This window comes from Anastrepha obliqua, chromosome 4 (genome assembly GCF_027943255.1).
Source record: "Anastrepha obliqua isolate idAnaObli1 chromosome 4, idAnaObli1_1.0, whole genome shotgun sequence".
Taxonomy (NCBI): domain Eukaryota; kingdom Metazoa; phylum Arthropoda; class Insecta; order Diptera; family Tephritidae; genus Anastrepha; species Anastrepha obliqua.
Genome location: NC_072895.1, coordinates 20517033 through 20661211, shown reverse-complemented (window position 1 = coordinate 20661211; position 144179 = coordinate 20517033). Strand labels below are relative to the sequence as shown.

Sequence of the window (144179 nt, the reverse complement as noted above, 5' to 3'; positions counted from 1 at the left end):
GATGAAGACTTTTTCCAGATTTCTCGCCGATATGTTGGACCGATTTCGAAGCTCTAATTCTCGAATTTTTGTCGACTGCTCTTAAAATGGCACTTACATCTCTTCTGAACAGCTTCTTTGGGTGGCCGGTTCGCTTTTCATTTGCATACGAATTAATATCTGGTAATTTTTAGTTTTTGTAGTTGTTAAAATTGCTATTTTTGCTTAACTTTAGGGCTCTTGTTTTCATTGAGTGAATCAAATCAGATACATCAACAGTTTTTTTTCAAATGTTGTGTACCTTCAGAGAAATTAGAAAATATGCTGCTGTACGTATTTTTTCCCTCCCTTGTTCACGCCTCTCGGGTGTAGGCTGCGACAAGACTCTTCCATCGTACACGGTTCTGTGCTATTGTCTTTTCTGTGCCTCTCTACTTACGACTCACGCAAATATTATATGTATATCTGGTTACGAGTCGTCCCACTGGGTGAGGTACTTGGATTTACAGATTTCCTTGTGGAGGAAGATTGAGATACTAATGATAAGCTGCTGTAGGTAAAGGTACACTTAAGTTTTTCTTCAGTACCAAAATGACTAGAATGATGGGGTGAGCCGATTTAGTCATGTCTGCCCGTCCGTTTATACGCGCGCATAATAGCTTCTGCAAAAGTTAATACATTTCACTGAAAAATGGCGCACACATACTCCCTTTGTCCAAGATAGACTGGTATTGCAAAACAGATAAAAACCGGATATTTCTGTTATAATTTACGCAAAATTACTACATTTGGTACAAAAAATTGACCTAAAAAAGAAATCCGACGCACGAATAATTAGGAAGAATTCAGAATTTAGGTGAAATACCCACTTTTGGATAAATGCGTGTATCTCGATAACAACTTAATAAGACTCGGACAAACTGAGTACTCGCTCCCCATCTCAGTTAGATCTGACCTAAAACAAGGTATGGCCACTTTTTCTTCATGTTAAAACTAAATTTTTGTCCATTCATCTGATGTTACACGCTTTAATTCTTATTGTCTATGAGTTTATTTGATTTCAAAAATGAACAGCCATTCCAAACTAAAATTTACTAAAATGTGCGTGGGTGTATAAATATTTTAAAGCAGCAACTAAAAATAATTAGCCAGTAAAAAAAGATTGTTTATTTTATGGAGATTTGTTTTTACAAATTATCATATAAAAATAAAAAAATAAATAATTGGCGCGCACACTTCTGTTAGGTGTTTGTCCGAGTTCCTCCTCCTGTTTGTGTTGTGCGTCTTGATGTTGTTCCACAAATGGAGGAACCTACAGTTTTAAGCCAACTTCGACTTTTTTTATGAGAAGATTTTTTGTGGCAGAAATACACTCGGGGGTTTGCCATTGCCTGCCGCGGGGCGACCGCTAATAGAAAAACCTTTTTCCATCATTTTCCTGTTTCATGCATGCAGGTTCGAACCTATGTGTTCCCGAATGGTATTCACGCACCAACTCATTCGGCTACGGCGGACGCTTAAATCATCACATAAAATATGGAATTATGCCTTTTTTCGTTATAAGCAAGTTTTTATGTTGGCAACACCGAAATTTTGTAACCTAGGCAGATCAGAATACGCGTTTTCTGGGAATTTATGTATGTAAAACCTGTAATGATTGCAACATGGGGAATTCTCTGTTTTTGCGTAAATATTTTCAACATTCTACAGCTTAGTCATAATTGATAAACAATTTGTGTTAGAGAACAAAAATATTTCATTTAAGTTTTTTAATAATAATATTTCTGGGACCCAGTTTTGTTCAATTAGTGTCCTACATACAAACTCAGGCGCAACTGGACTTTTTTTGTGATGACTTTGTATAAAATTTTATCAATATAACAAAAAAAAAAAAAAATTAATAATAAAACAAGCCAAAAAATTTTTTGATGAAAAAAATTAAATCTCAATAAAATAGAACACAACAGATGCATGAAAAAAACAATGACTTGATTTTGAGTCGTCGTTTTTTCTACAAATGTTTTTAAATTCTCTCCGCCGCAGAAGTATGAATCTTTATAGATGTACGAGATGGGGTCAATAAGTATCCGTGTTAGAAATGAAGACACCATTTAAAAAAAAAAATTTATTTTTTTTCAACATAGTCCCCTTTTAGAATGATACACTTCTCCCAAGGCGCCGGCCATTTTTAACCCCTCCAAAAAGTAGGATTTGTCGAACTCTCCATAATACGCCTCTGTCTCGGCGATGAATTCCTCGTTTGAACTAAGACCAGATGGGGTGAATACGGGTAGCAATTCATAGCTCATTTCACGCAGTTTAGCGGTGACAACTCCGTATGAATGTGGTGGTGCGTTAGCGTGGTGGTACAGCACCTTCTTTTTCGCCAAATGCGGTCGCGTCTCCTTCAATTTTTTGTGAAAGCGCTCCAATAACTCACCGTAGTATTGTTCTGTGATCGTTCCTTTTTTTAAAAAATTCATGAGGATGACGCCGTTCGCATCCCAAAAAATCGTCGTCATGACCTTTCCGGCCAATGGGACTGTCTTCGCCTTCTTTGGAGCAGATTCACCGGAAGAAATCCATTGTTTTGATTGTTGCTTAGTTTCTGGTGTGTAATGATGAATCCAGGTTTCACCAGCTGTTGAACCAGTTTTTAAAGACCTCTTTCTTTTAATCGAAGGTAATGCCCTTCATATGGTTTGACAGGGAGCAAAAAATATTGTAATCGGTTGGTGCAAGGTCCGTGAAATACGGCGGATGTTAAAGGACCTCCCATTCGAGCTCTTGGATTGCGGCTTTGACAACTTGTGCAACACGAGGCCTGGCGTTGTCGTGAAGGAGTATGGTTTGACAATGTCGATCAGGTCTTCTCAGTCAAATAGCCCCATTCACGCGGTGTAGCTGGGTAATGTAGAGCACCTCCCAGTCTCACCAAACACATATCATGCATGATCTTCTTTGGATGAAAATCAAGCTCGACTCTCGGCTTTGGCGTATCTCCTGGAGCCACCCACTCCTTTCTTTGCTTCGTGAGGATTCGGTAAAAACAGGTCTGTTTATGGCCGCGTGTTGCTCGATAGTGTGCGAGATGCTGAGAAGCAATGTGAAGGCGACTTTCTTTGTTTTTTTCGTTGGGCTCGTGAGGCATCTAGGCTCTCAATTTTTCAGTTAATTCTCTTGAATGAAAGTGATTGAGAATCGTTTTATGATCAGAGTTCATTTTTTCCGCCAACTAACCACTGCTTTTTCGACCGTTCTCCTTCAAAGACGTTCTTTTTCAAATTCAGAAGACCTTCCGCTGCAGGACGTGTCATCGACGTCGAAGTTGCCATTTTTGAATTTTGCAAACCATTTCCATGTTGTAGATTGGCCTATGACACCTTCTCGTCGTCGCAAATGTCCCGGGCTGATTTGGCAGCTTCGGCTGCTTTTTGACCTCGATGAAGAGCATAGAAGAGCAGGTGTCTAAAATGTTGATTTTTCCCTTCTGAGCAGCAGAAAGAGTTTTATCGAATGAATACTTACTCTTTGCTCGTTGTAAAATAAACGAAAATATAAAAGCGCTATGAACTTATTCCCCAACCCAATACACACATATGCATGTACATATTTACATTATTATTATGAGGGCATTTTGCGCTGCGATCCAAAAATGTGTTGTGCTGCTTTCCTGGATTCCGAGTTTTTCGCTTAGCCCAACATCCTCAATAAATTTTAGTAGACGCCTGTGACGACTGTGTGCCCATCCTCACTCATTACTAACAGGGAGCGGTGTGGATTTTAGTCTTCTTTTACTACAGACATCGCATACCGCGGGTGTAAATTCTATCCGCCTAACCTGACATTCTTAAATGCCAATATAATTTTAGGTTGCGGTAGTGATCAGAATCCGTCGATTCCGTTCAGGCATTTTTTAAAAAATAAAATTACAGAAATAATCAAAGTTCACCGGCATCTTAGAAGTCGTTGCATCACCCAGGAGCTAAAGAGCGACCATAACACAGATTTAAACCATTTGAGACAGAATTTTACGCAAAATAATGGATTTATTTTTCCCCCCAAATGTATCTATTAAGAAATATGTAGATCTGTCACAAAGAGCTTCAGAATACAGTGGCAAAGTGAAGTGAAAGTCATGCATAAAAAAATATGTCGACAAACAAAACAAACTAACTGTTTATTTGCAACGATCTGAAACTCGTTTTTAAATATTACAAACGTTTAATTCTATTCTGCATATTTTATAACCGTAGGCTGATTTGAATTTAGATTCAATAGCTGCCAATAAACTTTACTTTTTTTTTGTGTTTGCTTTTTCAACATACAATGACGTTACAATAAAAAGGTGAATAAGCGCCAAGTTGTTAGCCCAGCTCATTTGGTATCAAGAAAAGTAAGTCATACTACAGTACCCACTTGATTATGTGCACTAATACAGATGAGAGATGTTCATTAAATATGGTTGCTCATAGGAAAGCGAACTCAATTAGACGCACAAATAGACCCGTCGAAGTTTGACACATTAAATTTCCGTAATCAAGGCAGCTTGACTTTCAAACCTCTTTGAATCATAGAGCAACAATGAATACCAAAATTGATTGCATAAATTCATGTTGTATTAAAATTTAAAATTTTTCCTTTTCTAATTTTCAGCTATTTTCAAGGATGAAGGCAGTTTGAAAAACAAAAAACGACCTTGCCTGAAATTTTTTGTTGTTTTTTTCTACACCTATTTTAGTGTCTCACATTCATATATAAATTTAGTCAATGAAAAAACTAGTTTCTTACAGACTATAGGCAAATAAAAAATTTATTAGCTAAAGCATTAAAAATTACAAATTACAAAACCTTTGGAAAGTAAAAGAATTGGAGCACAACGTTTTAGCAAATTCATATTTTGCTAAAGAAAAGGCAATTGATGTAGAACTCGAGATCTTATTTAATTCGCTAAGTGCATTCGCAATTGCATGCTCAGCATTTTTAGTTCTGATCGTACGCCAATTCAAGTGCTAGTCATTCAATGTTAGGCTTTTTCTTCCATATACAAAAATAGCCTGTGTGAGGACACCTCACAGAAAAAAAATTATTAAAAATCAACGGTATCGTGTAGTCACTTAAAAATTGCTTTTTGTTGTACTAAAATTCAATGGGCTATAAAACTGTGCACCCAAAAAATTTGTATTATAAAAACTCTGGTTAAAAATTTGAAAGTTTTGGAACAAAGTTTGACACGTTATATGGGGTTTCCTGTAGGATGAACCATATTTTCACAAAAAATAGTGATAATTTTTTCTGAAGGTTTGAGCAATGATATCAAAAACAGAGAGCCAAGAAAGCTGTGGCGGCATTTGGTTCTCTCCAAGCAATTTCACGACGCATAAAACTGCACATTTTTAAGTCGAACGTAAAGCCGACTTTACTTAATGGTTGAGAAACGTCAGTTGACACAAGCTCAAAGATACAAGTTTTTGTAAAGAGATGCCTTCGAAAAATTCTCAAAATATTCTTTCCAAATATTATCTCGAATGCTGATTTGTTGGCCAGAATTCAGCAGAAGCCATACTATTAGAGATCCGAAAGAGAAAATGGGTTTGGATTGGCAATGTTTTACGTAAAGGAAATTGTTACTTAACAAGGGGCGCCATTGACTGGAATACCAAAAGAAGATCAGCGAATATCTCGGGACGACTGCTGGAGTGGAAACCCGCACCATGCAGCTTAGCTGAGCTAGAAGATAAGAGATTGGCACAAAACAGACCCGTATGGAGGAAATTCGTTGTGGTCATATGCTCCACCCCGGAACTCTAGGAATTTTTGAGGATGATGATGATGTATATAATTCTGCAATGCGGAGCTCATGGGAAGTAATACGGGTTAATAGTGTTTAGGGAAAGTAAACCATTAAATAAGTTTTACCGATTTCTTGTTGCTCTTGCGCGCTTTTTTTTTCATCGCTCACATTTTTCTAAGCGAACTATTATTTACTCTTTTCAAACAGGTTAAAGCAAATCTAAAAGTTAGATGCCCATTATTTGATCTTCAAATTTATTACAGAACGAAATATATCTTGAAGTTACAAGAAGAAGTCTTGTTGAAAACAACAGGTTTTTTTCTTGTAACTTCAAGATATATTATATTTCGTTCTGCTTTTTGCTGCTTAACAGTCCTACTCAAGGGCTACGATGCCAGTGCTAACTCAGGTTAGTGTCGTTCGAAACTTTCCCATAAACGCAACCAAACAAAAATAAGTGAGAAGTACACGAAGTGTTTCGAGGCAATATTTTTATGCACTAAGAAAATGGCGTCACAGTAATGGACTGGCCTTTCCAGTTCTCAGCCGCCAACTCCATTGAAAATGTGAAAAAGCATCTTGCCAGAAAGCCAGTCCATTATTTAAAGCAACTCGCGCGTGAAGTTCGCAAAATATGGTCCTATTTGTCGACGAGCTATGCAGAAAAGCTGGTTCAAAGCATGCCGGGAAGATACCAGGCTATACTCGACAACGATGGAGACTACATGGCTTATTGAGAAATTACGACTCGAAGATTTGTACATACTTACAAGTAAAAAAAAATTTTCAATATATATCTTTTATAGTTCATTAATAATCGCGGTTCCTTTTTTTGACACAGACTGTAGATCACCTAATTTCCAACCTAGAGTGCCGCGGGTCCTGGAAAATATTTTTCTTCTTAGTTCTTTCTCCAGTTCATTCTCTGTCTCTTTTGGTACATTTTTTCCAATTACGAGCGTTCATCACTTTCAATTCTGCTTCGACGTTATCAAGCCATCTCTTTTTCGGCCAATTGAATTCAACGGAATGCCAAATTTTTGGAAACAGCGCTTGATTTGTTTTCTGTCTGGACTATCAAATGGTTCTTTAAAATTCAATAAACAGGCTGAAGATATCAATGATGTGCTTGAATTATTTTTAAAGAATTTTTTTTACCAGGAAACCTTGGTCAATTGTTGAGCGATTGCTTCTAAAGCCGCACCGGTAGATTAGTTTAGATTTGTCGGGGGTTGGACAAGTCCAAGCACTCAGTCAGGAGACTATTGTACTACACCCGGATAGACTTCAGTAGAAAGAATAGAGATAGGAATGATAAAATGTGGGTGGTAAGAGACGGATAAATCAGTTTGAGGTCACTCATCCACAAATCTCTTGGATTCATTGATGAATCTTAAGAGAGGAAGAGTGTGAACTTTATCCATTCTCAGAATATCGCAACCCAATATCCTAAGTCTGATTCTGCAAAACCCTGGACAGCTACACAGAAAATGCTCTTGAGTGTCGTCATCCTCAAGACAGAATAGGCATATCGGGCTGTCGACGACCCCCATGCCAGCCATATGCTGACCACAGTCGTTGTGCCCTGTGGTTACATCCACCACTACTCTCTGGTCCTTTCTGCTGAGTTTTACTAGAAAGGTCGCTATTTTCTTGGTTGGTTCTTTCACAAAGCATTTGGCTACTGTGAACGACTTCAATCCAGACCAAGGTCCTCTATGGGTAGACCTCATGAAGTTGTCAATCAGAAGTTGAATCGATGCGGAATTGATATCTAGAATGGGTTCAGGGTCTAGTGGCATACTTGCAGAGCCTTCATTAGTCAGTTTATCAGCTAGCCGCACCGGTGCTCATCTATTATTTCATTAGCATCAATATTAATTCGCTCATACACAATATTTGTGAACACTTTGTAGACGGCATTCAGTAGCGATATTTCCCTATAATTTCGTTGCAAGCATTCAATATTTTAAATATTTTTACTATATTCCCCCTTGGGAGTGTGAAAGCTGATTCATTTTCGGCCCATCCTGTAGCGGGTCGCCATGTTTTTTACCCTCTCAAAAGTGACAAGAAGAAGACAATTAATTGATTATTTAATTGTAGGTTTCCGAAAAGGCTTCTGCAACAAAGTTGAGACATTTCGTTAAATTGAAAAGTATCGAAATATTGCAAAAAACCAAAAAGGAAAACAAACAAAACTTATTATGCATTGTGTAGCGCTTCACATTCAATGCAAAATAAATTTCAAATCGCCAATCCTGGGAAAGAGTACACTTTATACTTAGTATTAAGCAACAGCCTTGCTTTCACTTATTCTGAGGGAGAATAATTATAAAACTACAAGGCTCAAGAAAATTCATAAATTAACCGCCTGTTCACAGAAAAGAGATAAATTGTGTTCACTCTTTGAAGCCGCAAATATGTGAGTTTTTCGAGTGCTCATTTAAGCGACTGTTCATATGAGCCCGCGCCTACTGTACCTATTTTAAAAATTTTTACACGTCCTCTACCACACCCTACAGCGTATGGCGTTTACCTACTTGTTCGCATAACTCATATCTGAATGAAACAACACTAAAAAGTACTATCAGTTCCCGTGAAAGACATTAAAGCAGTCAATCTATTATAAAAAATAACAATTTTATGTGAAATAATGTTCATATGGGTGGAGTTGATATTCTAAGCTCATTCATAAGACACAAAGGCGGTCCCCTACAACTCAAGGCATTCGAAGCACCACTCTGGCACTTCCCAAAGTAGCACTAAATCACAATTTTGATACCACTATGAGACCTTTAACAGGCAGATATCCACATACAGCCAAAGCTGTTGCTGTAATGGAGAAGATTGATCGGATATACATACATAGGTTGGCGCACTGCCCGGGCTGTCGAGCGGGTATTCAAATACTGACAATAAAGAAATGTAAACATGTAAATCAGGTGTTCTCTATTTACTAATGAAACAGATGATGTTGTTTTTGCAAGAAATGTTAATCGATGAAAGAAATGCCCGTTAACATTTATCAGCAACATATTTACAGCAACATCCTAAACCATAACAGAGAGTCGATAGAAAATTTTTAACAGAAAGTTGAGGGAACTGCCCCTAATATGAGTAGAGTTCACAGCATACGGAAACAGTTATGGTGAGGTAGAGTTAGTGCAATTTTAAGCTCAAGTTAGCGAGGTCGCCCCTCTTATAATTCGCAGCTTCGAGTTTACATGCAAGTTTAAATGCTGGCGACATCAACAAAAGAAATTCGGATCGGTAATATTTTTCATAGTGTTGGAAAACAAATACCAAAAATGTACTGGATGTTCTTTGAAATATTGCGTAGAACGTAATGTGAATGTGTGTGGAGGAAAGTTTAATAAAAATATCAAACACGTAATTACATAAGTAAATATTATATATACAAAAATATAAAAATTAATAGACGTTCGTTAGTTCCGCTCAAACTCGAAAACGGGTCGACTGATTAAAATAATTTTGTTGGACTTATTTGCCATAATAGCCGGATATAGCAGGTTGCCACTTGTTAAAAAAAATTAGTTTTATTAAATTTACTCGTATAAAGTATCCAAACTATGGCAATATGGGTGTAATTGAAAAGAGGTTTAAGAAACTCAATTTAGAAAATATTTTTGAAAAAGGTTGCCGCCTGTTTGAATAATGTAATAAATAATTTAAGTTGATAAGAAAAATAAAATATTATATGGGTAGCGAGCGAGCGAGATTTAAGAAAGCTTTTTGTTTTAAATATTTTTGAGAATGGTTGCCACCTGTTTGCACAATTTGATTAATTAAATTGAGAGGAGTAATAATATATAACAATATGGATATCAAACTATCCCAAAATTGGTGTAAAAGGAAAGAGGTTTCAGGAGCTTAGATAATTTTGAAAATATTTTTGAAAAGGGTTGCCACCTGTTGGCAAAATATAACAATTTAAATTAATAAGGGAAATAAAATGTTATAATATGAGTAGCGAGCGAGTGAGATTTAAGAAAGCTTTACTCTTAAACTATTTTTGAGAATGGTTGCCACCTGTTTGAGCAACTTCATTAAATCAAATTGAGAGGAGTAATAACATATAACAATATGGATATCAAACTATCACAAAATAGGTATAAAAGGAAAGAGGTTTCAGGAGCTTAAATAATTTTGAAAATATTTTCGAAAGGGGTTGTTGTTGGAAAGATATAATAATTTAAATTGATACGGAAATAAAATGTTACAATATAGGTATTGAGCTAAACAGGTTTATTTTTATAATATTTTTTAGAATGGTTGCCACCTGTTTGAACAATTTGATTAAATCAAATTGAGAGGAATAATAAAATACTACAATTTGGATATCAAACTATCACAAAATGGGTGTAAAATAAAACAGCTTAGATAATGTTGAAAATAGTTTTGAAAAGGTTTGCCACCTGTTGGAAAAATATAGTAATATAAATTGATAAGGAAATAAAATATTACAATGAGCTAAACAGGCTTAAGAATGCTTTATTTTTATAATATTTTTGAGGATGGTTGCCACCTGTTTCAACAATTTAATTTAATTAAATTGCCAGAATTAATGAAATATTACAATGTGTACGTCAAATTAAAGAGGTTTAAGAAAGTTATATTTATATAATATTTATGAGGATGGTTGCCACCTGTTTGAAGAATTTAATTAAATTGACAGAATTAAAGAAATATTACAATACGGATACTAAACTAAAGAGGGTTAAAGAAGCCTGACTTTGGAAATATTTGTAGGAGGGTTGCCACATGTTTGAATTTTTTTATTAAACTAAAGCGACAAGAATCATGAAATATTTTAATATAGTCACCACACGAAAAGTATTTGAGAAATATTTAATGTCAGAAATATTTGTTTAAAAAATTTGCAAATTCAAAAATTATTCTCAATAAGGTTATCAACTAGCTAAAAGGTTAAAATTTAAAATGCTAATATTAAATGAGATATTGCAAAGTGGGTACCAGCGGAAAACGAAAGCTTCATTAGAAAAAATGTATCCTTCATTGAAAGGATGAGCATAAAAAAAATTAAATGATGGGTAAATTTATAGCATATTTTCAAACGAAGTATTCAAAAATATTTAATTCATACATTTTTCAAAAAAGTTGCCACTGAATTAACATTAAGATTAAAATTTATGCAGAGACGTTTTAGTACTGGAGTTGAAATATGAATTATGGAATTTCTACACAGCGAAAAATATCACAAAAATTACTCATTATTATTATTTTTTTTTATTTTATTAATTTTATTTATTATTTATTACTTATTATTTATTGTTTATTATTTCATTAATATTAGCGATAAAAAAAAAAAATTTTTAACTAAAAAATAAAAAGTAAAAAAGTTCACATTTAACGGCGGAAATAATTTAGCCAATTTTTAATACATAAACTTTTTCGAATGCTTAATTTTCTTTACGCTATTTTATATGATTTTTTGCCATTTTACGTCATTTCGCTTTACCGACATAATCGAATGCTAAAATGTCAATCTTATCCTCCAAGGAATTACGAGTGTCAGCTTGAAAACCAGGGTGATTGATCTGCTTTATCGACCGGGTTGTTGTTTGCATTAGTTCACTGACTCTATTGGCATTCACTCAATTGTCCATACTCGTATCTGTTCAGCAAAGTGTAATTGAAAAGTCAATGAATTGCAGCATCAGCTGCAGACAAGAGATGACTGCTTAGTCTGAAAATTTTTCCTTATCAACTCTTATCTTTCTTGGAAGCGAAAAGGTCTATTAGCTGCATACGCTCGTTAGATGGGTTTCGCATCTATGTATGTACTTTTATGTATGCACACACGTTAGGACGAATCGATTTTTATATAACTACAGAGCTCACTAAGTACAGGTCCGCAATGAGCTATGAATTGAAAAAAAAATTTATTATTTTTAGAGCTACAGAGTTCGTTGTAACTGAGTTGAACGATAAGATATTATTGACATGTTTTGAAATTCCAGAAGACTGGCCAGGGGCTGTCACTCCGGATGGAACCGATGGAACACGGAACCGAGCGGCAGATGGACGGCGAAACTCATTCCATCAAAAGGCAAAGGGGTCCAAAGAAACTTTGGAGAAGTGAATTACTTCTTAATTCAGTTCCTCCGGGGTCACGGACACTTCCAGAGATACCTATATCGCATGGGCAAGGTAAGCGATTCCAAGTGCATATATTGCAAAGCGCCGAGCGATGACGCTGAACACACGTTTTTTAGTCGTGTCAGATGGCTCGCGGAAAGAGATGCTCTGAAGAAGCAGACTGCCCACTTCGCGCCGAGCAACATAATTAGCAAAATGCTGGAACGCGAGCACAGCTGGAATGCGGCAAAGAGATACAGCGAGAGCGTACTACGGAAAAAGGTTAAACCTCGAAACATTGCAACAAGCGAAGTCTCTCGGACAGAGACAAAAAAAGACGAGTATGGACGGCATGGAAGCTGACTACAAATACGGTGGACCCAGACTCGAGTGAATATGATGAATATGGATGTGAATATTGGTTCTTTATGAATGCCGTTCTGGGCCCTCCCGAAGTAATGCAAAAAGTAATCCGTGAGACGATTGTTTAAGAATGGAAGAAGAATGTAATTACGTCGCAAGACAGAACAGGCTTGTACTTATATGGGCTTCAAGGCACTTCGGTGTTCGAGGAAACGAAATTGCCGATGAATTGGCCAACCGTTGATCAGCGATTCCTCCACCAGGGCCAGAGCCAATAATCGGAATCAGTTCCGCAGGAATCATGAATTGGATCAGTGATTATGTATGCAATTTACAAGGTCCGGTCTAGAACGCTGCAGAGCCGCAAAGTGTTTTGTGACAAGTTCGAACAGAAAACTGTCAAACTTACTACTAAAACTTGGAAGGAAAGACGTTCGGATGATGGCCGGTATTATTACCGGACACAACCTATGGGGCCAGCATACGACTACCATTGGAATTATTGAGGACCCGATGTGCCTGTATTGCTTGAAGGAGGCGGATAGAATTCAGCATTTTTTCTGTGAGTGGCCTGCCTTTGCTAGAGCAAGGCTACGAATTTTGGGTTCCGATGTTGTGAGAATGAGTAATTTTCGTTCCCTAAAACAGGAGAATATTTACAGATTTATCAAAGAAACTGGAAAATTCTTACAGGACTAACTACCTTTGTCTCTGTCTCTATTCTTTCCTATCTCTTTCTCTGATACTTTTCTCCTTTCCTCCTTGCCCATCTACCCTCTTTGCAGAGGTCTAAATACAATGGGCTTTTTAGCCTGAGTGTTTTAGGAGCCACCAAATCTCTTGGTGCTCCTTGGCTCGACCTATTCAAATTTCAAATTTCAAGCCACTTTACCATTTCACAATATTTGTAACATTTTTATTGATATCGTTAATATTGTATAAAAATATAATTTATTGTAAAGGGTGGTTAAATTTCAAGGGCCGATGTTGAATGTAAACCACACCTAAACGTCAGGTTCTTTTCTGCATTTCATTTGACATTTTTCAATTTCAGACTAATTTAATTTGAACCATGGAAAGATACACAATCGAGCAACGCGTTAAAGTTATTCAGGCTTATTATGAAAACGGGCGTTCAAATCAAAATGCACATCGCACACTTCGTGAAGAAAATCATCTTCAGTGATGAGGCATATTTTCACCTCAGTGGATTCGTCAATAAGCAGAATTGCCGCATTTGGGCGAATGATATTCCAAGAGTGATTGCCGAAAAACCAATGCACCCACAAGGAGTGACTGTTTGGTGCGGTTTATGGGCCGACGGCATCATTGGGCCGTATTTTTTCCAAAATGAGACCGGTCCGGCAGTTATTGTGAATAGTGTTCGCTATCGTGAGATGATAACGCACTTTCTATGGGCGGTGCCACTTGTCACACAACTAACGAAACAATGGCTCTTTTGAGCGAAAAATTTGAAGGCCGAATAATCTCACGTCGCGGCGATTTCTATTGGCCGCCAATATCATGTGATTTGACACCGTTGGACTTCTTTCTTCGGGCTTATTTGAAAGAAAAGGTGTACGTCGATAAGCCAGCAACAATTCAACGGCTAAAGGATGAGATAATTCGGCACATTAAGGGCATAGAACCTTAATTATGCCTCAGCGTCATCGAAGATTTGGGCCATCGGATGGAGGTGTGCCGCCGAGGCCGCAGCAGCCATTTGGCCAATATTTTGTTCTATGCGTAATTGAGCCATACCAATATTATCATAATAAAGATAAATGACAATAACTTCCTAAAAAAATTTTATTTTATTCAAAATCAACACCGGCCCTTGAAACTTAACCACCCGTTATAATAAAAACGAAATAAACAAAAGCTCCATACTTTGCACAAAATGTACAAAAATTTAACTAATTAAAAAAAAAATTCTACCCCAATTTTCAATTTTTTAATGAGAATCTTTAGAAACTTTCTGGCCTTACAGTTTTATAGTCCATTTAATTTTAATATAATAAAAAGTTAGTTTGAAGTCGCTCAAAAATCTCATTGATTTTTGTAAATTTTTTTCTTTTTCATGCGCCGCTGAACGTTTTCTTCCGTATAAAAGGCTTCGTGTGCTTGATATCTAAGAAAAATAAGCTTTGCTGTTTCTATTGCATTACACGTACACATATAAAAAAATTATAATACTATTTACATATCAATATGTGCAAACTACTCATACATATGAAAATTAAGTCTTACAAACTATGCTTGCAAATAATTAGCAACTATTTCTTCACTTGAAGTGCGAACAAGAAACTACAAATGTCAATATGTATGTACATACCTGTATGTATAACATTCTGTGTTACTCGTATAACATCTGTTGGGCGGTCATTGCTCCACTGCTTATGAGCGAAAACAATACGGTTAGTTACGAGTAGCATTCGGTTAGTTACGAGTACCATTCGATTAGTTAGAAGTACCATTCGGTTAGTTACGAGTACCATTCGATTAGTTAGAAGTACCATTCGGTTAGTTACGAGTACGGTGCGAATTGTTAGTATGAAATATCAAATGATCGACCCTCTTGAGCATAGTTTCGCACAAATATCTTAAACCGTTCGAAGGCGGCATAAAATGGTGGTCCCCTTAATAAAGGGATCAAGCACGAATGAAGCTTGGAGTTTGCACTAAAACACACACGAAGTGCGGTAATTAAAAAAAAAAGTAAATTCCTTCTTCTTTTTTATTTGCTTATTCGATTTCGAGTGCGAGCGATCATATCATATAATAATTATTTGCATCTAAAAATGTTTACTCCTAAAAATAATTGAATTTAAATTATATTGTTTACAATTTTATGTTTCTATAAATATCACGATTTTTAGCCGCTTTTCATAGTTCAGCTATGCTGCAAAGGCCTGTCCAGTTTCTGATGTTATGCAACCTCGAAAGCTGCTTTCGTCCAACACATCGTTTTCATTCAATTTAACCTTCTACAGGGTCTGGCACTCGAAGTGTAACCAAGTAAAACGGCCATAAATTTAGTTTGGAAAATTAATTTTATTCAATTCAAAGTAAAAAATGTGTAAAAATAATACAAAATTAAGAACCAATTTTCTTTTGCTTGATATGACCACCTTTTACCTTGACTATGGCCTTGAGACCGTCCAGAAACAAATCGCAAGCTGCTTGAATGTGACTTGCAGGTATTTTGGCGCACTCGCGGTCAATGGCTTTTTCCAGCGCCTCGAGACTGATGAATCTTTTAGTTCAGGCCTTCCACTCCAAAATGGCCCAAAGAGAATAATCCATCGGATTCGCGTCTGGTGAATTAGAGAATTGGTGAGGCGGTGCCGAGTCTTGTTGAAACGTCCATGGTCTGCCACCGAAATGCTTGTCTGCCCACGGCTTCAAAGCAACATCCAGAATATTTTCCCGATAACTTTAACTGGACGGCAGACTCGATGAAAACGATTGGAGAGCGCCCATCTGCGGTTACAGCGGCCCAAACCATTACCTGTGGCGGTTGCTGCCTCCTGGTGGCCAATCGATGACTCAAATTCACGTATGAATGGTCGATCAAATAAACCCTGTCGTTTTTCAAGTTTATGAATTGATCAATTTTTCAAATTTCTCTCGTCAGAAATCATAATGTACGGAAATTGGCCGCTTTCGGCCAAGCGAAGCAACTCCTTTGTTCTCTCAAGTCTGACTTGTTGCTACTTTGATGTGAGATCATTCACCTTTTGGATCTTGTAAGGCTTGACTTTGAGATCATTTTTCACTATGCGGCGGATGCTACGGTCAGATATTTTCAGTTCTTTCGCCATTGGATTGGCACTTCGTCGGGGATTTCGCTCAAGTCGCTTCTTCCCTATTTGAACCATTTCACTTGACGTTGCAGTCTTTTGATGACCACCTCCATGACGTTTTACGATGCTACCAGTATCATTGTAACGAGTAATGGTGCGATAAACAAAAACTTTATTTAGTTTAAGGTGCTCGAGCTCACGAACAATCGCTGGTTGTAAGTTTCCAGCCAAATATAATATAATGCAATCACACTTTGACGTTTGAAATCCATTACTGATTTTCTTTTTTTTTGGCGTTTACTCTCGACAAAATGCTTCCGCGTGTTTGTAAACAATACTCTGGACTGTCATTTAGCCAACTAACAGACAGCTGATGCCCGTGCATTTATATTTTTTTCGTTATTTCAGCTGATTCGCCTCTGTTTTCATAGACCCAACAACCAAGGTATTTGTAGCTTGAAACTTTTGCCATGGGTTCATCATTTATCGTTTGTATATAAGGAGTGACCGTAGGTTTCCTGCTGATATGCATAAATTTAGTTTTCTTGATGTTGATTCTTAGTTCGAATTGCTGACTGCTATTGGTGACTTAATTCAATAATGTTTGCAGGTAAGGAACTAATATTGCTTATGCTAATTCCACTGACTTGACAGCGATGAAGAAATTGGGGATGATTTATTGAATGAGTCGACGGCTGCGCCAGAACCGAAATTGAAGACGATCAGAATTTTGCACGGTAGAGGTGGAACAAAGTGGAGAAAGACATGGCTCGTCTTGCGGTTATTCGTCTTCGTCAACACAATATTATGCGACTTCGCTTCGAGCCAAGGCATCGAAATTCCGTTCCTATTGAGATATTGAAGAAATTTCCTACACTTAATATTTCATTCATTATCATTTCGGAAACAAATCGATATGCAAGTGAAGTCATTCAATATAAAAGGAATCACATACAGATGCAAAACAAAGAGTTTTGATGGATCAGACTAGCACCGAGCTTGCTGCATTTATTGGTATTCTTTTGGCCATGGGTGTAACACACAATAATATGCAGAAAGCGGAAGTTGTGTGCCGTTCACATGCTTTGCCCATTTTTCGAGGAGCAATGTTCCATCCGAAGGAATGAAGGCCTCCTCGGCGTTGGAAAGATCAGGTGGAGATGGACTTGGCTTCACTTGGTATGTCCAACTGGCGCCGGTTAGCACGAGAAAGAAACGACTGGCGCGCTTTGTTAAACTCGGCCAAAACCACGTAAGCGGTTATAGCGCCAATTAAGAAGAAGAAGAATGTTTCATCGTCGGTTCTAGCGAGCGTACTGCGTGAAAGGCTGAAACCCACCGTCAACCAACTGGTTGGATCTCATCAGAGTGGCTTTAGACCTGGACAAACCACCAACGACCAGATATTCACAATACTCCAAGTTTTAGAAATCCCCATGTAAGGAGAATCGACATCCACCATCTTTTTGTCGATTTTAAAGCTGCATTCGACGGTACGAAATGGAGTTACCTAAATGCCTCGATTTGAATGAATTTGGTATCCCCGCAAAGATAGTACGGCTATACCAGTAGCGCCGTCAGAGCTTCTTCGCTTAGCGCCTTCTCCAAACTGGATAAAAAAGCATAGCGAATGGGTCTGGTGGTGAACGAGAACAAAACGAAGTAACTCCTGCCATCGAACAAACAATCGGCGCACTTGCATATCGGCACCCAAGCCACAAGCTGCCATATGAAGCCACAACATATGAAGGGCATTAAATCGGTATACCGGTTATGTGCCCTTAGGGTGCGCTGCGCATTCCGCACAGTATCGGAGGATGCTGTATTACTCCTCGCGGGTATGCTACCAGTTATGCCGACTGCACTCGAATTCGCCGAAATAAAAAAAACATCGAACTTATCCAGCACAGCTGACTAACCGAAAGACTAAACGGGAGCGAAGCATCCATATGTGGCAGGAGGAATGGAAGAACTCAATGAACGGACGATGGACATATCGATTGATTCCGAATATCACCAGATGGATAAATCGAAAGCATGGACAAATAGATTTCTACCTGACCCAAATACTTAGTGGACATGTATGCTTTAAAGCTTATCTGCATAGATTTAAGCATGAAGATGACCCGTACTGCATCTTTTCCGACAGTCTAGTTGAAGTAGCTGAGTATGTTTTCTTTGTCTGCTCTCGTTTTGAGCTGGAAAGAGAAGATTTGAGTGATAGGGTTGGGAAGCCAACAATGGTTAGTAGCCTAGTAGATATCATGCTTGACTCAGAATAACATTGGTGCGCTGCCAGTAATATGGCAAGAATAGTAATTACCAAACTGCGTCACGCTGAACAACAGCGCAGATTTTCAGGTAGAGGTAATAAATCGCTCCCCCTTCCGTGAAGTATTACCCAACGATCGTTCCGCGGGAGGGAAACGGGGCTGGAGTGGGTTTTTAGTGGGTGAGTCGAAAGATAAGTCTCACACTTTTCGGCTTTCAATACGTTTTGCCACCTCCATAAAAAAAGCCACGTAAATGTTGGCAGTTATGATTTTCAAGTTGTAGAAGACTTCATTTATCTAAAAATCAGTATTAAAACCGATAAAAATGTCAGTCTGGAAATCCAACGGGAAATCTCTCTTGAAACAAGTGCTAATTTGGAGTAAGTAGGCAATTGAGTAGTAAAGTGCTCTCTCGACCCTCAAAAACAGCACTTTATACGGCCCTCATCATGAAAATTTGGACAATTTGGCGAAAATTTATGCATATAGTTTTTTTAAAGTAATTTAATAAACTTTTTAATGAAACTATATTTTTATTTTGTTTAAAAGCAAATCGGTTCATGCACTTATTCGTATTTTTTCATAAAAACTTTATATTATATTCCAAAATCTCGACGCTTCGATCGATTTCATTTCTGCACAGAATTTTTTAAGCAACATAAAAAGTTCCATCAAACGTTATTTTTTTTTTTGTTTTGTTTTTGTTTTCTACCGAAACGGTGCGTAATCTTCTTTTTAGTGTTTTGCATTACATTTTATTGTATTAAGGTAATTATAATGCAAAATAACGTTTATTGTTTGTTTTTGTTTGTTAAAACAATAAATAATTTATAAATTAAACGGAAAAAAGAGGTGACAAATATTCTCATTTATGCTCGCCACTGTATATTCTAACCAAAAATAAATTTTAATGCTTTCATAGATTTCCATTTCTGTTGTATTTCTAACTTGAGGCTATTATTTGCCAAAAATTAATTAAATAGAAGCTAATTTCGTATTCAGCAATCGCACGCGCTCGTGGCAAGAGCAGCGACAACGAATTGTCAGAAATATGACAAAAACAATATAAGTGAATTTACAAAAGCAAAATAAGTGTGCAAAAACTAACAAAAAACATAAAATTTTACAAATTGTTTATGCACATACATGCATATGTACGTACGAGTATGTATACTCTCGCATGCTTCTATTACCGAAAACAAAGCCGAAATCAGTAGAAATCATTGTGCCCATGCATATACATACACACGTACATATTATCATATAATAATATACAATCACACATTTTAGTATAAACGCACTCTTTTAATTTTAGCTTTCCTACTTCGCTCTCTTTTCTCACTGCATTGCTCACAACAACTTCTAACTCATATTGTTTGTCAAACTAACGGAAATTAAGGTTGCATGCAAAATTCAAGTTTCGTTATTGTTGTTATACTTAAATCATTGCATTTTAAATATCTCACTAAAAATGAGAGCATATTCGTATAAACGCGTGACTGCATGTGTTCGAGCTGAGTGCGAGTAAAGTTAAATCTGCAGTAATTCGTCGTAGGATTTCCCTTTCATACCTTAATATCATGAATGCACATACATACATATGTTTTTAATTTCTGTTTTAATCCTTTTCAAACACTCGTGCACCCAAACATTTCTGCTATTACTGGAGAACCATACCAAATTCTTTCAAATTGAATTATTATTATTATATTTTTATTTATTAGCTGATATTAACTTATTCGTATTTGAGAGTTGCTATTCAGCTGTTTCTCTTGCATGCGTAGATTTCTCTCATTTCAAGTGTCGAGTGTTTTATTGATAAGTTTAGACAATTTATTTGTTTCATGTTTACGTTAGGTTAAGTTAAATTAAAAGCCCAAAGAGTAGGCACGCTTGGACAAAGAAATTAAATTCATCCTATGTGAAACCATTCCGAAGGAAATAAGGTGGAGGGGTTGAATATACATATGTGGATTAGGAACGATGACTGCGTTGCGATTGTGTTAACCGCTTTATGTTGCTGATGAGTTCATCAGATTTTTAATATTAGCAGCAGGCGTAGCAAAGAAGTGGGAGCGAAGATGCTTAAATCTGTTTTTTGTTTAGTTTCAATAATAATTTTAATTTTAATACATTTTATAGTTTTAGTGCTGTTCATTCCCCTACGAAAACCGTATAAATCCAAGTTACAAACTTTGTGCAAGTTTGAAGAATATTCAATAAATTTTCATAAAAATTTCAAACTTTTTCGTCACAGGAATTCGTATGCTGCCTGAAAGGTGGAGTAAAGTTATAGCTTGCAATAGCACATATTTCACATATAGGGTTTTTTAATAGGTGCGCTTCAACTTTTTTCCGATAGGGAGGGCGAAGAACGCAATATTTTTAATTTTTCGCTTGTCATTTGTAAACTTCATTAGTATTAGTAATCGTTCTGTTGCTGCTACTTTAAGAGCATTACGGCCATTTTACGGTCCATTTAACAAGCCGTCCCGTTTTGGGGTTATGTGAAGTCATTGGTCTACATTAACAAGCCGGCGACGATTTGTGAGCTCAGAGCCAATATTGAACGCGAAATTGCTGGAATTTCGGCCAATTTATGCAAAAGAGTGGTCGAAAATTGGGTTCAACGATTGGACTTCGTAAAACGTGCACGCGGTGGTCGTGCAAAAGAAATCGAATTTCATACTTAAATGTATATGTTCAAACTCGATAATAAAAAAAAAATTAGTTAAAAAAGTCAAACCGTTTGTGTTTTATTCAAAAAAGTTCAAAAGTTGAAGCGCTCTTACTGAAAAACCCTATATTATCCTGTTTTTTTTTACTTGTTTAAATTATTCGTAACTTTGGCTATGAAAGGACGGAAACTTAATCCCATGCCCAATATTAAGAGCTTTTTTATGGCAGAAATACACTCAGAGGCTTGCTATTGCCTACGGATGGGCAACCACTATAGAAAAACCTTTCTTTCATTTTGCTGTTTCATGCAGGGAAATTCGAACCTACGTTCTCTGAATTTCGTAACACTTTCAAAATCTCATAATTTGTCCCTTCAAATTATTCGGTCTTAAATTTAAAACTCTCTAGAATTTTTGGGTTAGGATTTGAATTTGATTCCGGTTTTACTTTTCTACTAGGTTTTAAAACCTACTCAAATATAGCATTCCTAATGCGCTATGCGAAAGATTTAAGGTATCCCACACCAGTAAGTCACTTTATAACCTTGAGTTCGTTCGTAATTCGAAGGTCGTTCAATAATTTGGCATTAATTCTTCCACGCTTATATGCCAATGCGGGAGTCTAACGTAGGGTGGTTCGTTTCGCACTTCAGCCGCTTAATTTTACTGACTTAGTCTCGTCTTATAGTGTCCGTGGCTTGTTTCTAGATCTGAAACCTAGATCTAATCTAACTATTATTCAATTTATAATCTTTTTCTCTTTTTCCTCGGGTAATCTTGAACGTTCCTAATAGGACGCTACGTGTGTATTATCCTCTTGAAACTAATTAATAAATTTAAACTAATTACTTTAAATTTTTCCCTTTTACTTAACGTACTTCAGCTTAATAAAATCTATGGTTCCTATTTTTTCGCACTATTATTTAAATGACTAGAAAAAATCTATCAAATGCCAGGGTTTTCCATTTTTTTTATTTTTTCATCATCAAACTGTACTCGTATGTTCCGCTATTACGGCAGCTTATTCTTATACTTATTTATATTCAAAACATCGGGTAGGTGCGTACGCCATTCCCGCCTGTTGCTACGCGACTGCTATACGAGGGTGGATTGATAAGTCTTTAGAATTGCGACATCTATCGGTCATTAATTTACTTAATTATTGTGATCGTTAAAAGTGAACTGTCAAAAGCGAGCTGTCAAAATTTCATAACATATGGTCAAACGGTACTTTTTTGAGAATTATTTTTGCAAAACACTATTGAATGTTTATTAAAAATGGAAAAAAGTGAACTTCGTGCTGTTATAAAGTACTTTCATTTGAAAGGTTTAAACCAGAAACAAATTATTGAGGAGTTGCAGACAGTATTATGGAAACATGCATCCTCAAATGCAACAGTTTACAATTGGGTAAACGAGTTTAAACGTGGTCGGATAAGCACCAAAGATGAGCCACGCTCTAGGAGGCCAAAAGAGGTAACGACTCCAGAAACGGTGGAAAAAGTGTACAAAATTGTCACACAAGATCGAAGAATTAAATTGAGAGAGATTGCTGACATTGTGAACATTAGTTATGAACGTGTGCATAACATAATACATGATGAATTGGGCATGAAAAAGCTTTCAGCAAGATGGGTGCCGCGTTTGCTAACTCCTCTGCAAAAAATGAACCGAATGTCGACTTCAAAAGTTGGTTTAGACATGTTTAACAGAAATCCTTCGGAATTTTTGCGTCGTTTCATAGCCATGGATGAAACGTGGATCCACCACTATACACCAGAGTCTAAAGAACAGGCCAAACAATGGGTAGAACGTGGCTCAAGTGCTCCAAAGAAGGCAAAGTTTGTCGCATCAGCTGGTAAGGTTATGGCATCTATTTTTTGGGATGGACAAGGTATAATTTTCATAGATTATGTTGAAAAGGGTAAAACCATCACAGCTGAATATTATTCATCTTTATTGGATACATTGGACCAAAATATTAAGCAAAAACGGCCACATTTGAAGAAGAAGAAAATCCTCTTTCATCATGATAACGCTCCTTCACATTCATCTTGGAAAACGCAGGAAAAAATAAATGAGTTAGGCTAAGAATTTCTCCCTCATCCGCCATATTCGCCAGATTTAGCTCCCAGTGACTTTTTCCTTTTTCCAAATATGAAAAAATGGCTCGGCGAAAAAAGATTTGTGTCAAATAGTGAAATTATAGCTGAAACAAATGCTTATTTTGAAGGTTTTGAAAAAACTTATTTTAGAGAAGGAATAAATATGTTAGAAAAGCGTTGGAAAAAATGTATTGACTTAAAAGGAGATTATGTTGAAAAATAAATCAATTTTTTGTTAAAAAACCAATGTCTAGTTTTTCATTCTAAAGACTTATCAATCCACCCTCGTAGATCCTTTGATCCCGGTTTTGCTATGCTATGCTTACTTTCATCTGAATTTCCTATCGTTCCTCTCGGACGGTGTTCCATGGGGCTGGTTTATGAGATGGTTGCCTGCCGACAGAGCTTGGTTGTGTATTTATACCTAGACGAAATTCTCCAAATAGCACTATCACAAATCATTCTTCATAGTTTAGAAAGCAGGCAGATGTATCAAAATGCTGCAAAACATTTATTCGTACACTTTCAGCTCAATGTGGTTTGTGTTTTTACTAATATTGCTGAAAACGAAATAAGATTAATTTTCCGAAATTTGATAGTTTTTATCGTCGATTCAGTTTCAGTTGCGCGTAATATCTCAATTGAAAGTGTCAAAATGGGACGAGGTGCGGATTTACCGGATTTAGAAATGCGTAAAATTGTTATTAAATTGTATTTGGAAAAAAGTCTCTGCACAAAATCGGCAAAACAATTGGTAAATTGCATTTTACGTTGCAAAGTGTTACTGATAATTACGTTAATACTGGTAAATTCGAAGCTGATCACCACCAAGGCTGAAGGCGAAAAATATTAACTCCACGTGAGGAACGCAACAAAGTGGCATCAGTCTCGCAAAGTCCAAAAATAACATCTCCGATACTATGCCGAAATATTCAAGAGTCTTTGCATAAAAAAGTAAGCCCACAAACAGTCCGTAATTGCCTGCAAAACGCTGGTTATCATAGCAGAGTGGCACGCCGCAAGACCTACATTCCAGATATTAACAGAAAGAAGAGATTGGAGTTCGCCAAATGCTATATAGATGAGCCATATCTTTTTTAGGAAAACTTTATATTCAGTGATGAGTCGAAATTGCATGGTTCCAGTTCAGATAGCTCTGTAAAAGATTGGCGAAAAGAAAATACAGAACAGAATGAAAAAATCGTATTCCTACCGGTAAGCTGGAGGAGGAAATGCAACGGTTTGGGGGTGCATAGATGCATCTGGAGTAAGAAAAATGGTTTTTATTGATGATAAAATTGACATACATCTGTATTTAAACAGTATGAAGAATAATTTGCATGATAGTGCCATTAAACTTGGATTGGATGCTAAAGGGTTCTTGTTTCAACAAGACGATGACCAAAAATACTAATTTTATCTCGTGCAAGAATGGCTTATTTACCACTGTAAGCAGCTTAACCCTTTGGAGACGGAGCCGCTCGACGGGTGAGCGTCGCTGAGGACGAGAGGTATTGGAGTGCCCAGTAAAGAAAATAAATACGTTGAACGTTATAAAAACTAAGGCTTTATTTAACTCAAGAAAATTTTTTGCATAAAATCAAAAACGGATTTCACTTCTACTTGACGAAGTAATGCCGTCATCTTCCGTCTTATCAGCTTCAAAGCAATATTTGCCAGAACTGTCACTATCTAACGCATCATCTCTAGTTCGCTTAGCCTTCGTGCGTAGGATAAAATATATAAAAAAGTCTGCTGGTTCCTCTGGCAGTGAACCTGAGAGACCGAATCGAAGAACTGAAATTCGTTGTGACTCTACCGTCATCTCACATCGTAAGTTTACATTATAAGGAAGATAAGACTTCATCGCTAATGGCCCCTAATGTTTTTGAATGAAAACGTGACTCTTTTACTATACCTACGCGTATCTTATCGCTCAGATCAACAGACGTCGCGAGCTTTCCAGCTATGAACTAATATGGGCGGCTATATGCCGACACTCTTCTCCAAAGGGCACCTCAATTCACCTCAATCACCGGATCTGAACCCAATTGAGCATGTCTGAGAGCTTTTAGAAAGCAGAATTAGAAAGCACAAAATAACATCAATGGCGCCATTAAAGACAGCTTTAAGTGTTGAGTGGGAGAACATTGCGAAAACTAAGGTATTGGTAAAAATTGACGCTTGGAAGCAGTTATTAAAGCTCAAGGCGGCCCAACAATGTACTAAATACTCATTTTTTCTATTATTTTTTATAATAAAATATTCTCTATATGGCTATGTACGAATAATATCTTTGTATAAAATTGTGCCTTATTTCGTTATTACCTTAAGTTCTCTAATTGCAGAAATGAATTGGGAAGTTTTTGTTCCTTAAATATTGCACAAAAATGTTATTTTTTACGCATATATCCCAATTTAATTATTTTATAGAAATCGTGCTAAGTATCAGGTGCATCTGTTTATAAACTGTGCGTGTACGAATAAATTGTGTGACCACTGTATGTACGAGTAAGTAGTCGCACAAAGAGCCCTCTATTCCCTCTACGGTGCTTATCAGTTGAGATGCGTAAAAGCAGCTAATCAAATCTGCGCGCAATTATAAATAAATTTTTAATTAATACCCGTCAATCTGCATGCAATTTGCTTCGCTGATAAGCTTTCCTACTTACTACTCATAAAAAAGTAATGAACGAAACTATAATAAAAAATATAAAATGAAGGAAGTTCTGTTAATTTGAATTGCACTTTTCAGCAGCGACGCTTAGAGGTCGTTTGCATTGTCTGACTCTGTATTTCCTTTAAAAATGATTGACAAGATCAAGTATTAGTATAGGCAGCTACTTTCGGTTATGAGAGCTGCTCGTCTTTTCACTTACAAAGTTGCATATCAATGTTAACAATATAATCTACGTACATACCTATATAACAAATAAGAAGGTGAAGGAAGAGATAGTCGGTTGGAAAATATGCGGTACAAAAAGAGGGGGGAAAAAGAGAACAAGAGAACAAGCGCATGAATACGTACGACTACCTCACAATGATTTTTAGCCTACCTCACAATCATTACATGCGATAGGAGAAAAAAAGAGAAAAGAGCATGCATCTCTACGTCTACCTCAAAAAGATTATTAGCCAATGATATTCAGAAATATAAGAATTAAGTGATTTTGTCTGAATGAAAATTGAAATAAAACAAGAAGAGGTAAAGATTTTTTTTTCCCCCATTCCTAACTCAGTTCTCCCAATAAAACCGAAAATAAAGCTGAGTTGGGCTGCGCGCATGTGCCTTTCTTGTGGCCATACCAGGCTCAGATATCTACGCCTTATTCTTGCTATGACAACGCATTCTTGAAGAAGGTGTGTGTGAGTTTCTGAGGTGGGTTGCAGGCAGGAGATTGTATGAATTTCAGTTCGATCACGAATTTCTGGAATATAAATAAGTAGGAATTCGCTGTTATAAAATTTGAATATTATTTGTTGGTGTTTCTATGGTCATTTTTGCAAGGCTTGGCGGTTTATTAGGCTAACTCGTTGGGAAAAAGGCATGTTTCTAAGCTTTTTTTTCGACGATGCAGAAATATTTTATTCAGTCTACTTTCATATAATAATGCAATATTTGAAGAATATCATGGAAAATTATGGGGAATTTAGTGAGTCACAGGAAATCTACGGGGGCGGCTCGTTAAAAGTTGTATACATCATAACTCGCAACATAATCATTAAAACAAAATGCTTTAGTTTAAAAATGTTCTCAGCGATCCGTGGTGAATTCTATGAAGTAGTACTGAGAAAAATTTCAAAAATAATAAGTTTCAGAAAAATGCTTTAAAGTATAGCTGGTATACTTATAGAAACCCGGTCTGGTGCAAAAGATGCTTAACCCGCCGTTGGACACCTTTTTTAAAACCTGAATTGAATTTTCGAAAGTTATCTGGAAGCGCAAATCGTTAGCTATAGGTTAGGTTTAGCAGCCGCATCGCACAGAGACAGCGAGGCCACTTAGACCACGAAATGGATCCGTTGTGGGCTAAAAAAAAAAATATTAAATTCACGTCTGAAGTCGAAAACGTCCGGCCAGATCCGGATGTCCAACGGAGGGTTAAATACTAAAACTTCGCCCATTTTGGCATAATATTCTTGAGGTCGTAAAAAAGATAATTTAAAAAATCTAAAAAGATTTAAATGCCTTTTAAATTCAGTCAAGTTTTAATGTTTAAAAGTTCTATTAAGGGGGAAGTCTACTGTGAATTTTTCAAAAAATCGATTTTTTTATTAGCTTAAAAAATACTTTGAACCCTCTTAAATAAGGTACAATATGTGTTACAGCTGGCTAAATTTTTCTTCGTTGAAATTTCGACCTTTTCCCGAAGCGCTCCAAAGCGCGTACCTGCTAATACTGAAACTTTAAACGCATTTTTCTCGAAACTAAGTTTTTGTATACGGTGTACACGATATCTCGAGTTCTGATAAATGAATCAGCTTAAAAATTTAATTATATATTCTCTGTAATAGTGTCTCTCGTCTGACATAGGATTTTTTTGATATCGTTATTTGTTAAATTGTTATAAACAATAGTAACATCAATTTTAGGCAAAAAAAAAGAAAAAAATTTCAAGAATTTTTTTTTCAACGCCAAAATTTTTTATCGACATAATCCTACGTCAGACGAGAGTCAATACTATGTATATGATAACAATATTTTGTTTTTTTGTTTTAGATCACCGAAACGTAAGATTTCATGTACACCGTTTAGGCACCTAAGAAAAGCGGACCTGCGCTTGCAGAAGTGCCACAGCGGCCATTTTGAATATTTTGACTTAAAATTTTTTTTTCAAAAACTTAAATATATAATAAAGATAAGAGTTTAAATAGATTGTATGTACGAGCAATATTTTGTTAGAAATAAAATCCGGAAAATAAGCCTGTTTTTTCCCTTGTCACAGTAGACTTCCCCCTTAAAAACAAAACTCCGGCTTTGTCGAATCTGTACCGCGAATAAAAAGCATTCTCATCTTACTCAAATGGCTTAAATCTCTTTCTCAGGGTCCGGCAATCGAAGTGTAACCATAAAAAGACCATAAATTTAGTTTGGAAAATTGCTTTTATTCAATTCAAATTAAAAAAATTGTGAAAATAATACAAAATTAAGATTCAGTTTACTTTTGCTCGATATGACCACCTTCTGCCTTGACTATGACCTTGAGACAGTCCAGAAACGAATCGCAAGCTGCCCGAAAGTGACTTGCAAGTATTTTGGACCACTCGCGGACAATGGCTTTTTTCAGCGCCTCGAGACTGACGAATCTTTTAGTTCGGACCTTGCTCTCCAAAATCGCCCAAAGAATTTGAGAGCTACTGAGTAAACGTTATGAAGTTCGGAACGTTGTTTTTAGTCATTCTTGGTTTCCTCGAGCTTTGTGAGACGCTGCCGAGTCCTATTGAAACGTCCATGGTTTGCTACTGAAATATTTGTCTACACACGGCTTCAAAGCAACATCCAGAATACTTTTCCGATAATATTTCGCATTTACTTGACGCCAGGCTCGATGAAAACGATTGGAGAGCGCCCATCTGCGGTTACAGCGGCCCAAACCTTTACGTCAGAAAACACAATGTTCGGAAATTGATCGCTTTCGGCTAAGCGAATCAACTCGCTCTCTATGACTTGTTGCTGCTTCGGTGTGAGGTAATGCGCCTTTTGGAGCTTGTAAGTCTTAACTTTGAGATCATTTTTCAGTACGCGGCGAATGCTACGGTCAGATATTTTCAGTTCTTTCGCCATTGGATTGGCACTTCGTCGGGGATTTCGCTCAAGTCGCTTCTTCACTTTTTGAACTATTTCACGTGACGTTGTAGTCATTTGATGACCACCTCCATGGCGTTTCGCGATGCCACCAGTGTCATTGTAACGAGTAATAGTGCGATAAACAGAAACTTTATTTACTTTAAGGTGCTCGAGCTCACGAACAATCGCTGGTTGTGATTCTCCAGCCAAATATAATGCAATTCCACTATTACGTTTGAAATCCAATACCTTATTCTCTTTTTTCGCGTTTACTCTCGGCAAAATGCTTTCGCGCGCTTGTAAAGAATACTCTGGACTGTCATTTAGCCAACTAGCAGACAGCTGATGCCCGTGCGTTAGCTGCGCGAGCGGTCTGAAGTTGGTTACACTTCGAGTACCGGACCCTGTATATGATTTGTGGCACATTAATAATCTTTTGTTTGAAATTGACTTTATTTTCCGCATTTTAAAACTAAATGAAATTGAATTTAATTTTTAAAATAAATTAGACATATTTTATTGATATCTGGAAACTCTTTTCTTTTTCTCATAAGCCTCTGCTGTTGATTTGAATTTTCTATTTTAAAACTAAATTAAATTATTGAGTTGGCCAACCTGCTTGTTACTATGCCCGTTGAACTTTGAGTTTCATGCGCACTAAAGTGTTCAAATGGGAACAGTAAAACAAACAGTAATGTTTGCCTAAAACTATGCTAAAGAAATATTCTGTTGAGATCAAATAACTGTGTTATTAAAGCAACGCCTCATCGGGAGTGAATAATACTTGATTATAGGCGCCTCTCTAAAGGCGGCGACGCAGAATGGAATTGTGGTCTTCACATTCGCCCCAGTGATGTTTTATTTGAAATTGAAAATAAAAGAAAAGTTATTAGTTATTTGCTATCAGCACTTTATTTTTTATTTTTTAATAAAAATAGTAGGTATTAAAGTATGTGTACAACTACTATTCGAGTTTTTTTTCAGCTTTGGATAGACTCCGCTGATGGCTGTTACTTTCGTCTGGCTATCGCTTCTGAATTTCAAGTGTTGTTTTAAAATTTAATTTAAAGGAAAGTAAGCCGAACAGCGTTTTTGCATAATTAAGGGGTTAGGGGTAGTCAGAATTTTCAAAAAATTGGATTTTTGTTTGCATTTTCTTAAAGTATAATATCTTAAAAATATTGTGTGAAAATTTGAAGTGAATCCGACAAATACTTTTCGACCTATTCAACAATTAACAAACGGCGGTCGTTCGAAGCCGATAGCAAAACTTTAAATGCGTTTTTCTCAAAACTATGATTTTTCAACTGGGGATCACTGTAACTTGAAAACCGCTTGGTAGATTTCAATAAAATTTATACTGCTTTTGACCATAAAAACTCAGGCCTGATCGAAGAATTTTATTTTTTTAATTTCGATTTTTTAAACATTTAATTGTCGGTTTTTTTCTCAAAAATCTGAAAAATATTTCCTTAGGCCGCAATATTGTTTATTTCGCAAAAAAAAGCTTAGATTATGATTTTAGATGAATCTTCAAGGACTTATTGGTCCATTTTTCTTTGAAAATGCTGCTACAAAAGCAATTTTTCTCAACGATGAGCACACGGAGGCACGGCATACGATTTTTAGTGGCCGGAAGTAAAAGATGTGAACTTGAACAATCTTTGGATTCAGGAGGAAGGTGCACCATGCCATACCGCCCATGCCACAGTTCGACCTTAATTGTCTTATCAGTTGCCATGGCGATGTGAATTGGCCACCTCGGCGCTACGATTCAGCGCCGTTTGACTTTATTTAGTGGGTTGGAGTGAAGTACTGTTGAAAAGCGAATAATATATTAACGATTCAAGCACTTCAGGGGAAAACCGATCAACCATTCTGAGAACCGAGTTAACTGGGTGCGCCACCTTTCTGAGGTCTGTGTCGCGTCCAAAACTTACTCGTAGGAGTAGTGAGCTCGACACCAGTGTGCGAACTTAATTAATTACTTATTTATTATTAAATTTTAATTAATAATTGAGAAAAAACTGTTGTAGATTCGAGTAAAGTTGGAGCTTCTCGAGTCTTACCGTCAACTGCTTGGAACCAGCAGATGAGCACAAATTCATGGTATGACACGTGCAACCTAATCTAATGAAATTATTGTTTATATGTTAAAATTTTAGTTTAGTGCTTTTATAAGGCCCCCTTGTTGCAGATGCGAGCCCAACCATATTCTCCAAAGGTATTTCCAATGAATTTTAATAACTTAGCCGTACAAACTTCCGGTAACACAAAAAAACAAAAAAAAAAAAAACGCTCAATCATAGTCCACTTGTTAGATGGTTGTTTTGCCCTTTCTTTTTATATCACCAAAACGATACCGCTATAAAATTTGTCATTTTGTCTGATCTATAGAAAGTGACTAAGATTAATTGTCTGTGGCATATCAAGCAGGTTGATTAGTAAGTTAATACGTAGCACTCTTTTAGGGGCACGCTAATTTTGAGTAAGAGCGCTCCGTTGTACTGTGGGTAATTTGACAAACTTTTGTGGCAAAAATGAATTGAGTAGATGATTATATTAAAGGGTTGTTAAGTTTCAAGGGCAGGTGTTGATTTTGAATAAAATAAATTTTTTTAGGAAATTATTGTCATTTATCTTTATTATGATAATACTAATATGGCTCAATTACGTAGTTACGTATGGAACAAACTATCGGCCAAATGGCCGCCGCGGCCTTGGCGGCACACCTCCATCCGATGGTCCAAATTTTCGATGACGCTGAGGCAAAATTGAGGTTCTATGCCGTTAATGTGCCGAATCATCTCATCCTTTAGCTCTTTAATTGTTGCTGGCTTATCGACGTACTCCTTTTCTTTCAAATAACCTCAAAGCAAGAAGTTCAACGGTGTTAAATCACATGATCTTGGCGGCCAGTTGACATCGCCGCGACGTGAGATTATTCGGCCATCAAATTTTTCGCGCAAAAGAGCCATTGTTTCGTTAGCTGTGTGACAAGTGGCACCGTCCTGTTGAAACCACATATCGTCCACATCCATATCTTCCAATTCGGGCCATAAAAAGTTCGTTATCATCTCACGATAGCGAACACTATTCACAGTAACTGCCTGACCGGCCTCATTTTGGAAAAAATACGGCCCAATGATGCCGCCGGCCCATAAACCACACCAAACAGATACTCTTTGTGGGTGCATTGGTTTTTCGGCAATCACTCTTGGATTATCATTCGCCCAAATGCGGCAATTCTGGTTATTGACGAATCCACTGAGGTGAAAATGTGACTCATCACTGAAGATGATTTTCTTCGAAAATTGGTCATTCACTGTTGTCATTTCCTGCCACCATTCTGACCATTGACGACGCTTGAAATGGCCAAGAGGTTTTAGTTCTTGAGTCAATTGTACCTTGTAAGCGTGTAAATGCAAGTCTTTATGCATAATGTTCATCAACGACGTGAGAGGTGCAATTGTTGGGCACGACAACGAGTTGAGTTGGACGGCTCTTCAACCACACTATAGCGAACTGCAGCAATATTTTCTGCAGTACGAGCTATACGAGCATGCACTGGTGTTTTCACAACTTCTACATACCTGGTTTGCTAAAATATTTGCACAATTTTCCCGATTGTACGCACATTTGGACGATTAAATTGACCGAAAAAATCACGAAGTGCGCGATATGCATTTTGATTTGAGCGCCCGTTTTCATAATAAGCCTGAATAACTTTAACGCGGTGCTCGATTATGTATCTTTCCATGGTTCAAATTGAGTTAGTCTGAAATTGAAAAATGTCAAATAAAATACAGAAAAAAGCTCGACGTTTAGGTGTGGTTCACATTCAATATCGGCCCTTGAAATTTAACCACCCTTTAATTAGCATCTAATTTTTTTTTTTTTGACGGCCGAGAGGCCCAACGAGGTCACATTTTAACTAGTTGCTTTATTAAAAATGTTTGAATGCGGTTTGTTTTCTAAAAAAAAAAGCAATTTAAAGCCACTTAGTAATAATAGCTATTTATACAGTGGACATTTAGTAAAAATGGTGCCAAATTATACTAATTTCATTCGGACTTTCTTAAGTTACCAATTGATATGTTAAAAGGGGCAGCCTTACAGTAGTAAACAACCTTCTTCTTCCTCTCTTTATTTCTTTATTTATTTAAGTCAATGATAAACGCCTTATTCACTAGATTTAATATTTGAGAACTAAAATTGAATACATGGTTTATTTGCCAAATAATAAGAATAAAAAAGTGATTTAAACAGATGTCTTGGTATTGCAAACTCAAGATCAAGACTTCTAGGAAGCCGATTAAGCTCTTCAAGTCCTCTTGTAAAAGGGTCGAAATTAAGGTATTGTGCTGCCGATGCCGTCATCCTGATGAGAGGGAAGTGTCTCTCGACTACCAGCGGGCTCAAGCGATCAGCGTTAAAGGGACTCTCCAAGTAGGGGACCTCAAACGGTATAATGGTTAATCCAGCCAAGACCGAGCTAGTTCTGTTCATTAGAAGATACAAAAGATATCGAATTTTCAGTTACCATCTATAGATGGAGTAACACTAACCCTATCGAACGAAGCCAAGTTCCTTGGCATAATTTTGCACTCAAAGCTTTCTTGGAAAAGGAACACCGAAGGAAGGATGGAGAAAGCTTGTAATGACCTCTTTCTCTGTAAGAGCACATATGGCATGAAATGGGGCTTGAAACCGTATATCAACCACTAGGCTTACAATACGATCATTAGACCCATTTTAACTTATGGAGCTTCCGTGTGGTGTGGGAGGCGATGCAGACACAATCCTTCCTAAAGATTCTCATAAAAGTCCAACGATTAGGAATAACAGGTGCGATCCGATTGACACCAGTGGGCAAGGGAAGTGATCCTACATATTCCACTCATTGATATATGTACTTGTATATGTTAAAGGGACAGCGGCCAAATCCGCTTCCAGGATTAAAACAGCAGTCCTACTATCTTTGGAACACTTGCAAGACGCATTGAAAACAGGCTATCTGGTTCCCATGATAGATCTGAAAAGAGAGTGTAAAATACGAATACCCGACAAAAAGGATTGGCAGACTAGAGTCATATCAGATGATAGATGGACAATGTCCCTGGATCTAGAGTTTACATGGAATAATAATTTTTAAATTGCTCATTTCGACTCCCATACTGTTGCAGCGTCTTCCAAGTAGAGACCTACGCTATAGACCAAGCAGCAAAAATGATAAGACTGATGGATTTACCTCCAGCAAGCCTTACCATTTTTGTTGATAGTCAAGCAGCGAACAAGGCACAGACCTCAATGCGCATCAATTCAAGATGTGTTAAAGAATGTAGAAGGCCGCTGTCGCTCATCCAACAACCAAGAAGCAGCTCACTTTGTTGGGTCCCTGGCCACTCTGATGTGGAGGGAAATAAAAGAGCGGATGAGTGTGCAAGGATAGGCTCTGAGCTCGATCTTCAACGACCGATAGAGGACATAAGCATTCCTCTAAACGAACCATACACTGCGATTGACCTGAGCGTAATCGCGGAAACCACTGGAAAGTGGTCTCTGACTACTAACTGTACGGTCTTCAAAGCGCTCTGGCCAAAACTGAATCTTAAAAGGAGAAAATGTCAGCTTAGATTGAACAGATTAACTACCAGTGTCCTCACAGGTGTTCTAACGGGTCACTGCGCTATTGGCACCCTAGCCAGTAGAGTGAGAGCAACTCACAATGACTTCTGCAGGAGTTGTGGAGATGAAGAAGAAATTGAGTCGCCACAATACGTCCTCTGAGAATGCCCTGCACTTCAAACAAGTCGTGCCAAATATCTTGGCGATTATTTCTTTGAAGACCTGGAGGGACTAGTTATCTTCTGAAAAATACCTAAGTGGCTTAAGCAACTTACTTAGGGGAAGGAAAACAAATGCAGGTAGCTCAATGCGCCTTAGGGCAACCGAGTGTCTTGTGTTAAACAAGCAACCTGACTAACCTAACCTAACCTAAGGTAACTATATCTGAGAACCTTAACATAAAATTAATTATAAGAGCCAAGTACTGAATTATTGAAACTTGTCCAATATTTTTATTCTTCTGAATAGTCAATGGCATCGGATACTATGTAGATACTTATATATCATATATAAATATTATATTAAGCCTTGAACAAGTCGTCGGATCTCAAGTGATAAAACATTGATGCACTGTAAAATGGCCAAGGGACTATCAATGTGTAAAGCTTGAACAGCAAAACGTAAAAGCTGGCGTTGAACTCTTTCAATTCTAAGGGAATCGGATTCCAGATGACGGAGTGGCGTATGCCTTCGACTAAAGCATTTTCCGAGAGGTGTTGAAGAAGTATCCGTGTTTGGCGACAGAGGGCCTTCCTGAGGGAATTTGGTGTTAGCATCGTGTGCTGCCATCTATAAAACGACGGCCAAACAAATTTCAGACTGATAGGTTAGTGTGGATTTGGCAGCTATTCGAGTAAAACGTGTTTCGTGATTTTCGCTAAGATGGAAAAAGAGCAGCATCGTACGGTAATTCGCTTTTTGTTTTTGGATGGGAAAAAATGTGAGAAGATAAAAGCAAAGTTGGAAGCTGCCTATGTGGACGCTTCGCTATTTCGATATTTATATCCGCAATATCCGCAAGTGTTGCGAATGCAGGGCAGCTGAGAAGAAGGTGATGAGATAATTCTACTTCCTTCTCCAGACCGCTTCTGCCGAAAGGGCTTGAAGCTATCCCAAGTCTCCCCGCATGGACACCTAACGGACAATGTCCAGTACGGATACCTACCAATTTCGAAAGCTGTGGTTTTGTTAGCCTTAAAAGTTCTCTCGATCACCACCGATCTACTCGTGGCCAGAAGGGTTTCGCAACTTTGCACGTTTGCGCACTAGCCCAGCACTCGCTGAGTTGACGTGAGGCCCATCTTTCCAGGATTCTCAAGGGAACCGCATCTCTCTCGTTTTGCTATGAAACCGCCTCCAGCGTCCCCTGTCTAGCCAGCTCATCAGCCCAGCAGGAATACTATAATAGATGATAGGAATTCATTTGACATTTCGGCTAAGTGTCTCAGCCATCTCGTAAAGGGATGTGCGGCATTTCATGGCTACTTTCGAGCTTGTTAATTGCTTTGTGATGGCTTTTATCATCACCCGGCTGTCAGTGGTAATCAAGAGATTATTTCCCGCTTTCGCATCACACTATACTAATATCTCGGTTTTAACAACTGTCATCAGCTCAACTTGGAAATCATTGCAGTAGTTGATGAGCCGAAAGCTGAAAGAGATCCCCAGATATTCTGAATATACATATGCCCACTCTTTCCCTGAGAGATGGTCGTAAGCATTGTAATGGTAGTTGTCGGCGAGAGTGCATAGTAGGGCGGGTCGATTTAAAAATCGCTCATTGCTCTGTGAAAATCGTATTCTAGGGATCAAAATAAGAAACTTTGCCGAAGGAACCATACCTCTAAAACAAATTCTGATGTCCCCCAATTTGGGTCGAACGAAAAATCCCACTTTGACCCATTTAGAGTGCTCCAATCGAGTCCAAATGTATGGCCGACCCCCACTAACTTTGGACGGCCGATCCATCCATGCCAGTGGCACAGCCCCTGGAACTCCCCTGGGGGGTTCCCCATACAATCATTTCAAAATATCACCATTTTTGGCCTTTACATGAGAAAAGAAACTAAAAAATTCGACCCAAATTGGGGGACATCAGAATTCGTTTTAGAGGTATGGTTCCTTCGGCAAAGTTTCTTATTTTGATCCCTAGAATATGATTTTCACAGAGCAATGGACGATTTTTTTGCCTTCCCACAAATCGACCCGGCCTGGTGCATAGTCTACAATTCCGCGAAGCTTCGAAATATCAGCCAGTGACCGTAATTAGTGTTTGACTACTTTCTTAAAGTGTTCAGTTCTCGCCCCAAGAATGTTAGATTTACCAGGTTTGTTCTTTAACTATGATGAAAAAGAAAATTGTGAGAGGAATTTCTGCTGACACGGCACTTGGGAGATTCAGCTGCCGAATTCTGCACGATCATTTCCCATGTATTCGCACACTCGTCCAATCAGTCGTTGTGCAGATGGCAATGAAGTGCCAATGGTCGATTTTTGTGTTAATATCAGCAACACAAACTCAGTTTGTTTATAACCCCATACCAAATGACGTCAGGCATCAGCTGATTCTTAGCACCTGGCACCTTTGTCCACTCCGTTTTTTGATTGTTTTTGTATATCACCAAAACAATCTCAGTTTTGTCTCAGTTTTTGTCTCAATTCAGTCTCACATACCAAGTCACGTTAGCTCATCAGCTGATTCTGTCAAATTCGCTCGAAGCCGAATAACGGTATGCTGAAGAGCACACCTTCTCAATTATTTTCAACATGTCTTGTCCTAAGTAACCTTAGCGCCTTTGTCCATCATGTTGCGTGTTGTTTTAGAGCTTTCTTTTCGGAACAGGTTGTCAGAGCGCTCGAATACGACCGACTGTTGCCTCCTGCCGATCTGCCTAGCTTAGCTCGTCTGCATACGCAGGTGAAGCCTTGGTAAACAGCAGGTTCAAATTCGCATTCTAATTACAGAAAAATTCTTCGAAATATTTGTTTTATTTGCTATTTTACGACTCTAATTTGTTTGCGGCCGCCGTAGCCGAATGGGTTGGCGCGTGACTACCATTCGGAATTCAGAGAAAACGTTGGTTCGAATCTCAGTGAAACAGCAAAATGAAGAAGATTTTTTTTCTAGTATCGGTCGTCCCTCGGCTGACAATGGTAAGCCTTTGAGTGTATTTCTGCTATGAAAAAGCTCTTCATAAAAAAATATATGCTTGAAACTGTAGGCCCTTCCATTTGTAGAACAACATCAAGACGCACGTCACAAATAGGAGGAGGAGCTCGCCCAGACACCCAAAATGAGCGTAAGCGCCAATTAATTAAATTTGATTTAATTAAATTTGTACGACAACTTAATTTTTATTTTAATATAATTTATTTATGAATCCACTTACACATAGACAAACATATTTCTTGATATTTATTTACATAAAAAATAATTCTTATAAATAGTATTAACATTTATTGTCTTAAATTCTACTAAAAGTGTCACTAAATTAATATCACATCAAAAATATGAACATAAAAAATGCCAACAAGGGGGACATCGGCATAAAAATAAACGTAGAAGAAAACATTTAATTAATTGTGAGAGAAACGAAGAAATCTTTGCGCGCTTAAAAATTAACTTAAATGACGGAATACACAAAGCAAATGAAAATAAATGTGAAACGACTGTGCAAAGAACGGACTAATAGAAAGTAAAAGTGAAATAGAGCAGAGTGAAAATAGAATTTGTGCGAGAAATGAAAACAAAAAAAATAATAAAAATAAAAACTAAATAAAATAGTCACCTTGAATTCAACTCAACACAAGCGCTGATGATGATGAGTCGGCGGTGAAAGGTGCTTCACGCGGCTTAGTTCTCAAGTTTCAAAAACGGAAAAGAACAACAATCGAGGCGTACGAAAAAAAACTAATTGCAAACTTTAGAACAAGTTTATGCAAATATGTTCACATTGAACCACCAGGAGGAGCGTAAAGAACAACTAAAACACAAACAAAACACTTAGCTGTACACACACACACGCATAGACAAGCACAACCAAACAAATGAGCGAGCAATAAAATGAATGAAAATGAATCGGTGGAAGGAAGTGCAAATGAACTATACGTAGTTAGCCAAAGTGTTCCTGTAGGCGAGCGCGCGTTTATATGCGTATATATATTTCACTGTGTGCGTGTGTGTTTGAGTGTGTGTCCAGGGCATTAAACCGACATGGCTTCCGCTACTTCCTGTCACCATTCCATTGCCCTCCTACGCCTTGGTAGTCAACAACGGCCTCTCAAATGAACAACTACCGGAAAGTGCACTACTCTACGCGTTCACTTCTCGCAGTAACGACCTCCGCTGCAACCTGATCACCCTGTTGCCGTCTTTATTGTCTAAATTACTAGTCTTATCATCATTTTGTGTTGTCGCTGGGTGCGAATCGAAAGACGTTGGCGGCGGTGTGTTTGAGGCTGTTGCGGCCGCTGCTGGCACAGATGGTGCTGCTTGTAGGGAACGGTAGGCCTCCAATGCGTCCGGACTCTCATTGGCATTTGTGGACTTAAGCACGCCCGCGGTCATTGATGGCACCTGGTGTTGATAGCTGCCGGTTAGACGCGCCACTAAATTGTTGACAGCACGCAATGTTGATATGGGAATCTGTGGGTGAGTGCGAAAAGAAAAGTGAAATAATGGCATTAGTTAAGTGAATTGTGTTGGAATTGTTAAGTGAATTGTACTATTTCTCTTAAGCTGAAGTTGAAGCAAGAAATATTGCGCACAAAAAACGCAACAAATTAAAATTGTGCTTAGCAGCAGTTTATTGAATTCTCTCTTCTAGTCGTTTGACTTACCTCGAAGATGCTATCAATTAGTGGCCGAAAACTAAAGGGGAAGCTCGTTGTGGCTGATTCGCCATTTGATGCTGAGATCGGCTGCATATTCGGATTGCTGTTATAGTTGTTGTAGTTGTTATTACTGCTGTATTTGTTATTATTGATCGGATAGAAGTTGCTGTATTGCGACATTTGTTGCTCATAAACTCCGTACTCTTCTCCCGGATAAAAAATCATATTCGATACTGTCTTCGGCTGTAAGGTTGTCTGCAAGGAGAGATGGAGAGCAAAATAATAATTAATTGTGTGCCATTTTACGACTCTACTTTGTTTGACTCAATTCAATTTGCGCAATAATTTAATTTATATTTTAAACATTTTTATAATTTCCGCAATAATTTAATTTATATTATATTTCAATATTTATAATTTATTAATGAGTCCAACTACAGATTGAAAAAAATCTTTTTTTATATTTATTTTCATAAAAAATAATTCTTGTAAATTCTTTTTGCCTGCTAGGAGAGTGGAGAGCAAAATAATAATTGAATTTAATTAATTAAATTTTTATTATTTGAAGCTTTGCTTACTAGAAATTGAATGCTTCGAAAATAATTTCAATAATAAAATAATATAAAATAATTTATGGAGCAATAAATGCCACGGTGAGCAACTGATTATTAGCAAATATTAGTTTAAGTAAAAAGTTCTGCCCATTCCAAGGCGAATCTGTTAAAGGAGGCATCGGTAAATCAGCTGATTTGTTTTTTTCTTCCGCTGTGTCCATGTGGCCGTCAGCATAGAATGGAATAAGGCGAGTTCATCCTTTGTCTTCCACTTTGCACATACTTTGCCGTTACAATTAAACGTATAAAACATTGTTGTTAGTTTAGTGGCATCACTTTTAATGAACACGCCTTGGTCTATTCTGTCTGTAATACTCAAATCTCACGTTGTACACGGCGATTCATAGGTGATCTTATGCTCCAAAAAAAAGTTCTTCGGCAGATTAGCGTGTCAAAATGGAAGTAAAAAAATATTAAACCTGAAACATTCTTCACTACAACTACCACCAACTGATGTTGTTATTTTCATCGACGAAGTAAGGCGGCCACCGTAGCCGAATGGGCTCGTGCGTGACTACCGTTCGGAAAAGCGTAAGTTCGAGTCTCCTTGCATGAAACAGTAGATTTTTTTTCTCGACCAAACACCTAACAGAAGTGCATGGGCCAATTATTTCTTTTTTTTTAAGTAAGGCTCGGACTTTTTTACTTGGTGAAATAAGCTAATAGATTTCTAAAGGGGTTGTTTAGAAAAGTAACGACATTTAGTCGCACATTGAGAGAAACGAATTTCAAATACCTGATAGTACTGATCATGGACAAAATTCATGGGGCGTACGAGGGTTGCTATTGAAATTTCTGTGTTGTAAAAAAATGATACATGACATTTCTCGTGGCCACACCTAGGGCATACGAGGGAGACTATTGAAATTTCTGTCTTGTAAAAAAATGATACATGAATTTTCTTCATCGCTCACCGACGAATTCCGGTGAGGTTATACAAAATCAGCTGTGCCAGGAATATCGACGCTGTGCGCGAAATGTTTTAGCAACTTCGTCATGCCACTTACAGAGAGATAGAAGCATTCTTGGGAATTAGTACTCGTACGATGAGCATTTGCATGACCCACCTCTTGAATAATTTAAACAACAACACGCCTTGGAAACGCGATTGGACAAAGTGACTAGAAAATTGGGCCACGAAAATTGGTTCAAACGAATGCAAAATTGCATTGATCCTAATGTGGAATATTCTGAAAAACAATAGAATAATCAATAGAACCGCCAATGTGTATTTTTCCATTGTGAGACGAGAAAATAGCAGGTGTGAGAGCCCAGATTTTCGTTTTTTAACTTCTGAGCAACCGTCTTTTACGGAGCTTATCTTACTTAGTTTTTTGAAAAATCGCTAAAAATTGCCAAATCTTTTTGTTCCTCAACATTTTCCTCTACTGTTAGTCCATCTTAACTTTTTCCTGTAGGGTGCGTTCTGACAAACAAGAAAAGGCTGCAAGCATACAGATCACCCTACAACTTCCAATGCATTTTATGCTTCTGACGCAAAAGTTTATTGAATTTGTTTCTTCTAAAAAAATGAACTACTTGTTTCGAAAGCATTCATGTTTAATACCAATTAAAAAAAAAAAAAAACAAAAAAAAAATAAATTATTGCTTTTTACCCTTTTCATGTTGCTGTCGTGTAACGAAATATCGATAGCTGTAAATTACTTTAGCATAAACTGTTCAACTTTTTCAGCTAATCAACATACAACAAATGTTAGTGCATTCTCCTCTCAATATTTGTAGCTACTAATAAACATTCAATTATCGTACGACTCCGCCCCACTTACATTACGACACCCCAAAATATTACAACGCTAATAATTAAATGCTTCAAAAGACTGCACACCTACAGACGTATGCACATGCACAGGTACGAGTAAGAAAAGGCAACAAGTGTTCGTACTCACATCATTTATAAGAACAACATCGTGCCGATTACCGCGCGCATAGCCAGTGACGCGTGTGAATTCGGTCACCAAATGCGACATCACGACGAGCAGTACGAACCACACGAAACGATCCATTGCACTGATGATGATCTGCAAGTAATAAGCAACAAAAAAAGTAAACCAATTAGAAATTAATGTTAATGAAGCAGTTAGAGAGAGAAAATCTATTGCAAATTATATACATATATAAATGTACGTATGTATGTATATGTATTTGGAAATAAATCAGTTATTAGGTTGAGTGGTTGAAGAGGTGAAATAAATAAGTTGATTTAATTAAATTGTATATTTGGTGTTATTTTATTGGAATATTTAGTGTTTTTAACTGAGATTTGGTTTTGGTAGGCATAGTTGTTATTTGTGTTTTTTTAAAGCTCAGTAATTTAGAGAGATAAAGAGCTCAAAGCTAAAAAAAATCTTTTTAAAAGTTGATAATGAATTTTTTCGAATTTTAGTAGCCTAGTATTCATTCCGTTAGAGGTCGTCATATCGCCTAGTTATATAAAATTTAAAATTTTGCAATATTATGTAATTTTGTTTTAGACGAATAAAATTATTATGAAACTATTAAACATAGGGTGAGTCAAGGGTGATGCAGATCGATGGCGTTGGGTGAGTATATCAAAATTCCCGAAGGGTTCGACCCACGGACGTCAGCATTTTTTTCTTTATTTTTTTTTTTTTTGGTGTGCCAATAAGTGTTCATATTTGTGGCAATTTAAAATTTTGACGAATTAAAAAGTAGAAATTATTTTTCTCCATTATTTTCTCGATAGTTGGGTGTAGTCATCGATATCTCGTAAATTATTGTTGAAACAATTTAAGGCTTATGCTCGTCGTCAAGGTGACATTTCACGCTAAAAAAATTCTTTTGCTGTTTTTTGTTTACTGCATTCAGTTGCGGGTTACAGGGAAAATTCGGTACATTTTTCTTTGATAAAGGCGATAATATAGGCCAGGCCGTTGAAATTGTTAATGGGGTTTATGGTGCCAATACTGAAGCGGCTAATTATGTACAATTTTGGTTTCGTCGATTCCGTTCGGGCATTTTTGATGTTAAAGAAAATGTCGATAATGCCGATAAAAACACAGAAATAATAGAAGTTGACCGACATATTTGTATCGTAGCATCGCCCAGCAGCTAAAGATCGTCCACAAAACAATTTTAAACCCATTAAGGAAAAATTTAATGAAATAATCGATTTCCTTTTCTCCAAACTAATTTAATGTTCGTGCATATGAAATAAAATTTCGGAAGAAAGTTTTTCGCAAAACATTTTAGTCCATTATTGGTTTCTCCATTTTTCTTTCGTGGAGGGTCTGATACTTTATTTGACACGCATTTAAAATATTTTGACCTTCTAACTATTAAACAAAAAAAAAAACTATTAAACTATTGTAACCCTCTAACTATTTTTTTGTAGTAGTTTTTTCATAGTTAGAAAGTCAAAAAATTTCAAAAGGTTCTAAAAATATATTTCTTTGAACATTCGAAAATTTCACTGTGGGTCTTCTTACAAGATTTGGTTAGGTATATCTGGTTGATCTGAATAGATCTCTCTCATGTTAAACATAGTTCCCACAAGTAGTTCTGAAACCTAACAGAGCTGTTAACTGCTGTTAAGCGGTGTAAATATTATATAACAGGCTGTTTTTTCCCCAACTCATTTGAAACGCACATCATTATTGAAGCTCATTGCATGCATTTTGCGTTACTGCCATCCACTCTCGATACAAATTTTAGTTAACAGGCGCTACGGATAACTCGAACACAACAACAAGCGCAATAGTAAGCAACACACAACAAACACAAGCAAGGAAAGAAAATAAAAAACGATTCAATATGCAAGTTTAAATTCCCTTGGAGGAGGACCCGTAGCGTAAAGAGGCGCGTTATGTGGTACATGTATATGTATGTATGTGTTATTAGTAAAACGCTGCTGCACGGAATTAAATTGCTTTGAATACGCTCGCTGTGTTTTCAACAAGTTGCACGTTTGCCCAGCGTTTGGCTTGTCGTTGGCACTGCACTTCGCGTTACGCTTTGTTGCATGGACTGTTGCGCTCCAAGTTCAACTCGCACACAATGCGATTTGCAACGAATAATATCAACTCGATTTCGAACTTCACCGATCGATGACTGAAAACGTTCTGAAACGCTTGAACGCTGCGTTGGCGATTTGTGTAAATAAAATTGGTAAAATGGTATTTAAAAAATCATTGAACGGCCACAAATACGAGTAGCTGACTTGTTTTGTTATTCGGAATTTTATGTGTTTTTTTTGCGTTAAGTTTTTGTTTTTGTGCTTCAAAATCAAATTTCTTATTATAATAGATACTTTTTATGCTTATTTGTTGTAGTTGTTTGCTAGTAGAATAGAAGGCTCGAGTATCATTGACTGGATTGCTTTTAAATATTTTATTAAACGAAAAACAAAGCGAAAAGAAAAGAAAAAAAGAATTACAAACAAAAACGAAAATATAATATAACCAACAACAACAACCAGCATTGCAGCATGATGACTTTGACGGTGGCTGCGCCTCTCGGAGCGATCAGCAAAACAATAAACTTAAGCTACGAACGCGCTGACGCTGACGCTGGGTGCAGACGACGGGGTGCACGCGTATGACAGGCATTGGCTGTGTGGGTCTTGAAGGTGGTGGAGTTTCTTGCCGCCTTCGATGGCGCTGCTGTTGATGTTGCTGCTATTGAAAGTGTTGCTAGTCGTCAGCTGGGTTGTTGGCTGCTGCCATTGCTGTTGTTTTGTTGTTGCGCGCATTTGCGCTTGCGTCGTGTTCTTAAATATGGATTAGCACAAGGCCAACACGGTCATACCGCGAAAATGCAATTGACGCTAAGTAACAAAAAAAAATGTTTTACAACAACAATAATCACATAAGACTCCGCAAGTGCAGCGCAACTATCATAGAAACTCGTTTTTGCTGCTAACTTAAATATTCAATTAAATAATTTTTCTTTTTATTTATTAATTTTTCTTATTTTTTTTCATTTTTTTCTTTTTTTTGAGTTTACTAGTTAGTGCTGCGCAATCCGCCTAGCAAATTATTGTTCTTCGCCAATTCACATTTTGGTCAAATCAGCTACACATTTCAGAAATGGCCAACGATTTGCACTTCACAACGGTCAAGTTTCTCAACGCTACAGCCTGAGAGTTACATTTTGTTGTTTGTGGCACCATAAATTGTGCTTTGCTTTCGAGGCCACAGCAACTACTTGCCCCAGCTATGGCGTTTGTGGTCTGACCATGCGGTAGCCGCCCATTTGTGCAACGCCTCGGCATTGACTGACAAGTGAATTGGAAATGGCTTTATTGTTGTTGTCGCAAATTAAATAGTTGGTTAACTTTGTGTGGATTTTTGCAAGGAAAACGCTGATAAAAAATTGGTTAATTGATGTTTTTTGCCGTTATATTTTCATGGTCAGGTGGCCGCTTTTTTGCAGAAGGCCACTTTTGAGGCAGAAATTTGGCATGTAGGTATATGTGAATGTGTGTGTGTATGTGAATGTATGTAGTATGTATGTGAATGTATGTATATATGTATGTGTATGTATGTATGTATGCATGTGTGTGGCTGCATGTTTGTATGCATGTATGTATGTACTAACAATGGCTACAATGGGAAGCCGTATAAGATTTCACTATTTTTATCGATTAGGCAAAAAATTGTCCTATAAAGTTCCTCAACCCCCTATTCCTTTGTGTTTTGGCCATGCAACTTCTGGCTATTCAATAAATTCAGCATAAAAATCCTGGTATACCGTTTTGAGTTCAAAGAAGATTTTCAATGTGGGTTTCTCCGTGAATTAAAGACCATTTCGAAAAGAGTATCAATGGCTGTTCGGGGAACTAAATACAAAACACTATTCTATGGGAGAAAGATTACTTTGAACGTAACGAAATGGATTTGGCAATAATGCAGGCCAGTCCGTTGAATGTGTGAATAGTGTTAATGGTGCCGATGCTGTAACATTTAATTACGTGCAATTATGATTTCGTCAATTTCGTTCAGGTATTTTAGATGTTAAAGAAAATGTCGATAAAATCACGGAAATACTCGAATTTGATCGGCTCGGTCGTAGTATCGCCCAGCAGCTAAAGATCGCGCAAAAATTTTACAAAATAATGGATTTCTTTTTCCCCGAACTAATAAAATGCTCGTGCATATAAAATAAAATTTCGGAAGGAAGTTTTTCGTTTCATGGTGGTTATGATACTTTATTTGACATGCATTTAAAATTTTTTGATCTTCTAACTATTAAAAAAAAACTATTAAAACGTACTTAGGAGGGTTAAAAGGTTATAAAAATATATTTCTTTTAAGATTCGAAAATTTCACTATGGGTCTTCTCACAAGGTTTGGTTAGGCATATCTGGTTGATCTGAATAGATCTCTCTCATTTTAAACATAGTTCCCACAAGTTATGTTGTAACCTAACAGAGCTGTTAACTGCTGTTAAGCGGTGTAAATATAACAGGCTGTTTTTTCCCCCTACTCATTTGAAACGCACATCATTATTGAAGCTCATTCTATGCTTTTTGTCTTACTGCTATCCACTTTCGATACAAATTTTAGTTAACAGGTGCTACTGATATCTCGAACACAACAACAAACACACTAAGTAAGCAATAAGTAAAATTTATAGGAAAAGTCACCTTATAAATTGCTCATACTCGTATTGAACCTCGTAAAGGTTTTTCTACTAAATAACTAAAAAAAAAAGCATCAAAAAGTAGGCAGTGTTATTTCTCACTAGAAATTAGCAACCACAAGGAAAAACTCAGGAAAAATAGCCTAAAGTGTATCTTAGATATATATATCTCTCTCTCCTTTTCCTCTATGTTATATATTTTTTCTCTCTCGTGGAATGAAAATGCTCACAATGTTGCATGACCTTGAAATTTTACTCTCCATTCTCGCTCGTCCATCGACGCCTAAGAAGTTTCACTTCAAAAAAATAATTATTGGCGCGTTCACTTTTGTTAGGTGTTAGGCCGAGCTCCTCCTCCTATTTGTGGTGAGCATCTTGCCGTTATCCCACAAATGGGGCGACTACATTTTTAAGCCAACTCCGAACGGCAAAAGGTTCATATGCGGAGCTTGGCAGGAGTCATGGCAGGGGCGACCGCTATTTGAAGAAACAACCTTTTCTTTCATTTTACTGTTTCATACACGGATATTCGAACCTACTCACTCTCGAATGGTAGTCACGCATCAACCCATGCGGCTAAGGCGGATAATTTTAAGGCATTTATTTTTTTACTATTATATCCGGTGTGTGTCTGCGGGGGATACGAATTACATAGTCCATTAGATCAGTCCGATTTTTGACTAAGTTTTCCAATAAATCTGAATAATAAATCTTAATGAGCTTCAATTCTTGCTCGAGTTGCATTTGATAGGCCCCTAAGTTAAAATCCTTACGTAAAATTTTCAACGTAGTCGAAGAACATAGCCCAACAAGTTGGGAACGGCGACGCTTCGCTTCTTTAACACTTCGCTCTATGATCTTCGCGAAGAGTTTTATTTATGTCAAACTAATTCTCCACATTAGGTTGCGTTGTTCTGGCATTAAATGATTCATAAGTGCTTGCCCATCCCTACTGAACCGAAATCTCTACACAGTTTTTAGTTCTCAGTTATCAAATCATAGTTATCGATATCGATAGATCTATCTACCTCTAAATTTCTAAATTTCAAAATTATCGTAAGGCTGCTGTGCAAGGATAATAGATTACTAGGCTTGGCCAATATCTATGGGGGAAAACAACGTCCAAAATAATGTCACTTTGGTATTCGGCAGCCGATTTCTGCACGATCAATTCACGCATATTCGCACACTCATCTAAACATACATATACTCACACAAATCTATCGTTGCACAGACGGCAACGAAGTCACATTGTGTTAACTTTTTTCGTATATCACTAACACATTTTTAGTATTTTCGTAAACAAATCGATTCGTTACCCGGGCTACGTCAGCCCATCCGCTGATGCTGTCAAACGCGCTGAGAGCCGGCTAACGGTATGATAAGGGCTACACCCAAGAATGATAGAAACAAGATTGCGCCCAGAAGAGAATGAGAATGATTTTTAAGTTTGCCGTTTGGTTTTTTTTTAGTTTAAAGCTACCGAAACTATAAGTTAAAAAAACTCTGTTTTTAAACAAAACAAGGTTAAAAACGGTCACTCTGAGAAGATTTTAGTGCTAATGCAAATTTGTTGATTCTTATAAAGTTTGATATTTTGGAAGGGGAAATTTAATTTTTTGCTCCTTCTAAGGTTATGCAAAAATATTAAATCTTCCTCTCTCAATTCTTCTTAAAATTGGCAAACTTTTTACACATTTTAAAAATCGAATTAAAGCGAATTAAAGCCATAGAGGTGTAATCGCTTCTTCCGGTCCTCACTCCTTGGATCCTGGGACATAGGACAACAAGAGGTGTATTCATAGTAAAAATTTGCATGACGACATTTTTACAAAAACAGTACCTTATATGTTACATAACCTGAAATACACCAAAAAAAGTCGTTCTCTTAAAAAAAAACTCATAAATGAAATTGTAGGGGAAAATGGGGAGTTGTGAGACACAGGGAGTTGTGAGACATTGTTACCTTTCGGCATTATTCATTTGTTTACATTCGATTTTAAGTGTCAACAAGTGTTCTCGATGCGATCTCACTTTTCAGCTAGCATTGGTCATATTTACACGCATTCGACGCGTCTCTCCAGTTACTGTGTTTTGGAATTTCTCGGTAAGTTTTTTTCATCATTTATTTTGCGATACATTCGATCAGTTGTTGAAGCAAATTGCAAATATTAATATATACAAATTATTAATTGTCCTATTAGCTTTGAATTTACACATTCACTTGGGCATGAACGCGAATGTGTGTCGCGGCCATTTATAAAAAAACGATTTGGGGAGTTGTAAGACAACAAATGTGGGGAGTTGTGAGACACCGTTTTTTCGACGTTTTAACGCATCTTTCATAAGTACCTAGCAATATTCATGCATTGTTTGTATATATATCATCAGAATTTGAAGAAGAAGAAGATTTTTGCATCATCTGCAAAGGTGCAATGCCGAAAAAGTTAAGCAGAAACAACTCCATTCATTGCAATGTATGCGATCGAGCTGTGCACCTAAAGTGTGCCAATTTACGAACTGGTTATTATACATGTTCTCACTGCGAATCATCAGATTGATGGCATTACATTTTTTATACACTTTTTTATAACAATTGTCTTTTCTTTTTTATTTTTCATCTTAATAAAGAACTAACAACTAAAATAAGTCATTTTTATTGATTTAAACCATGGTGTCTTACAACTCCCCATATTTTTGTATTTTGTATTATATTTTATATTATTATATACAATTTTAATTTTAAGGAAAATTGTAGTTTTGTTAAATAGGCCATACCAATAGCTTCCAGTATTCATTGACTAAAGATTCCATCGTTGACATACGCAGAATATTAAGATTTTGAGTAATACGGGTCCAAAAACAAAACCCGTCTCACAACTCCCCATTCTCCCCTACACCACCATAACACATTTATTTAAAACCACGCACATTTTAAAGACAATTTACGCATACAAAGTTCTTTAAGTAATTCAATAAAAATTTGGTATTTCATTTTCTTTAAATGGGTATTTTAGTGCGTTTTTGTATCCAAAATTAGGCAACACTGTAGTAGCGAGAGAGAGATTTTACTGCTGGAAGGAGAAGAACACCAACAATAACCGCAATCGCGGGCAATGTGACCAGATGTTAAAGAAGGAAAGCTAAATAAAACTGAGTGAATTATTGAACTAATTTTTAAAAATGTATATTTAGCAAAATTATTATTATTTTAATTAGAACAGGCTAGAAAAATGTTATGAAAACTCCGAGACTGAATAACAAAAAAAATAAAAAATAAAAAATGCTAATTAAATCAAGTTACGAAAATGGTAATCTGGCCATACCGGTCACCAATTGTGCTAATATGACGTCACTCATCTCAAACTCGCTGAGAGCAACAAAGTACCTGTACCACAATTGGCGCTATCTCATTATTCTTTCCATCATGAGCTACACCATTAAAAATCGTTTCACAATAGGCGGTGTGTAAACTTTTGAGCCGTTGGAATAGTTGATGTGTCGGTGTGCCGCAATTGAGTTGCGTAGTCTCAACCAGTACGTCTACAGCAGCCATATTCGTATTGGTACGACAGGAAAGCAGCTGTCTGCTTCAAATCAACATTAAGATTCAAAAATGAACTTGTATTTGAATCACTCCAAACATATAATCGTTGCTCCAGTTGCCCACTATGAGTTGAAGGACAACCCAAAAGGTTTGCCAATTTGCTATCTTTCCACCTTTAAACTTAGTTTTGGTATATACATATAATATAATTTTTACTTAATACTAGTAATTACTTTTCGCTGTCAAAAAATACACAGATTGTCGTGTGAAGAAAAACAATTCTCGCTTCAGAGGTGAAATCTGCAAATAAAGAATAATCAAGCGCACAGTTTGATTGTCTCAACTCATCTTTTTCAGCTTCCCAGCCTTTGTTGCACCTTCATACGCGTATGTACGCGCTGACAAGCAAATAAATACTTGGTGCAATGCGAGTAGTGCCACACCTAAAATTTGCGCTGGTTGCCGTACACAACCTTGTCACAGAATGTTAAGGGTATAATCAAATAAATGTATGCGGGTATGTATGTATGTGTGGATGTGTAGAACTGAAGAACAACATTGAGAAAATATAAAAAAATGTTATTTGCATGTATTTATATATTTACAGGTACTACATACATATTTTTTTCAGATGGCAAATAAAATGAGGAGCGTAACCGATTTTGTATTTAGCCAACTTAGAGCTGTCAGTGGCGGCCTGCGCAAAGTTCATGGCTGATATCACAAAATTTTACGCATGAAAAGATTGTAAAGCTGCAATGACTGTCTTATAGCTAATCTAGGTACGGCTTTCCCACTACTTGACTTCACCCAAATCGTGATTCAATGAGTAAGCGCACGATTTACAGTGGCGGGCATTAGTTTGCGCACAAGAAGATTTTAGTTTTGAATAAATAAATGCGATATGATCATTTTGCAATAATAATTATTTTATTTGTAGTTAAAAGTAGTTTAAATTAGTGAAGCAAAATGTGTGCAAGATAATTTCTTATAAAAATAGTGAGGCCTCTTAACACTTTATGTACGGGCAGATTGGATAGCAGATTGCATCTAAACCGGGCACAGTAACATCATCCTCTGAATCGCTGTATTGTAGTGACAATCCAGAATGCTTTTTATAACTTATAATATCGCTATCATCACTAAAATCACTGCTCACAGAATATTCAGACAAAGAATCATCAAATACCTCTTCGCTTTCGCTAGTTAAATCCATTTGAAAGGATTACAATTTGAAAATACGTAAATATACCGTAAAACACAACCAATACTACTATAAAATGAGACACCAATAACGAGTATTTTCAATAACTACATACTTTTCTTTTCACGAATTCCACTAGGACACTGTTACACTAACGACAAGCAATTAACAAATGGCGCGCTGGGAGATAACACCACTGTTTATACCCTACCGTTTGCTGCATATTACTCAACAGGTAATTAGGATGTATTTTATTATCTACATTTCATAATGTAACGAAAACATTCCATTCGGCCACTCATCATCGTGGCACCTTTATCCTATAATACCAATGGTACGGTTTAATTATTTTATTACTCTGCCGCACTCAGCTGGTAGGATCTTAAAGTCGCCTGAGAGTTTATTTTTCTGTTTATGAAAGGCCGAACCAAACATCGATATTGAGTTCCGAGATTCTTACAATACTCACTCACAGTAAAATTATGGCCAATGCGGATGCACTTTTATGCATTTGACGCCTCTATAAAATAATTGCAATTGAAAAGCCTATCAATAGGCTTCCCGTCCATAAAGTGTTAAATCGATTTTTTGTTTTTTACATAAATGCCTACCCAAACTATCCAAGAATGTGTCCTAAAAATTTCAGAAGCAAATTCAAAATATTTTCGGAGTTACAGAAGAAATTGTGAGCAAGCGTCGAGCAGTTATACGAGCGGATTTTTTATACTATATACAAAAACTTTGACGCGCGATTTCTCGGTTTTTTATTTTTACGATTTTTCCTAATTGGCGGGAAAGATAGGGGAAAAGTTAAACATCCTATCGAAACAAGATAACATTGATTGTATTCGGAATTAAATTACCTTCTAGTTGAACCTAAAAAATCTTAAGAAAGTTATGATTAACCCTTTTTTTAAACAATCTAAAGTGAATTTCTTTTTCCAAAAAAATGCATTTTATTTTTAATTAGCGAAAAATTGTTGAATTTTTCACTTTTTGTTTAATTCCCTTGGTTTAACTAGGATCTATATTATACTAAAGTAAACATTTTTTTGGGTTTTTGGTTTCAGATGAAAATTGCATATATATATAATAATATGTCATATGTCATGAAAAAATTTGAGAAGACTGCTGAAATATATAACAATAACACCTGAAAGTTTCGTTTCAATTGAATATTTCTTTCCTTCCCACAAAAATCCACGAAAAAATCGAGTTTTTGAAGCCTCTAAAGTAGGCTTCCCCCTTAAGAAACATAACACATAGACTGAAAAAGGGGTATGTTTTTTTGTTCAAAATTAGCTTTCATCAAGAACAATGCAAGCATTCCAGCGTCGCTCTAACATTTCAATACTACTTTTGTGGAACGATTAATCTTTTGTCCTAAAATAGACCCCAGCCAGTTTCAGCCTCTGATCGAAATTTCTTACCTGTGTGCATTTTTTTATGAATGCGAACAGCCAGTAGTCGCTGGGAGCCAAAACTGGAAATACAAATTCCGGTTTATTACGTTTAAACATGGCCAAACTCTGCTCATCATCATCAACACGTTCTTGATTTTGCTCAACGGTGAGCAAACGCAGCACTAACTTTGAACAGAGCTTTCTTATAGTCAAATGCTCATGCATTATAAAGCCAACATCTTCTTTTGATACCTTTACGATGGCAGCTAACTCACGCAACTTCACTTTTCGATCATTCAAAACGATTTGATGCATTTTTTTATGTTTTCCGGTGTTACCACCTCATTTGGACGTCCACTGCGTTGTGAATCATTGATGTCTCTACGACCACGATTGAAGTCAGCAAACCATAGTTTTATTGTTGTTTCTGATAGAGCGGAGTCCCCATAATAATTTTCAAGCTATTGCTTTGCTTGAACGGTATTTTTTCCCATCAAGAAGCAGTGCAAAATTAAAACACGAAATTCTTTTTAATCCATTTTTTTGGAAATAACGAAAGTAGTGTCACTCTTAGCACAATAACTCACGAACCAAAGAATAGAATATTATGAAATTTTAACGGCTGTCTTTTTAAGGTTAGTACTAACTGAAAAAGAGAAGAATACAATAAAACGAGTGCGAAATTTTGCAATTTGTGCAACGCACCTGCGCTCTCAGAGTGGCTTCTTCATACAGAACAGTATCTGAATTAGCGGTTTTAGTTATGAGCGGAACCATCCCTATAGATATTCTAGCACAAGAGCGAAAACGGAGATGGGAGACAAAAATCTCAGGAATCTTAGTACCATGTTTCTCCGATATTAGAATTCAAACGCTCACACTTTGGCAGGCAAGATGGATCTCTGAACGGTACGGTAGATGGACAGCGAGACTAATATCCGATCTAAAAAAGTGGGTAGAAAGAAAGTTCGGTGAGGTTAACTAATACCTCACACAGTTTTTGTCCGGACATGGATGCTTTCGCAAGTATTTGTGGCAAGTGGGAAAAGTGAGCCTACCAAACTGCATATATGGAGATGGAACTGCACATATGGAGTATGCGGGAGGTGGAACATGGAGAGAACAGCTCTGCAACGAGCTATTGGTGTATTTACACCTGAAGAAATAATCGAGAAAATGATGATAGACGAAGAAAAATGAAATTCCGTCACAAATTTCATGGAGGATACTATCCGAAAAAGAGGCGTGAAATGGAAGCTTATGTTGAAGAGCATTGAGCATAGGTTTCTCAAAACAGGCGACCTTGGACGCAGGGTGAGTAAATAGGTGCCCTTCTTAGGACGCCGTCTTGGCCCTCTACCTCGAATCAATGCGGAAGCAGTCCCGGTGTGGAGGGAAACATTCAAGAGAAGAGGAGGGATATTTTTAGTGGAATCACTACAGACGTAGTAGCGAGGACGAAGGAAAAAAAAAATGTATATGTATATATAATGAGTGCCATCAATGTGTTAGGCTTGGGACTTTTCAGCCTATGTGTTATGCTGGGCTACTTGAGCACATGGAAAAATTAAAAAAAAAAAAAAACGAGGTGGGTACTAGTCAGCTCCTGTAAGGAGGAGATCAATTATCTTGGGTGTGCTGGTAACATTTCTCTAATCTGAGTTGGAGGACATAGGAATAGAGAAGGAAATGAAATTTCTGATGAGGAGGCTGAATTGTTCTCAGGCTGCTGTTAAAGGGGAATGGCACAACTCATTTCTTAGGAAAGCGCAGAAAAGATGCAGCTCTATTTCCTCATGTGCTATTTCGGAAACCCTCTGGCCCCAGTACAATACAAGGAGGACTCAAAAAGTTCTGGAGACTCCACGCCATTCAATTTCCAAACTGGAAGCTGTCTTTAACGGTCCTTGGACGATCCCCATTTTAGAAGCTGTGGAGACCTTGCAGAGAAGGATACTATTGATCACTTTTACCGTAAATGTCCGGGCTTGACAGCTAGACAATTAAGGTCACTGGCTGCTCCTTTCTTGACCAGCCTGGGGCAGTGCACTAACCTAAATCCGATCAATCTTCTCCATTATATCAACAGCTCTGGTTGGCTGTAGATATCTACTCTTTGGAGGTCTCATAATGGTATCAAAACGGCGCTTCAGTGCTACTTGGGGAGTGCCAGACTGGCACTTCAAAGACTTCACCTACCTACATATTTTAGAAGTAGTTAATACTAGTCATATTAACTGGCATTTCTACTAATGGTCTATGGATAAGTTCGTGCGGTTTTACAACAGATGGCGTAACTTGATTATTATTCCATCGATCCACATTTCCAAACATTCATTGGAGAGCTACTGTCGTAAGGCACAAACGTCAGTATAAGTTTTTTATTTGAAGCGTAAACAACAATATTTTTACCACACTTGAAAATGTCGAATTTCGTGCCAAATAATGTGTTTTTGCGGGGAATTCTTCTTCATTATTTTAATATGAAGAAAAAAGCAGCCGAAAGTCATCGTATCTTGGTGGAAGTTTATGGTGAGTATGCTCTAGCTGAGCGAACGTGCCAGAAGTGGTTTGCACGCTTTAAAAGTGGTGATTTTGGCCGCGCCGCCAAAGTTCATGGATACCGAATTGGAGGAATTGCTCGATCAAGATCCGGCTCAAACGCAAGAAGAGGTTGCAAAAACTTTGGGAGTTGATCAATCAACCATTTCCAAACGTTTAAAAGCCATGGGAATGATCCGAAATTCAAATTTCGAAAAAAACCGCACGAACTTATTCATAGACCTATATTAAAAATTTTATATTAGGTTCTATTACATCCATTTTTGTCTGCCTCAGGCTAGGAATTGGTTGAAAGCCAAATACTTGCAGTAAAATTTCCGCCTTGCGCACGAATTTCTGAATATCTGCAACAGGAGCGTTCTTGATTTCATTCGGATCCATTTGATATCGATGAAAGATATGCAGTCTTGTCTTTGCCAGGGCAATACAGCACAAGATATGCTCTTTCGTTTCAACATCCACGAGAAAGAGTTTACACTCTGTCTCATTCCCAATGTGAATTTTTGAGAGATGGTAATTTAACTAATAGTGAGCTGTCAGACAACCAACTATTTTCCTTATGGAGTTAGGGGTAGTCAGAATTAAAAAAAAATTGGATTTTTTGCACTTTCCTAAAGTATAATATCTTAAAAATAATGTGTGAAAAATTGAAGTGAATCCGACAAATACTTTTTGAGTAATTCAACAATAAACAAAGGGATCTCGGGCTTTTGAAAAACATAAAGAACTCGTGCCTGATAGAAGGATTTTTTTTTCAAATTTTCGATTTTTTTTTTTAATTAATTGTCGGTTTGTTTTTCTCGGAAATCAGAAAAATATTTCCTCAGGCCGTCATATTGTTAATTTTGAACAAAAAAACTTCGATCAGCCACAAGATTATCTATTAATAAAACTAATTTCTCTTGTCCGATTGATTTTAGATGAATCTCCAAAGACTTGTGATGATCACCGCAAGGGACTTCCGCAGAAACGGGCTCCACACAAACAGCGATAGCTTTTACAATTATTAATTTTTTTTTTTTGAAATTTTGCTAAAGTCAAGACGAAATATCATCAAGTCATGATGTATTAATGCTATGTTTTTATTTTTGTAAAATAAAGCAATTGACTTGCAAAAAAAAATTTTGAAGATCATCATTTTTTCGTGCCTCTGACTACTCCTAATTTCCACGACAGTCGGTTCTACGTCACTGAAACGACCCGGATTTATATCCGGCCAAGGACTGTCACTCTAGCAGCATTCCCCGTATCTAAGTATGTGGAATGTTTATGCTGCTACAACAACAACAACAATTCCTAACCCCATAATACAAAAATAGTTTTTCCTTTTTTTTATAAGTATGCACCTACCTTGAATACATTTAATTAGAAGAAACCTCTCAAAATTTAATTGAAAAATATATAAGCAGTAAAACCCATACTTGCTCAGTGCCCATATTTCAAAAGCCGTTACTGTAAATGTGGTCATGACTGTGCCTATTTACAAACTTATGTAGCTATGTTCATACATATATACACAAGTACAGGAGTCTGTAGATAGCAGAGTTTTAATTTGTTGCAATGTTTGTATGTAGTTTTATTTTGTTTAAATTGAATGTCAGCACTGCATTAACCTCCTGTCAACGCTGGCAGTGATGGATGACGGGTCACGTGTTCAATGTTGTGCATTACAGCGGCCAAATGCGAAATGTTTCTTCTTAATTTTTCTACACCCAAATAATATGTACGCGTATTGCAGTCAATGTAAATTTCCTGCCCGTGAGGTAGTAATTAAAATTCAGTAAATAAAGTAGCAACAAATTGCATTAAAATGTCGTGTTTTAAATACTTTGATAATAGAAGGGTGCAGTTGGACATAAAAAAAAAAGTAGAAACACAAATATTAAGTTAGCATATTTTAGAGAGATGATTAATTACTAACAGGAATAGCAAATATTAAAAATAAATAAATCATTAATTATTAATCAATGGTTGGTTGATTTAATGGCAATTTAAACGGTCGTTAAACCTCGCACTTACTATGTAAACTATTAGGTGCGCAACTAAGTTCCCGCTGTTTGTCAATGGATGCCGCCAGCAGTGGTGCTAGTCGATTCTAACAAAACCTAAACATCATAAACCAAGCTTAGACATATGGTAAACAAACTGCTTCGACACATTTTGTTTTGGTATCATAAACTTTTGGTTTTGTGAAAATGTCTGATTCTGTGCCGAATAATCGTCATTTGTGGGAAGTGTAGATTTTCCTCTTTCATTCGAAAAACACGGCGGCTGGAGCGCATCGAGAGCTACAAAAAGTTTACGGAGAAGCTGCTTTAAGTGAAACAACGTGCCGAGACTGGTTCCGTCGCTTCAAAGATGGTGATTTTAATGTTGACAACCGTCCGGCCAAAAGCCTTCGAAGACGCTGAATTGGAGGCACTGTACAATGAGGATCCGTGTCAAACCCAAGAAGAGCTTGCGTCAGTATTAGGAGTTACCCGGCAATCCATTTCCAAGCTATCGCATGCTTTGGGAATGATTCAGAAACAGGGTACTTGGGTTTCTTATAAGTTAAAACCAAGGGATGAACAACTGCTGCACCGCCAAAAAAAGGAAGAGTTTTCTTCATCGCATCGTGACGGGTGATGAAAAATGGAATCAATACAGCATTCCAAGGAAAAGAAAGTCATGGGGACTGTCCGGCCATGCTTCTACGTCGTCGCCTCGGCCGAATATTCACGCTGCGAAGTTAGGCTATGTATTTGGTGGAACCAAGTTGGTGTTATTTATTATGAACTGTTAAACCAAGCGAAACCATCACTGGGGATCGGTATCGACTTCAATTGATGTGATTTAGCCGAGCACTGCGCGAGAAGCGGCCGTAATACGTGGAGAGACATGAAAAAGTGATTCTACACCATGACAACGCTCGGCCTCACGTTGCCAAACCCGTTAAAATCTACCTGGAAAGACTGAAATGAGAAATCTTACCCCGCCCGCCATATTCTTCAGATATTGCGCCATCCGATTATCACCTGTTCCGATCGATGGCACATGGTCTAGCTGACCAGCAGTTCCATTCATATGAAGACATCAAAAAATGGCTTGATCCGGGGATAGCCTCTAAAGGAGAGCAGTTTTACCGCGACGGTATACGAGATCTACCAGAAAGATGGGGGAAAAATAATAGCCAGCGATGGGCAATACTTTCAATGATTCACTTGTAACCATTTCTTCAGAATAAAGTTTTATTTTCATCAAAAAACAGGGATAACTTAGTTTCGCACCTAAAATGTATGTGGGGGTAGATAAATATTTACTATTACTACTACTAAATTTCATCCAGCTGTGTGATACTCCATAAAAAAATGTCTAGCCCACAATACTATATTCATGTATTTCGAAGGATGATAGATACCAGGCTCGTTGCTCGTTAGGTATGGTGAAAAAAAATTTTTTTTTGAGTGAAACTTTGCATTCCACGTCATTCGTTTTGTGTTTCACAAAATTTAGTTTTAGTGAAACAGAACCGAGCAACGGTCTGCTAGGTAGTACACCTCTAAAAATCTTTTCACCAAGAGAACATGATTAAAACTAGAAAGATCATAGGTGAGGTAGGCAGCAGCACGGTAAAACGCTCTGTCAACAGGGGAACCTCTCAGGGAGGAGTCTAATCCCCTCTGTTGTGGTTACTAGTTGTCAACAATATCCTTACCAAATTCAACCGAAAGGGAATTAAAGTAGTGGCGTATGCGGACGACATAGTGCTTATGGTTTCAGGAATGCTTCCAACCACAATCAGTGAGATTATGGAAGGAGCTCTGGTATTACTCAGCAATTGGGCCACGGACTGTGGTTTAAGTGTAAGCCCTAGAAAAACTGAACTGATGCTATTCACTAAGAAAACCAAGGTACCAAACTTTAATCCCCCAAAACTAAACGACGTTAGTCTCACGCTAACCCAACAGGCAAAATACCTAGGTGTTATCCTAGACCCCAAACTCAGCTGGAAGTCCAACGTAGAGTACAGGGTAAAGAAAGCGAATATAGCACTTTACACGTGTAAGAGAATGTTAGGTAAAAAATGGGGTCTCCAACCAAAACTATCAAATTGGTCCTACACAGCCCTTGTAAGGCCAATACTAACATATGCGGCACTAGTTTGGTGGCCTGCAACAGAAAAGAAATACAACAATACTAAGCTAAACAAGATACAAAGAACAGCGTGTATTCTAACTACAGGATCGCTTAACACCAGCCCTACTGAAGCGCTCAATGTACTAACTCATCTACTACCAGTAGATTTACACATTAAAACAATCCCTACTTGCAGCGCAGTGAGACTCAGAGACATAGGAAGCTGCACAACAAGGTCGTATGGTCACAGTAAGATCCTCTTACAGGGACCTTCGCTGCTCAAAAACAGATCGTACTACGCAGTCCCCGACCTTAACTTCAAGAAAGACTTCACGGTACGTTTTCCACCGAGAGCCAAATGGAGCATAGACGCCAGCTGAAGTAATATTTTATTTGGGGAATTGGAATAGTAATTTTCAAGCAGAAGTTCTGAGGATAACGGAAGCTTGCAGCACAATTAAAAATCATCCACAACAACTAACGGAAGTATGCTTTAAAGTCACCTACAACCAATTCAAAAATCGTCAAGCAATGCAAATAAGAACTTAATGATTTAGTGCGTACGACAGACATCAATCTCAGCTGGGTACCTGTCCATAGCAACATAGAAGGAAATGAGTAAGCTGATGAACCGGCAAAACAGGTGCATACTATAACAAATCTGAGGCGGTAGAAATAGGCTGCCCCCGAGGTATGCGAAAAAGGAGGATCTTCTCGCTATTACAGAAGCAGTCCGTCGAAAGATGGACTACCACGAATACCTGCAAAATAACTAAACAAAAGTAGCCCAATTTCTACAAATCGAGAATTGACGAGTTGTTAAGAAAGCCACGAGCAGATATATTCCGAATTACAATGAATAACAATAACAACAATTACAACAAGTCAACAATAAACGGCTAATAGCCCTTGGGAGGTCATGCATGGAAGATTGGAGGGCCGCACAATGATAGAGTTAGAAGCTGCAATCAAGAAGAATCTAAAGAAACAGTCTTTCACTCTTTGTGTGAGTGCCCAAGTCTGGGTGCTCTACGACATAGAATGTTAGGGGAATTCTCGATGGTTAAACGGGAAGAAATTGCAGAAAAGGCAGAATAGATGACATGAGCAAATTCATAGTCAAGTCAAGATAGTTCGACTAATAAAAGGTAATGCTTCTACAAGTGGGTCACCAAAATGGCATATTTTGTAATAGTTGGGTTCGGGCTGTTGGGTTACCCAGACAACACCTAAACCACCATCACCACCACCACCACGCGGTTGGATCAGCAGTATTCACCTGACCCTTTCAATGAACGGCAACTCAAGTTCTCCAATTCCCCGTTGCAACTTCCAATTAAGCTGCATCGTCTTCCTTTCTCTCTCTCTCTCTCTCTCTCTCTCTATTGTTTTCAACGTAGCACCTACTACCATTAAATAATTTAGGGCTCAAAGGAAACCACAGGGCTGCTTAGCATTCATGCTGAAAGTGTCGGAGGTAATCCTAGGAACTCAGAGAATTGCTTAGCATTGATGCTGAATGTATCGGAGGTGATCTTATTCGGTAAATCTTTTAGCTATCATTTCTTCTTGTTGTAGTTTCACTCGCAGAGACCTGTGTAAAGATAAGAGGAAATTGCGCTTTCTCTATATGGCAGAAAACTCCCAACCTCGGCAGCAAAAAAATTGTCAAAAAACAACGAGATTCTTAGGTACTTGAAATTTACACTTTATTTTAACAGAATTTAATTGGAGATAGCTAAAATGGAACACCCAAGAATTTTCTAAACACTCTGATTAAAAGATTATAAATTTTGATGGAAATTTGAAGATTTTTTTTTTAATTCTCACAAAGTCGAAACTTGAATTCATAAGGTTTTTCTTGGAAAAATTAGCATTATTTTCATGAATAATGATTGAAATGAGTTGAGAAATAAATAAATTGCCAAAACTTGTCAAAAGGCCCAAGTGTTATATTTATTTAACGCAGTGTATGTATGTGGGTGTGCAGCTGCTGTGTATCATTTGTGTGTAAATGGCAGTTCTTTGGTAGAAAAAAATATATTGTTAAACATAGATAACTGACCATTTCCTTTTAACTTTCCTTTTTTGCTATTTTCAAATAAATGTCTGTTAAATATTGAATTTTATTTACTTTGACGCACTCGACCGGCGATAAATTCCTTCAACTTTAAAGCAACTCAATTTGTCATTCACAAAAGTTTTTCGGAATTGCGTACGGCATAAATTTATTTAGACGTTTTGCTTATGTTTTCTCGAAGGGCAAAAATAATATTGGGAAATATGTTAATGACTTTGAATACTTTTATTTGTTTCTAACTTTTATTGGGGTTTCGAAGTAAAGGATTTTAGCAAAGTTTTTCAACAAACGTTAGATATGTGTGTTTGCACACATACATACGTACAGTGGAGTCTGGATACAATATACACTCGAAAAAGTGAACACTTGGATGCAACGAACCATTATTAGAATGGAAAAGGTGAATAAAAAAATATAAAAATATAATGCAAAAAGTTAAACAAAATGCGGAAACACCAGTTGCTGTGCGTATATCAAATCATTGTGAGTCCTATGCCAAAAGAAATATAAAATTGTTTGATATAATTAACTTAAGGTTCGAGGATGGTGCCATATGTAGAAGACCACGCAAGTGGGGAAAGTTACTGATGGCCATTCATTTGGGAGTGCCCATTACGATTCTTCTACATATGGTTCAAGCAGCTCACAACTTCCGGGATTGGCCCAAGTATCTTCTGCGTAGCTTCCGAACACCCGTTCGGGAGTGAGCCAACGTGAGAAGGCGAAGCATCCCAGAATAGCTGATTGTGCGCTGGGTTTGGTACCCGCCACTTAAAAATCCCCCCCGAATGAAAAGATGTACAAAGCCTCGGATGAGAACTTCCTATACAGATGACGACCCCTGCAAACGAACTAAGCACTACGATTTGAGGGCATGCACCTGAAATGTCCAGTTCCTTAATGGGGAAGGTGCCTCTGCCTATGAGAGTAAAGGCTGACATCACTGCCATTCCAGAGATGCGATGGACGGGGCAAGGTAAGAAAAACATAGGAGCTTGCGACGTCTAATACAGCTTCTATGTAAAGGAGCGAAAATTCGGTGTCGCCTCACAATAATCCGCATCAAAGCCCGATTATTTAATATATCGCTCATTTGCGCCCACGCCCAGATGGAAGAAAAGGACTATGCGAGCAAAGATTCCTTTTATGAGGAACGTTCCTACAAGCGCTGCCCCCGCCGCGACATATAAATCGTGCTTGGCTACTTCAACGCTAGAGTGGGCAAGGAGGGAATTTTTGGTCCCACAGGCGGAAAATTCAGCCTGCACAACGAAACGTCCGGTAACGGACAGAGGCTGATCGACTTCGCCGGTGCCTGAAACATGGTAGTCTGCAGCACCAGATTCCAGCATAAGCAGATACATCAAGCAACCTGGCTGTCTCTCGATCCATACCATACCGAACTACCGACTTAACGTTGGCATTAAATATTTTCAGTTTTGTGTGTCTGGAGATTTGGGCTGATCTCCATACCTTGTCAAATGCAACACGTCCCTAGATATTCGGTTGCGTATGTCAGTTGTTGATCCGCCGTTTTTTTGAAATTATGCTCCCAAGGGAGCAAAATTCCTTTATGTACATCTTCAAGCGGCGTGTTGGCGTGTCGTGAAGGGCTTGAGTTTCGGCGGTGTTAGTCCGCATTACTTTGGTGTTTGCTATGTTAATTTTTAGACCTGTTTGTGCTACTGCCTGGCATACCGTTTGTAGTTTAGCAGATCCATCTGAGTATTTGTTCGATAGTAAACAAATATCGTCGGCATAGTCTAGGTCATCAAGCCGGCCCCTGCTGGCCGCACACACTTGTCCCATTGCTAGGTCCAGGACTAGGTTGAGGAAGAGTGGAGATAAAACACATCCTTGCCTAAAACCGGTTTGAACTTCGATACTACTACTACTTAAAGAATTTTCCTATTTCACGCGGTATGAAGCGCCCGGGTACATTTCTTTTATGGTGATGACAGGCACTCCTTTGCATTCAAGAGCTTTCCAGACTGCTTCTTGAGTGAAAGTATCGAACTCTTTCTCAAAATCGATGAAGCAGAGGTAAGGGGAGTTTAAATTAGTCTCAAGAAAAGTCTCTGAGACTCGGTAGATTTTGCTCTAGCCGTTCAATTATTTATTTCTTATAATAAAGGGTTTTCCAATAACCGGTGTTAGGTGTTAAACAGGATGGATGATTAACGATTTTTTATGGCCGGAAGTGGATGGTATTGATCTGGAGAACGTTTGTTTTCAACAAGACAGCGCAACGTACCACACAAACAACGTAACTATTGATCTTTTATGGGAGAAGTTTCCGGACCGTGTTATCTCTCAAAGAGGTGATCACAATTGGCCACCGAGACCTTGACATTTAACACATTGTGACTTTTTTTTGGGGCCACGTGAACGAGAAGGTCTACGCCAACAGCCCAGAGTCGATTCAAGACCTCGAAGATGGAATTCGTGAGGCTATCGAGGACATAGGGCAGCCACTTTGCAATTCGGTTATGGAAAATTTCACGAAAAGGATATTGTCCTGTAAGCGTGGTCGTGGTGGTCATTTGCCTGATGTTATTTGCCACTATCAACGGCATACCTTCCTCTTTATAATGAAATAAACATCCGATCATTTATATTAAAAAATAGCAGTTTGCTTTGAATATCAAAATAACACCTCTTATTGGAAGCCCCTTTATATTTAATGAATTAAAATGTGTGAGCATGAAATAAATAAACAAGTGAGTTTTAAAAATATTTTTTTATATTCTTTTCACTTAATTTTCTTTTTTCATGAATATTTTCCTACTGCAATTTTTTGCGAACGTATCGTATCGGGTAAAAATAGAATCAGGTGTATATCAAACCTATGGATTTTTATAGAGCTCTATGAAGGATTAAAAATGTTTGAATTTTTTTTAATTTAATTTTTTTATTTTTAATTTTTAATTTTTTTTTTTAGTTTTTAAGTTTTTATTTTTCGTTTTTTATTTAATACCCACGGAAGTTAAATGACCTCTCGAATAGCGCAACTTCATGCTTCAGTGCATCCATTGCATTTATGGCACACCGGTGCATCGACATACGCGAAAAAAATATATTTGCAGAAAAAAATGGTTTGACAAGTTAGTGAAATTCGTACTGTAATTGATGGATGACCAAGCAACAACAACCACGACAAGTCAATAACACAGTGATTTTGCAATTGGCAAACTTTTTTGGTTGTTTTTGCTGCTGTACAGCAATTAGTTTGTAAAACTAACTGTGTTTTATGAATGTTTGATGCACCGCAAAATAAAAAAAAAATTAAATAAAAGCAAAAATAAATAAAAAAATAAAAGTAAATCAAAAACCAGCAAATGAAAATAAAGGCAAAAAAATGTAAATGCAAAATCCGCATGGAACTAAAAACTAATAATAAAATATAATAAAAAAAAGCGCACGAAAAATACCAACAAGAACTGCATGACAGCGATGTGTATTTGTATACACAAAAGCAATAAACTCCATGAAACGTGCCAAAAAAAAAAAATGTATAAAGTGAAGAAGAAAGTACCTCAATGCTTTTGTTGTTGTTTATATCTGATGTTGTCACTTTTTGCGTGTAGTGGCTTGTGTAGGCATTTGCTTTTACTTTTTTTCACATATACGGGTATGTATGTCGGCATGTAAATGCCCTGCTAGGAAAACTTAAATTATTGAAATAAATTCCCGACTCGACACTGGTACTATTTTAGAGAATTCGACACTGGTTGGAAACTAGAGAAAATTGGTTCTGAAATATGTTAGATCTCAACCGTGTGCTGGTATGGAACGATCTGACGCTATGGAAAAAATTTAATGTTATTGTTTCAAACTAATTGAAAATGGTAGAATCTACGCTTAATAGTCAAACCCTAATAGCCTCGGCACACGTTGGCGTTAATCGTGATTAACGATTTAATTCAGAATTATCTCAGGAATTAAGTGCAACTAATCGGAATTGGTAACTGAACTTCTTCTTTTTCTTCTTCTTAGCATCACAGTCCTTGGTGAGCCATTGCTTTCTTCACAGCTTCTTTCCATCGATCTCGATTTACAGCCACTTTCCTCCAACATTGCACGCGTATTTTCCTAAGATCAGCCTCCACATCTTCAAGCCACCTTTTCCTCGGGCGTGCCCTTTTCTTTCTTCAATCGGGAGAAGACCTAGTGCCTTTCTCGTTGATCGCTCCCGGGGCATTCTAGCTACATGTCCCAGCCATGACTGAGTCGTTGAGACTTAATAAATCTTATTATAGTTTCTTTCTTCACTATGTCTTCCAGTTCGGCATTTTACCTGATGCGATACGTGCCATCTGCCAGTCTAAGTGGACCATAGCAACTGAACTTATTTCTTAAAATTTAAGAGATTAGAGAAATTTTCGATGGCAACATTGCCGAAAAATGACAGTTGATAACTATTGTGAATGAAAAATAATGAATATTTTAAATAGAAGAACAAGAAGGACTGAGAAATGGCAATTTAAGATTTTTTTTAAGATATAATTATTTCTTAGTATCATAGCAGCTAATACCCGTATTTGTTGTCAGCGTCCATATTTTACTGACAAAACTATCGAACAAGCAAATCAGCATAACAACCGTCTGTCGCACCACAATTTAATCAGAATTAACTGGCCATGAAAAAGCTCTTCATAAAAAATATCTGCCGTTCGTAGTCGGCTTGAAACTGTAGGTCCCTCCATTTGTGGAACAACATCAAGACGCACACCACAAACAGGAGGAGGAGCTCGGCCCAACACCCAAAAAAGGTTTATATATATAACTGGGCCAGCAAACCCAATTAAAGCCGCCGTCTGTCTAGGCTATAAGAACATTGCTCCAAGTCATCATATTAAAAGTGTGTTAAAGTTTAAATCTTTGGAAGAAAATACCCTCAGTTTACTTGAAGTATGGTATTGAGTTCAAATGCGCTCACTACTTTCAGAGATTTGTACTAAAATTTAGAAGAAAATTCTTTGATCGATTATTTAAACCACCTAACGCCTACCTGGTGGATCGTGTGGACTCTCTTTTTAAAATACTTACATGAAATTTATTAAAAAAGGCAGTTGAAGGGTTTGAACTATAAATACTATAACTATGCACCATGAACCTTATCCGACCAATCTTAAAGTATGGATGTGAGATATGGACTCTTAAAGTTGCTGACTTTGCGCTGATCGGTAGCTTGGAAAGAAAAATTTTAAGCAAGAATTTCAGCTTAATAAGAGTGGAGGATTGAACTTATAGAATCCGGTATAACTCCGAACTAAAGGTTCTCACTCAGAACGAGACAGCTGTATGTTTTGTTAAAGCTCAACGCCTGTAAGCTCCCCGTATACCAGCTGACTCTGCTGTGAAGAAAGCCAGGACAGGGAAGCTATTGGGCGTAAAGGGCAAAGGAAGACCAAGGAATCGATGGATAAACGCAGTGGAAAACGACCTCATGGATTTGGAAATACATTACGAAGCAAAAGCTCAAGATCGACCGCTTTGCAGAAGCATTGTGAGGGAAGCTTTGACGCACCCTGCGTTGTAATGTTGTGAAAGAAGAAAGAGGGTTGAATGACTCTACAGAAAATTATACTAGCGGTCACTGAAGATAAAAAAAAAACTCCTACGAATTGAAGAGAGTACGGAAAAAGCTTTCAAATGCTAAAAGTTTTAAGCTACCTTCAAAGTAGGCGCATTATGAATGATAATAAACTGGGTGACAGAATGGTAAGGTCCCCACATATTGCTAAGTTTTGCCTACATATTATATATTTTTTTAAATTAATTTTACCGATTTTTTTTTATACGAATATTTATTTCTATAACAAAAGCCACATAAATCCAAGATCAAAACTCAATGCACAATTTTTTACAATTTAGCCAATTCCTAAAGGGGTTTTCAATTGGCGCGGGTCGATTTTGGCGCCCTGTGGCAGCCATTTTGTTTTGGTGACATCTGTCAAATCTTTTGTTTATTATTCAGTTGCTTATGCCAAATCATCATGGCAAGTTACACGATTGAACAGCACGTTCAAATGATAAAACTTTATTATCAAAATGAGTGTTCATTAACGCAAACGTTGCGCGCATTGCGCCCATTTTTCGGTAGACGTGGTGGCCCTTCCAATTTCTTATGGCCCATATTGAACCATATGCACCTAAACGACATGTGGTTCCAGCAGGACGGCGCTACGTGCCACACAGCAAACGCCATTTTATTCCATTTCAACATCTACCCGCCCTTATTGAAAAACCCTTTATAAAAATTTCATTCACACTTTTTATGCAGAATGTTTGGGCATCAGTCTTTATAGCCTATTTGGGCTCAGTGTTTGAGGTGGCACAAAATGCGCGCTGATTGGTGATTAATATTTTTTCTAAATGGTGCTGTTCCATAAAACGAATTTTTTCTTGTGTTGGGTGTTTTGTAAGAGCTTGAGAACTTAAAATGATAGTACAAAAGAGAAATATTGCTGGAATGCATTTTTTTATTATACTCTGGTAGATTACTACTATCATTCGAACATCCGATGAGGCGTCTCTTGTAGTGTTTGAGAGAAAGTTTCTGCGCAGGCTTTTTGAATCTTTGCACGGAGGTGACGGCGAGCATCACATACAATGCGTATAGCGTATAAAGATCCAGCGGCTTCGTTGGCTGGATTTTGTCGTCTGAGTGGACTCAAACGCTCCGGCTCTGAAAGTATTCGATGCGGTACCTGCTGGTGCAAACAGAGGAAAAGGAAAGCCTCCTCTGCGTTGGAAAGATCAGGTGGAGAAGGACTTGGCTTCACTTGGTGTGTCCAACACGAGAGAAAAACGACTGGTGCGCTTTGTTAAACAATTTTTAAGTATTGTTCGGGCATTAAATGATTTATGATGATTTGCAAAACTTTATGGAACAGAAATGTCGACACAGTTTTTAATTCTCAGTTGTGAAACCATAGCTATGGTATCAATAGTTCTGATGCAGCACCCCATACAAATTTTGAAAGCTAGATTCATATGGTTTTTGTTATAAAAGGAAATGTGTTTTTATAAAAAAATAAATGAATAGTCAAAACTTCTGAATATGTGGTACTTTTATAAGTACGCACGGAGTTTCGTTCATTCAGTGAAGTCTTTCAGTATTGAAAGTCTGAAAAATAATCCTGAAAGCGCGGATTGTTTTTAGTAAATGGAAGTGTGTGTTCGTCAAGTCTTCATATATGTTGATGAAAGTTACTAGTTGAACACTAGTTAGAAATGGGTAGTTTTTCCTATGGGGTGCTTGCAGCTAGCCATATCAAGTGTATTTATTTATGCTTTGCCGCTTGCTGGTAATGAAGTACTCAAAAATCCATTGGCAGCGGCGTGCGATTCGCGTTTGTTTTGATTTCATATTCGCCCACTTTTTACATGTTTTACATTTTCGCATCGCTTATTATCACTTTTGGTTTTCATTTTATAATTTCTTTCATTGAATACAATTTCCGTGATTATATAAGTATTTGCATGAAATTTGTGAAATATTATGCAATAAATAATTTGGCTGCAGCTATGAACAAAAGCCGTCATATTCCTATCATTTATTTGTTTATTTATATTTCTATTATATCACCTCCGCGGCTGTTGTGAAAACTACTTAATCGGCTTCAGTTTCAGCAAACGTGCAGAATGTGCACTGAGAGCAATCATCAGCAAACAGCGCATAGACAAACGATGATCAGCAAACGATGAGCTCAACTTCCAACGCATATCCCTCACGTAGAGCGGAAGCCAACTCATTGATGAGTGCTCACGAAACACATATTGCTGTAGGGCGGAAGTAACGGTAAGTGTTAAATCTTACGATAACATTCGGATGTGGTGGGCTTGCATGCACACATACGAGGAATGAATATGCATGCGGTGGCCGCATAGCTAGTTATGTATATGAATCGAAAATGCAGGAAAAGTTTTCAAATAATATGCAAAAACTTTCCATTAATAAAAAAATAATAAAAAAGTAAAAATTTAATAGTAAATATTAATTTCTTCATACAATTTTAATCATACAACATAAATTAGATCTGCTTCATTGGTGCTAATTTTTTTTAAAATACACACATCGAAAAAAGTATTCGCACAGTGTAGATATAATTTAGCATAGCGCATAAACTTATTTATTTAAATAAATTACATTTTTTATTTTTAGTGGTTTGTTTTTATTAAAAAATTCGATATCAATTTGCTTATTTTTTGAGAATGAAAAATCTAAATTAATTCCATGTATTTTGAAAAGAATTATTCGCACATATGTTTTTTCCCATAGGCGGCTGCAGTAGCCGAATGGGTTGGTGCGTGACTACCATACAGAGTTCAGAGAGAATGTAGGTTCGAATCTCGGTGAAACCCCAAAATGAAGAAATCGTTTTTTGTAATAGCGGTCGCCCCTCGGCATGCAATAGCAAACCTCCGAGTGTATTTCTGCCATGAAAAAAAAGCTCCTTATAAAAATATCTGCCGTTCGAAGTCGGCTTGAAACTGGAACAACATCAAGACGCACACCACAAATAGGAGGAGGAGCTCGGCCAAAACCTAGAAAGGGTGTACGCGGCAATTATACATTTATATAACTTAAAAAATTTACAGTAAACGCCTGAAAATGAGTAGAAAGAGTACCGAAACTACCATTGCTGAAAGCGAAAATTTTTTTAACCTCTGTTCTGATGGAAATTTACTTCCAGAAATTGGAAAAATTGTTAATAAAAGCCGCTATACTGTGAGAAGTATTTTAAAACGATTTAAAAGTAAAAAAGTTGGAATAAATCGAGCCGACCAAGAAAGATTACCGAAAAAGAAGAGCGTCACACTGCAAAATGGAGCTGGTCGCAGCGCAAGAGTTCAACGAGATTTTTATTAAATTTTGAAAAAATAAATTTTATTTTTTTTTTATTTTTAAATTAAGGTCTTCCTTAAAAAAATAAATAGAAATTTTTATTAAATTTTGGAAAAAAAATTTTTTTATATTAATAAATATTTTTTTAATTAAAAACTAATTTTTTTCAACAGACCTTAATTTAAAAATAAAATTTTTTTTTTCAAAATTTTATAAAAATTTCGTTTTATTTTTTAAACAAAGGCCTGAATTTATTATTAAATTAATTTAGAGAGAAAAATATTTAATATTAAATTAATGTAAATTTTGTTTTTTATTTTAATTTTAAATTAATTTAAATTTTGTTTTTCGTTCCAAAATAAAGTAAATCCTAATTTTTATTAACTTTTGGAAAATTTTTGTTTTTAAGTTTCAATTAAATCTTTTTTAATTTTCATTTAAATTAAAACGAAATTTTATTAAATTTTGAAAAAACAGTTTTTAATTTGTTTTAATCTTTAAATTTAGGTCTTCGTTAAAAAAATAAATCGAAATTTTTATTAAATTTTGGAAAAATTAAAAAATTTATTTTTTAAAAAGGCCTTAATTTAAAGATAAACAATTTTTTTCTCAAACTTTAATAAAAAAGTTCGTTTTATTTATTTAACAAAGACCTAAGTTTACTTTTTTGCCAGTCAATAAATGTAAATTTGACGTTTGATGTGAAGCGGAAGCTGGGGTTTTTCGTGGAAGCCGCAAATTATAATCACTTTAATATTCGAATATTCGCTAAAAATAAAGATGAAAGTTGCTTAATTTAATGGAAGATGATGACACCGCGTTTGCATATTCCGCGTATACATCCCTATATCTGGACATATTCGATTTTAGTATGACCAGCCTAATTCAGTAACTCGCCACTTATGGCTGGGCAAGTGATAGAAATGAAAAAAGCTGTTACTAAATTTCATCCGAATGACGGTTCATTGGCCAATTAAGCCAAAATCGATTGAATTTTGATTCGCGCGCATTCACAGGTGAGAGAAGTATAATATTTATTACATTGCCGAAATAACAAATATGGTGGTGGATATTCGTCTGCATTTGCATTAAAGTAACAAACACTTTTTGGCAATACGGGAAGCCACTTTCCGCCTAAAGCAATTATTAACTACACCTCACTTTCAGTTTCACTTTGGCACGAGTAGTTCCACTTAAGGCGAATCCACTTACTTCGTTGGTTATACTGGAAGCAGCCATTCTGGAAGATTTGCACACTTTGCCGGTTTCACAAATGAGATAAAAAATTATAACAACAAAAAATATAAACTAAATTTGCATAAGTATTTGACCGCATCAGGTATTTATAGAATGTGAGGCACTGATGTTATTCCAGTTCACTTGAAAATACACGCGAACTCAAGTGTTTTTAAACGAAGCCACTTAAGGTAACTTGGGCTCAGCACGAGCCGGCAACGCGTCGATCAGCTTTGCGAAATCAAACTAAACTAAACCAATTGCAACGCGTGCACTTTCAATTTATGCAAACAACAGTAACGGCAACAAAACCGAAAAGGAAATGAAAGAAAACAAAACGGAAAAGGCAAAGATCAAGTAAAAGAAAAAACAAAACAAAAACAAAAAAAAAACCCACACCAAAGCGAACCAGAGAAGCGTCGCATGCGGAAAAATAAAAGAAAAACTGAAGCTTCACTCAAATTGAGTGGCTAACACTGTTTAGAAGCAGCGCTTGAACACACACACACACACACACGCGCCCATGCACATACGCATATAAATAAGTTCACGATCGCTGATCAGCTGCGTTTGTTGGATGGCTTTTTAATTGCTCTTTGCCGATATTACGATTTTTGGTGGTTAGTATCTTTTCTGTTTATCTCTTAATGCTTTGGCCGGTTGTTGTTGTTGGTGTTGACGCTGGCGTAATTGTGGCTGTTTGGTGTTTGTTTTGAATTCAATTCGCTTCCGTTTACAAATGAATTGTTATGACCAACATTCACGTTGTATGCGTGTGTGAGTGTGTGCGAGTTTCGTTTTAGTTTCCGCGCAGGTAACTAAGCGCAGCGAGCGAACTCGAAACTGGACCGCAATACGGTAATATCGAGTGTGCGTAAAGAGGCTTCAAAATTTAAATAATTTTAGATTAGTGGAAAAATTAGGTAATAAATAAAGCACGAACCTAGTATTTTCTACTCTCTTCGAAATATGGCGATTTATTCCTGACGCCGGCAACATGTCGAGTTCTAAAAGTGGTTGTGAAGGCACCCACATTTCGCTCTTCGGTGAAGCTGATTAGCCACAATGACGTAGTGCCTCTTTACAGCAGCTACAAGAAACATTTTTTACCCCACCGATTTTTTTATATGGTAATTAAAATTATAATGTTCTATTAATAAAGTTCTGTAAAGTTTTATGTAATTTCTGCTGAGGTTTATGATTGCCCTCCTGGGATCTCCTATGTTCGATTAGGCCTCGTTTTTCCCGCTCATGTAGAAAGGCACTTTACCTGGCTGCGGAAATTGTACAGAAGTTTCAAGTGTACGTGAACCGCTGCTTGAGACGCATTCTACGTATCTGGTGGCCAGACAACTGGATATCTTACTCCGAATTGCATTGACGCTGTATTCAAAAACCAATTGCAACTGAAATAAGAGAACGTAAATGGAGATTTCTTGGTCATACCCTACGGAAAGGCGGCACTGAAATCAGCAGACAAGCGCTGGACTGGAACCCCCACAAATACAAAGCCGTGGACAAAACAATGATCTGGCAGCAAGTGAAACATATATCCGGGAATCGCAGAAATGGAAATGTTTTACCTTGGCCCTACGCTCTGCAACGTAGACGAAGGAATGATGATGAAAGTTCAGGACCTAGGAAGGGAGTGTTTGCATTCTTTTTCACTAAAGTGTTCGCAATTTCATTGCCTTCAATTCTTTCGTGCCCCTCATGTCCCGGTACCCACATCAGAGTAACAAAGTTTCTTGATGTTAGAGTACTGAGAATTTCAAAACATTCTCAGACTAACGTTGATTGGAATGAGAAGCTATTTAGTGATTTTAGAGCTGCTTGACTATCAGAGAGAAAGTTTCTGCCAAATACATAGCTCTAAGACATAAACCCCCGCTTGAAAATAGAAGCCCTTTTTCCCCTTGCAATTCCCTACTTGAAATATGGTCTGACAATTCCTGCCCCGGTATTGTCATATTCCCTTTTGGACCCATCAATAAACCACACCTGTGCGCCCTGATTTCAAAATATTTCATTATTTCTCTTCACTGAGCCATCACAGAACACCACTTTGAAATTCTTGGATAATTCTAGTTTTCTTTCCATTTTGTAATATATCCTTAGGCACGGAGAGTTTCGGATTGAACTCAGAATTCCTACCTTCCTTGTAAAATTGCCATAAAATGAAATAGATAAGATAGCACTAGCTGCTGACCCTTTGGCTGTAAGGTGGAGTGGAATGAGTCCAGTGACCATTCCAAAAACCGTTGTGGGGCATTAGGGTTGCTAGTGATTTATTAAAAGTTGGAACTGTTGGAGTATCCAGCGTATTTACCACATTTGGTCCCTAGCGATTTCTATCTGTTACCAGCCTAAAAAAATTCGTGCGTGGGAAGCACTTTTCATCAAATGATGAGGTCATAACAGCTTTTTTCAATTTCAGGCTCAGTGTTATCAATTTCCTCGCATCCGCAGTAGGCATTGAACTAAGTCTTAAAGTGCCGAATGGAAGGCCCCAAACGAGCCACCACCCACCAAATCGTGTTTGGAGAAGTCAAAAATCAAATCGATGCTCCTTTGTTTTTACGATTCCAAGGGAATTGCCCACAAGGCTTGTAACGACATCCTGAAGGACAGTCCGGTCCATGACCTGAAATACTCTTTCGAAAAGCTTTTGGATCGCGCAAAACAGTGTATTGAGGCGAAAGGGGACAATTTTGGATAAATAAACTCGAAGTTATGAGAATAAAGCTCTTGTCGTTTCTAGTTTAGATCAATCTTGTTTACTTTGAATTTCACCTTGTGAAAGTGCCTTTCTGCAATTGCGCCATATTTGTAGAATACTCAAATTTTTAGCATCGCAGAAAGCGTAAAAGGGTCTATGATTATCTTCACAACCTTTCTAAATCCAATCCGAAATGCAATACATAATTGAATGCCTTTAACAAATTTCCAGTAATGAAAATGTTCGCTATTGGGAATCGCCGAAATATTTCTACCAAAGTTTCAATGCCTCCCACTTGAAACAGAACTGCAACTCACTCAGTGGCTTTCCACATTTTGAAGCTATACCTATGAAGCCTTCACCAATGTTCACTACAATCGTATTCTGTGTGCAGTGCAGTTGAAATTAAATTTCAATAAAAGGTTTTATAACCGGTTTTGGTCAACGCAAAAATGCACGAAAACTTTCTACTTTTCGAATTGCAGCGACCCATTAAATAAATATTTCAATTATTTGCCATTTCTCCGTCACACACGAGCGCCGAAAATAGCCAAAACCAGTTTTCCAAGCAATAAAAGTTGCTTACGATTTTCGGCAAGTTTATTACGCCTTTTGTTATTGTGGATTTTTTGTTTTTGCAATTTCAGCCAACGAAAGTTGCTTTAATGCTTGTATTCATCAATCATTCAAAGAAATCTGCATGCGCAGATTAATAAAAGTTTTAGCTGGCAGCGCGTGGGGGGAGGTGTAGTGAAATATTTTCAGCAAATGTCAAAAGAGTGTTAGGACCATTTTCTCACGATTGATCAGGCGCTTAATCAGAGCATAATCGGTAGATGGCTGAAAAGCGATTTTTCAATGTCTTATTTAGCGAACATCTGTCAGTTAGCTTCTGTTAAAGTTTGTCGGAAGCTGAGCTGCCGGTTAACTGATAGCCATAATAAAATGTGGCAGTGATGGCAGTGGAAATTATGAATAAAATTTTGTTTCGTTTTGCTTGTTCATATATCTTTTTTGTAATAATCAGAAAAAATGCTATATTTACTTTCTATCTGTGGTAAGTCTGCAGTCAGCCTTTTCTGCATTATAGCTGATTTCTGTGTAATAAAGGCGGCCAGTGCAAGCGGCGGAGTTATTAAATTGTGAGACTTTTTAAATACTTTGTAACAATGTTTTCGGGCTGCTTTTCGGGCTGTTTTTCTAGGGAAACCGCGTACGTTTTCTCATTTTCAATAACGTTAACGACTCACGCGCTCGATAGTATAAACAAATTTTTATTCGGCATTCAAAAATTTGCTAGCCAAAATCTGTCGGTAAGCATTCCCACCAGTGCTGGCATATGGCATGGCTGTCTTTTGTTCCTTTGTTATTTTTAATTTTTATTGATGATATACTAAAAAGATGCATTGAGGGGAACAGAAGAGGTATCTATTGGAACTTCCACGGACATCTCGAAGACCTTGCCTATGCTGATGATATACAGGGTTGCCCATATTCGACGGATTCATGTGTTTTTTGGGCCCATTCCAATCGACGAGGCTTGTCCGCAGGCAACAATCTTTGCGTCAATTGAATCTTATACGGGAATAAATGCAAATCAATGCGGAAAGTGGTCCGAGCAATGCCCAACTGCTGAGAGCGACGATTTTGGGATGTCCTTGACGACGTCTCAACACTGGCCCGTACAAGAGCAATATTCTCTTCCGATCGCCTTGGTCGTACCTTTCGTACAAACGTTTATTGGTGTTCTTAGAAGGCGCACTTTTCACATTATTTAATTTTTTATACGCACATTGAGTTTTCACAATTGACTTCTTTTGTTGAATGTAAATTTCAACAATTTGGGAGCGCTCGCGTGGCGTGTACTGTTCCATGGTAAAAATCTGCTTGGACTGACGCTTCCAACGCCGTATGTCATTAAGCGATCTGACGTATCTGTCAAAAGATACAGGGTTGCCAGATGGGTCCGTCGAATATTGGCTACCCTGTATACGCCTTCTCGCCGTCAAACACACCGACGTGCAGAACAAAATTGACGATTTGTTCTTAACCTCGTTGAATGCCGGACTAAAAATAAAGCACGAGAAAACGAAAGCAAACAAAATTCAAAGCTGTGGGAACAGATGTTTACGCAGGATATTGAAGATCTGGTGGCCCAACATCATAAGCTATGACGATCTATACGAAAGTGGAGGCGGATTGGGCATGCGCTTCGCAAAGACGAATGACAATGAAATGAAGCACTGGATTTGGCCGTCAAAAAATATCTTGGAAGAGAACGGTTGAGAAGGAAGTTGAAGCGTCAGAAACGAAATCAAGTTTCTTGCAGAAAACAGAAGCAGATGGAGGTGTTTTACTCCCTGTCTCTCCCTATGCAGCAGTGGGAGAATCAGGAACCGATGATGATGATGATGAATGCAGATTGACAACTAGACATAGTTTTCATAATTTAAGCGGGTTAGGGAAATTTGCGAAAAAGGATATTTAATATCTATTGTGAATGAAAAATAATGAAACTTTTAAAAAGAAGAACAAAAAAGCCTGAAAACAATCGATGCAGCATTAAAATTCTGAGGACAACAGGACAATATTCCGGAGCATTTTCGCTTCTTTTTTTTCAATTTCGGTTGGCAAGCAGAAATAAACGTTCAACCTGGACGGAGAGGGACGAGCTGGCGCTCATAACCAAATGGAGAGCACATGGAAGGATTTGAGGAGGGTGCAAAGAAAGAATGCAATGCTAGTTTGCACTAACACGCTCCAAATTGCATTAATTGTTTTGATATTGCGTACCACTTTGAGAAATAGCAATTTAAGATATTTTAAGACCCCCGCCTCATTTGAAATGATATTTGTTTGGATTCTTCTTTAAAAGCAGGTTAAATTGAAAATTTTTGATATATTGTTAAAAAATAAAAAAAAAATTTTTGGCCATTTTCGCCGAGATTCGTTCAAAAAGTTCTTAGCCTTCAAAAAATAGTCTTCCAAAGAAAAGTATGTCGCTGGCAAAATGGATTCCTGGACTAACGAGTGTCTGAAATCAAAAAGATAAAAAGGTTCTTGTTCAGTGTGAATGTCGTTATCGTGAGAACTATGATATTAAAACAAAAAAAAAAAATTATTGTACAAAATGGCGGACGTGCAAAGATAAACACTGTTTTTTTTACCCTTTTTTTGACTTTGACCGGAACACTTTTTTTTTTCCGAAAAACAATTTGTTTTCGAATGATCGTAGCTCACACGATAACAACATTAATTCTACGTCATTTTAATTTTATTTCATAAAAATGGGTTTAGTGGAACCAGCTATATCTATGTCCATTGTCCATGTATAGACTATTTTTTGAAGGCTGACCATTTTTTATGTGAACTCCGTACGACCAGATCAAACGAAATTTTTATTTTTTAACAATAGGTCAAAAAATAAAATACTGAAAACAAAAATAAAAAATCTTTTTTTCGTTTTCATTTACACAGTTTTATAGAAACACGCAAAAACACCATCTCATTTGAGGGCCTTAGGTTAGGTTAGGTTTGGCATCCGCATCGCACATAGAGACGACGATGCCACTTAGACCACGAAATGGGTCCGTTGAGAGCCGCAGGGGCTGGGTTAAATTTCCCTTCCATATTGAACCATCCTGAGCTTTCGAAAAAGCGTAAAAGGTTGTTGATACCTAAAGTGTATAGATTATCCATATTCATAAAGAAATAGGATCTTAAGGGGACGCGGTGGTCTAGAAATTTCAAAAAATCGATTTTTTGTTTTTTCAATATTTCGGAAGTATAGGCTTTTAAGAATATACTGCCAAATTTTCATGCGGAAATTCCCTATATTATAGCTTCTACGGCCCATTATTTAGGTAGAGAGTCGTCCGCGTGTTCCTGTACGTCAAACTTTAAACTCATTTATCTTGAAACGACTTTTTTCGGCACGGCGGGGATGAAAACAAAAAACTATTCAACCGGATCACTTGAAATTTGCATATGTTGTTCACAACATGTAATCATCATAATTTTATTTAAATAATTTCATATTTTTTAAACTAAAAAACTAATGAAAAAACCCAATTTTACGAACTTTTTTTTCAAAAGTGCGCCATTTTGTCAATTTTTCATTTTTTCTATTCGTTCTAGTTCCGACTATAACTGCACTCTTTCTGATTAAGAATCTTCTTGAATTTTGTGTTTCAGATGAGTAGAAGTCTCGAAATCATCTACGCCGTCCGGGTTCGATTTTTCGAGAGGGTCATCTTCAGCGGCATTTTTATAATAATAAGTATTGTTTCAAAAGTAAAAAACAAATTTGTTGTATGCTCAATAAACGTACTAATAAGCCCGAAAAGTTGAAACATCGTTTTTTAAAATTTTAATGGCAAGAAAAAAAATCGTGAAAATAGGTGAAATTTTCGTGCTCTAGACCATCGGGTACCCTTAAATATCGGTTCCTGCTTCTGGCTAAAGCCGGGCATGTGCAAAAAAGGTATGGAATTGTTTGCAACTCCGCCTCATTCCTGCAGCTACGACAGAATGTCTGCCTAATCTCCTCGCTTGATTTCCCAGGAGTCAATGTCCTGTGAGGGCCCCTACTAAGGTCCTAATTTGAAGTCTATTCAACTTTATAATATTCTTGGATAGACGTAAATTTAGCCTTAGCCATGTTTGCCTAGCAATTTCACAGGTATTGACACTAATCCATCTTTGATTTACAGAACTGATTACTGCATCCATAACAAGAAGCTTACAAGTTGCGAGAGGTACCCCCATAAAATTACTTATGTCTGGCATACAGGAACCTGCTCTTGCAAATTGGCCAGCTCTATAGTTCGCTGGCATATCTCTGTGGCCTGGAGCCCAGAGTAAGATAATGCGATATTGTTTGGCCATCTCATTAAGCGGTTGGCGAAAATGTAAGACACTCCTTGATGTTATTTGGAATGCATCCAGAGCCCGTAGGGCAGCTTGACTGTCTGATAGAATGCAGATATCTGCTGATGATATTCTGTTTATCTCTAACCATTTTGAGGCTTCATGAATAGCGTTTATTTCCGCTTGAAAAACACCACAGTGATCCGGTAGTTTAAAGCTCTTTGCAATATAACTCTGATCCTAAACCGGTGTCCATTTTAGATCCGTCCGTGTAGATCTTAATGGGTGTATTGGGTGATGGATGTTCTTCATACCGTTCTGGTATAGAAGAGATTTTCATTAAGGGGTTATACCACTGTGGGCAAAAAGTAAGGTGAATTCGGTTGTAAAATGAAAAATCTTTATTTATTCTTGTAAATCAATTTCATCCCCTTCAAAATAATCCCCTCTCGATGAAATACATTTCCATTTCCGGTATAGCCATCAGCACCTTCTTCGATTCAGCTTTTATCTCCTCAATCGACTCGAAACGCGTTCCCCGGAGTGGTCTCTTGAGTTTTGGGAATAGCCAGAAGTCACACGGAGCCAAATCAGGCGAATACGGTGGTTGCGGAACGATATGCGTGGAATTTTTGGCGAAATGGTCACGAAGAACGAGTGCAGTGGGAGACGGTGCATTATCATGATGCAAAAACCAAGAGTTGTTGGCCCATAATTCTGGTCTTTATAGACGAATGGCTTCACGTAAACGACGTATCACGCTCAAATAATATTCCTTATTAACAGTTTGGCCAGGTGGAAGGAATTCATAGTGCACCACACCACGAAAATCGAAAAAGAACTGTCATCATGACCTTTATTTTTGAACGACTTTGACGTGCTCTTTTCGGTCTGGCCTCGCCTTTAGCACGATATTCGCTTGATTGGTCGGTTGTTTCAGGGTCGTAAGCATAAATCCAAGTCTCATCTCCCGTAATGATGCATTTGAGCTTGTCCTGATAGTCTGAAAGCATTGTTTCACACATATCAACGCGTCGACTTTTTTCCAAGAAATTGAGAGTTTTCGGTACCAAACAAGATTTGACTTTTCGTAGGCCCAAATGGTCTTTCAAAATGGTTTTCACAGATCCTTCTGATAATCCGATCATATCAGTAAGGTCTTTAACAGTCAACCGACGATTTTTCAGCACTAACTCCTTCACTGTATTGACGTGTTGGTCATCTGTTGACGTCGATGGTCGTCCGGAGCGCTCCAAGTCATCAACACGTTCTCGACGCTCTTTGAAGTCTTTGTACCTTCACTATGATATATGCCTCGTTTTAATAAAAGTTCTAAAACATATTTAAAAAAAGTTATTACAATCGTCCATTTTTTCGGGCTTACAAGGTATATAACCTCTTAAGAAGTCCCTTTCGAAGCAGAGAATGGGAGGGCATTAAATAAATATTTTTGTTTTAGTATCAAGTCAGCTCGAATACCCGTATTGGTCGCCTGCAATCCATGTTTTACTGATAAAGCTAACCCATCAACAAGTCAGCTGTTCACTAAACCGCTTAACAACCGTCTGTTACCTTACAATTTTTAATCAGCATTAACTGCGCCGGTAATCCCGCTTAACGCCACCGCCTTGTCTACGCTATTAGGCACCATATGGCTCACATAATTCTTTTGACCATCACCTTACAAACGCCAGAAGCTTTATGTAGCTGAAAATTAAGCCTAAGCCAACACATTTATAAGTCCACACAACATTTACCTACCTATTATATAATTATTATTTTTAATTTATGCAACTACATTTTTCCTTGTGTTTTGCTACGCTTATTTATTTGTATCTCTTTGTTGCCAACTTCGCTGATAATGCGTACGTAAATTTATATTAATTTTGATATACCTACATTTATGTATACCTGTATGTGTGCACACGTGTGTGAATCACAGTTTTGTTATCTTCATACTGATAAATAGCGATTCATTTTGAGGCGATTCGCTTTTTGAGTTCAAGGTGGTTCCGGTGGCTTTGTGCGCTGACACTGCTCTTGACTGTATTTCAACTGAGTGCATAAAAAAGTGATATGAAAAAAGATATTTCGAGAGTGTACAAAAACAACTGAGGCGTGCGATTTTTCATTTAAATTTTTTTTTTATATTTTTGATTTTTTTGTTGACTCTCTTGCTGATTTTTATATTTGCTTGCTTGGCCAGTGGGTCAGTGAATGGGATGAGGGAGTAGAAATAAGCGTTAACACCGCCAATGTTTCCGATTTTTTCATACTTTGCATGCACTATATTCGTTTTTGGAGGCTTTATCAGGTTGATCGTCGCTAAATTGTATTAAACGAGGTGCAGGCTTGGCGGTTTGAAGAACAAAAAACTAAAAAACAAAAAAAATTTTAAATGTGGAAAAAAACATACACATGACCCGCCATTCGAGGACTCGTCAGGCTTTTAAATACGCGGAACCATTTACTATTGGTTATTTATTATTTTTGTTTATTTATTGCTATTTTTTATTCTACTTTTTTCACCCACTTAACACAAAAGGTAATCGAAAAAGGTTAAACGCATCGACACAGAAATATATTTACACACAGACAACATGCAAACATTTATTGCACTTTTTTTTATTTCAGTGGTTCAAAAGTGGTTTTCGTGCAAAACCTTATGGCCAATTTACCAAGAGGCAAGTTCACTGAACTGCATACAGCACGCACATTTACGTATGTATGTATGTATGCGTATATACATATACGACTATTTACCTGTGTACTAAAAGTACATTGCGAGCTTTTACCTCAATTTATTTTCTCATGGTCCAATTAATTATTGTACAAACTGTTTATTTTTCTGTGTTGATTTTTACTATTTTTTGCGAGAATTATTCCTTTCCAAAACGACAACCTTGTTTTGGGAAAAGTGGGTCAAGATTTTTTTTTAAATATTTTTAATGTCAGAAGTTTTTGGATTTCGTTTTAGCTGCACATTTACAGAATTTTTAATTTTATTTATGGAAGTATTTCCTTTATTTTATTGCAGGTAATGTATGTATGTACGTATGCGTGCAATGTATATTCAGGTACATCATTGAATATTCATTTGTGCTTGTACAAGGTGGCGCAAAATTAATCATTATTTTGTTTTCGAATAACTTTCTAAATAAAAACATAAAATTATTTTGAGTGATTTATATATAAATAAATCACTTCCCTAGTTTCTAAGTGGAACATAGGGCCTCAACGAACAGTTTAAAATTTGATTTAATTGAAGCTAGAAATTTTATTTGTATCCACATATAGCCTTTAAAAACAAAAACATCTCATTCCTCAACCTCAAAAACGTATCCTTCCCATCCTTACTCCCGCACAATAGTCAACGCATTATTTGCATTGTGGCTGCTAAAATAAGCAAAAGTAAAGAAAAACACGCTGTTACACATTGCATCAGTGGCGCCAGCAAGAGGAAGCGGGCAACTGAGGTAATAGCGCAGACACACCAAATTTAGCGAAGTCCTCAACCATTTGTGCGATGCTTCTGGCAGAAAAATGTCAAGCACAGATGGCGCTCCAAGCAGTAAGAAGACGTTGTTCTTAAGCGTTGTACTTATACCTGATAGCGGCAGGCTAATCACCTACCCTGTCAAAAATCAAATAGATTAACGAAACCAACGCACAAGACAAGTCTTGTCGAGGCCCTGTACTCCCGAGAGGAGTGAACAAGGAAAAAAAAAATCTGAAAGTCTCTCTCAAATAAGTGTGTTGAGGATCTACGATAAGAGGACCTACTTAGGTGGACTATCTAGCTATCTATCCACTCTTCGAAGTTGTAGTAAAAGTCGTTTTCTATTTCTTATAGTCACCGACCCTATTCTAGGAAATATTGGGGAAGGGTTCATGGTCGTCATTTACAGTCAGCCAAATGCATTTTTATGAAATACATTTAAGATCAGCGAAGGTATCACAATGCGCCTTTAGGCCGCTACAATGTCATGGAGAGTGGTAACAACCGTAGCGTAATCTAATCTAGCTTAAGACTCCTGTAAATCCAGGCTGAACTATGTCGTTAGACATAATAGCCTGATGCTAACATGGGTCCTGGGACACGTGGATATCGTGGGTAATGAGATCTCTGACTCCTTAGCTAAGATGGGCTCGGAGGCCAATTTCTTTGGCCCGGAGCCTGTTCTGCCACTCCCTTCTGCAGCCATCAAAGCCACGATGAGCAAATAGGCTACTACAACCCACAAGCGAGCTTGCCAGGCTGAGAGAGGCTGCAGATGGACTATACTGATGTTACTTGTCATGTCCGACCGACTGTCGCAAATCCTCCTGTCATTAAGCAGAAGTGACTGCAGACAGTTGGTTGGACTGATGACGGGCAACTTTATGTTTGCGAAGCACATGGAAAAGGTAGGCACCTCAGACAGTGCACTCTGCCCAGCTTCCTGCGTACAGAAAGAGCGTCTGCCCCGCATTCGCTCGAATCAGGCTTGACATTTTTGACACTGATTTGTTAAGAAGCGACCTCCTTGGCTCCTCGGGCACCACAAGATGTACCCAGATTTCTTCGGAAGTCGGGTAGATTGAAAGAATTTTAAAGGGGAATCCGAGTGGAGTACAATGGACTTAATTGAGTCATTGTTTCTGAGTGCATTACTTGCTAGTTGTCCCGATAAAAAAAAAAACTTAAAACTATCTCTTCTTTTTGCTTCGTGATTGGTGTGATAGCCGCGTGCGCGATTTTGATTGAGTTTAACAGGCGTTTCTTTTCCCGGACACATCAAGTGGAGCCAAGTCTTTCTACATCTGAATTTTCCAATACAAAGGAGGCCTTTTTCTTCCTCAGCTACCATTAGCTGGTGCCGCATCAAATACTTCCAGAGCCGGGGCGTTTTATCCATTCGAATGACATGACCCAGGCAACGAAGCCGCTGGATCTTAAGACTATACGAGTACACTATGTTAAACAACTATAGTGACAGTACTTTTTGACAAGTTTTGACAATTTATATTTTCTCATTTAACTTCAATATTTTTTTAGGAAAATATAGTTCACTCTCCTACAAAAACCATATAATCCAATTTATCAGCTTTGTGCAAAGTAAAAAACAAAAAAATTGAAAAAATCTTGATATAAATTTCAAACTTGTAATTCTTAGAAAAATGTCAAATGTCTCATTTTATAGCTCATTGAATTTTGGTATAACAAAATGCAAGTTTCAAGTCGCTCAAAAATCGCTTTGATTTTTGATAATTTTTTTTGCTATGTCTATTTTCTGCACATAACGAATGTTAGACATATTTTTCCTAGTGCATAGTTATTTAGCTCAGTGTAGGTTGATCATTCTTGTTAAGTAAATTATCAAAGTCAAGTGTCTTCTTTCATATTTATCTCATCTTAAAAACACTATAACTAACATAACAAATTAAAGCCACCCAGCTTTCACACTCATAGAAACTAGACCGATGGCTTTGCTGCCCTTGTTAAAGTTGCACTTAAATTCATTCATTGTGGTTATTAGTGGTTCACTCGGTCATTCAGAAGATTGAGCAGCCCCAGGTTCATTGTCTAAGCGAGACTCGAGCAACAGCTGGCAGGGGGCAATGGGCCAACATGCTGTTTTGCATGTCTCGTCGTCAAGCGACTCCGTTATTAGCATAATGCAATTTAATTGTCAGTTTTTAGTTGTATATTTTTAACTCGTAAATTGTCGCGATGAAATAATTCATTGTGGATATTAATGCTATTGCTGCCATTGTCAAAGTGCCAAGACAAATGCACACAGCCATAAACAACATACACATCTATATTTTCGGTATGTGTGGAAGAACAACAAGCACGAATGCAAACATTCAACCTCTTCAACTCTACTTTTGTGCATTTTAAATTTTGCCACTTCGCTAAAGGGGGAAGAGTCAAGAATTATAAAAAAAAGTAATAAAAAACCCATAGAAAAGTGATAGCATCAAAACGATGCTACTCATAACACAGACAATAAAACATTCAAGCAAATATTCGCGCATAATAATAGACAGTTGGGGTCAAAAAAAAAAATGTATAAAAAATTGTAGTGGCACTAATCCGCAAGCAGTGACTGTCATATTTTCAATTCCGTTTGTTTTTTAAATCGCAAGATGCCCATGAAACACGCAGTTTAATTCATAATTTGCAATTAAAACTGTGGGGTGTTGTCAAGGGTGATAGATTTACAAGGTTTGCTTTGTAGGTATGGTGAAAAAGAAAATTATGACGGCTGCCACGTAACAACATGGTGAGAAGATTTTTAGAGGTCTACTACCTAGCAGACCGTTATTCGGTTCTGGGCGAATTTGACAGAAATGCCGACGTCATGCGTTTTGTGTTTCACAAAATTTCGCTTTAGCTTAGTGAAACACAAAACGAATGATGTAGAGTCCAAAGTTCAAAGTCTCCTCATTTTTGTTTTTTTTTTTAACCATACCTAACGAGCAAACCTGGTATCTATCATACTTGACACACTCGTCCAATCAGTTGTTGTTCAGATGACTTTGTGTTGATTTTCCTCGAATTATCGTCAACATAATCGCTTGTAAACACATACCAAGTGACGTCAGCTAATCAGCTGATTCTGTCAAATTCGCTCAGAGCCGAATAAGGGACTGTTAAAAAGAACATCTTCTCAATTCTTTTCGGCATGGTTTACCTATACTTAGACGAACTTTTTTCGCCATATCTGTGAGAAGGTTATGCAAGAAATTATGCCTGCATGCGAGGAAAGATAATTGAGTTCCATGAATTTGGTTTAGAATCTATAAGTAGATATCTGGCAGCACTGTTGTGTTTGAGCACGAATTCGGAAAATTAGGATGCCATGAGAGATGCCAAGAGAAGACTTTCCTTAAACTCCGGTCAAAGTTTGAAATCATTAGTAATTGTTGAGTACTTCTTGATAATAACTCTTTCAGTGACGCGCTAAAAATGAGCTGAAATCGATTTTCAATAATTTGTGGCCGCGTGCTCATGGGAAAGTGCTATTTTAGTATGATCTTGAGACGTGTTCACAAAGCCATGTGTGAGTGGTAATGGCTGGAAAATAGCCAGCGAAAGCGAGAACATTCAAGAAGGGTACTAAAGGCAATGTTGATTGATTTTGTTTTTTGATATCCACTGCATTGTTCAACGTGAGTTTGTTTCTACCCAACGGCGAGTGCCTGAACATACAGTTATATGTTTTTATCCTGAGCCGGCTTTGGCTACACATTTTCAGTGTGCTATACAAAATGTCCAAGAATGGCTCGGACGTGCACAATGGCAACTTTATCATCATCATCGTTTCCTTTTTCTCCCATTTAGCATTCACTTATGCCACGATACCATTTTCTCTGATTTTTCTTATCCGCCAAGGTAAGGTCGAACCTCAAGGTACTCATTATGGCGACTTACAACAGGTAAAGGAAGCTCGGTGCTAAACAGGCCAATTTCGTAGGTAAGCCCGTCGAAAGCTTCTGATCCTGGAAGCAACTTGGATTAGTGTTTGGAGTCAGTTGTCGATGTTGGTCGATAGTAAAATTATGCTCGTTACTTGAAATTGCTTGTGTTTTATTCACAAATTCCCGGAACCTAATTGCCAGCCCTCTCATAGTACAATTTTGCTGTATTTCTACTTAGACAATAAATAAAATTAAAAACAGAAAAAAACAACGATTTTTCTGTTTGCAAAATTTTAAAAATTATTGCTATTTAGTTTTAATGAAATTATTATAAAAATATATTTATTAATCATAAACTAAAATAAACAAACGTACAAAAGCTACAATTTAAATTAAACCATTTTTAAAAAAATTCTCCATAGCCGAATGCGTTGGTGCGTGACTACCAATCGGTCGCCCATCGGCAGGCAATGGCAAACCTCCGAGTGCATTTCTGCCATGAAAGCTCCTCATAAAAAAATATCTGCCTTTCGGAATCGGCTTGAAACTGTAGGCCCCACCATTTGTGAAACAAAATCCACACACAAATAGGAGGAGGAGCTCGGCCAAACACCCCAAAAAGGGGTATAAAAATTTTTAGAAGAAATAATAATTTTAGTCAAAACCATTTTTAAGAAAATTTGAAATAAAGTCGATTCATTTGAAGTAAAATCTATAAATGAATAAAACATACAAAAATCACAATTTAAATCAAAACCATTTTTATGAAATTTTAACATAAAATAAGTAAATCACAATTTCAATCAAGCCCAGATTTAAGAAAATTTAAACCAAAAAAAATTTTAACAAAAAAATGGAAACTAAATAATAATTTAAGTCAAAATCATTTCAGATATTTAAAGAAAACTTAATCCCAACTCATTTTTAAGAAAATTTGTGAAATAAGTGAAATATTTAAATTAAAAAAAAAGAACAAAATCAAAACATCAAAACCATTAAAAATAGGTTTTAAGATAATTTAAACTAAAATAAAAAAAATGGAAACGAAATAATAATTTATATAAAAAAAATATATAATTTAAATCAAAATCATTTAAAAAAAAATTTGAAATAAAATCAATTAATTAATTAAGCCAAAATAAATAAAGTACAAAAAACAACTACAGAAATCAGAATTTAAAGCAAACCCAGTTTTAAGAAAATTTAAACTAAAATAAAAAACGGAAACAAAGAAGTTGAAACCAAATAAAAAACCATTTCAGAAACAAAAATAAAAAAAAATTCAACTAAAATCAAAATCATTTTTAAAAAATTTTAACATTATTTAAACTAAAACAAATAAATTAAAAAAAAACTAAAATTGTCAAAATTAAAATTAAATACAGTTTTAGTAAAATTTAAACTAAAATAAAAACTGAAAAAAGAAGTTGAAACGAAATTAATAATTAATCTAAACCAAACGAATTTAAGACATTCAAAAATTATAATTTAAATCAAAATCATTTATAAGAAATTTTGACATAAAATAAATAAAAAACTAAGAAAATTCCAACTCGAATTAGAGCCATTTTAACAAAATTTAAATTAAAATAGGTAATTAAAAAAGAAAAAATTTTACATAAAATTAATTAATTAATTAAATTAAATAAAAAAACGGAAAAAACTGTCGAAACTATTTTTAAAAGACTTAAGCGAAAATAAAAAAAAAATGGAAAAAACACAAAAACATAAAATTTAAATATAATTTGAGTGAAAACCTTTTTGAGGAAAATAAACAAAAAACATTAAAATAAAAAAAACGATAACAAAAACATAAAACTTAAAAATAGTTTGAGTCAAAACCATTTTGAAGAAAATAAACAAAAAACATGAAAATAAATAAATTGAAAAAACACCACAAACAAAATTTAATAAACCAGTTTTTCTTTTATTTGTGAAATTTGCTAAGCTAAAAAGAAATATTAAGTGTTACCAAAGCCATCGAGAGGCAGTTAATTTTTGAGTATTTAGTTTAATTACTAAAGTGTGTACTGATAATTACGCCACTACTGCTTTTCAAACAAATTTACACAAAAAAGAAATGCCGAGTTATCGGCAGGCAATCCAAAAATTTTGATGCTTATATCAAATTTTACATTCCATTTGTTTGTGACGACGGTAATTGTAATTATATAGCATATAAAACTTAACCTGTGACGTCCGTTACTATTATTTTATCAGCGACTGTATCTGCACTAGTGCAGTTGTTTATGCATATTTTTTGATGTTTCTTCTTTCGTTTTTTTGTGCTTAGATTGTGCATATATTTTTGCTGCTGGTTTTGACTTCGATTATAATTGCGTTATTTTAAGATACTTTGTCAGTCACATACCATCTTTGTTTTTTTTTTCTACCCCACTTTTTGCGTTCAAACTTAACATTCGAACAAATGATTCATGATTCTTTTAAATTTCATGATTGAGATTTTTTCACTGCTCGAACGCTCAGTTGTGAGTCGCTGTGTATTTAACACCGTTACTAATTATGTACGTATGCATGCAAATTAGTGCGGATTTCAGTTTTCAACTTTGACATGCCGGCCACAGTTAGTGATATGCTTTTTAGTGCAAGCAAATATGGGGCAAACATTTGAATGACCAGCTGCAGGAGAGAAACTGTGACATCGAAATGACTTAGTGGCCTCGGTAGTCTAGCGTAAGTGCACTAGCCGCCATTCCTCGCACTTTTCCAAACATACCTACTTCCCTAGTTTCTAAAAACAAACCAAAAAAGAAATGTGAACCCCAGATGGCGCTCTAAACAGTTAGAAGGCGTTGTTTCTAAACAACGATAGGTGGGCATTCCCACTATTTAGAACTCGTAGCGGCAGGCTAATCACCTAACCTGCCAGAAAGCAAAATAGATTAACAAAACCAAAGCAACTAAGTCTTGTCGAAGCCTTATGCTCCCGAGTGGAGTGAACAAGGAAAAAAATGGTTTTAAAAGGTCACAGAAACAGGATTTGGCATTTGTTCCCATACACCCATATGGAGTGTAGCTTCTACAGGGATAGCGGAAAAGTCGTCCTGGATACTTGAGAACGCAATTATTTAGGAAATTTCTGATTAATTTGGTTGTATGAATGATCTTCAAATCTTGATAGGCTTTCGAGATATTCGATTTAAATAGTATTAAAAATTTGTTTTTGTTTAAATTTGGTACAAAGTTGCTGAATTTTGCAGTTGTTTACGAGATATTTGATTTTAAAGAGTAGTAAAAAATTGTTTTTTTTTTAATTTGGTACAAAGTTGCGACTTCGAACACTTATGAGATTACAATAAGGTGGTTTCTCGAAAAGTTTCTCGCAAGTGAAGATCCTATTTAATAGTCCAGCCCCAAATTTCTTTTAGAAATCCATTTTTCGTTTTGCCTTAAATTTACTTTACTTTATCTTTTAAGCAGTTACCATTTTTTTCCTATTGCTGTGTTTTTACTGCCTGAGAAATTTTTAGCGAAATTATGCCATAAGCGATCACACCTTTTATTTCATACCCTCACGGCACACCCTAATGCATGCATGCCAGCTTCCCTTGGAACAAACAAAGCTAGTAAATGCTAATAAACTTTAAGTTAAAATTTTTCCATTAAATTATTTTATCTTGATTAGTCTTAAACAAAAATTCTAATTAGCGAAACTTTTTGCTTTCTAAAATGCATGCGAAAATTGCCGTAATTATAAAATTCATGAAAGCCTAGAGCATGGCAATTCGCAGTTATTTTCAACGAAGTATAAAAAAATGAATTTAGCATAAAATGACATACAACAACAACAAAATTAACAACAACACAGAGGTAACAACAAAAGAGAGGAAATAAGGAAAATAAGTCAACTATTACACTCGCATTTTGAAAACTTTTATGATTTGTGCGGTCAATCGACAAAGTAAACTATTTTCAGCTTTAGTTTGCGGTTTCGTTCGCAGTTTGTTTTTCTTTTGTTTTTTTCTTTTATTTTTTCGAAATCAGTTTCTATTGTGAGTTGATGACCCTAAACTTGAACCAGAAACTCGAACGGTGTATGAGTACATACTTATATGACATATATTATATGTGTATACACACACACTAACGCACATACAAAACCACTAAGTTAAGAGCAAATACGATATTAAGCGACTAAAAATAGAAAAGAAAATCAAAAAAGGCAGTAACAAAACGCACTGCACGAGTATGTATGTTTGCGTAGCACGGGCACTCTGTTGCTGGATAACTTCCCCGCAAACACAGTTTCAAACGTTTGTGAAAATTTGATTTCCCAATTTGGTATCAAATGATTCTCTGCAATGAATATCACATGAAAATTGAGGTACAGTCCGTTTCACTTGGTTAGAGACTATAATTTTTATGGAAGAAAATGGTTATTAAAACAATCGTATTTGATACGGTAACACAAAGATTTCGGACAATTCAAGTGAAGACTACACTTTGCTGGAAAATAAACAGGCATCAATTTATCGTTCCATTTAAAGGTATTTCGCAGCAGTAAAACTTCAGCAGCTGCAATACTGTGCTCGATTTATTGGTTCACTTGAATAGAGGCACTCAGTTAGCCTAAATTATGGGCGCATTAAAGCTGTGAAAAGGGATCGTTTTTTAAGCATTCATTGTGTTTGATCGTAAACTTCTTAATTCTGATAAAATGAAAAGGCTGGAAGATTTATCAGATCGTAAAAAAAGACAGATCGATATTTTGACCTCAGAGGGACTTTCAAATCGCCAAATTGCCAGAAAGATTGATCGAAGTCCAAACGATGTGAAACAAAGTGCCTCCTATGGTAAAAACGTCAAAGGCAGAACTGCGATGGGTTTGACACCGAAGGAAACTCGCAAAATCCTTAGCATTGCATCAAATTCCGGTCTTCCAACAGCAAAAATGTTAGAATCAAAATCGAATGTTGGAGCCAGAAAATCCACCGTTAGAAGGGCTATTCTAAAAGCGCCACATCTAAAGCGTAAAAAATTATATGTGAATAAATTTCGCAAGGAATGCCGTCTAGATTTGGTAAGGGGACTACATGGCTTGGAGTTCTGTTACAAATAACGATCCCGGTGAATGGAAAACGTAGTATTTACTGACGAAAAGAAGTTCAATCTAGATGAGCCGGTTGAATACAAGAATTAAGAAAACACGAAAGGTACTTGAGTCGACATCACAGCCGTGAAGGTGTTGTTATGGTATGGAGAGCAATATCGCTGTCTAGTGCATTTGAATTGAAAATTATAGACTACAAAATAACGGGAAACAATACAAGGTTCTGCTGGAATCAACTTTTCTCGAGATTTGAGAAACAGTTGGACCTCTTGATTGGACCTTTCAACAGGTTAATGCACCTGTGTATGCTTCAAGTGTGGTCAAAACTTAGATTGCGTCCCAAAACGTTGAAACTTTAGCATGGCCATATGGGGAATACTCCCAGATATGAATATTATTGAAAATACAAGGGGTTGACTTCCTCGTAAGGCTTATTCGAATGATTAAAATGACCTAGTCTAAATTCCTGTTAGAATTTTCCAGATTCTTTGGTAAATCTGTAAATATCCTACAGTTTTAGAGAACGAATATTACTCATGCTCACGACATCGGAACCCAAAACTCGTAGCGTTGCTCTAGCAAAGGTAGGACACTCACAAAGAAAGTGCTCAGTACTATCCGCCTCCTCCACGCACGACAGGCTCATGGGTCCTCAATGATTCCAATGGTGGTCATATGCCGACCCCATGGGTTGTGTCCTGTAATAATACCAACCATCAACCGAACGTCTTTCCTTCCATGTTTTAGTAGAAAGTTTGACAGTTTTCTGTTCGGACTTGTCACAAAACACTTTGCAGTTCTGCAGTGTTCTAGCCCGACGTCGTAGCATCGTTCAAGAGTTAAAGAGCCATTAAAGAGTTTTAAACCATTTATGGCAAAGCTGGATTCAAAAGCATGTCTGATGTTTGGGTGCGACACCATTTAAGACCAAAAAATATGATGAATTTCAATCCGTGAAGCCTTGGCCAAACAGAATGAAATCGATCCATTTCTTAAACGGATGGTGACTGGGGATGAGATGACAATATTGTGTGGAAAGGATCGTGGTTAAAGCGGTGGTCGAACCAGGACTAACGGCAAGGAAAGTTCTACTGTGCATTTGGTGATACTTCAAATAAATAATTTATTATGATTTGCTTCCGTGTGGCCAAACACTAAATTCAGATTTCTACTGCCAACAACTGGTCCATTTAAAGCTAGCGATTGGCCAGAAGCCGCCAAAACTAAAAACTGCCGGAGCTTGATTGGGAAGTTGTCATGTATCGACCATATAGTCCGCACCTGTCACCAAACGATTAGCACGTTTTTCTCTCATTGCAAAGCTTCCTGAGTGTTAGTTAGTTCGTATCAAGAGAAGATTGTGAAAATCGATTACTACAGCTTTTCGCCAAAAGAGACCAAGACTAATACCAAAGAGACTAAACTATGAAACAGGCTTCATGAAGCTAAATGTAAAATGGCAACAAATTATGCTACAAAACGTTGCATATTTGACAAAAACCGGGCAGTCCGAGACATCTTAAATAAAGTTGAAATAAAGGATTTTTCCCTCCAAACTAATGTAATAAAGTGTAAGTTTGAAATTCCAAGAAAATAACGTGAATTTGAATTTGAAGACTAGTGCAGCGTTTTCCACGCTGAGATCTACGCTATAGACCAAGCAGCAAAAATGATTAGACTGATGGATTTACCTCCAGCAAGCCTAACCATTTTTAAGGAATTCAGGACGTCGCTTTTGCTCATCTAATAATCAAAAAACACCTCGCCTTGTTGGGTCCCCGGCCACTCTGGAGTGGAGGGAAATGAAAGAGCGGATGAGGGTGCAAAGATAGGATCTGAACTTGACGTTCAACGGCGGTAGAGTAGATAAGCATTGCTCTAAACGACCTGAGCGCAATCGCGGAAACCAATAGTCTTTGGTGGTCTCTGACTACTAACTGTAGGGTCTCCAAAGCACTCTGGCGAAACCGAATCTTAAAAGAACAAAATGTCTACTTGGATTTAACAGATTAACTACCAGCCTTCTCACAGCTGTTTTAACGGGTCACTGCACTATCGGCACCCTAGCCAGTGAATTGGGTGCATCTCACAATGACTTCTGCAGGAGTTGTGAAGTCGATACTACATCTCCTCCGTGAATGTCCTGCATTAAAAAAGCAACCTGACTAACCTAACCTAACCTAATGAGAGCTTTGAGGCTTTTTATTGTACTAAAATTGTGTAGGCTATAAAAGGGTGTACCCAATGCTTCTGGTTTAATTCTGATAAAAATTTTTGTTTTAATTTGTATTTTGAAAACATATGGCAAGGTCAGATTTTTGGGTTAAACGCTTAAAAAATATTAAAAATTACTTTGTAACTAAGTAATTTTAATCACAAATAATACCAACATAATTTTAGTTTTTCATTTCGCTATTTACTTCATTTTTATAACAAATTAAACTAACCCAGCGCACTTATCGCCAAAACAGCAGACACAGACTCACTTGACTACGATGGCCATATTTTGAATTACTGTCATTTGGTATGTTATTGTGGAAATTTTTTGAACTTTAAGGTCTTATATAAAAAAAAATTAAATATGCGAATGGTGGAATGGTTTGAATCACAGACCGGCTAGATTGTGTATGACTTTAACAAACATTTGTATGTATGTATATAAATATATGCGTGTATAGTATCTATGTAAGTACACATGCTCAGACAGAAGTATGACGATGACATGGCAAACACAGTGATAATGCCAAAGTCACCGGCACCGACGCCGCTATTTTGAGAGCTACACCGGTAACTTCTCTGTATTACGTGTGATGTCTATAAATTTCTCGCTTGCAGCCCTGACATTGCTCAGGGTCAGATTGAAGAGCGGTAAAATGACCGCGGCCCTACTCTACGTTTGAGTGCCGACAAAATTGGACTAAATACCGGTTTGCTTTAGGAAAAATACGACTAATACATATTTATGAAGCAGCTGTGCAAAATAACAGTGATTGTCTGTATATATACGCCTATGTGTGTATGCATGTGCATAAGTACTAGCGAAATCACTGGGAGGCCGTCAGCCAAATAATATTCAGAAATATGGAATGACAACGCTATAAAAGATAACTGCATTTGTATGTTTGATTGTATGTTTGTGTGTGTGTGCAATAGTGTTAGCTACATCATTTCACTTTCACATGTGCGCAAATGCAATTACAATATTATTAGCACATATCCATGTATGCATGGATGTATGTATGTATGTGCAAACACAACTACACCACTCTGCATATTCATTGAGTTGCTGGTGTGCGGGTCAGTGGTAATGTATTTGATGCCTCCAGCGCACGTGGTTGCTAGTAAAAGGTAAACAATATCGTCAAAAAATTTACTTAGCCCAGCAACCAATGAAGAAGTAGCAAGCATGAATGGTCATAGAAAAAAGCACGCAAAACGGAGCTTAAAGAATAGAAAAAAATCTAAAAATGCGTTCTTTCTAATTTTTCAATAATTTTTTATTGCATTTTTTTTGGGGGAAAAACTTCAGATTTTTCAGGTGTCCGTTCACAGCATTAAAGGGAATATCAAAATGTGCGCAGGTCTGCAATTAAAGATAAAACTGTTTTTTAACCCTGTGCGCACTTGTGCCTAAGGGTATTCGAGCTTTATGCACGTAACGGTTATATGTAACATATCTATGCATGTGTAACAAAATGCTCAGAATGATGAGCGGAGGCGATTTGTACGATCATGTACAGACTTAGTTAGGGTTAGGGATAGTCAGAATTTTCAAAAAAATTGACCTTTTTTTGCATTTTTTTAAGTATTATACTTAACATACTTACTTACTTATCTTAAAAATATTGTGTGAAAATTTGAACTGAATCCGACAAATATCTTCTGCTCAAATATGAACGAGACTTTATCAATAAAACGGTCCGCGGATGACATATGGCAAAAATAAATTTTTTGTTTTTTGGTAGGACTGTTATAGGCTTAAATGGCAAATTTCAGCGTGATATGTCACATAGTTTGTTTTCTGTGCTACTGTAAACAAGTCAAGCTCGAGTGTGTTTTTCGAATTTAACGATGGAAATTCAAAGAATTTGTTTAAAATTTTGTTATTCCAACAAAATTTCGGCTTCAGACGCCTTAAAAATGTTGCAGACAACCCATGGGGACTCTGCTCTATCGCGTGCACGTGTTTTCCAGTGGTACAAATCGTTCAAAGAGGGCCGTACATCGGTTGAAAACTCATGAACGTCGTCCAGCAACATCAGTAAACGACGAAAACATCGGAAAAGTAAAGGAAATTGTGTTTGAAAATCGCACAAATCGCAAAATCGGTTAACGCTGAATATTATTTAGACGTTTTAAAGCGTATGCGCGAGGACATTCGTCTTAAAAGGAAGGAATTGTGGGACAACAAGTCATGGTTCTTGCATCACGATAATGCACCAGCTCACACATCACGTCTTGTTCGCGATTATTTCAACAAAAATAATGTTAATATCGTTCCGCAAGCACCGTATTCGCCTGATATGGCTCCATGTGACTTTTTCCTGTTTCCCAAGCTCAAGTTGCCGCTGTTTACAGTAGCACAGAAAAAAAACTATGTGACATATCACGCTGAAATTTGCCATGCAAGCTTATAACAGTTCTACCAAAAAACAAAAAATTATTTTTGCCATATGTCATCCGCGGACCGTTTTATTGATAAAGTCTCGTTCATATTTGAGCAGAAGGTACTTTTCGAGTTATTCAACAATTAACAAAGGGCGCTCGGGCGTTCCGGAGCATTCGAGAGCAAGTATCTAGCAGCAGGTGCACGTAAGAAAGTGGCAGATAAGCGCGCTAACGATAACACTCGAGAAGGTAGAATGCTACGTAGGCAACAGCAAATCGATATTTTGGAAGCTGCTATGACGGCTGAAGAACTATTATATGGCCCAAGAATAGATGACACAGTGTAAGTAATTAAATAATTCGTATATATCTACATAAATTGATAGCAAAACTTTAAGGGGACAGATATCTGTAAAATTTCAAAAAAATTTTTTTTTTCATAAAATGTTAACATAATCCTTTAAGAACATGTCAAAAAAATTTTAGAACGTAATTTTAAGTATTTCTTATATTATAGGTAGATCGTCAACCTCTATTCTTTGCGTTCGAGCGCTGGGAGAGGTATAGTTACGTGGTATTCAAAATTTCGACGCGTTTTTCTCAAAACTATATTTTTCGAATTTAAAATTCTATGTGAATTTAAAGTTTTCGAAATTTTTTCGAAAAAATAATTTTTTCTAAGCAAAAATAGTAGCAAAATTCGCCCCAAAACTCATTTTATTTCTTTTTTAAGCATTATATTCCGCGAATTTGTTTTTCCAAATTTTGTTTAATTCATATAGAAACTATGACATTAATAAAAAAAATTACGTGAAATAGCGTATATTCTAGAACATAATCAAGATGCATGTTAATTTATGTTTTCAGGGTCGCTGATTACGAATTTGATCTTAAAATTTTGAAAATCCACCCCCTTCCACCCCTATTGGCCACCCCCTCACGTGAAATAGCGTATATTCAAGAACATAATCAAGATGCATGTAAATTTATATGTTTTCGGGGTCGCAAGGTAGCAAGTGGTAGCAGCTGAATCTTTTTTTTATTCAGTAACCATTACTTTTTTGAGTGACCTTTAATAGGTTTCAAAGCAGCATATGACGGCGTTGTATTACTATACAGTTTGAACACTCAAATTTTATTAAAAAAATTGCAAAAAATGTATCTCGTATTGCTGCAGCTAAAAATTTTGTGTCGAGGTATTGATATGTACTAAAGAGTTCTCGTATTTTACTAACCTTCCGAAGATGATTCCATTTGGTTTTGTTCAATTTACTCCATTACAAAATCTTTCAAATGTGTACAACTTTCACTATTCATCGACAGTAATACGATGCTCAAACGAAGGCCACGTTGCGACTGAAAATACAGAGGATACTTAGGGTACAGGACGTTGCTATGAACGGTTTTCACTACTCAAGGCAACCCAAAGACAAAAAAACTCTATCTAGAAACTTTTTTTTCGACTTTTGGCCAGCTGTTTGGGAATTGGCCGCACTGTGCGCTGCGACCTTTCTGGCAGAATTGAGTGTACATTCGTCATTTTAAATGATTAAAATAAAAACAAAGTTTTTTATATTATTTTAATTTATAGATAAACTGTATGCCAATTTTGAAAAAAACATATTGACTTATTCATTTTAAATAATTTGAATGAAAATCAGAGAAAATATGGCCGTTTACACGTATGCGTTAAATGCGTTTTTCTCAAAACTATGTTTTTTTGAACTGGCGATCACTGTAAAAATAAAATGTATACTGCTTTTGAAAAACATTTAAAACTAGTGCCTCATCGAAAGATTTTTTTTTTTCAAAAATTTCGATTTTTTTTAATTAATTACCGGTTTTTTTCTCGAAAATCTGAAAAATATTTCCATTAATTAAAAACAAAAGTTGCGATCAGACAAAAGATTATCAATTAATAAAACCAATTTCTTTTGTCCGATTGATTTTAGATGGCTTTCCAAGGACTTGTGATGATCACGGCAAGGGACTTCTGTAGAAACGGGCTCCCCACGAACAGCGATAACTTTTACAATTTTCAATTAAAAAATTTTTTTTTTTAATTTTGCTAAAGTCAAGTCGACACATGATGTATTAATGTTATGTTTTATATTTTTGTAAAATAAAGCAACTGACTAGCAAAAAAAATTATCGAAAATCATCATATTTTCGGGCCTCTGACTACCCCTAATCCCTTAGACGCCTATCGGAGAGATTGGTCTTTCAGTTTTTCAGGAAGACCTCAGCAGAAAAAAGTTATTGATTTTTTTTTGAGTAGAATTTAATGGAAAATTTTGAACCTATTTAAAATAAATTTTTTTTTAAATAAAATTAAAAATAAAGCTGAACCAATTTTTTTTAAGTATATTTCTGTAATTGGTTTCTTTTTGAATGAGTTCACGACATTTTCAAAAATGTAAGTTTCCAATTTAAAATGCATAACTGCGAAGGATAGGTTATCTAAGGTTTTTGTGGCAGTCGGTTTAGAGCAGCCAACTCACCTCAGAGTGTATTCATCATGGAATCATTTAGACGCTCTTATGAAGCGTAGGATAGGCTCTATCCCGACACCGGAAGGTTTCGTAAGAGAGTCAAAATGGCATTTTCTTAACATCCTTGCTCCACTCCTAGTTAAGACTTTGGACTTTGACACAAGCCACGAACTTCGAGATGTTCTCTCTTGAGAGGTTGAGCAATTCTTCTGACCTTTTTTTATCTATTTGGAACCAAATTAGCCTCGTTGGGACACAAGTATTCAATCTTTGACCTTAGTATAACTGCCTCCATTGTTTTGATGGCCTCCTGACTGTTCGAGAAGATATTTATCGTATCCTTCATGGCTAGGACTTCTGCCTGGTAGACGGTACGGTAGTCCGGCAGTGAATTCTAATCCTAATTCTGTAGAAAAATCTTCATAGCCTACTTTATTTTCTAGCCTTGAGAATTCCGTTCACATTGCACGCCTCAAAGTTACACAGGCTGCATCAATTCTGGTTCAATATAAGGTTTGTAAGCCTAAAAGAACACCTCTAATATTTTATATCCTTAAATAATTATTTTATATTCATTAATATTTTATATTCATTAAATAATTTATAGAAAATATTTTTATCATCTCATATAAATTTTCACTGCATAATAAATTTTCATCGCATGTGGATGGCTAAGTAATTAACAGTTGCGCCAAAAGCATTCCATTTGCCCACTGATGCGCGCATAATATCGAAAAAGTATTAATTAATTAAGTAGATTGTGATTTGAATTGCTTAAATATAAGTATTTAAATAAAATACAAAAATTAATTCACTTGCATTATTTGCCTACCCAACTACTCTTTAGCTCATATTTCAATGTTTAATCAATTTACTAAGTATATCATAAAATTTTAGAAATATTTTTGTTTTGCAGCAAATTAATAGCAAATGCATGCGAGTAGCTTTAAAACGAGTTTAGCGGCATAATCAGCCAGGAAAATAAGTTTTCATACATAATTAATTCATCAGTTTATTTGTTTACGCACACAAATAAATAGTCGAGCTATCACACAGGCACCCTGCAGGGAAAAATGAGAGTTGTGAACTGGGATGATAATAACATTCTTTCTGCAGTGCGCCCAATGACCTACACTTCGACCTAAAAGATTTTTTATGTTGTGCTGCATGTTTTAGGAGTAGTTAATTAGTCCTATTGACTACTATCATCAGGTTCCATTTAACCTAGATGAGGTTGGTAATTTGCTGAAAGCCAAATTCCTTCAGTAAATTTTCCGCCTTGCAGACAAATTTCAGAATATCTTCAACAGCATTCTTGATTTCATTCAGATCCATTTGATCTCAATGAAAACTGTGCAGACTTGTCTTTGCCAAGACAATATAGTCCCACAAGATATGCTGTGTGGCCCCATTATCCTCCAGACAGAGCCTATAGAGATGGTAATTTATATATATAAGTAATAGTGACCAGTCAGAAAACTAAATATCTTCCTTATGTCTACTCTGCGCTTGTTCTGCAGTTTCCTTTTGTAGGTAAAAGGTCTTATAAGGCTTTTGGCTTGAGATAGTTTTTGTGTGACTTCACAATGGGCATTTCTTTGATTATTCTCCGAACTATTTACCCTGCATTCAGCGTCTACCTGCAAATTCTACAAATTTTCAAAATTATCTTTCATGTCTTCCACAACTTGTTTTCCTATTGAAGGCTCATCAACATCATTTTTACATTCATCCAATCTGAATTAGCATGCAAAAATGTGGGTTTACTTCGTTAAGATTTTTTCCATTTCCCTTCGAAGTAATAGCATAGGTTTCTTAGACGTGTTTTTGAAGTTGAGCCAGATTTTATTTCTGGAGTTAGTATCTGGGAAACCTAAGAAACTCAGCCAAAGATCTGCTCTAAGGCTGAAGATGTGAGGAAAATTCTCGCAGAGGCTTTCTGGTCACAACAATATTCTGGATCCAAACGGTCAGACTACGACTAGATTTGGCAAAATTCTAGCGTTTATATAGAGCAAAATAGATAACAGAAATGTCTAGAATTCACATACCATTGATACAACTTCTTTACAGATGGATGCAAAATGGCAGAAGGAGTAGAAGCGGTTCTTTTTTGTCTGCAACTCGATCAACAAATACCTTTCAGACTCTCTAATTACTGTAGTATATTTGATGTTGAAATCTAGGCCGCAACAAAAGCAGCTGAATTGGCTTTGGGATAAACGACTCTTAATACTCGAGCGGTTATTAAAGTAATTATGGCTCCATGGACTAACTCGAAATGTGTTAAACATTGCAGATCCAAAATGGATGAGCTCTGCGAAAATGAGTAGGTCACTATTTACTGGATACCCGGACAGAAAGGAATTGAAGAAAATGAGAGAGCCGATGAGTTCGCTTAAGCAGGTATTCGCTTGCCGAGATTGAGCACGTCAGACTTATACGCATCACTCTCCTTTCTGAAAACGGAATTAAATGAGGAACTAGCTCTGGAAACGCAGTCGATAGGCAATGGTATCACAAAGGATGAACTAAACTTCTTTGCCCAAGTGGACCCACTTTCTGGGCAACCATCATAACCTAACCTAACTGACGGGAACCTGTCTCACCCCACATCACGCACACAAAATGGAATTAGTCCAGAGCCATCCTTGTAATACCTGCAACGAAGCGAATGCTTCTTTGGGACAGCTACTTTGCCACAGCCCTGCTCTTTGTAGGGTTCGGCAAATGCGTCTAGGATCAACATATTTTTCATCCTTGAAGGATATGCCTGACAAATATTGGCTGAATGGCTTGTTAAAAGTCGTGAAGAGGTTAAGAATTACATAAAATAATATCGACTCCTAATACATATGTAGCACTGGTAACACAGGACCCATAGTGGTCTGGCGGTGTAAGTAAGATCTTTTTACAGATCAGCCAGCACTACCTAGCATAACCTATTTCTTGGATCTACCTTCTTATCCTTTATGTGGTGTTAACGGGGAATCTGATAGAATTTCTAAGTTAGAGCGTATGAAAAGTACTGAATATTTTAAAACTTATTCACTTTTTACCTGATTATGAATTAAATAAAATTTTCTTATGCACGAATTAAAATACTTTATTAGAAGTCATACAAGCAAGCTGGTTCGACCTAGTGCAGCCATAAAACCCGTTCGAGAAAGAATTCACAGAAATCCCCTTGGAAAGCAGAAAATCATATCCAGGCAAATGAATGTATCGACCAGATCCATGTTAAGACACATTAGAGATGATCTCCACATGAAAGCTTTCCGTCGCTCAATTGAACATCTTTTGACAATGCGCTTGGAGAAATTCAGACTCGAGTGATGCAAGCAGCTTCTTCGGTGGCATGCGTTCAACGGCCATGAAAATATTCTTTTCACACATGAGAAAATTTTTACTGTTGAAGAAGTTTTTAATTAGAAAAACAACAAAATCTTTGCTAAAACTTCTAAATACGCAGAAAAAGTTGTTCCAAGGGTTCCAGCGTGGCCACTATCCAGCCGCCGTAATGGTTTGGTGGGGAGTTCTTGTAAAGGCGTTACATCTCTTCATTTTTGCGAAAAAAAGGTTAAGACCGTGGCAAAAGTGAATGTCTTAGAAGGCATAATGAGGCAGTTTAGCAGTACTCTCTTTAATGGAGAGCGTTTGATCTTCCAGCAAGGTTTCGCTCCAGCTCATAAGGCAAAAGCCACCCAGCAGTGACTAAAAAACAATATTCCTGTATTCATAGCCACAGAAGATTGGGCGTCCGGAAGTCCAGATCTGAATCCATTGGACTACAGTATGTGGTCAGAATTGGAGAACATGACCTGTCGATGACCTCACCGAAATTTGGAGAGTCTCAAACAACTTTCGGTTCCAGCAGAGCCGTTAAGGGGTCTCGGAGGTTTAGAGCTCGAAATCTTAGGGTATTTTTAAGATTTTTTTACAATAAAAAAATGGAAAACGATATTTAAATATTTTTGGCTTTTATTTAACTTCTTTTAAATAAAAATAAATAAATGAAAAAAAATTTTTAATTTTAATAACTTTAAAAATGGCGCTGAGGGTCAACCTCCCGAAAAATTAAACCTGGACGGTGTTGTCCATTTTGGCTCTTCCATTTATCAGAAACACAAAAACCAAAGAAATTATTACTCAGTATGACTGTAGCTATGCCCCGTACTAGAATAAAAAAAATAAAAATGTTGACATAATGGCGCAGATTAGAATTTGACTTTAAAAATGGGGGTTTTCAGTTTTTTAATCAAAAAAAAAAATGAAATAATTGAAGTAATAATATGATTATAGTACGGGCGATAGCCATTGATGTTGTAAACAACATATTAAAATTTCAGACGATTCGGTTGAATTGTTTTTTTTTGACAATACCAGGCCGAAGAAGTCGTTTCGAGATAAACGATTTTAAAGTTTGAGGTACAGCAGCGCGCGGACCGCTCTCTACCTAGTTAATGGGCTGTAGTAGCTTTAATAATAGGACTATGAATAAGTTCGTGCGGTTTTACAACAGATGGCGTAACTTGATTATTATTCCATCGATCCACATTTCCAAACATTCATTGGAGAGCTACTGTCGTAAGGCACAAACGTCAGTATAAGTTTTTTATTTGAAGCGTAAACAACAATATTTTTACCACACTTGAAAATGTCGAATTTCGTGCCAAATAATGTGTTTTTGCGGGGAATTCTTCTTCATTATTTTAATATGAAGAAAAAAGCAGCCGAAAGTCATCGTATCTTGGTGGAAGTTTATGGTGAGCATGCTCTAGCTGAGCGAACGTGCCAGAAGTGGTTTGCACGCTTTAAAAGTGGTGATTTTGGCTTGGAAGACGAAGAACGCGAGGGTGCGCCGCCAAAGTTCATGGATACCGAATTGGAGGAATTGCTCGATCAAGATCCGACTCAAACGCAAGAAGAGGTTGCAAAAACTTTGGGAGTTGATCAATCAACCATTTCCAAACGTTTAAAAGCCATGGGAATGATCCGAAAGGTAGGCCATTGGGTGCCGTATGAATTGAAGCCAAGAGACGTTGAACGCCGTTTTATGGCATGCGAACAACTGCTTCAACGGCACAAAAGAAAGGGTTTTTTGCATCGAATTGTGACTGGCGATGAAAAGTGGGTCCATTACGACAATCCAAAACGTCGGGCAACGTATGGATACCCTGGCCATGCTTCAACATCGACGTCGGCGCAGAATATTCATGGCCTGAAGGTTATGCTGTGTATCTGGTGGGACCAGCTGGGTGTTGTGTATTATGAGCTACTGAAACCGAATGAAACGATTACGGGGGATGTCTACCGACGACAATTGATGCGTTTGAGCCGAGCACTGCGAGAAAAACGGCCGCAATACGCCGATAGACACGACAAAGTTATTTTGCAACATGACAATGCTCGGCCACATGTTGCACAAGTGGTCAAAACATACTTAGAAACGCTCAAATGGGATGTCCTACCCCACCCGCCGTATAGTCCAGACCTTGCGCCATCCGATTACTATCTCTTCCGATCGATGCAACATGGCCTGGCTGACCAGCACTTCCGTAATTACGATGAAGTCAAAAAATGGATCGATTCGTGGATTGCGGCAAAACCGACCGAATTTTTCACAAAGGGAATCCGTGAATTGCCAGAAAGATGGGAAAAAGTAGTAGTAAGCGATGGACAATACTTTGAATATTAAATTTGTAACCATTTTACGTCAATAAAGTTTCAAGAATTTCCGCATTAAAATTTCATAAATTTTCTCAAGATACTTTCGAAATATCGAAAAAAACAAAAAAACTATTTTTTGAAATTTCTAGACTACCGGGTCCCCTTAATATCCATGGAAACCATGCGCTGAAACCATAACTGAATAGCCTAATCGTTTGAAGGCTTAGGTAAAATGAATGCAAAGAAAATTGTTTTTTTTTTTTAATAAAACTAACTTCATTAAAAAAATATTATTATTTCACATCTATAACAGACTTAACTTGTAACAGAACTAAGTATATAAGCAGGACTCAGTAGATGAAGGGCAGTGGGCCCGAATATTCCTAATACAAAAAAAAAACACACATTCGGCTCTTTATGCCACTAAAATGAAAACAAATAATTTTAGTGCAGCTTTCGAACTTAATTACTTTGTTTTATGTATCTGGAAAGCCCGTGCCTCGGCGTGACTCTAATGTGCGCAATAATTGCTAATGACTAACATTTGGCCGCTATTGAACGCTATTGCGTCTATTTGCCCACCTTTTATTAACTTAGTATAGTAAATATATGGATCAGGAAAAATCACAATTGCTGACAATTCACAACTAAATCCAATGTAATTAAGAGTCAACTGAAATTGGCGCATCATCCGTTTAAATATACGAGTCTTAGCCAAATACTTGAATAAAATACAAATATTTGATAAAAATCTAACGAAACAAAATGAGCGCGTGATTATAATGAAAGAGGTAAGCAGCTAAATTTAATTGTCAAATCACTGTTTGATGGGTTAAACATCCTGTTTACAGATGTGAAATCAATTTAAGAAGAATTATAAACAATTCAGCTGGTATTATATTTATGTAAGTTTATATTTGGAAATATGATATTGGTAATCCCTTTATATTTGTAAAAACCAATAATTGTTCTGACGAACAAATTAAGGTATTATTCACTGTATCTAATAAATTTTTATAAGCCGGAGGAAATCGATAAACCATGTGTCACATATAGGTAAAAAGTTATACTCTTTCTATTAGGTTGTGAAATAAGTTCGTAACGTTTTTACCGAAGACTTTTATTTAAACAAAAAACAATAATTACTATGGGCAAAAAGTAAGGTGAATTTATCTGTCAAACTTCACAGGATTAAAATTTCGCTCTAGTTATTTTTTCATGAGTTGGCAGCACTGTTAGTAACATCTGGGCCAACTTTCATGTGAATGTTATTATCTGTAATATATTTACGCTTGTGTTTACCAAACGACCAAGAGTGCATTTTTCGATTTTTACAATGTCTGATTTGATTGAGCAGGGAAGTGCTATCAAGTTTTGTTTGCGGAATGAAATTTCGGCTGCGGAAACGTTTAGCGTGTTGCAGAAGGCATTTGGTGATTCGACCATGTCGCAGAAAAATGTTTATAAGTGGTACAAAGACTTCAAAGAGGGTCGAGAACGTGTTGATGACTTGGAGCGCTCCGGACGACCATCTACGTCACCAGATGACCAACACGTCAATAAAGTGAAGGAGTTAGTGCTCAAAAATCGTCGGTTGACTGTTAAAGACCTTACTGATATGATCGGAGTATCAGAAGGATCTGTGAAAACCATTTTGAAAGACCATTTGGGCCTACGAAAAGTTAAATCTCGTTTGGTACCGAAAACTCTCAATTTCTTGGAAAAAAGTCGTCGCGTTGATGTGTGTGAAACAATGCTTTCAGACTATCAGCCCAAGCTCAAATGCATCATTACGGGACATGAGACTTGGATTTATGCTTACGACCCTGAAACAACCGACCAATCAAGCGAATATCGTGCTAAAGGCGAGGCCAGACCGAAAAGAGCACGTCAAGGTCGTTCAAAAATAAAGGTCATGATGACAGTTTTTTTCGATTTTCGAGGTGAGGTGCACTATGAATTCCTTCCACCTGGCCAAACTGTTAATAAGGAATATTATTTGAGCGTTATGCGTCGTTTACGTGAAGCAATTCGTCTATAAAGACCAGAATTATGGGCCAACAACTCTTGGTTTTTGCATCACGATAATGCACCGTCTCACACTGCACTCGTTCTTCGTGACCATTTCGCCAAAAATTCCACGCATATCGTTCCGCAAGTACCGTATTCGCCTGATTGGGCTCCGTGTGACTCCTATTCCCAAAACTCAAGAGACCACTCCAGGGAACTCGTTTCGAGTCGATTGAGGAGATAAAAGCTGAATCGAAGAAGGTGCTGATGGCTATACCGGAAATGGACTATTTGGCATGTTTCGGGGATTGGAAAAATCGTTGGCATAAGTGTATATCAATCAGTTAATCAATTATACATTCGCCGTTGCTGCTTACAACCTCTTCCCACCACTCAACTAATTTGTTGATGCCGTTCGGTTAAAAAGCGTCTAGTCTGGTGTCAAAGAAGTTGTTGAGACAGTTTTTAAGGACCTTCTTGTTATCGAAGGTGACACCCTTCATATGTCTTGAAAGGGAGCGAAAAAGTTGGTAACCGGTCGGTGCAAGATCAGAAGAATACGACGGATGCTGAAGTACCTCCCATTGGAGCTCTTGGAGTGCGGCTTTGACGAGTTGTGCAATATGGGGCCTGGCGTTGTCGTGAGGGCTATGGTTTGACGATGCCGATCAGGTGTTTTGAGTCGAATAGTCTCATTCACGCGATGTAGCTGAACAACGGGCAATGCAGAGCTCCTTGTTGACTGCGGCATTCTTCTCGCGCATTTCCATGCACCATGCCCATGCACGTGTACACAGTCCCACCAAACACGTCCTTCTTTGGATGAAGATCCGGTTTGACTCTCGGCTTTGGTGTATCTCCTGTAGCCACCCACTCCTTTCTTTACTGCATATTGATGTATAAGCTCCATTTCTCATCTCACGTGACGATTCGGTACAAACAGCGCTGTTTATGACCGCGTGTTGCTCGATGACGGGCGCGATACTGAGAAGCAGTTTGCAGGCGTCTTTCATTGTTTTTTTTTTCGTTGAGCTCGTGTTTTTTATGATCGCAGCTCATATTTTCCGCCAATTCCTGACTGGTTTGGCGACCGTTTGTCCTCAAAAGTGATTTGAGAAGTTCTTAAACGAATTCAGAAGGCCTTTCGCTGCGGAACGTGTCATCGACGTCAAAGTCGCCATTATTGAACTTTGCAAACCATTTTCGTGCTGTAGACTCGCCTATGACACCTTCTCCATACACGTCGCAAATGTGCCGCGCTGCTTCGGCAGTTTTTAACCTCGATGAAAAGCAAATAAGAGCAGAGTTCGAAAATGTTGATTTTTGCCTCCTGGGTATTCAATTTCTAAGCCTGATTTCGAACTAAAAAAGTAAGTAACTCAAAAACAAAATTAACATAGATTTGTAGAGCAGAAAGAGTTCTATCGAATGAATACTAAAGGGTAAGTATAGAAAATAGCAAGCAAATCGTTTGTAAAATAAAAGAAAATATAAGAATGCTATGAACCTATTAACCAATCCAATAGTTCCCATGTGCTACTTAGAGGCACAAAGTTATACTACTTCTAATTAGATCACAACACACAATATATGTAGTACATACAAACATATTCACGAAAGATAAAATCATGCAACAGAGGGGGTTTTTAACTAAGGCAGGCTTGAGCTACTAATGAAAACGTACTACTTAATATCGCTTGTATGTAAAGACACATTTCTTCTGTAATAACGGACATTATTTTTAATTAGTTGATGCTTAAAACAGACTAAAAAATTGTAACGAGTCGAATTTGATCACATCCGATTAAGTCTATGGCGTCATGTTTGATAACGCAGATCGAATGTGTAAATCATTGCAATTAAATTCAAAATGCTTGCACAGCTAATGACTCAGAGTTAATGCCTGTAAAAACGAAGCAATTTGAGAACACGTTTATTTAATTTTAATTTACATAATTATATCAATAGGTAAGTGTACACTGAACTTAAAGATAAGTGGCTCCCAGTGACTACTGGCTGTTCGCGGACCTAAAAAAATGATCGCCGGTAAGAAAATTCGCTCGAATGAGTGGCTTATGGCTGAAACTAAGGTCTATTTTGAGGCAAAAAATGAATCGTTCTACAGAAGTCGTATTGAAATGTTAAAGCGGCGCTAAAGGGATTGCGTTGTTCTTGATGGAAATGACGTTGATGAATAAAGCCAAATTTAAAAAAAAAAAAAAAAAAATGGAACTTTTCAGCCCATGTATTATATACTCAAATTCATAAATTTTCTTTCAATTCGTCTGGAATCTTTTGCCACGGCATGGGCCCTCTGCAGAGCAAAAATATGTACATATGTATAATATTTTCATTGGCGCAAGCAATTAACTATTGTTGCAAATTGCTCTCCATTTTTCTCTACTTTGTTTTTTGTTTTGCATTTCCATTAAGTCCTGCAGCGCTGCAGCTAAGTAAATAAATGAAATGAAGTTAAGTGACTGATGGAAACATATCAATTGAGTGTGACCCAATGGGCCAAGCAATTGATTGCAGCTTCGAAGTCACGCGCGCTCTGACACGTGTGTGTGCACAGATTTCTATGGCGTTTTCATTGTTTTCGCCTGCATTTTTAATGACATAAATATTGCTTCAATTGCTAATGAATGGCTGTGGGTAAATGGTGGTATCGACAATCAATATGCTGAACATGTGCGAAGCGACGTCAACAAAAAATTAAATAAAAAAAATGAGTTTTACAATTGGCACGGAGTGACGGAAATGAAAAGTCATTAGCAATCCATGAGTATAAATAGATTTGTACAAATGAATGAGAGGCAGTAATTTTGAAATTAGTAATTGAGCGAAATGTTAATTGCTTTTTTAGCTAATTAATAGTCGCGCTTTGTATTTAGTACAGTTACGCTCTCAGATTACCATCAAAAAGTGGCAAGAGGCAGTTTCTATATATGGAAATGTTGTTTAGCGATATGGGAGGCGTTGCACAGCCTTCCAATTTTGTAATCGAGTTATAGACAAGAAATATGCGCTATATGCCAATATCTATCAGACGTTAAATCAAGTTTCCTATATGAAGCGGTTTTGTGATGCTTCGCTTTGAAAATGTTAACTATGTTAGGGTCAGATACCAAGTGAAACATTCAAACTGCGCCCAGCGCCGCTGTAAATGTTACCCCAAATCAAAAGGCTGCCATCCTTGTTGAGCTGCGCTTTATGGAAACGTATCCATGAGGTTTTAAATACAGACTCACCTGAGTATATTTATTTAAAATGTAAAATGAAAGACTTGGCTTCACTTGGTGTGTCCAACTGGCGCCGGTTAGCACGAGAAAGAAAGGACTGGCGCGCTTTGTTAAACTCGACCAAAATCGGATAGGCGGTTATCGCACCAATCAAGAAGAAGAATAAGAAGAAGCAAAAAAGAAGAAGAATAAAAGAAGCAAGAAAGAAGAAGAAGAGAAGAAAATTTTGAGGTTTCTTCCGAGCGTTAGAGTACGCATTTTAAATTCTCTTTGTAAAAGAAATATTAAGCCACGAATTTATAGCACTACTGCCTTCTCCCCTGATGGCTCTATTCTTAAGAGTAGGACCGGAGAGAAAATTAAGCTACAGGGTCCGGCACTAGAAGTGTGACCAACTTCAGACTGCTCGTGCAGACTGCTCGTGCAGTCGTGCACGGACATCAGCTGTTTGTAAGTTGGCTAAATGACAGTCCAAAGTATTGTTTACAAGCGCGCGGAAGCATTTTGCCGGGAGTAAACGCGAAAAGAGAAAATCAGTAATGGATTTCAAACGTAAAAGTGTGATTGCTTATATAATATTTGGCTGAAAAATCACAACCAACGATTGTTCGTGGGCTCAAGTACATTAAATTAAATAAAGGCTTTGTTTATCGCACCATTACTCGTTACAATGATACTGTTAGCATCGCGAAACGCCATGGAGGTGGTCATCAAATGACTACAACGTCACGTGAAATAGTTCAAAAAGTGAAGAAGCGATTTGAGCGAAATCCCCTCCGAAGTGCCAATCAAATGGCGAAAGAACTGAAACTATCTGACCATAGCATTCGCCGCATACTGAAAAATGATCTCGAAGTCAAGTCTTACAAGACCCAAAAGGCGCATAATCTCTAACTGAACGACCGTTTACACGAGAATTTGAGTCATCGATTGGGCACCAGGAGGCAGCTCCCGCTACAGGTAATAGTATGAGCCGCTGTAACCGCAGATGGGCGCTCTCGAATCGTTTTCATCGAGCTTGGCGCCAAGGTAAATGCGAAATATTATTGGGAAAGCATTCTGGAGGTTGCTTTGAAGCCATGGGCAGACAAACATTTCTATGGCATAGTATGGTCGTTTCAACAGGACTCCAAACTCCAGGTTCTGAACTTCATAACGTCCACACAATGGCTCTCAAATTTACTGGACGCGAATCAGATGGATTATTCTCCTTGGGCCATTTTGCAGCGGAAGTTCCGAACTAAAATATTCACCAGTGTCGAGGCGCTGAAAAAGCCATTGCCTGCGAGGGGGCCAAAATACATGCTAGACACACTCATATAGCTTGCGATTCGTGTCTGGATTGTCTCAAAAAGTTAATTGATTCTTAATTTCACAGACAAAGTAATTTTCCAAACTAAGTTTATGGCCTTTTTAATTGGCACAATTTCGTTCAGAATGATAGAGATTCAGATACTTATCACTTTTTAGATCGGTCTATAAATCATTCTTCAACTCTGGGTTTTGGGCACTTATGTCTTTCAGAAGATGATGTCGAACTTGGAGTAAGTATTGAGCTTAAAACCTCCTCACAGACTGATAATTTACTAAAGAAATGGCCGGTAGTTATTTCATCTTTAAAAATACTTTTAAACAAGTGATTATCCTCTGGAATTTTCATCGATGACTGGAAACTAATAAGTATATCCCCAATTTTTAAAAGCGGCAATAAGTATGAAATAAGTAATTATCGCCCATTTTCCAAGCTCTCGACAATTTCTAAAGTTTTTGAAGCCATTGCCAAAGAAAATATGTCCTTTGCCACTAAAGGCCTAATTTCGTCAAACCGCATGGATTCGTCACTAGACGGCCCACAGTGATTAATCTCGCTGTTTTTAGTGAATATTATATAAGAGCCTTCTCCGCAGGGCAACAAGTCCACTGCATTTACACGGATTGTTCCGAAGCGTTCGGCAGAGTCTCTCAGAAAATTTTACTACATAAATTATCTTCGCTTGGGTCTCACTCTATTTCCTTGCAATGTTCTTGTTTATGCGGAAGGCGTTGTGTGGTCACAGTTGATGGTATTTCCTCTGAAACTTCCTTTCTATTTAAATAAGTTCAATACCAATTATGCTCGCAATACTCCCGCTGAACGCGCTCTTCGTGATTTTAATGAGATTTCCAACTCCAAAGTGCAAGTATTCTCATTTTCTAAGAAAGAGAGTTAGTTAGAGGTAAGCTTGTATATTTAAATTAGATGTAAGATTGTAATTGAATTTGTATATATTTTCATTATTCTTTAGTTTTAGTATTCAGCCTGAAATTATGGTTTCTTGACTTCTTCAAAAAACAAAAAAAAAACAAAAATAAAATAAATTTAGTTTTAAGATTTACAAAAAATTCTAAACTAAGTTTTATCAGACGACCATTTGTAATTTGGCCTATCCACCTATAAGAGGAGCAGATTTTCTTCTTATGTTCTCTATTAGATAATTTTTATATAATAAGCCCATGCGAGAATTCTTCTAATGAATCGCCGCAGCTATTTGCCCAACGTTGGCTTGTCGCTTGACTTGACAATTAGGAGGCTTAAAATAAAATACAAATTTATTAAGCTGTCTTTTCCCACAAACAATTTTAAATTGAAACAAAAAAATGAAAACTAACAAATTGTAAAGGTTTTGCTAAGGTCCTTAAAACTTTCCATAATTGAACCAGAATAATAAGAATAAGAATAATAAAGTGGATAAAGATAAGCTGTGTAAGTTCAACTTATGTAAATATTCTTCAATTTGGCACACAAAACACTGAAAACTGGCTTACCTCCGCCAAGAATTAAAATACATAGAAGACTTGAACTCAAATTCAAAAAATTCAAAATTCTAAAAAATGCTTTAAATCCACTCGAGAATAAAACTTATTTATTATGCAATATAAATTTTATTTTTTCTATGTACATTACCAATCACTGGCATGCAAATCTGCCTCTGACACGTGAAATGGCAAATATCTCACTTTCCATTTTTGACGAGTACGTTTGAGGAATACGTCTGACGTTTGTACGAGTGATAAGTGGATGTTTATTTGCGTGAGCACGTTTACAATTAAATATTATAGTCCTCAATTATTAACATATTTGCGTGCCATTTGGCTAACAATGTTACTTTCACCCACTTGATGACGTCATTTACGCAAGCTTCTACTAAAAAGCAAAAAGATTTGAGTAAAGAATGAATGCAAATAGAAAAAAATTCAAAATAATAATGAAGACCTAGACGCTGGCTCATTTGTACAGATTCATATAGATGCGAACTTACTTGTTCGTACATACATAAAAAATAAGCTCAATGGTATATTGCAAAGTAACTCGTCATAGGTCGTAGTTGCAAAAGTATCACTTTTTTAAGTTAGATATTCGTTGATAAAAGTATTCAGCATGCAAAGAGATGCCCACCTATAAAGTATAGTACTAAATTCGCGTTTCTCGTCAAATGGCTGCCAAAAGCAATACGAATTGCATTGCCATGAAATATGCGTGAATTTTCGTATGCATCTCACGGCAAAGTAGTACTCAGTTCACGCTGTGAAAACACTGCGCAACATCACAGCAACTGGACTCTAGCAACATTTTTCACACCTAATTAAAATGCACATTTCATTTAAAATTGAGCGAGAACCCACAGTTCGTTTGCGTGTGAAGTGCCTGAGTATGAACACCCGGAAGACAGGGCATTTTTAAGCGAAACATCTTCGCAATATTTCTTGTTTTAAAAATATTTATATGTAAAAAGGTTTAGTATGAGTTATTTTTATGAGCTTAACTAATAATAACTCGTAATTCGATCGTAATCACGGGACCTTAGAGGGTTTCTTTTGAAACTTTCATATATGATAATTATTCTTCTTCTTCTTAGTTGGCGCGATAACCGCTTACCCGATTTTGGCCGAGTTTAACAAAGCGCGCCTGCCGTTTCTTTCTCTTACTAATACGCGCCGGTTGGAAGCACCAAGTGAAGCCAAGTCCTTCCCCAACTGATCTGTTCAACACAGATCAGGCCTTCCTCTTCCTCTGCTACCAGCAGCTGGTACTGCAACGAATTATTTCACAGCCGATCAACGTAGCCACTGATGCTTTTTTGCTGGTTCCATCGCCCACCATACTCGGCATCATCAACGTGCAAAGGTTAATAAATCTTCCGCAGCATCTTTTTCTCAAGCATCCAAGGGGCGTCGCCATCATCCAAGCTTCTGCGCCATACTATAGGACGGACATGATGAAATTCTTATAAAGTCTTTGTTTTGTTCGTCGAGAGAGAACTTTAATACTCAATTGCCTACTTAATCCAAGGTAGTCTTGTTTTCTTCGCCGAGGTGGGACTTTACTACTCAGTTGCCTACTTAGTCCAAAGTACCACTTGTTGGCAAGACAGATTCTACGTTGGATTTCAAGGCTGATATTGTTATCGGTGTTAATGTTGGTTCTTAGATAAGCGAAGCCCCTAATAACCGCGAGTGTGCCGACTGCTTGTTTGATGACAGGAGCTACTGCGTTTCGTCCTCGTGCACCAGCGGACCCATTCGCTTTGCTTCTTTATCAAGTTTGAAAAAGGCAGAACTAACAGCGCGGTTGTGAAGGCCATCTAAGAATATGGAATTGCTGAGTCTGAGGCTCTCACTTACTTAGCCATCCAGAGATGATATCACTAAAGTCATCAAATTCGAAAAGAAGTTCAGAATTGAGGTGGACAACGAGGTAAACTGGAGTACACCTCTGCCACCTGAAAGTAAGCTCCAGATGCAGAGGAGATTGTAGGAGGCTGGTTGAACTGATAACAGGCCACTTTCTATGAGCAAAGCACATGGAAAAGGTAGACATATCAGAGAGTGCACTCTGCCCAGCATATGAAGAGGAGGATGAGACGGTGGACCACTTTCTGTGCGTCTGCCTAGCTTTCGCTCGAATTAGACTTGAGGTCTTTGACACTGATGTGTTAAGAAGCGATCACCTTGGCTCCTTGGCACCACAAGATCTACTCAGATTCCTTCGGACGTCAAGTAGTTTTAAAGCAAATTAAAAAGGGAATCCCAGCGCAGTACAATGGACTTAAATGTGTCTGAGTGCTGTTTTGCTAGTATGTCCCGACATGAGACAACACACCAACAAGAAGAAGCTTAGGAGAAGAGGTAAGCTAGTAAAGAGGTAAAGCTAAGGGAGGTTAGCTGGCACCAAACTAGGTGGCTACGCCAGGCGAAATCCTTACTGGGAGGAGGAACAACCAAAAGAGGTGTAAAAATTTCATAACTCTTCCTGAGAAACTAAGAATGCTTACGGACACTCTCACAGGCCACTGTAGACTGTGTAGTCATTTGCACATTATCGGTATGTGGTCCACGGAGTCTTGCCATTTTTACCACCCATCCCAAGAGACTCCAATTCTCCTTTTCTTTGAATGCGGCGCTATAGCAGCCGGAAGGCACATAAGGCCGAAGTACAAACCTCCTGCAATGGGACATAGGGCCAATATGAAATAGAATAGTTTTAAATACTGTAGTGGAATGGATTTTCGAACGGGTTTCAACTGGTCTAAAACTGGTTGTTTTTAGAAATTAGTGGACTTTAATTGTTTTGTTTTTGGTAATGCATGGCCGGGCAATTGACATCGCTGTGTTAAAAATACCACTTTCTAGCATTAAAAGAATATAAAAAACAAGCGAATTGGTTGAGTTGATAAGTGAACTGGTAGTACTCGTATTCTAGTTCACAGCTAGTCTTTTTCCCTGCAGGGTTCCTTTGCGTACAGAAATGTCTGTGTATTGCACAATCAAAAGCAAATATTATGCATATTTTTTGTATACTCAAGATGTTAGTAAACTGAAATCGATACTGCGGGTTTTTCTGGCCGATAAAAATTGTCTAAACGGAGGGTTTGCCTTTACATTCAGATAAATGATTTATTTGCGTACGTCGTTCTGAAGTTTATTAAATACACATTTGTTCAAGCAATTAGTGTTCATAAAACATACCTACATACATATGTACGTACCGAGTTTGTGTGACAAATGTAAGACTTTGCAGCCGCAATTCTCGCATTATTGATATTCGCTCAGACTGATTGGATAGTTGAAAATAAAAACAAGAGAAAAAATTATAAAATTCCATACCAAAATCAATCAGTGAAGCAAGTTGAGGAAGTTTGGAGCGTATATACATACATATATAATATAACCACATACACATACATATATACATACATACTTAAGTCACAGTTTCAAAATTTGTAGGCAATTTTTTTTAATTTCAAAAAATTTTCATCAAAATTTCAAACTTCTCGGTACGCAGTTTTGTAGCCCATCCAATTCTGCCAATTGAAAGTGGCTCAAAGCTGGCGTTGCTGTTTGGTAATTATTTTCTTTTCGTTGACAGTGTTACAAGGCGTATTCATTAAAAGTGGTGGCACTAGATCAATAACAGTATTTTCGTACGTTTGATTGTCAAAGCAAAGTATTGAGAAACTAGAAAACAAATAATGAATTCGTCTTGTTTCATTCCGGGCTGACAGCCACATGGACACGGCGAAAGAAAAAAAGCAAGTCAGCTGATTTACCGATACCACCTTTAATAGGTTCGTCTTGCAGTGTTAGGTATTTTCTGGAATAACGAATGCTTGACATTCTTTTGTATGGGGAAATTTACAAGACCACCAGAAAAAACAAATATTGACAAAAATCAAGGCTATTTTTGAGCCACTTCAAATTTGCACTTTATTATACCAAATTTTAATGTACTATAAAGTTTCGGCCGCCGTAGCCGAATGGGTTTGTGCGTGATTAACATTCGGAATTCACAGAGAGAACGTTGGTTCGAATCTCGGTGAAACACCAAAAAAATTAAGAGAAACATTTTTCTAATAGCGGTCTCCCCTCGGCAGGCAATGGCAAACCACCGAGTGTATTTCTGCCATGGAAAAGCTGCCGTTCGGAGTCGGCTTAAAATTGTAGATCCCTCCATTTGTGGAACAACATCAAGACGCACATCACAAATAGGAGGAGGAGCTCGGCCAAACACCCAAAAAGGGTGTACGCGCCAATTATATACATATATATATATATAAAGTTTCGTATGTAACATTTTTCCAAAGATTTCGTCTTAAAAAAAATTTGAAATTTTGTTGGACATTTTTTGCATATATATTATTTTTAATTTTGTATCAAGTTTGACTTTTACGGCTTTGAAAGACTACGGCTTTTGTTGTAGTATAAGTTTTATTTTTATAAATAAATAAAAATCTAAAAAAATAAACAAATAAAAATTAAAAGTTTAACTACTTCGTAGCAGCAATACCAACGAAAACATTGCTTTGCTCTCGCAACTACTCTGAACTTGAACGGATGGGTAGTGTAGCAGATAGCACAAAACACGAGATCAACTGTTTGGCTCCGCTCCGCTTCAAGCTACGTCTCGTTACTGCTAGTAGCTCAGAACAATAGTAGAAAAAAATGCAAAGTTCTCTTTTTAGTAAAGAACTTAAAATCGGTCGGAGCGCTACTTGCGAATTTATTCATGTGTACTCCAGCTACCGCAATAGCTTTTGCTTCTGTTGCTCTGCTACGGCTCGCAAAACTGCTATTTCAGCACTTTTCGAGCATTGAAAATATAATCGATAAATTATGAAGTGTTGGTTATACTGTCACTGGAACTCAATAAATCGTATTGCTGTGGACTTCCACGACAAATTCCAGGGTAGCTGCAATGCGACTAATGTTTTTTTTTTTTTTTGGTGTTGTTTTTTTATAACAAGTGCCACACGAGATTTCCCATAGTGTATCCTAGGAGTCATCCTGACTAATGCAACTCTGAGCTATGTTGAACTTCATTTTTTTTGTCTATTTTCCTTTTCTTGATATACACACAAATGAAATATAACTGAAATGTAAATTTTAAAATTAGTATGTAATAAACGAGTCATCCTACACAAGTGTTGTTGCCAGTGCGTCCAAATTCAGTTTAGCTGTAAATTACAGTTGGATTAGACAGCTTACAATGGGATTTAGATTACCTCATAGTAATATAGAAATACAGTTTTTGCGGATTTTCAGATGTGAATGAAAAAATTAAAATTGTTTTATCTACTTAATTACAATAGAAGAAAGGCGGCCTCCGTAGCCGAGAAAGTTGGTACGTGACAGTCAAGACTGCGTAGGTTCGAATCTCTGTGCATGAACATCAAATAATAGAACGTTTTTTCATTTTTAACAGCTCCCATCCCTCGACAGGCAAAGGCAAACCTCCGAGTGTATTTCTGCCATGAAAAAAGCTCCTTATAAAAAACCATTTCCGTTAGGAGTCGGCATAGAATTGTAAGTCCCTCCATTTGTGGAATAGCAACAAGACTCACTCCACAAATGGGAGGAGCAGCTCGGCCAAACAACTAATAAAAGTGCACGCACCAATTATTTTTTTTATTACAATAAAAACTACCAAATGTATTTTAATAAAAAAAAAAAAATAAATAATTGATTTGAAATGCGAGCATTCTCTGGTATTTTAAGAACAAAAAATTACTGAGTAGAAAAAATTGCTTTGGTTGCATTAAATTTAGGTATCGTATGAAATGTAAAAAAAAAGTAGAACTATACCGAATTGTGATTGTGAAAATGTGATTTAATTTAAATATTCCATTTTATAACGACTGTTTTTGGTTATTTGTTGAACTATTGTTTGTGATTTATGTTTAAGAAATTTGAGAACTTAAAATTTGTAGCAAATCTCTTTGATTTTTTTTTGGAAATTTACAGGTTTTTAATTGACTATTATTTTACGCACAACGTAGTTGTTGGAGTGTTATTTGCCCAACAGTCCATGTAAAGGGCTATCAGATTGGAGGTAATTTTGCCAATAGCCTTTTTTTAGACAGATCAGGCGTAACTACTGTCAAGTTAAATACATACTTTTTTCAGTATTTATTGACATTTCACCACGGAAAGACTTACGCCCCAATAACGCTTTCAAATTGTACAAATGTAAATCGACGCTCTGTGAAAAGCGTTCATTGCGCGCTCAGGTCAAGTTATGGTGTACAGCGATGAGGCTCATTTTTGGCTTAATGGCTACGTCAATAAGCAAAACTGCCATATTTGTGCTGAAGAGCAACCCGAAGCCATTCAAGAACAGGCATTACACCCATTGAAGACCACCGTTTGGTGCAGCCTATGGACTGGCGGAATCATCATCAGCTGATACTCGTATTTCTTCAAAGGCGAGGTAACAGTGAATGGGGAACGGTATCACGCCATGATAAATGACGTTTTGATGCGAGAAATTGAATTCTATAATCTCCACAACATTTGGTTCCAACAAGACGAAGCGACTTGTCATACAGTCCATAAGACAATGGATTTACTGCGTCGTGAGCAATTTATCTCTCGTCTGAGACCAGTGGATTGGCCACCAAGATCGTGTCATATCACACCTTTGGACTTTTATTTATGAGGCTATGTAAAGTCTTAATACTTCGTGGCTAAACCAACTTCAGTTGAGGCATTGAAAGCCAATATTACTAAATTTATTCACGAGATGTCGAACGAAGTTGTCCAGCAAATCATTCAAAATTGATGTTTACGGATGGCCGGACTACGGCACAGTTATGGCCAACATTTGAAAATTATTATCTTTAAGAAATAAATGTCATGAAGTTCTACACAAAAATAATGGAGATTACCTCATCAATTTGAATTTTTGTTATTTTATTTCAATTTCAAATGCGTTACTTCTAAATTGAACACCCTTTATTAAATTTTCCCTGTCCTCTCAAGCATCCGTTTCATCGTCATTTAAAACATTATAAAACGTATTGTTTTTCATTAATTAACGATGCTTTCCATTTCAATTCAAACGGGCTATTCGGGTCATGTTCTTCGATTTCGATGTAACTCAAATATGTTGCTCTCTGGTCAAAATAATGAGACACGTATTTTTTTGTTCGCCCGAAAAAATTTTTTCTCAAGAGTTATCGGCAATTTTGTTTTTCGGCTCAAACTCGATTTTTTTTAATTATGTAAAAAAAAATTTTTTTTAAATGCCCATAACTTAGTCAAAAATGAACCGATTTTAATAATTCTGGGTTCAAAATGATCGTAATTACTTACACGAGCGACTTCATGTAGAAACAATTGCAAAACAGTAGTTAAAAATTTTTTATATATATAGATTGCATGGGCCCTTTGGTACGAACGACTTGTGGACAATTCCCTTGAAATCGTAAAAACAAATGAGCTTCGACCTGATTTTTGACTTCACCAAACGCGATTTTTTGGGCGGTGGCTCGTCCATTCGGCACTTTCACGCTTAGTTTCAGGTTTATGTTGAAAATACCACGTTTCATCACCAGTTACAATGTTGTAAAGGAAGTTCTCGTCTTTTCTCGCCTCTTTAATGAGATCTCTCGCATGTTGAATTCTGAGGAATTTTTGGTCCGCAGTGAACTTGTGCGGAGTGAAATATGCACAAACCTTTCGGGAGACCAAATGATCAGTTAAAATGCAATGAATCAATGTTTTGGAGATATTCAACTCCGATTGCATGAATTTCAACGATGATTTCGGTTCATTTTTGATAAATTTATGAGGAATTTCGATGGAGTTTTCGGTTGAATACTGATTTTGGGCGGCCGCTATGTTCATTGTCATTTATGTCCTCACAACCATCTCTGAAACGTGTAAACCACTCATGAACTCTCGCAAGAGATAGACAATCATCGCCATAAACTTTTTTCATCAATTCAAATGTTTCGGTAAACGTTTTACTGATTTGAAAATAAAATTTGATATTAGCTCTTTATTCTAAACTCATTTTTGTGTCGATGACACAAATATACTGACACTTTAGATGCAATAACTTCGCTGCCACTGTACCGAATGTCAGCAAGCTTTCACTGGAAGTCAGCTAGGGATGTAAGTTCGAAAAAGATGGCGCCATCAGAAACATTTTTATGGCGCCAGTCTAGTTTATTTTGGACTTCATCTTTTACGTATATGCGTCTAGGTCTTTCAGTCAGAGTTAGAATCATTCCACCCTCAGACAAAGACTCTTAAATTGATCTATGGTGTCAATTAGTCAATCTACTGATCATCAATATCAATCAGTATATAGATGTATTTATTTTCTGTGACTTTTTTCATCAAATCAATGGTGTGAAGTAGTTATGAATGCTCAGGAAAGTAAAAAGCGAAAGACAGAGAAGTAGAAAAGAAAAATATAGAAAATCATACGTAATACCTTTTTTGCCTTTAAAAGGGAATACAGCAAAAAATAGGAGAAAGTTGTCTTGTCTTGTTTTGCCAAATGCATAATATTAAATGATACGGATTTATTTCGCCAATGGCTATGAAAAACTCATACAAAATTCATACAAAATTCATTGTTGACGTGCGTTGAATAAAACATTCGCTCTAAGTATTGCACAATTTTTAACGATTAGTGACTTAAGAGATATTTCGACAAATTTCTATGGCTTCTCGTTATTAATACTGATATGCATAATTTGGTGTTTGTGTGTAAGCATGTATGTGTGTATGCGTGCATAACTGTGTATAGCTGTATGCATGCTGTGATATATGCATTAGATATGCATAGATATACTAATGAAGGCCAAGTTCATAGTTTGAGCAAACGGTATATTTATTATATAAAAAAAAAAAACAAAATGCAAAAAACAATAAACGCGGAAAGTCATTAAAATAAAATGAGGCATAAAGAATTTATGACATCGCCCTTGAATACAAAATATTTTAGACAGCCAACTAACTATTTAATGAGTTATGAGTTATGAATTACGCTAAGCATCGTATTTCATGTAGTTAACTAACACTTTTCATCAAAATGTTGCCGAGGCTCATTTATTTATACTCAGCTCACACTGCAGGCTGTCATGTTTTTGAGGTATAAGTCAATTGTTCCTTGAAAAAAAAATTAAAAAAAATTAAAAAAAAAAAAAATAAAAAAAAAAAATAAAAAAAAAAAATATTTTCTGTAAAAATGCGAAAAATATATTGTAGAATTTTCGAGTTCTATGGTATAGGCACAGAGATCTAAATACACAAACACGAGTTTATTTTTTAGTCATTAAACGGACTCCTTTTTATTTAGAGCAAACTGTTGTAGACGTACCACCAGTGGTGCGTGAAGTGTGCGAAGAAAGTACGCTAGCGAAAAATAGGCGACGAACGAAATAAATGATGCCTGAAGTTAACCCTAATCCTGCAATATAAACTTAAAAAGAAATAAAATAAAATAAAATAAAATAAAATAAAATAAAATAAAATAAAATAAAATAAAATAAAATAAAATAAAATAAAATAAAATAAAATAAAATAAAATAAATTAAAATAAATAAATCTTGCACTTTGTTATACTAAAATTAAATAGCCTACAAAACTGCTTAGTCAAAAGTTTTCCAAATATCCTGATTAAAAAGTTTGAAAATTTGCTGCAAATTTAATGAATTTCAATAAATTTTATGTAAAGTTAGAGACAAGACTGGAATTAAGGGAGAGTCGGCACGGATATAGGTACCTCCGTCTTCACTGACGGATCCAAGATGGAATCTGGAGTGGGAGCGGGGGCAGCCAGCATTTCGGTCTCCTTTAAACTGCCGTAAACGAGCAGCATTTTTCAAGCAGAGGTCTTCGCGATCCTGCAGGGATTAAAAATGCTTCGGGATCGCTGTTGGGAGGGAGACATTAATATTTTTGCCCTGTCGTCGTTGCCTCCTGTATGGAGGAATTCAAACATCTCGATCGAGCAGGAAACATCTCCCTTATCTGGGTTCCTGGGCACAGGAATATAGAGGGAAATGAAATTGCCGACGAGCTTGCCAGAACCGGTTTCAGCTGTTCCCCTCTCAGACATTGGCGTTTTAAAGGCTTCGATGGTTAGGACACACTGTGCGCATGGAGGACAGTCGTCCTCAAGCACTCGTTTTAATCCCTTGCCGTACCATTTAGCTCGACGATACTCGGGCCCAAGTGTTACGCGTCAACGCGTGGGAAACAGATCAGACTGATGTAACGACAATTAGAGACTCGTGACTAACTTTGGTGGCATATAGATAGAAACTAACATTCAAGGCTCGAGATATTTATGTTTGATCCGACTATCTGTCTACGACCTCGGCTCGTGATATTTACGTTTGGCCCGACGATTTATTCACGAGCCTGGGTCGTCATATTCATGTTTGGGCCAAAATTTTCATCACGAGTCAGACTCATTAAAGCACGGCAAAGTGTTCAAAACCAACGATTCGTGCCCGAGGATGTCCAAGGTTAAACTGGCTTGAACAAGTCATAGTCGACCTCAAAAAGCTACGAGTTAGGAGCTGAAAGTCTATTGCTATGAACTGTGGAGATTGGAAGAGGTTTGTGGACGAAGAAAAAAGCTCACCCTAAGCTGTAATCGCTACTTTAAGATGATGATGATGTAGGGGCTGCGATGATGATGCGATTCTCTACCCCTGAATATAATCGATGCGGTACCTGTTGGTAGTATCAGAGGAATAGAAGACCTATTTTGCGTTAAGAAGGTTAGGTGGAGTAGGATCTGACTTCGCTTGGTGTATCCAACTGTCGCCGGTTAGCAAAGTGAAGAAATTCGGCAGAAATCGCTTAAGCAGTTATCACGCGAATTTTGAAGAAGAAGAGGACGTTTACCATTATCAAATTATTACGTCCGTAGTTGTGGTCTGAGAAATCAAACGCAGAAAGTGGCAATGGGTAAGTCACACGTTGAGGAAACCACCAGATAGCATCACGTAAATGGTACTGGTCTGGAACCCGCAAGGGAGCAGAGGTAGCGGTCGACCAAAAATACTTGGAGAAGGTCGATGCTGCGCGAACTAGCAGATGCCGACATCTCATGGGACGGTGCAAAAATAACAGCACAGAACCGTGTACGATGAAAGAGTCTTGTCGAGGACCTATGCTCCCGGGAGGAGTGAACAAGGAAAAAGAGGAAAGATAGTCAATTTTTGAAGCAGCTCACAGAACAATCACTTTGTAAAAGGTGTTTGATTCACATTCCAGCTAGAGTGCGTTCGAAAAAAAGTTTGAGAACAGCTGATTTAGATCATTCGTAGCAAATTTTGATTATAGGCAGGCGTAACTTTAAATTTACTGGTATGCAGTTGAAAGTCTTTGAAATAAGCGACATTAGCCTCGATACTGAACTCATACAGAATGAAACATTTTAACCAGAGCCTGAGACTTCTTTCGCATTTTGTTGACATTTTCGGATATAAAATTTGCTGGCCATTAAATACTCGTTAGCATAAATAATATGCCCAGTTTCTACTGCGTATCGAACACGTAAATGTATATTATTACTCTCCAAGCTTCAACCAATCACCTTTTCATTTGCCGTCCTAAACAAATTCAGCAATACCAGCAACCATCGTCTGATAGCGTCCATATTCACATGATTTGCCCATGAAAATAACAATAACAAATACTTGGAAAACTTTCCTTCATAACCAGATTTCATAAGCCTATTATTATGATTTTTGTATTTAGCAGGAAGAAAACTTTTTCTAACCACTATTTGTTGGGTTACCCAGTGTAGTAATTTTTTATCCATATGAGAAAACAGTAAAAACATTTGCCAGAGTTAATACTAATCAATTGATCGGTTTTATTGGTAAAAGTAATTAGCAACAATTGAGCAGGTTATTAACGCTCGTGGTTACTGCGCTGCAAGAAACACATACATACACACATACTTGTTTTTGGCAACATAAAAGTAAACACCCAGCAGGGAACCTGAACTATTTCGCTAAGTGTGAGACACACAGTCAAGGAAATGGTGCTGAAAAGCCATAATTTAAGTTTCAGGGAGATAGCTCGTGACTGTAGCGTGTCTCACGAATTAATTCGCAACATTTTATACCATCAATTGGGCATGAGACGCGTGGCTGCTCGACTCGTTCCAAGAGAGTTGAATTTCTTTCAAAAAAATCGAACAAAAGAAGGTGGCTGAAGACATGCTTGAGCAAGTGATTTCGGAACCAACGTTTATCCTGCGCATCATAACAGGTGATGAGACGTGGGTATATGGGTTTGACAATGCTAACCAGTCAACAGGCGGTTGAATGGCGCTACCCACATGAGCCGAAACCCAAAAAACCACGTCAAAGTCCGTCAAAAGTGAAAGTTATGCTATTCGTTTTCTTTGATTAGTATGGTGTTGTGCTCTCGGAATCTCAAAATTCGTTTCAAGTGGTTCTTAGGTAGATAAAGAATATTACTTGGAAGTTGTACGACGTTTGAGAGAGAAAGCCCGTAGGAAACGGCCCAATTTGAGGAAAGAAAATTCATGGACCTTGCACCATAATAACCCAACGTCTCACAACGCACATATTGTGAACACTGTTTTGACCGAAAACTCGACAAATATCATCGAACAACCATCGTATTCACCGGATTTAGCCCCCAGTTACTTTTTCCTTTTCCCAAAACTTAAATTGCCACTTCGCGGACTCCGCTTTGAGTCGATAGCGGCCATTATGGAGAGTTCGGTGAAGGAGCTCAGGAAGATCTCACTCTGGTACTCCCCAAGTTGCACTAAAGTGCCGTTTTAACACCATTGTGAGACCTCCAATGGTCATATACGAGAGTTTTTGATTTAATGGAGAAGATTGATGGGATTTAGGTTGGCGCACTACGCTAGGCTGTTCAAGAAAGGAGCACCCAGTGATCTTAATTATATAGCTGTCAAGCCCGAACACTTACAGAGAAAGTGCTCAACAGGCTCCTTCATTTTGAGTCCTCCATCTATTGTACTGGGACCAGAGGGCTAGCACATGGAGAAATGGAGCTCCATCTTTTCTGCGTTTTCCTGAGAAATGAGTTCTGCAATTCCCCTTTAACAACAGCCTGGGACCAATTCAGTCCCTTTCTTGGCAAGCTTATCAGAAATTTAATTTTCCCTCTGTGCTCCTATGCCCTAGAATCTAGATCAGAGAAATATTACCTGCACAGCCAAGAGAATTAATCTCCTTCTTACAGAACTTTATTAGTTTGGATCCGCACCATGGCGTCTTCAGAGTCTTGATGGCGGCTTGACTATTGGAAAAAATGTTAATATCTTCCGCGCTCCGCGTTCCCTAAGCATTTTTCATGCTTGCAGGATCGCAAAGACTTCTGCCTGAAAAACGCTGGCAGTATTCGGAAGTTTTAAGTAAGTAGATAAATTGCCTGATTTAGAGTAAACCCCGATCCCCGATTCAATCTTGGAGCCATCAGTGAAAACAGAGATACCAGCATCGCAGATTTTCCGCTCGTTCCAATCCTGCCTATTTGGAAAGATTGCCCGGCCACGACCCTCGAAATCCAGTTTGCGGATAGAGAGATCTGTTCGAAGCTCGGAGAAATGCGGAGTTAACTGCCCAAAAATGCTACCATGCCCCTTGAGAGATTGCCTCCAGAGGCCAATCTTCTTTAACTTGTTTGCACTTTAAGCTGCCATGGAAATAACGTAAAAATCGATGGGAAGTAAGTGTAATACGACATTTAGAGTGGCACTGGGACAAGTTCTACATACATAGGTGATGACAATACATGCAGACCTTTGCACTCTCTCCAGTTTAGTGCTATTATAGCCCTTCCGAGGAGCTTCCCACCAAATTGGCAGAACGTCCAGCAGCAGAACCACTACGTTGTACATCCACAGCACGACCTGTGGCTGGAGTCACCATTTTTTGCCTAAGTGGCTAAAGAGTGGTGTGAACTTGGCTCTTCGGCTCCGAAACGAGTTCGTGTTCAAAAATCGGCCAAGCAACAGTTTTTTGGGATGCGAGAGGAATTTGGTTTGTGGATTACTTGCGAACTGGTAAAATAATAAATTCTGAAAATTATTGTCGTCTTTAAGACGAGTTGAAGGAAAAAAATTCGTGAAAAGAGACCCAGTTTGCAAAAGAAACAATTATTTTTCCTCAAGACAATGCGACCTGTCACAAGAGCATTTTGATGATTCCTAAAACCCATTAATTAAAGTTCAAATTTTTGGAGCATCCACTGTATTCAACAGATTTGGTCCTTGCGACCTCCATCTCTTTCCAGACCTAAAAAAAATCATGCAAGAAAAGCGTTTTTCCTCAAATGATGAGGTCATAACAGCTGTGGCAGCGTATTTTGCAGCTCTTCTAGATTCTTACTTCAGGGCTGAAACTCATAAATTGGAATCTCGTTGAGGGAAGTGCATTGATGTTCAGGGAGACTATACCAAAGTGCATTTCAAACCAAACAAAATGGGGTTTTCTTATCGGCCCTAACCCAGTATATTAATAGCTGTGGCAGAACTTTTTCGCCTGACTGTATGTATTTTGTACAACTACAACGCACTAGAAGCAGAAGCAACTGGAAGATTATCGCTGTGGATTAGCTGAATAAATATCAAGAGCTCAATAATTATCGCTGAGCAGCCCAAGTATGGATGTCTGTTCCGACTCCGGCTAACTTTTTTCTCTTTCTTAAATACCAATAACCATTTCCAGAAACACGTTTTCATGCGATAGAAGACATACCCTATTAACTGAAAGTACCGAGGAGGAAAACAGAGTTAAATGTCAGGCAAATTTATTTAATCTCCTTCAAAATATGACCCGTCTGAAGCAACACAAATGTGCCAACGTTTAACCCAGTCCTCCATGCACCCCTGGTAGGCCGACGAAGAGATGATCTTCAGCTTCTTCATCGCATTCTCTTTGATCTTCTCTATCGACTGAAATCTCCTTCCACGAAATGGTGCCTGCAACTTGGGAAACAAAAAGAAGTCGCACGGGGCCATATCAGGTGAATACGGTGTTTGCACGATGGTATTTACTTGGTGTTTGGTCAAATAATCCAGCACAATTTGGGCTCGGTGCGATGGCGCGTTATCATCATGCAAAACCCAAGAATTGTTTGCCCACATTTCCGGCCGGCCAGGCAGACACTAATGATCCGATGGCGCTAAAAAGTGGCAGTTGTGTGTCTTACAGATCTACTAATATAAGAAAAAAATATGGACCGGTTCACACGTGCGCGGTTCGTTTAAATACGAGGGGTGCCTTTATATGTCGGGATTTGGCAATCCTGGTTTTGCAATCTGGCAACTGACAGCTGTATCGCAAAGTTTCACATTTTTTGGCTTTTACGTACTCAGAACGTTTTGAAATACCAGCGCTATTTGTGTTGTTTACAGTAACTTAAAAGATTCATCTCGGTCCAAAAATGGAATTAAATCGTGAACATTTTCGTGCGATTATTTTTTACCACTTTCGACGTGGATTAACTCAGCAACATTGCATGGATGAACTTAATTCATTTTTTGGCGATGAAGCTCCATCAAGGACCAGTGTTTATCGATGGTATGGTGAATTCAATCGGGGTCGTAGTTTACTCCAAGACGAATTTCGTGAAGGTCGTCCAAAATCAGTTGTTGTTCTGAAAACCATTGATGCTATGCGCGAACTGATATTGCAAGATCGTCATGTGACCTATCGTGAGATTGAGACAATCTTAGGCATTAGTGGGACCACAGCATACATTCAATATTGCATAAACACTTGACTGTCAAAAAAATTTGTTCGCGTTGGATCCCACACAATTTGTCAATCGCTCAAAAAAAGGCTCGTGTCGATTGGTCGAAGGAAATGCTCAAAAAATACGATCGCGAGGCTTCGAAACACGTCTATGACATCGTGACAGGTGATGAATCATGGATTTATGCGTATGAGCCCGAAAGTAAACAGCTGTCGACTGTATGGGTGTTTCAAGATGAGCCAAATCCAACAAAAGTTGTTCGCGCACGAAGCACTTCCAAGCAAATGGTCGCCTGTTTTTTCGGAAAAACTGGACATATCGCAACCGTACCACTAGAACAACGCAGAACAGTAAATTCTGAGTGGTACACACTCATTTGTTTGCCAGTTGTCTTCCAAGAAATTAGAAAAACCAATCGCCAAAAACGGATCACTCTTCACCAGGACAATGCGAGCTCTCACACATCGGCTCAAACAACTGCATTTTTGAGCACCCAAAACATCGAATTAATGGGTCGTCCGCCCCATAGTCCTGACTTGGCACCGAATGATTTCTTTTTATTCCCGTACGTAAAAAGCAAATTGAGAGGTCAACGTTTTTCGACACCTGAAAAAGCGGTTGCGGCATTCAGAATGCATGTTTTGGAGGTACCTCATTCAGAGTAGCAAAAGTGCTTCGACAATTGGTTCAAACGCATGCAAAAGTGTATAGATCTTCATGGAGAATATTTTGAAAAACAATAAAGTGATTTTCGATGATTAAAATTTGTTTTTGTTCTCTAATCTCGACATATAAAAGGCACCCCTCGTAGAGAAATAAATTATTGCTGGGCGCGTTCATTGACACGAATTGATTATTTCGGAAGTGGCCTACTTTGAAGCTTACAAAATAAATTTAATTAAAAATTAAATTCTTACTTTGTTTTCAGTTTACCAATTCCCGTTACTTTTTTCTCACTGTATATTTCTTGTTCAAAATATTAAACCGTATAGAATAAGAAATTGTTTCAGAAGCATCTGAAAAGAGCTGAAGTGGCGCATAATTGACACTTTGTCAGTCTTAGCTGTGCAAAATGCACTCGGCGGCTTAACAGAAGCGGGAATTAAAGTGGGTATTAGCGCACGATTTCCCGCAGGGAGCGGGCTATGTCTGTGTGTGTATTGCTACGGCCGCCCGCCTGTTTACCTAGCAACAGGCGAATACTAATTGATTTCACTTAAGAGTTTGGAAGTTTGATTGCTAAAAGTTTTCATTAGGCGCAGAACTCTGAAGTTCAGCGATTTCGCACATCTGCCTCACATAGTTGCACAAACATTTTCGGCACGTAAATATGTATGTGCATGCATGCGTGTATTCAAGAGCACATTTATAACGGAAATCTAAACTTTTTTTGGAAGGTCTGCCTGCATCGATTTCATTCAAATATTTCCATTGCAATATTTCACTCTTGTAAAGCTCAACACCAAAAGCCGCAATACAAATGCTACCTACCTTATCGAGTTGGCTTCGTAGATTAAACATTTTGACTTGGATTTTTTGCAATTCAATATGGAAATTTTTTTTGGTAGCGCGTTACTACGCGATTTATCTAAAACAACTCTGCAATTCAAATTAAGTTCACACGAAACAAAAAATTCCTCTAAAACTTGCGTTTGTATATTTTACCGACTTTCGATCTGTTTGTGTGCTTTTTGTGTTTTATTATTATTTATTTACATTTATTTATGTGCCAGCCGCTTTGGTTTGTGTGTAGGCCTGTTTTGCGTGAAAAAGTGTAAAATTCGCTAACCGGCGCGTGTGGGGCTGCGGATTTGTGCGGCTCGCTGATTCACAATTAAATTTGATTGCGTATTTTGCTTTCTGTTTTGCGTGGCTCGGAATCTGTTGCTCTTATTTATTTTATTTCGTTGTTGTTAGTTTTAGCTCATCAATATCGCAAAACAAAAACTTTACACACTTTTTGAAATTCAACTCGCTTTTGTTTGTGTTTTTGGTTTCTGTTAGACGTCATTCCATTACAAAGCAATACAAAGCAAATAATTTATGCGACCACAAATACCACTCAAAACCACTCAAACTTTATTATTCAACAGCGAAACAGCAACAACAAAAAAAATTGAACATTGAAAATGAAAAAAACCAATTCCAGATTGTAGTTCGAAAATAGTCAGTCAATTGAAAGCAGCTAAAAGCAATGAGTGGCAACGAGCACCGTTTCGGCTTAAATTAAATTCGCAACTGAATGCGCAAACGTGTTTTTCATACAATCAAATATACGCAAATCGACGAGTAGGTGAAATGTGCTGCGCGGCGGCGTCCACTGAAAAGCGCCAACGGATCGCTAAATAGTAATGCCAAATGCGAAAGGCCCAACAACACGAGCGGCGAAACTGTGTATTCGAAAAGAGCTGAACGAATCAACCAGTCTGAGAAGTACGCGCCTTGGCACAATCATCTGCCTGATCGGCTGCTCACCTGGCCGTTCGACTGGCACGACACAACTACCTGACGGCCTCACAGTTCATAGCACGGCGCGCACAACTCAGTTGCGTTGCCTTCGAAGCCCAACACCGTTGCCAAGCTAGCTATCCAATCGTGTTGGGGATACGTTGAGGCATTCGCAATTCGCTGTGCAGTCTCGACTGGTTCGATACAAATCACTAAATTCGCTGTTACGTGACAAATGCATAGAATGTTTTGTGGCCCATAGCTAAGCTTAAACAAATCTTTTTGCACTTGTATAGAGGCAGGTGATAGGGCTTGTCTAACGCCTGTAAAGTGTGGGAATTATTTTTGTTTTGATATACTGAAAATGAGTCGGAAAAATTGAACAGGAGTATAACTAACTTTGCGTGTTGTGTTTTGGAATTTATTTCTTTAAGTATTTGTGCATATGGAAAATCGAATTCCAGAGGCTTTAAAATACTTAGCTTTCTTGGATATGCTAAAGATATACTCTTTTTTGCTTTACAAACCATAAACCGGTTAAAAGCCCCAAATAATCTTAACTTAAGTGCGCAGTTAGAACTCAACTAAACCGCATTTAGCTGTTTATTAGCTTTGACCACTACCTACTTGAATCTCTCAACTAAACCGGTCATGCAGAATCCTTCGCGCCACTTTTTCTTGATTAGCGCGATCACCGCGTAAACGAGTTCGGTCGAGTTTAACAAAGCGCGTCTGTAGTTTCTGTCTCAAGTAACCGGCGGGCTTTGTTTGATTTGTCATTGGGGAAAGCATCCAGACATCCTGGTTCTATTCGCCTTCTCATATCCGCTCGCTTTCAAACGGATGTTCGAGAGATATCCAGAGTATACTTAGTGGAAGTGGTGAGCTGCTTGAACCGTATCGCAGAAGAATCGTCCTGGTCACTCCCAAGTGAATGGCAATCAGGTACGTTCCCCACTTGCCCCCCGGAAAATCCTCTTCGCTCTCCCGAAATTCCCACATGTGAGGTTTCATAGTTGCCAGATTCTCTCCACAATAGTTGCGAGTTTCCAAATGCAGTTTGCTAACTATAAGGCTTGGATGTATTATTAAAGTCGATTGGCCTACAAAGGCGTTGGTTCTCTTTCTACTAATAGGTAGGCACCGTTCTGGAGCCACTTTTATTATGTTCCAACTATTTTTGAATCATACGCTGTTTTGGCACATACTCTTTTTCGCCACTCAAAATCTTGACTGATAGTATCCCACATCCCCGAAACGAATTGCGGCACATACATATGTATGCTGAATATCATTCCAAAATATTTCAAACTTTTTGGAATAGAAAAAAAAATAAGGCTATCACATTGGATGCTTCTCAACTCTTTCTTCATTAAGGAATTTCAAAACAGATCACTTGCTAGTTTTTGATGAGGATCTTCTTCATAGCAGAAATGCACTTGGAGGTTTGCTATTGTCTACCGAGGAGCGACTGCTATTGGAAAAAATCACTCTGCGGTACTTAATATTGATCAGCGCTGATCGGTGTCAGCTTTTTCTCGGGCTTGGTTTTCATTGTCCACTCTGCGGATGCTCTAAGTTTATGCAATAAGCTTGATGTGTTGGACTCGTTTTGTTAGTGAAATCTGCGGTTCTCGCTTCTGATGAGAGGATTCAATCAGAGACATCGATTCGCTGTACTAATCAAGCTATCAATTTACCAATTTGGAATCATCGATCATCCACTGTATGACCGACTATCAATTTGGGCTTTGTAGCAGCTCTAATTGGGTCGCGAATTTGGCTGAAATGTGCCCTCTGGCCAATAAATTCGATATTCGCGTTTTTGGCTGTTTTGGTAAGATCAAATTTTCGCTGCGCTGTTTAAGAGCTATACTGCGCATGATAAATGTTTTGCTAATGAGCGAATAAACAAAGGCCGGTTGAGATTGAAATAAATGAGCTGAAGGGGAAATGGATAGGCCATACAATCCGTAAACTTGCGACTGACATCAGCAGAATGCCCTTAGACTGGAATCCGCAAAGCTCGCGCCGAAGAGGACGCCCGAAGGGACATGCAGACGAAACCTGTATGACGAGTTCATGACATCTGACGACTCACTCACTTGACCGCAAATAAAGCTCGAAGCTGCAAATCGACCACAATGGAATTTATTTGTATTGGCACTTTGCGCCCTCAACCGGCGCGATAGTAAATAATAATACGGTAGTATTCCAAGATTCATCAATAATTAAGATTCTTCTGTATATTGTTCTCTGAAGACCTGATTTAAAATCTTATAAATCGAGCGTGACTAATTTTGGGTTGTGTACCGTAAAACCCTCAAAACCAACTCACATCTATCCTCAATCCGCAGATTTCTCTTTTACGGGCAATATCGCTATTCTTTCGGATATCCAAGCCGCAATCCAGGCGCTGGACGCGACTATAACAACCTCTAAAGTGGTGGAGCAAAGTAGGAATAGCCTCACCAACTTTAGTGAAAACTATAGAGTAACCTTAATTTGGGTCCCGGGACACCGGAACATAGAAGGTAACGAAAAAGCTGATGAACTGGCAAGAGGGGGATCTGCCATGAATAGCGCTCTTGCAGTACCAGTATTCACTCCACTAGGAGCGGTCAAGAATGCAATTTCCCTAAAATACCTTCGAATTGCAGGTTATAGATGGAGAGACCAGACGAAATGCAAAATCAGCAGAACGTTATGGCCCACCTACAACCTCAAGCAATCGTCGACATTAATAAACATGAAACGACGGGACACCTGTAGACTTACGGCAGTCATAACTGGCTTCTGGTCTATCGGAGAATAAGCCACCAAAATGGGCATCCCTCACAACATATACTGTCATAGTTGTAAACAACCGGAGAAAAAAGAAACAATCTTCCATTTCCTTTGTGAATGCCCCGCCCTATGGAAGGACAGAATGTTAACCCTGGGCAAACCGCTGTTCGAGAGTCTCGAACAACTGTTTGGCTTAGACGTCAACAACCTAATAAGGTTCCTAAACCGCACAGACTGGATATAGTCCTGCTGCAAATAACTGTTAAACAATTTGGTAACGAGGATGTGGCAACAAAATGGTGCGGAAGCGCTAGTTGGATTCTGGATGAATCACCACTCTAACCAACCAACCAACCATCCTCAATCCTATCTTTCCTGTGATCCTACCTTTTTCGCTTGAAATAGTACCACAAGGAATGTAGTTTTGATTTCTCGTCCAAGTGGTCCCTCTTATGGGCGACAATATAATCTTACCAACCGAGTCTTATTTTCATGCTTGCTTGGAAAAATATTTCTGTGCGAAGATTAGAGTTAAAATCTCATAAACTGAGGATGACGTATTTGAATTGGGGAACAAGTGCGTCCATTTATGCGTCTTCACTCTTGTTTTTAATCTATTAATGCAGATATTCGTTCTTTAAGCATCATAACGGTACATACATACAGTCCATTCCACAATTCTGGGGCAAAAAATAAAAGCTGTCTCCCTCTTTCGATTGATTTCATTATCGTTAGTAATTCAGAGGAGATCGGTTCGAAGCCTACTTTAGACGTGCACAGTGAAGATGTAGGAAAAATTATTTCTCAACTAACGACCTCAACTCAGCAGAAACCTCAAATAGGGGGCTAGAATTACATTACTCCCTCAAGAGAGGAGTGGAAAGGTTGCAACATTTGGGGATAGGACGTGGAAACATGTTTATGGATGGTTCGAAGTTGGACGGAAGAGTTTGTGAGGGAGTATTTTGCGAGGAGCTCCCCATCAAGCTAAAATATTAGCTTCCGGACTACTGTAGTGTTTCTAAGCGAAGGTAGTCACAATTAAATTAGTCGGAGGGCATTCGAAATTAGTCGAGGAATGCTTGACTTCTCTCTCGAATACATTCGAATACTTCGATGCTCACCTTCCTGGTCACAGCGGCATAGAAGAACTCTACTGGGCTGATGAGCTGCTATAGACAGGGGCCCTGAAGACGGTTTCATCGCGAATTGAGAGGATTGGAGTTCGCTTGAGAACCTGTGGAAAGATGGGCCTCGCGCAAACTGAGCGTGTGCTGCACTAGTGCGCAAAGCTGCAAGGTCACCAGATCCTTCTGCCCATGGGTAGATCGGGGGCGCTCGAAGGAACTTCTAAGGCTAACAAAGCCGCAGCTTTCGAATTTGGTAGGCATCCTTATCGGACATTGTTCGTTGGGTGTCTATGCGGTGAGGCTTGGGATTGCTTCAAATCCTTTCTGCAGAAGCCGTCAGGAGGATGAGGTGGAATCATAATTCTCTTCAACTGATCCTGCTTTCGTCGGAAGAGCTCTCACTTGTTTGCTACACCTGCGTATGTTGTAAGCTTAAATATCACACACCTGGTTAGTTTCATCAGTACCTTGAAGGGGTTAATAAAAACGTAATTAGGCACTGTTGGCTGTCCATCTCTAACCCAAAGCCCTTTTTTCCTTTTTCCACCTGTTTGGTTCTTTTCCTTCTGTACCTAAGTGGACCTTTCGCAAGCGCAGCCATTTATCTTACCTAACCTGCATTTGAAGTGTAGTTCTTTTTAAATAATGGGACCAGCATTTTATTTCAATTTACCGATATTTAATGGCTGCCGACTTCAGAAATGTTGCACTTTCTCTATCCCAACATCAATGGACATTTTCTTTTTGATACAGACTTCACCTTAGGAAACAGATCTGTGCAAGACTTGGGGAATACGTTGGATTATCTAGCAATTGGAATGCTCCACTTGGTTAAAAACCTATTGGCAGGTCACACGAAATGACCCCTCATATTGTCTTGATATAGAAGCTATGACGTGCCCTTCCACAATTCGGCTAATTTTTGCTTTATTTCTTTTAGGAAATTTTGCGAGTGAGACTAACACAGTGCAGCAGCCAAAAAAGACATGACTGCGGTATACTTTTAGCAATTGTGAAAGAGGAAGACCTCTAGAATATAGACCATCTACCATGAAGAAGAATATTCGATTATTTAGACACAAATGCCCTCTTAAAATTAATCACAATTCATCTATAGTAAAACTGCCTGGTTTTTAACTTAGAAGAATTGAATTTGAGGATATCGATCAAAGTCTATTATTAAAAAATTCTTAAAAAAAAACTGAGACTTTAATCAAAGTTATGCATATTAGCCGCCTTAATTTTCTTACCCTGAATTTTATTATCCGACATTTTTTAAGCCTTATTCGATGAAAAATGAACACTGTAATTCAGAACGTGACTAACTAATCCACTTCAAAGCAAGCATTGATTAACGATAAAAATATGCGCATATATTTTTTTAAGTTTAAATTTATACAGGTAAACATGTTTTTGCCGGCTGCTGCAGCTGAGGTGTACCAGTGAAGTATGTAAATATGCAAGTGCTGTAAGTGGTTTCAAAACACGAGTTTGATATGGCACTACAAATCACAATTGGCTGATTAAAATGCAAATCTGAAACGATTACACTTTTCGTGTTGAACTACAATTAAGCGTTAAGTGAAAATGAACGCTTTCTAAATTTACTATTTTTCGAAATTTTACAATTAATAATTGCAATATTTTTACTGACAGGAATTTCGCTGAATTAATTTGAAATTTTTCCCAAAGGATGTGAGTTAAAATTAAAAAAGTTTTGCCAATCAAACAGAAATATCACGAGCACAATTTAAAGAAATACATAGAATTTATTATTATTTAACTATTTTGCAAAAAGCCGCCCTGCGTTAACGGCGTGTGTGCCGTCATGGAAGGTACAAGTGATGAGTACTTTACGATGCAGGGATTCGGAAACTCAGTTTCGGCGTCTGTTTAAGCTGAAAAAGCATCCAGCGACTGCAGCTCTTCAGTAGTGGAAAACTTGGCTACTGGAGAGTATACTATTACAAGAAGCAATTCCCATCTATGCAATAAGAGTCCTGATCTATTTTGTTACATTTGTATGGAGTTTGAGCCGGTAAAAAACCGCAGAACGTTTTCAGATAGATTAAAACGAAATTATGAAGGATGCTTTTGCATTCAAATTACAAATTTGGATTCAACCCACACTTTGTTTGTGGTCGATGTAATATTATGTTGACACGAAAAATACCAAAAACAGAGAAAACTTGAAATTTGCAATTCCCATGAGCTGGACTTCACCAACTAGTTCACATAACTGTTACTTCTGTATGACTGAAATTGCCGGTTTTACTTCATTGAATAGTACAGTACATACAGTAAAATACCGTATGCTAATGTTTCATCAGCTGTTAAGCCACAGAAAACAGTTATTGTTGATGAGTCCGAAGCTCTTGAAGAGATGGAAGTAGAAAAAGAAGAAGTGCCAATGGAGGAAAAAGAGGAAGAAGACATTTCTGAAGATGAAAATCTCAAAGACGAAGATTTCATGCCAGATGGGAAAACGAAGAACCCTGAAACATTTACTAGAGAAGAACTGAATGATCTCATACGAGATTTAAATTTGCCTAAGGATGGAGCTGAATTACTGGCATCAAGACTAAAAAATAAAAAATATATTAGCTAAAAGGTAACGGCTTACTTTTATCGGAATAGAGAAGAGGAGTTCTGGAAGCTTTTCACAAAGGACGATGAGAACTCGGTGGTGTACTGTTCCAATGTTAAAAGCTTGATTGATGAATTAAAACCTAATATCTATAAAGACGATGAGTGGAGACTCTTTATAGACTCATCAACTAGAAGTCTCAAAGCTGTCTTGCTTCACATTGGAAACATATTAGCGCCAATTCCAATAGCCTATTCTACGAAGCTTAAGGAGACCTATGAAAATTTTGAAATTGTATTGGATAAGATAAAGTATTCAGAACACCAATGGCAAATTTACGGGGATCTCAAAATTGCAACACTTCTTTTAGGCCAACAATCAGGATTCACAAAATATTCTTGCTATCTATGTTTGTGGGATAAGCAGAGACGGAAAGTATCACTATGTGCAAAAAGAATGGCCTACGAGAGTGGAATTAAATGTCGGTACTCAAAATGTAATACGAATACCATTAATTCAGCTTTCAAGCTATCTGCTACCGCCATTTCATCCTCTCCGTAGATCATTTGAAAATAAAAGAGTTCGATACCACCGGACAACAGTTTGAAAGTTAGGAAAATCATTCTTCTAATTCTTTTTATACGTCATTTTCATAGCTTTTACAATTTTTTGCTATTTTTGCTATTTTATTCGAATTTTCGCTATTTTTTGGGGTTTTTTGCAATTTACTCGTAATTGAAGGCCGGACGGCCCAAACTGACTTGAAATTCGTATTCAGCGGGTCGAAAAACATGGCCGTAGATAGGTGGCGCCCAGTGTACAGACAACTTTTTTTTTTGTGTGCCAGTGTTATTTATGTGCCTCTCGTCTGACTGCAGTTGTCCGAGATGTTTGAGCCTTCTCCGTGCTATAGCGCTACATTGAAGGAGAAGGTGCATTGAATTCTCCTGGAATTGCACAGAAAGTGGAGTGCCATCTCATCCTCCCCTCCACATGCTGGTCATAGTCCACTTTCTGAGATGCTTACCTTTTCCATATGCTTCGACCATAGAAAGCGGCCCGTCATCAGTCCAACCAGCTGGCTACAGTCCGTTCTGCTTAATGACAGGAGGAACTGCGACAGTCGGTCGAACATGACAGGTAACATCAGTTTTGTCCATCTGCAGCCTCGCACCGCCTGCCAGGCTCGCTTGTGGGTTCAAGTAACCCGTTTGCTAACCGTGGCTTTGACGGCTGCAGAAGGCAGTAGCAGAACGGGTTGGCCTCAGAGCCCATCCTAGCTAAAGAGTCAGAGATCTTATTACCCGCGATACCCACGTGTCCCGGGATCCATGTTAGTATCAGGCTACTTTGTCTACCGACATAGTTTAGCTTGGATTTACAAGACTCAACTAGCTCTGAACTGGTTGGAAGGCTGTCTAAGGCCATAAGCGCAGCTTGGCTGTCGCTGCAGGCACAGACAGATCTGTCTCTCCACCTGTTTACTACAACAAAGTTCATCGCTTCTTGAATAGTATACACCTCCTCGCATAAACTGTTGATGCTGCTGCGCTGGTAAAATCGAGTAAACAGTGTAATGCAGATGCAACTATGCTAGAACGCTCAGTTGCGCACGCTAAATTAGCCATATCGACGTATGCAGATGTACTCAGTGAGAGATTGTCTACTATCAAATGGGTAAGAACTTCGAAAAGCTTCATCAAAATAGATGCAAAAATGGAGTCTTTAGACCGGTAGCTATTTGTTTCCAAGTCTTTTAGGCTTATTGGGGTAATTAAACTCCGGTGTTAGTGCCCAGATTATCAATTAATTTCAGTAAGATTCCGAGTGAATATTTTTAGAACACTCGAACAGCTTATTAACTGTTATGATAAAAGAATTAAGCGCATTTGCCAAACGATTGTAGCTGTAAAGACAAATGGAGTAGGTGGACCAAAAATAAAGGCCTATTTCGATTACTTTGCCTCTAATACTGAACATCTTAGTGCATGTGATAGATGTGATCAGGCGTTTTAAGTCGATACTCATCTTCTAATTTAGCCTGGCCTGTAAAGGTGAACACATACAGTGGCCGACATAACTATGAATACTCCTTGAAAAAATATTTTGTTATGGAAATAAGTCCGTAAGTTGCTCCTCGAATTTAAGATTGTACACATTATTTTTCTAAGTGTGAGCTAGCAAACCAGCGCCGTTAAAAATGTGCCGTTATCTTTTCACATGGCAGAACAATTTTCACTAATTGCATTTCAGTTGCTTTTCGGATTCGACCAAAGTGTGCATACCACTAAAATATCCGCGTGTGTTGTGCTTCGTTTTAAATATTTCCCAAGTAGTGAAAAGGTAATGGAATCAATCTTTTGGTGTTTATTTTACCTTGTATTTTACAACAAATATACTTTTAGCATATTGTAATGCCTGAGTCGAAGGAAATAAGCATTCATTTAAGAAAGCTAATTGTTCAGGACCGCCGTAGCCGAATGGGTTGGTGCGTGACTACCATACGGAATTCACAGAGAGAATGCAGGTTCGAATCTCGTTGAAAACACCAAAATTAAGAAAAACATTTTTCTATTAGCGGTCGCCCCTCGACAGACAATGGCAAACCTCCGAGTGTATTTCTGCTATGAAAAAGCTGCCGTTCGGAGTCGGTTTGAAACTGTAGGTCCCTCCATTTGTGGAACAACATCAAGACGCACACCACAAATAGGAGGAGGAGCTCGGCCAAACACCCAGGGTGTACGCGCCAATTATAAATAAAAAATAAATTGTTCAGGGCCACAAAAATGGAATGGGGTATGGCAAAATTGCTAAAAAATATAATAGAGGCAAGTTAACAATCCAGAGAGTTATAAAAAGTTTAAAAAAAAAAAAAAAATGGCGGCTTTGCGAGCGCTCCAAGAACAAGTCGGCCAAGGGTAACCAATTCTTGCGATGACACGCACATAGTAATGGAAAATAAGAAAGACCCGACAACTTCGGCAAGGTTTATTAAAGAAAGTCTACAAATTAATGTTAGCCGGCGAACAATTCAGCGGAGAATTCGTGAAGAGGGTTTTTCTAGTCATTACAAGATCAGGAAACCTTTCATCAGCAATAAAAACATGAAAGCGCGACTAGCATTTGCCAAAAAGTATTTCAGTATGCCATTGAGTTTCTGGGTGAGGTTTATATGGAGCGATGAGAGTAAGTTTGAGTTTAAAAATACAAAAAGAAGAGAAAAAGTGTGGCGAAAAAGTAATGAGAGGCTCAAATCAAAGTGAGTGCAAAGCACAATTAAGTTTGGCGGGGGAAGTGTGCTTATCTGGGGCTGTTTTTCCTATAGCGGTATATCAGATCTGGTACATATTGAAGGAAACATGACTGGGGAGTCCTACGTCAAGATGCTAAGCCCATTCCTAGAGCCCTCGGCACGAAGAATGGGTCTTGGACACAATTGCATCTATCTACAAGACAACGACCCCAAACATACCAGTCGCATAGCAAAGGAATACTTTAGACAAAACTCAATAGAGCTTTTAGAATGGCCCGCTCAAAGCCTCGACTTAAATCCTATCGAGCACTTATGGCAATAGTTAGACGAAAAAATCGATCGATCAAGTTGCCGGTCAAAGAAAGCAGAATTTTTTCAGAAACTGCAAGAGACCTGTAATAAAACACTTGAAGAACTTCTTAAGAGATTAGTTCACAATATGCCACGCCGCATTTTGGCTGTAATTAACGCAAAAGGTGGCAACACTAAGTATTGAGTCATTTGCATAACGTTATTATTTTTTCTATTACCAGTAGGGTACAAGGGTACGCAAATTTTGTAGCTACAAGTTTCTGGGCATTTATAAAAAAAAATTTAAAATAATTTTTTTGGTTTTGGAATTGAAATATTTGGATTTGTGTTTTTATAATGTTAATATTTTATAGTCGAATACTAATTCCGTTTTTCCACAGCTTTTTTAAATATATCAAAATGCCCTGCGAAGCTGTTTGGAAGTTGCATAAACTTATTTTTTTCCAGAAAGACTCTATTGGCTGCATTTTGCTTTGTAATTCATCTGCCATGCAGTTCGCCTTCATGTGCCCAAATGAAGTGGGCACCCGGGTCTGGCCAGACTGGCCTTTTCGACTTTGGACGTCAATTTAACATATTTCTATTATAGCTAACGACTTGAGCTTCTAGATAGCTACCTAAAATTTAATTTTCTATCGATTTATGAATATAACCTTTTAGAAAGAATCCTCGAAAAGGATGAAAAAAACGTCAGACTCGGGTGCCCAACCGAGGGTTTTAAAAAATGTGTCACAGAGAGGGTTAATTACCTCCTTCTAAGTTTGATTGACAGCCAAGCGTTAATTTAGCTTTAAATGTGAACGAATCTGGAGTTCTGTTTGCAACTTGGCTGTCACCAAAGATGAATACTAATCATCCTAGTGCTTCTACATTGCGACACTTTGCATCCTCCGTAACCACTGAGACCTGAGGAAATTTTTTTCTCTTGGGTATCTCTACCACTTTGAGCGTAAGCCATAACCTTACCTTAATCTGGCTCCCGGGACATCGGAACCATCAAGAAAACGAAAAAGTGCACGAAATGGCAAGAGGCGGATCTGCCATGAATAACATTCTTACAGAATCGGTGCAATTAAGAATACAAACTTCTCAAAATATCTACGAAGTGCGCATTGTAGATGGAAGAATCAGTCAACCTGCAGAGTTAGCAGCAAGTTATGGCCCACGTACAACCGCAAAAACACGCCAATACTGATAAATATGAAACGAATATCTGCCTGGAGACTTATGGCAGTGATAACTGGGAAGACGAGTATGTTAACCTTTGGCAAACCATTTTTTGAAAGCTTTGAAGAGCTGGCCGGAACTCACTAGAGAAGACGACATTGGTGAAGAAGCTGGATAGAGTTCAGAGGTCGGCACTCATTGGAATCAGTGGGGCGCCTCGAACGACTCCTACTCTGGCGCTCAACGCAATGTTAAATATGGTACCCGTAGACATCGCAGGCAGAATTGCCGCTACGCGTACCGCAATCAGACTGAGGGGCTGGAACTATAAACTCATGGGCACTCAAGCATCCTCAGAAACTTCGAGTTCATCCCTCTGTCAACGGATCAGTGTATACCCTCGTTTAGTCCAACCGGAACCTTCTCCACTTATATTCCGTCAAGGGAAGAGTGGACGGAGGGCTACACTTGGGGGCAGAGCCTGGTGAACTTGTTCACGGATGGATCAAAGTTGGAAGGAAAGGTTGGCGGAGGAGTCTTTTGCGAGGAGCTCCCCATCAGATACAAATTCAGGCTACCGGACCACTGCAGTGTGTTCCAGGCAGAGGTAGCCGCAATCAAGGAGGCAGCTGATTGGCTGCCAAAATGCGCATTAACGGCCAAGAAAGTAAATATTTACTCCGACAGCCAAGCGGCAATAAGGGCCCTCGGGTCTATGACGGTGCATTCGGAATTGGTCAAGGAATGCTTGACCTCGCTTTCGACTGCGTCCGAATTCTTTGACATCAGCCTCATCTGGGTTCCTGGTCACAGCGACATTGCTGGAAACTGTGAGGCGGATGAGCTGGCCAGACAAGGGACATGTGAGGTGATTTCCCCGCGAAAGGAGAGAATTGGGATCCCCCTGACTACCTGCGGTCTGTTCTTGGAAAGATGGGCATCGCACCAACTCAGCGAGCGCTGGGCAAGTCCACAAACGTGCAAGGTCGCGAAATCCTTCTGGTCACGTGTGGACCGGAGGCGCTCGGGCGAGCTTCTGAGGCTGACAAAATATCAGCTCTCTAATCTCGTGGGTTCTCTCACAGGACACAATGCGCGAGGAATGCATGCTGTGAGACTTGGAATCACCTCGAGTCCTTTTTGCGCTGGATGTATGAAGGATGAGGTGGAATCATCTCAGCACCTTCTCCTTAGCTGCCCTGCTCTGGCGGAGCTAAGATCTAGGGACCTTGGCTCCTACTTCTTTGTCACGCCTGCTGATATAGCTGGCGCTGACATTAAAAATCTGATGAATTTCATCAGCAGGATAAAGCGGTCGACGCAAACATAGTCATCGTTCGTAATCCGCACGCTCCTAACCATCCCAGCACCACCTCTCCCCGCCCTCTCCCTGCATCCCATCGGTCTTTCTCTCCCCCCTCACCCCTTCATAATGGTATCACAAAGGACGAATCTTTCTTCGTCCAAGTGTGCCTATTCCCTGGGCAACCATACCAACCTAACCTAACCTAACCTGGCCTGCATAAACGTAAATAACTGGATATAGTCGAGAATGAGCGGGGATGTGGCAACAGAATGGTGCGGAAGCAATCATTTAATTTTTGGTGAATCACCATTTCAACCAACTAACCAATCCCGATAGGAGTGAATGCCTCAAAGTAACCTGCCTGAGAGCAGCCTCTACAGCTTGGCTAAACCTAAACCCACCTATAGTAGACACTACCCATAAGGGCTTGAAAGCGTCACTTTTTTGTTACTGCATATTCTTTGCCTTGCAGGATTAATACTAATTCAAAACTTTTTTTAGTGAAAAAAAAAACAAAAATTTCTTGTAATTTTACAACATTTTTCTTTGGCTCTTCTATACCCGTATGTTGCTGTTGATGCGCGTATGTTGTTGTTTTGACTTTCTTTTCCGCATTTAAATGAATCAACTAACTGGATTTCAGTCGAAGTACTTGTAATAGCTGTTTTAAAGCATACCATTGCTATTGTTGTTATTCTTGTTCATCTACTGCAGATTTATAAACCGGTGTGGTGTCTGTTCGAAGCAAATAAAACCAAGCAATGCGTTTAAGTCACGTTCGCTCAATACTTTGACAAACACACACACACACATACATATGTAACCAAACAGCTGATCAGCTACGTATGCATGGGTAGGCAGCGCTCAGATATACAGATTTACACACACACTTACTTGTGTACTATACACACTAGCCATTATATATAAATGAGTGTGTGC

General features: G+C 37.6%; 1 protein-coding gene and 1 long non-coding RNA gene across 3 annotated transcripts; one reads left to right on the top strand and one right to left on the bottom strand.

Annotated features, from left to right (window-relative positions):
- Positions 1-38000: 38000 nt before the first annotated feature.
- On the bottom strand, positions 38001-130829 carry LOC129245843 (uncharacterized). 2 transcript variants are annotated; one of them, XM_054884265.1, is made up of 4 exons: positions 129742-130829; positions 41892-42023; positions 39377-39625; positions 38001-39182 (listed from the first exon to the last, which is right to left on the bottom strand). In XM_054884265.1, exons 1-4 carry the CDS (start codon positions 129769-129771, stop codon positions 38850-38852), a joined length of 744 nt encoding a protein of 247 aa, XP_054740240.1. In that variant the 5' UTR covers positions 129772-130829; the 3' UTR covers positions 38001-38849. The 2 variants fall into 2 exon arrangements, with proteins under 2 accessions (XP_054740240.1, XP_054740241.1); XM_054884266.1 differs by lacking the exon at positions 129742-130829 and adding an exon at positions 71587-71837.
- LOC129245844 (uncharacterized) lies at positions 50397-51045 on the top strand. Its single transcript, XR_008582434.1, has 3 exons — positions 50397-50445; positions 50510-50669; positions 50760-51045. It is a non-coding gene; the product is annotated as an uncharacterized LOC129245844 (long non-coding RNA).
- Positions 130830-144179: the final 13350 nt, after the last annotated feature.

Bases quoted from the DNA above. Each gene is read 5' to 3' on its own strand.
- LOC129245843 (XM_054884265.1), bottom strand. From the start codon at position 129,771: ATGTTTAATCTACGAAGCCAACTCGATAAG. The intron at 42,024-129,741 runs GTAGGTAGCATT...TATTACTTGCAG, and splicing joins TACGAAGCCAACTCGATAAG to ATCATCATCAGTGCAATGGA. The intron at 39,183-39,376 runs GTAAGTCAAACG...ACTCACCCACAG, and splicing joins TAATTGATAGCATCTTCGAG to ATTCCCATATCAACATTGCG.